We start from the raw sequence: 113,410 nt of genomic DNA on the forward strand, positions 1-113,410 counted from the left end.
ATGATTTGCCATTTCCTTCTCCAGCTCGTTTTACAGATGAGGAAACTGAGGCACGCAGGATGAATGACTCGCCCAGGGTCACACAGCTAATGCGTGTCTGAAGTCAGAATCAGGAGGAGGGGTCGTCCAGACTCCAGGCTCGGCACTCTTTCCGCCGGGCCACCTGGCTGCCCAATTATCTGGCATTTTTTGGGGGGGATATTCTCTGCGATCTGGCAGAGGCTCGGCGTAGCACTCGAACCCAGGTTCACCGCCCCCACTTCGGTCTTGGGCGCCTGCGCTCTTAGAGCTGGAGGGAACCTGAGGCTGGGGGAGGGGGAAGGGAGTGCCCCAGGGCACGCGCAGCTCTGTCGGGGCGGGAGGGGGCCTGGGGGAGCCGGGCTGCTGCGGCGGAAGGCGGGGCGGGGGAGCGAGAGCCGGGCCGCCCCACGTGACTCCGCCGGCCCCGCCCCCGTGCTCTCGGCGCGCATGTGCAGGCCGCGTCAGTGATGGAGGAGAGAAGATGGCGGAAGCGGAGTGAGTGACTGGCTGGGGACCGCGGCCGCGGCCCGCGGGGCGAGGGCGACCGTGGGGCCGGGGCGGGGGCGCGCGTGGGCCGGCCGACCGGCAGGGGCGCGCTCCGCCAGGGGGCCCCCAGGCCCGGGCCGTCCACGCGCGGCCTGGTGGGCGGGCTGCGGGCAGGGCCTCCTCTGGAGGCGTCTGGGCCGGGCCGGGCGGGCCGGGAAGGGGCGGGGCGGCGGGGGAGAAGAGGACCCGCCCTGCCCTCGGCGGGCCGCGGTCACGCGTGACCTGAGCGCCCGGCCCGCTCGGGGGTTGCGCTCGCCCAGCTGTGCCTCAGTCTCCCCCCGTGCAAAGGTGGGATGCCGATGCTTTCCCCTTTCCCGCCCCCCAGAGGGCCCGGAGGAAGCCGCCCACGTCGGTCCGGGGCCTGGTGCGTGCGAGGGGGGCACTTCCTGGTGTCCCGCCCCCGGGGCAGCCCGTGGCCCCCCCCGGGTTATCGAGTACGCCAGCGATAGTACAGAAGAAATAACCGGTCTAAGCTTTGTGGCCGTGAGCCTGCACTGATTGGGCACCTACTGCACGCCGCGCGGGGAGACGGTGTGCAAAAAAATAAAAAGGAAACTGTCGTTGGTACTGCGGAGCTGGGCACCGGCCGAAGGGCGCGATGGGCCGGCACCTATTAGGCGCCGATGGTGGTCCGAGGGAGGGGGCCCGTGGAAGCGCTTTGCCCCTCGAGCCCGCCCTTATGCAGTGCTTACTGCGTGCGCTGGGATGGAAGGCAGCCCCCCCTCCGCGAGGACCATGGTGGGGAGGGGGCCTCCCGGAGCGCAGACTTGTACTTTGTGCCTGGGCCACAGTGGGGGCTTAATAAGTGCTCTTGGATGATGATGAAGCCAGAATAAACCCGAGAGAGCCTCTGCCTAACTCATTAGCCCGGAGGAAGAAACTGAGGCCGGGGGCTGTGGGAGGCGCCCCAGGGGGCCTTGGCCGAGGCGGGAGCAGGACTTCGGGGTGTTCAACAGTTTATAGGAGTGTTAGAAGTCGTTTGGAGTGTCTGGAGTGCGGAGAATAGTTGTCCAGCAAGGGCACCCAGGGTGAGGATTTCACCCTTGCGTTTCACTTCCAGTAAAATGGAAATAATCATTTTTATCATGAGAGAATGATGCCCATTTCCTGTTGAAGGTGCCAGAAGAATATAAAATGAATTTTATAAAATCATGTTTTAAGATTATTAAAAAATTCTTAATCATCAACATGTAGGAAATTGTTATCAAATCAAATTTCTTTGCGCTTAGGGCTTTTAAATTGTAGCGTAATTACCGCACAAGCTCTGATATGTAATTATTTTATGGAGATCTTTTTTACCATCGATAACAAAACATGGTATGTACATAGAAGGAAAAAAATATGAGTAGTTTAGAAAGGGCATTCAAATCATTAGGCCACTTTCTTTTTAATGAAATGGTAGAAAGAGCCCTTGCTGCCTTCTTACCAAGTGCTATGGATATGTAGTGACTCAGATTTTTACAAAGAAGAGAGCTGCTGACTGAGAAAGAATCTCCTGTGGGTGATGGATCTCAGGTTTGCTTCTCTGGAAATCTAGGGCTGTGGTTGTACTAGTTTCTGGCACCGTGGAAGCCCTAAAAGTTGGCCAGAAATGAAATGTTTAGAGTTGTCTTTATTATTGGAACCAGAGTCTGTCAGTTATAAAGATCTTGACTTCAAGACAAATGGAGTTTGCCACATTAGGGAAAGTTAAGAACTCTTGGTCCATGAATGAGGAAGGTTCAGTAAATTATTTACTAATTAGTTACTAAATTTACTATTTACAAAATTAACTTGTGCTAATTCCTCAAGCAAAGCCTTGTAAAGGTCATTTTTTAAAGGGATGTAGGAACGTTACTCTCAGTAGTTTCCCTATTTTACAGTTTCTCCCAGTAATCTGTTACATGCCATTATTGTGAATTACAATATAGTTAAATTTCATTATATACTGTAAGGCTAACTGGAAATAGGTGAGAAGTAGGCAAATGTGAATGAATGCAGTGTATGAATGCTTTGTTACTTAGGAATGCTGTTTTATCTTAATCCTCCCCAGGCTGCCCTCCAGATTGTTGCAGCTGTGTTTGACACCTCTGGATTAGATTAGGTGATCTCTGGGTCCTTTTTATCTCCAAAATTCTATGATGGTTATTAGGGTTCTTACAGACATCACTTCATCCGTAATACGAAGAAGAATGTGACATTCTTTGAGTTACTACAGATTCTGAATTATTGAAGTATGACTTCAGGCGGAGTCGTATTGGTGGCTCTCTGTTCTGTTTGGTCTTGCTAAATTCACAACAGCATGCATGATTTTTTGGAGTAATTGGATTGTATTTATTTAAAGCACATAGATGGCATCAGACATTGACCTAACATCTGTTCTTTGTGTCCTTTGCTAGTTTTAAGGAGCATCATACAAATATGGATAATGAAGCAAACCCAGGAACATCATCTGTGTCTACAGCTCCCAGCAGTACAGCCACCACCACTATTAGCACTTCCTCTTCAAGAACACCACAACCACAGATCTCTGTTTATAGCGGCCCTGACCGACATGCTGTACAGGTATGCTGGAGATGGTGAGGAGGAGGAGACTGGGTCTCTTGTTTTATGCTGAGGAGAGTGGGAACAGGAAAGCCAACCCTCCTTTCCAAAGTTCTTCACTGCTCACAGTAGGCCTAGGTAAGGCGAGATTATCTTGCAGCAGTCAAGTGTAGATGATGCTTTCACATATCCTGAAACTAGTAATACTTAAAAATATGTAGCTTTTAGTGTCTGAGAAAGCTAGAAAAGTTAGGACTTAAGAAGGCCAACTGAGCTGTCAGGTCATGGGGCATGCTCAGTCATTTCTGGGTCATTTTAAGGGTGTAAGTTTAGTTCTAAAGGGTGAGAAATTCACACATATTCATAGCTGCTTTGGAATATTCTCTTTGGACTGAATCCTCTCTCTAAATTCATACTCTGAAGAAAGCCCTTGCTTTTAGGAATGATCTTTTCACAGTCCCTAATCAGATATTCCAGGATTTTTTATTGAGATTTCATAATTCCCTAGGAAATTCCTAGAGTTTTGACTGAATTAAGATTCTTTCTGCCCCATCTCAACACCAACTTCTCCTTCGTGGAATCTCCTTATTTTCATTGCAGTATGGAACCAAGTCATTTCCTTGGAGGAAGAGTTATTAGTCTCTGCTTAAGACAGGATTTCTGATGTGGTGGTTTGAGGCTACTTATCCCTGCTCTGATTAAGCACTGCTCTGAAGCCACATTATTGTACCGTCAGTGACTTTGGGAAATAGACATTTAAAGACCTGATGCTTCATCAAAGCAAGTTTCTTCAGGGGAAAAAGTACCCATGTGTTGGAGCAGAGTCTGGCATGTGACGTTTTGATTTAATAGTTTGTTCTAAGAAGCACAGCTTCCTTAAAGTTTTCATTTGACTCCAGGAGAGGACCATGTTAGATGAGCTGCTGTCAGAGGGCCTATGGGTGAGGTAGGAGCCACATGATTATAAAGTGGGTTTTCTTGACTGCTGGCTTCAGCCACCATAACTAAGTAAAGACATCTTTTGGCTTTATATGGAGAAATGGGAGTAGGTATCCATCTTTCCTCCCTCAGAATTTGAGAAGGTTTTCTGGCTCCACAGTTCAGGAAATTCTGTCCAGGCCTTGACCTTCTTAGTTCAGTTTCTTTTGCCACCACAGGATTTTGGGGTTTTTTTTTGTTTGTTTGTTTTTTGAGTTTGCCAGCATTTTGTGCAGTGATCGTGGATTCTGAGTTGCCTTACTGTGGCTTAAGGATTCGGTTGGGCACATAGTGACTTTAGTATGTGGCAACAGTGGATGTCAGAAGCCGTTAAGATGCTGGCTATCCCTTGCTTTGAGCAGAAAAGTGGGATTTTCTTTATTCCTCTCTCATGTATTGTCTGTCATTGATCCATTCATTATATAAAGTTTTCAGATTTTTTTTCTTTACCAATGCACATATATGAAGGAATGAATTAAATGTTCGTAGTCACAAATAAAGTCATTTCTAAATGTTTCCTTTCAGTATGCCATCTTCATTAAATATATATATATATGAGATCAGTCTTGGTGAAGACTTTTTTTTTTGTAAATAGTATTTTTTTTTCCAACTACATGTAAATTACATATTTCCACATTAGTCATGTTGTGAAAGAAGAATCAGAACAAAAGGGAAAAACCACAAAAAAACCCAAACAAAAAAATGAAAATAGTATGCTTTGGATCTGCATTTAGGCTCCATAGTTGTTTCTCTGGATGTGGATTTTCCATCATGAGACTTTACCATCATGGATCATCGTATTGCTGAGAAGAGCTCATTCTTCAGAGTTAGTCATCAGTTGTGTACAGTGTTCTGATTCTGCTCACTGCACTCAGCATCAGTTCATGTAAGACTCTCCAGGCTTTTCTAACATCTACCTGCCCATCATTTCCTGTAGTATTCCATTACCTTTATAGACCACTGCTTGTTCAGTCATTCCACAGTTGATGAGCATCCTCTCAGTTTCCAATTCTTTGCCACCACAAAAAGAGTTGTTACAAATATTTTTGTCTATGTGGGTCCTTTTCCCTTTTTTATATGATCTCTTTGGGATACACATCTAGTAGTGGTATTAGGGTATGCACAGTTTTATAGCCCTTTCGGCATAGTTTGAAATTGCTCTCCAGTAGGATTGGATCTGTTCATAACTGCACCAGCAATGCATTAGTGTCCCAACGTTCCCACATCTCCAACAGTTATCATTTTCCTTTTCTGTCACATTAGCCCATCTAATAGGTTCAGGTGGTATCTCAGAGTTGTTTTCATTTGTATTTCTCTAGTCAGTAATAATTTAGAGCATATTTTCATATGACTTGCTTTAATTTCTTCACCTGGAAACTGCCTTTTCACAATCTTTAACCATATATCTATTAGAGAATGACTTGTATTCTTATAAACTTGATTCAGTTCTCTGTATATTTGAGAAATGAGGCCTGTATCAGAAACACTTGCTGAAAAAATTGTTTCTCATCTTTCTGCTTTCTTTCTAATCTTGGTACATTGGTTTTGTTTATGCAAAAGCTTTTTAATTGAATGCAATCAAAATTATCCATTTTGCATTTTATAATGTTCTCCGTCTCATGTGGTCATAAGTTCTTCCCTTCTCCATAGATCTGACAGGTAAACCATTCCTTGCTCTCCTCATTTGCTTATCTTGGTGAAATATTTTGCTCTAAATTGGAGTAGCTACAGCAGAGGGAACGTTTGAGAACCTGTTTTTACAATAAGAAATGCATCCTCTGAGTAACTTTAAATTGCAGAAATTACAGAGCCCTGTTGCTGTGTATGCGCAAGAAGACTTTAGGAACAAATCTTTGGCAGTGAGTGTTACCTGAGTACTGGGAAATTGTCGGAGGACTGCACGTTTAAACAGCCAAAATGAATTTCTTCACAATTTACATACTACTTTTAAGACTTCTGTGATTTGATGTGTCTATTCCTCCCCAATTCCCAGGTCATTCAGCAGGCCTTGCACCGCCCCCCAAGCTCCGCAGCTCAGTACCTCCAACAGATGTATGCAGCCCAGCAGCAGCACCTTATGCTTCACACAGCGGCTTTACAGCAGCAGCACTTGAGCAGCTCTCAGCTCCAGAGCCTGGCGGCCGTGCAGGTGAGGTGGACAATAGCGAAGAGCTCGCAGGGCTCCATAGAAATACTTGGATAGTAGGATTTCGGAGTTTTCAAGTATCGTGGGACTCTCTTCTAACAAAATTAATTGATAGGTAGCAAATCATGTGCAATTTTACAAATAGGATGGACATGTATGTCATTGTATGTGTGTGACTTTTGCCTTACTTTGTATTTCCATTTGAGTGGCATGACTATATCGGTGCCATAGCGTCATGTAGCAGGGCTTGGGCTTCAGCAGGGAATAGTTGAGGGTTACCTAAGCTGTGTTTGCAGTCACAAGAATATAATTTGTCATCTGTTTTAATAAAAATAATTATGCATAGAACCCTAAACCATCTCACTAGGTGCATGTGAAAGGTCTCAGTTGCTGAAATATCTAAAAATGTATATGCTTAGCATATTCACAGATCCCCAGTTGCTACTGCTTCTTGGTAGGGTTCCTTTAAATCACACAATGTCTTAGGTATAAGTGAGGAAACTGAAGCCTGCAGTGGCTCTCACAGCTCTCGTTTCTGTGCCAGGTCAGTGACGGAGCGGAGCAGTAGAGTCAGTTTCTCTGAGAGCGGAACTGACTGCCTGGATTGACAGTGTTGTTGCCCGGTCCATTGTAGCCAAGAAAGACAAACTGTTCCTTCTGTCTTCCATTTTTTGTTCTGTTAGTCAGAAGCTTGAACCATGCTAGCCTTAAAGGGAATTCATGTAGCTTAGATTTTCGTACCTTTTTTTGCTTTGCATCATAAACTCAGTGCCAATGAGAGTTTAACTTCAGTTTATAAGAAACATTTTACTTGCTCTTTTAGGCAAGTCTGTCCAGTGGGAGACCATCTACATCCCCTACAGGGAGTGTCACACAACAGTCAAGCATGTCCCAGACATCTGTAAGTGTCCTTAATTATTTCCTGGCATTAAATATTTTAATTATTAAATTTTCCAAAAATAAAACATTGTTTAACCCTTAAAGAACTTAATGAAAGCTCTTTGAAGAATAGATATATAATAATAAATTTTTGAAGGAATAGCACCTGCCAGAAGTTGATATCTAATATTTTCTGAGACCTCAGTCTCAAAACTGTTTTTTTAGGGGGGATTTTTTTTTTTTGGATTTTTCTGTAGGTGATTTTCTCAGATGACACAAAAATCTGCATTTTTGAACTGTTACCCTTTTTTGCTGATTACTTCTTGATTCCATGTATCAAACTAATTAGTCAGCATTTATGGAGAGCCCATTGTATACAGAGGCTTTAGTAGGCAGTAATATCCTGCTATTGTTTATTAACTGTGTCATTTTGTTCTGCTAAGTAGATACATAAATCTAACTTTGTGTAATTGATATTTTTAAAGTATGCTTTTCATTTTTAACCTAGTTAAGTCATTTGACCCAGACTTGCAAATATCCTCATATGTTAGGTCTGAGAAAGCTATAATTCATTCTGCAAATGAATTATAACTGTGCCATTGTAAGAGAATTAATGGAATAACGATAAACAAAAGAATTGTAGTAAAGAAAGCTGTTTTACTTTACTATTTAAAAATACACCTTTGGGAGATGGAGGACACAGTCATTTAGAACGATGGAGCTAGCAGCAGGTTTTTTTTTTTTTTTTGTGAGATTGACTTAAATAGGTTACAATAGTAAGCCATAAGAGAATTTAGGATGTGTTAGAGGTATAATTGTATAAGGATATGCTCTATGCTGACTAAACGTTTTCCAAATGCTAAACCAATACTGGCCATTAGTGTGACATTTTCTAGGAGAAAATTCCATGAGTAAATGCTACCTTATGGTTTCTTTAGAGTAGCAGATTTGCAGTTGCCATGAAATTATTACCTTGTAGTATGAAAAAATTATTTATGAATTAAAGATATATAGCCTTTCTAAGAAAATAAGAATTTTAAATAAAATGGAAAATTCAACCCTAAGCACCACTACTGCAGTTCTGATTATTGATCTATTTATAACATGCGTTACTGAAGACTATGGAAAGGGCTGGTTGACATTTCTTTGAACTAATAAAAGGAAATTGCTAGTTTATTATCCTGTGAAACTGTGAATAGAATGAATTTATATATGTGGAAGGATTTCTTCTTTGAGAACTTCTTTGTTTATATCCTTTGACCATTTTTATCTATTGGGGGTAAACTCTTCCAGATCTGAATCTGTTCCTTATGTATCTTGAAAATGAGACTTTTGTCAGTGAAACTTGCTTCAAAGGTTTTTTCCCAGGTACCTGTTTCACTTCTAATTTTAACTGAGTTAGATTTCTTTGTGCAAAACCTTTTAAATTTTATAATCAAAATTGTCCCTTTTATCTTGTGTGATCCTCTCTTTCACTTCTTTAGCCACGAACTCTTCCCCATCCAAAGCTCCAAAAGGTAACCTCTTCTTTGCTTCTGTGGTTTGTTTGTGGTGTGACCTTTTATATCCAGGTCATATATCCATTTGGAGCTTCTCTTAATAAAAAGTGTGATGTGTACAGTACGGTAGGATAAGCCTTATTTTTGCCTATTGCTGTCCAGTTTCTCAGCAATTTTTGTCAAATAATCCTTTTCCAATAACTTTGGTCTTTAGGTTTATTTAACACTATGCTGCTTTACTATGTTTGTTTGCTTCGGTGTGTATGTATATTGAACCTACTCCACCGATTGACCTCTACTTTTTAGCCAGCACCAATTCGTTTTAATGGTCACTACTTTGTAGTACAGTTTAGGGTCTGGTGTTGGTAGACTCCCTCCTTCCCCCCCACTTTTTTTATGATTACCCTTTATCTTGTGTTCTTCTGTATGAATTTTGTTACTGTTTTTCCTTTTCTATTTTTCTTTATCATTTTCCATAAAATATTCCTTTTGATTTGTTTGGTTGTTATGGCACTGAACAAATAAATTAATTTAGGTAAGATTGTAATTTTTCTCATATTGGCTTGACATGTGCACTTGTAATGAATGTCTTCGATTATTTAGCTCTGTCTTTATTTTTGCAAAGAGCATTTCACAGTTGGAATCACATAGTTCCCAGGTCTCTCTTGGCAGACATACTCCCAAAGATTTTATTTCTTATGTAGTTATTTCAAGTGGAATTTCTCTTTTTTAGCTCTTATTGCTGGGTTTTGTTGGTGTTTTATAGGAATGCTGATGATTTGTGTGGATTTATTTCCTATCCTGCTGAAGTTATTGTCTCACTTTCTAGTTGACTCTTAAGTTTTTCTAAATAAATTGTATCATTTGCAAAAAGTGATAGTTTTGTTTCCTCTTTACCTATGTGTATGTATCCCCTCAATTTCTTTTTCTTGTCTTATTGCTTAACTATTGTTTTTTAGCAGTTTATTAAACAGTGTTGATAATGGGTATCCTTACTTTACCTCAGTCTTATTAGAAAGACCTCTGACTTTCTCCATTACTCATATTGTTTGCTTTTGCAATAGGTATTGTTTATGATATATATAAAGAAAAGTCTTATGTTTTCTAGTGTTTTCAATAGAAATGGCTCTTGTATTTTGTCAGAAGCTTTCCCAGCACCTTTTGATATAATCATTTAGTTGTTCGTTGTTTCTATTATTAATATGATTTGTTATGTTTATAATCTTCCTGAAGTTAAACCATTCTTGGTATAAATTCATCCTGGTCATAGTGTATAATCTAATAGGTTGTTTGTTGTAGGTACTTGCTAATATTTTATTTCCATTGTTTGTATCAGTGTTCCTTAGGGACATGGTTTATAGTTTTCTTTTTCTATCTATTCTTGGTTTAGATATCAAGACCACACTTGTATCACAGGATGAAATTGAAAGGTTGCCTTATTTTTTGTTTTTTTTGTACAGTGATTTTGAGCATCTTCTTGCCTCTCCCTGAAATGAAAGTGCATCTTTTTGCTGTAAGGCTTTCTTTGAAGAATTATAGTTGAAGGTTACCCAGAGGACAATAAATAGGCATGTAGTGGGCTTGATTTATCTCAAATAAACATTACTGACCAAGAATTGCCCAGTAAAACTGGTGTAAAGGTTGCCACCATAGACAGATGACTAGGAAGAAAGGTAGGCCAGTCATGTGGCAAGAGCAGACAGATTATAAGCACTACTCTAATGTCAAGAGAATTAGAGAAGGCCCATACCTTGTAAGTGCTTTATGGGAACACGTTAGATGAGAGTTGTACAGAAGGAAAGGTTATGCACGCTTGGGACCTGCACCCTGGGTGCGAGTACGTACCTGGCTGAGAATATGGCTGCATTAAAGTCGGCCATCTGAGTGCTGCCTTATGTTGGTATGGAGATAGAATCCTGGCTTCAGGAGGCCTAAGTCAGCGGAGTTCAATTGCTAGCTGCTCCCAAAATAGAAAGACTGAGTTTGGGCCTGAGAACAGTTCCCATCGTAAATTAATCAGACTTAGCATATGAAGCAAAGATCAGTAACATCACTGGAAAAGCATGGCATACTTTTATTATTTTAAAAGACCTAGGATTTCATCAACTTTCTTTACCAATACATCTTGTATGTCTTTCATAAATTAATGAGGCCCTCCACAGCGGATTCCCTAGCAGCCATTCTTCTTGTGGATAGACTTCTCTGAGTTTAACTAGGGGGATGGTCTAGCTAGTTTAGTGCAGTTAGAAATGGTTGAAGGCCTTTTTTCATGATTGATGAAGGAAATCAGGATTCCTTCAGGTCATTATGTGATTTGTGAGGCCTGGTACACTTAATTTCCTGAAACTTGTTTTTTGAGACCCTGTAGTGACTTAATTAGAAGCTAGTTAATAGCTGGATGTCTGACCTTGGACAACTCATTGAGCATCTTTGGCTTTTGATGACCTCATTTGTAAAATGAAAAGGTTGAACTAAATTACCTCTAACATCCATTCCATCTAAAAAATTTTGTGATTATTTCAGTGTCCGTTGAATAGTACGTATGGAACAAACCATATAATGATGAGTTATATAGCTCATCAACTAGAAAATTCACTAGCATAATTTCTTTATAATTCTTTGTCCATAATCTTTGATTCATAAGATCAGAGAATCATAGATTTAGAGCTTCTTACCTATGCGTAATTTGAGAGGTGTTTTCTTATTGCCCAGAATGGAGTCACAGCTTTGGGGTCTGCTTGTAGTGATGGACCTTCTGAGATGCCTAGTGACCTTGCTGCCCCTAGAAATCATACAGGACCCTTTGTTGGCTGCCTTTTATTGCCCAGCACTCTGTGAAATGCTTTGTGGGACATGCATATGGTAAGTACTAGGTCCTGCCCTCCAAAAGCTGATGGTCTATTGGAGGAGACAAGACTAAAACCCACGAAACAATCAGAAGTGTCAGAAATGGCAGCACCTTGGAGGCCCCCCAGTGGTTACCCCCTTCCCCCATTGTGTTCGTTACTTTGTGGGGCAGCTAGGTGGCGGAGTGGATAGAGCACCAGTGCAGGAGTCAGGAGGACCTGAGTTCAAATCTCACCTCAGACACTTGACACTCACTCGCTGTGTGACCTTGGGCAAGTCACTTAACCCCAATTGCCTCATTCTGGGTCATCTCCAGTCATCCTGATGAGTATCTGGTCACTGGATTCAGATGGCTCTGGAGAAGTGAGGCTGGTGACCTGCACAGCCCTCCTTCACTCAAAACAAAGTCAAGTACAAGTCATGTCATCATTTCTCTGATGGCGTGGTCTTCTTCGGCAGTGGACGAACACACATTACTTTGTGTATGTTTTGTATTAGCTGATTTGTCAATACTCAGTAAACAAGCAGGACTCACTATGTGCCAGGCACAAAGAAAGGTAAGAACCAGTCCATTCTTTCAAGGCACTTGCAGTGTAGTGGGGAGAGACAGCATGCCATCAGCTAGGTTCAAATGAGATACATACAGGATAAATTGAAAACAAGCAGTAGAGGGAAGTCACTAAAATTAAGAGGAGTGGGAAAGGCTTCCTCTAGAAGGTAAGATTTAGCTGAGACTTTAAGCAAGCCAGGAAAGCCAGAAGTTGGAGATGAGGAGGGAGAGTATTTCAGGCATGAGAGACAGCTAGTTAAATATACTGACTGGTGGGACGTGTAATGTCTTATCCAAGGACAGCCAGCAGGACCACAGAGTATGTGGGGTGCTGTAAAGTATGAGAAGACTGGAAAGGAGGTCAAAGTTATGAAGGGCTTTGGACACTGCACAGAACTTTTTGTTTGACTCTGGAGGTGAAAGGGGACCACTAGATCTCAGTGGAGTAGGGATTGATATGATGTGTTAGGAAATCACTGACAGCTGAGTGGAGAATGCACTGGAGTCCAGGCATGAGGAGGGAGAACCTACCCTAGGCTGCTGACAGTGTCAGAAGGAGGGAGGTGGGGGGGGGTGGTTTGTGCAAGAATTCTTAGGAAGGTAAAATCTTCAGACTTTGGCAACCAGGAGGATGGCGGTACCCTCAGTCAGGAAGAGGGAGGGTTTTTGGGAAAAGATAATGAGTTCAGTTTTGGACATGGTGAGTTTAAGATGTTTATAGGCTGTGTAGTTCAGGTTGTCCAGTAGACAGTTGGAGATGAGACTAAAGGTTGGCAGTGGGATTAGGGCTAGATCCATAGATTTGGGAATCAGCAGCATAGAGAGGATTATTCCTTGGAGAGGGGGAAGAGAAGAGGGTCTGCAACAGACCCCTAAGGGACACCTAGGGTCAGAGGTGATCTGGAGCAGGATCCAGCAAAGGAGACAGGAGGAGTGGACAGATAAGGCGGTGGGGAGGAACCCGGAGAGAAGTGTCCCAAAAACCTAGAGAAGCAGTCAGGGAGAAGGAGGGCTAACAAAAAGCCCCTGGATTTGGCCACTTAGCAGAGAGCAGTGTGAGCTGAAGGAAGGTGGAGGTCAGCCGGAGAGTTAAGAAGAATGGCTTGGATTTGGATGGAGACCATACTGCCATGGGAATCAAGGTTGTCATCGTGATAGACCCAGCTGAGGAGATGGTGTTAGGTGTGGTTTTCTTAAAAAACTGATGCTGTCCTCACAGCCAGATATGCAGGAGAACCTCATCAGTATGGCTCAGCTTGTTTTAGTGATTTGGATCTCCACATCTTCTAGTACTTAATTCTTTTTTCTGGCTCACAGGTCTGAGACTTCATTCCCCCCACCTCCCCCTTTTTTAAAAATTTAATTGAGGAACATGTTTTTAAAATCATTATTATGCTTGTTGGTAGAATTTCTTACATTGCCCAGAGATGTCAGAATTTTTTTGAGGGGGTGGACCCCCCAGATTTCTTTTTAGTTAAGCAGCTGACTTGATAATAAACTGACTAAATGGAGAGTCCTTTTTAATGCTAGTTGAAAGACATTAAAGACAATTAAGGTCTGTTAAGTCAATAGTGGATAGAGCTGCTGAGTCTGGGGTCAGAAAGATCTGAGTTTACATCCAGCCTTGGTGCCTGAGTGACTGTGGACATGTCCCTTAACTTCTCTGTCTCAGTTTCCTCATTTGTAAAATGGAGGTAATAATAACATCTGCCACGCAGGATTGTTGGGAGGGTCAAATGAGAGAACGTGGAAAGCTCTGTATAAGCCTGAAGGTGCTATGTAAATGCTAGCTATTGTTATTATTACGTGGCACGGTACTTAGGTTATTTTTTGTATTTTCTCTGTTAAACTCGTGCATTCCTTAACTTATTGATGACATTTTAGATGTGTTCCAATCCATTTTCTTTTCCCCAGCCCCTCATCCTGTTTTTTCCCTTAACTTTCTTTTTCAGTATTTTTTCTAAAATACTGTTCTTTAAGAGTATTTGTCTAGAAAGAGGGCAGCTATGCTGTTCAGTGGATAAAGTACTGGACCTATAGTCAGGCAGACTCATTTTCCTGAGTTCAAATCCGGCCTCAGACGCCTGGTAGCTGTGTGACCCTGGGCAAGTCACTTCACTGTGTTTTCCTCAGTTTTCTCTTCTGTATAATGAGCTGGAGAAGGAAATGGCAAACCAATCCAGTATTTCCGCCAAGAAAGCCCCCAAAGGAGTTCATGAAGAGTTGGACATGACTGCAGTGACTGAACAACAACATCTAGAAGGAACTTATTATAGTTTTGTTTACTCAGATCCTTAAAATGTCATAATATCGATGAGGATATTCCAGAAAGCAGTTCCTTATTGAAGGGATCTAATTAGAAAATGAGCTTAGGAAACTAAAGCATCTTTTCCCAGGTTTTACTAATACTTAATATTTGGAAGTTTTAGTTCTCCTGGCTACATCAACATCTTGACATCTGGATAATGTTTTGTTATTTTTCCCAATACCTAAACTTCTGTATGGAGTATAATGTGTAGTGAAAAGCTTATTTTTTCTTTTGCCATTGTTTTTGATATGATACAAAAGTCATTTAGTACCTAGTTGATAAACCACAGCAGCATTTTTTTTACTCTTGACATTCTGAGGAGGATTATATCAGCATTTTCATTATATTTAGAGTATACTTGAAATTTTCAATTCCTAATTCTTTTCTTGCGTCTGTGATACCGGGTTGTGAATTTGTTCATCAGATTTACATATTTGACAACATAAAGTACTTGGAACTATTTTTCTTAAGTGGCACTAGGCTATTTTTTAAAAAATCATAATTAAAAACTGCCTTTGGACAGTAATCTTCTGGGGCTTAATTAAATTTCTTGATTGTATTCAGTTTTTGTTTTCTCTTTGAAAAGTGGCAATTTTGTTTTCTGCTGAGCTTTGGATCTGATTTTTTTTCACTAATCATATCCATGTATATATTTTTGTACGAGTGGCATTGAAAGTTATAGAATCTTATCTTAGTGTTGGGAAAGACCTTAGAAATCATAGATTTAAATTTTGAGCTAGATGGGATCTTGGAAATATCTAGGTCAGACTCTTAATTTTACAAATGAGGAAATTGAGGCCAGAGAGATGAAGGGATTTGTGTCCAAATAGGGAATGAATTGCAGAGTCAGGATTTGAACTTGGGCCCTCTCACTCCAAATCCCTGGGTTCTTTCTCCTGTATTGTGCTGATTTGCCATCCCTCCTTTTGATGCAAGCGGTCACCAGCCTTTGCTTGATAACTCCTCGTGATGTGGACGCTCACCACTTCCAAAGGTGATACAGACTATTTCGCCTAGACAAGGGTCTTTATTACCTTCTCAGCAAAGGGGTATGCTCTGGATTTTGGAGGTCCACAGAGTGAGTTTTATCTCCATCACCCCCCAGGCTCTTTCATTTGGGCTTATGTGACATTCTTTGGACTCTTGTCACCTTCCTGCTGACTTTGTGCATCCAGTTGAGTTTGTGGCTTGTAATCTACAACAAGGCTTGAGATCTGGGAAGACGAAGGTCCTCATCTCCTGAAAAGTGGCCCGCCTGCAGGTTAAGGATGGTCAGATACTGTGTTCTCAGTGAGTGGACTCCTGAGTGCGTGACAAGACAAGTGCTGCTATTCACTGCTAGTCTGTTTGCCTTTTGTCTGCATTTTATCTTCTTTATTTCCTTCGTCTGGCCAGTCTGGGATTCTCCCCCAGCCCCAGCCCCAGCCCCAGCCCTCTGGGGTTTTTGTGTGAATCTCTGCCTAGATGCTCTCTGCTCTGCTTCCAGCTTCAGATTGGTGTGATTTCATTCAGATATATGCCCTTTTGAAAAATAGACTCTTTTTGTTTCTGCATCACATTTATTTTTGAATATTTCTCCTTCCCACTGCCCCCTTATAATTAGGTTGACAGGCATCTCTCCAGCTCTTGTGAGGTGTGCAGCTTTTCTGGTCAAGGTACCAAAATTCTGATATCTTAAGCTGTCAGCCCAAACCAGACACTTCATCTGGACTAAAATGCTTTTCTCTGTGTCCTCCCCTTTTGAGAGCTGTTCCTTCCCCCTGGCTGTCCCTTTCTCACACTCTTTCACTGCATGTTTTGTGGAGATGCTTTTCAGAATTAGCTTCCTTCCCCACTCAAATAGCCAGAATTGATTGGTCTCTAGCAGGCTCTCCATCCCCCTGGACCAGTGCACTTTCTGGTCTCTTGGGTCTCCTACAGTGTGTAACTGCCTGGGTCAGTGAGAGTGGACTCCTCCCTCTCAGTCCTCCTCATGCACATGTGCCAACAGGCACTTCAGAGATTCCTCAGTTCTTTTCTGTGCCAGTTGCCTCTTAACCATATTTTTAATCACAAATCACTTGGTAATTTTTTGTTCTGAAATGGATTTCTTTTTTTGTGTGAATCTCTTAGTGAGGAGAGGGCAGTTAGGTAGTGCAGTGGATAGAGTATTGGCCCTGTAATCAGGAAGACCTGAGTTAAAATCCAGCCTGAGGCACTTATTAGCTGTATGACCCTGGGCAAGTCATTTTGCCTTATTTGCCTCAGTTTCCTCATCTGTAAAATGAGCTGAAGAAGGAAACAGCAAACCGCTCCAGTATCTTTGCCAGGAAAATCCCAAATGGGGTTACGAAAAGTCAGACATGACTGAACAACCTAATGAGGATGCTCCTCCTCTCAGTGAAGCTCATCAGTCATTTTGCACCTTTGATTCTTCAGCATGTGCTGGGGACGCTGAAGAGGTGAAGTATGTTTAGACATGGTACTTGAGCCCCCTCCTTCTCCCTCTGAGACCAGCTCTCTCTACTGGTTTCTTCTCAGTTCTCTCTCCTCGGGGTTTCTTATTCCCCAGTTTCTGCTGTGAATTAGTTCTCTGATCCTGTAGAGGATGTCCTCTTCCTCTGGAATGAGCTAGACTGTACAGAAGCTTTCTTCAGGATTGTGAGAGATCATGTAGACACCTTGAGTCGTTGACAGCTGCTTTGCGTAGACGTCGCCAAAGGCTTTCCCTGTCTGTATGGGATGAAAAAGGCTGGGGTTCTCAAGTGGTTCTAGAGTACTTTTCTGTTTTTTTCCTTCTCTAGTTCAGAATCCCCTCATTTGGATAGAACATGCAAAAGCACTATTAACTGAATGACTAGGATGTTCTAGTTACTAAGTGGCATATTGAAGTCATGCTTTGTAAAAGCAGGAGAAACGAGATTTTAATGTTGAAAGTTAGACATTTCATTTAAACATACTATTATTTTTCTTAAAAACTGGCTTAGTCACTACCCAATGCACACAATTACTTGCTAGTTTGGGGGACTGTAAAAAGCATGGTGCCCTCTCGCACTGTATCTAACAGGGTTAAGGGGGCCCTCTCTGCGATCTTGCTTTGAGAGCCCACAATTCAGACTTCGGTCATTGATCACCCGGCTGTAGCGTGGTCTGGTTTTATCACTTTAAAGCAAGAGGTTTGGCCTGTGACCAAATATTTTTTCTTCCTTAGATCAACCTCTCTACTTCTCCTACACCTGCACAGTTAATAAGCCGCTCCCAGGCTTCCAGTACTACCAGCAGCAGTATTACCCAACAGACTATGTTACTAGGGAGTACATCCCCTACCTTAACGGCAAGCCAAGCTCAAATGTATCTACGAGCTCAAATGGTAAGATATGAGCTGCCAGAATCTTCATTATCCATTTTCTTAGGTTGAAGAAATTTTGAAGATGATTGGTGGGGGCAGTTGTCCTCTTCTGTTTCAGATGATGACAGACGTCAGGGAGCTTTAAGAGTTTAAAAGCATTTGAATCAACTGTTTAGACTTTTCAGATCTGTTTTTGGTTTGTTAAATATCAAGCTCATAAAGTTATTTGAAAGTATAAAAGCTCCCCTTTAGATAGAAATACGAATCTTTTTCAGGGAATAGTATTAGCGCAAATTTGGTTGGAAGTTTGGTGCTGAAAACAAGGGGTCCAGTTTGGGGTTTCCCTGATCCCTTACTTTAAATCTCCAGTCTGGGGTGGGGTTTCCTTTGATAATTCTGGTCCTTGATTATTCCGTATTTCATATTCTGCCAGTTTGTTTGGATAGCTAAAGATTTTATTCAATAAACATTGATTTAGCAGCAATTGTTGCTTAAAACACATGCCAGGCACTGAGACCATGTTGACCCGTTATTAGTAAAGAGAAATTACTCTTGAAATACTGTCTTCCTTTGCCAAATTGTATAGTTTGATTGAGGAACTGACCTGTTTGCAAATGTTGTAGAAAGTGGGCTGAAAACCCCACATCTTGGCTCTCACGTCTCAGCCCCAGCCGCCACAAGAAACTTCCAGTCAAATTTTTAACAAGAAGCAATGTTATCTGTCTTGTTATTCATAGATTATCACCATGGATTTATCAGCTGTCTAGTTTCAGGATTTTGACAACATTTTTTTTGTATATATAATCTTTCTAGAAATATTAAGTTTACAGCTTTTAGTCATATGTGGTTTTCATATATATCATGGAATTTTAGTTTTGAGGGTTATACTTCAATGTTAAAATTTCATTTAATTCAACATACTAAAGACATTTTATTGACAATTTAATATAAACAGTGCTTTTGAGGTATTTTATGTTTATCTAAAAATAAATTCTAAAGTAAGATATTAACATAAACCTTGAACTAATATGTTATTTCAATGCATTGCATCTAATAATTATAAATAGGTTATATTGTGTTGTGAATATTACTGGGGACTAACATAACATTGAATAAAGTTCCCTAGTGAAGAGGAATGGTGATAGAAAATTTGCATTTGTCATTATCTTGTTACTTTTTTTTTTTTTTTAAGGAAGCCTTCTCAGGCTATCTTGTTGTATTATTTTAATGTTTCATTGTGGTACGTAGTTCAATAGTGACTTTTTCTGCATGTCTAGTCTTTAAAGTGAATTCATCCTAGACTGGTTCCGTCGTTCAAATCCTGGCCTAGCCTGGCCACTTTATACGTTATGTGGCCTTGAACCTATTACTTTCCCTCTCTGGCCCTCAGTTTCCTCATCTGCAAAATGGAAGATTTGAACGATAAGAGTTCTAAATCTATGATCATAAGGAGAGCCCTAACTCTCCCTGCCCCAGAGATGTAGGCACAGGTAGTGAGGAGCGATGACTACCAAAGGGATTTTTTTTCTGGATTTCTTGCTCAGATTTAGTTTGTTCTTGGGATCAATACGTTGGCTCCTAGACATTTATTTTTAAATGTATAATAGCTAGCTTTTGGGAGCACTTGTTCTGAAGAATTCCTGTCAACAAAGAACTTTTTTGAGCTAGTCTGTTTTATATGAAATATATTTCTTATATGATAAAAGATGTTAAGGTTCTCCCTATTTATAATTAGAATCTTTTTTGCACGTAAAAGCCATTTAAATGTTAGATTCAAACATAGTAAATTTTTGATTAGGGAATGCTTCTAAACTATATTATCTTTCTATCACAAACTTCAGTCTCTCTTACTTGCTTTACATGTGTGTGAGACATGTTCTTTTGTCTTCAGGCTTGTTTTTTTGTTTTTTGTTTTTACTTTCTGTCTGTACAGCTGATTTTCACACCTGCTACTACTGTGGCTGCTGTACAGTCTGAAATTCCTGTTGTCTCGTCGTCATCGTCATCTTCCTGTCAGTCGGCAGCTACTCAGGTGAGCTTGGTGAAATTCATTGGCTCTCCAGTTGGAGTAACTATGCGTAGGAAGGTCAATAGTGATGCTTTTATTGCTGGCCACTTGGGATACATTTGGGATGATTGGTATTTATAAAATTAGTGAATACTTGAAGGAAGAGGCAAAATCTGGCGTTGAATGTTCTGCAGTGATAATTAAATAATTTAAATCTATGAGATCATTGAGCACAGATCACATCAACTTCTGTCTTCTATGACCTAGGATGTGTCTTCAGTAAATATTCATAATAGTAGTTTAGCTTATTTAAGAGATTGAATACAAAGGCAAGTATCTTTAGTGATGATTTTCTAAGCGTACACCACAGTTTCATTTTTGTGCAGTACACTCATTATTTAATTAGTGTGACATTTGTTCTTTTGGATAGATTCCTTTATTCATGGTCTGTAATTCCAAGTAAAGAATGTTAAAAAAAAAAAAGACATGCTTGAATGAAAAGTTCCGTTTTAAGGTGTTAACTGTGTATTCTGCCTTAGCTAGTTATTTGAAAATAACTATGGTACAAACAGATATTGGGGTCATTGTAACTGCTGCGTATGTGGACTAGATGGATAGTGAGGACTTCTTAGGGCTTATTCCATAGTCTCCTACTGTGATAAGAAAGAGAGGACATAGGAAATCTAGCTATCAACCATGAAAGGTATTGGCAGTGTGTATAGAGCTCACTTTACAGAAAAGTTGCCTGTAAAATGGGTCCTATTTTTCCAGCAACTCTTTTTACAAATCTGAGCTGTTTTCCCAGGGGAAAAAATCTGCCAGTATGCATAATTGGAAACTGTTGGCAAAAAAAAGGAATTTTAAGGATGGTGGTCAAATTAAATTTAAGTTATACCCACCTTGCCATGTTACTTTGTGCAATTTACTTGCCCTCTTTGGTTCTCATTTTCCTTACTTATAAAACCAGACCAATCAATGAGATGATGAGACTCCAGGTCTCCTTCTAGGAAAGCTAAGTGATGCAGTGGATAGAGCCACTAGCTTCGGGACACTGAGCAAGTCATTTAACTTCTGTTTGCCTCCATCTCCTTATCTGTAAAATGGGGGTAGTAAATAGCACCTACCTCCCAGGGTGGTTGTGAGGATCAAATGAGAAAATCTGCAAAGCGCTTAACCTAGTGTCTGACATGTTGTAGAGACTACGTAAATGCTTTCTATTCGTATTACAATTACTACAGAATTCTGTTATAGCCATGTAGTTTGTTTGGATCTCTTCTGGTCTGTGTATTGATGACCTGTCAGAGTACTTGACAGCCAGACGGTAACTGCGTCCGTAGTTATTCCTGTCTGATGCCTGACGGACTCCAGCTCAGAAATTTTTCAAGTTCTTCAGTGTGTCTTAAGGCCTCACTTTATGAACACTTATAGAGTTGATAAGGGGTAACTTTATAATTTACATAATAGAATATAATACATAATATGTGCCATACGTGTAATATATGTATCTAACTTTACAGAAGTCATCAGAGTAGCAAGAACAAACTTTTAGTACTTAAGAAATTACACTCTAGTAGAACAGGTCCATATATAAATGGCGTAACTACTTCGAGACACTGTACTCACCCAGAAGTCATAGGGCATTTGGGATAATCCAAGTAACGTTCAGTGTTAAGCTGTTTAAATGAAGATTGTGTAGCCTGAGGTTTCATTAATAAAGTGAAAGGTGTTTTTCGTCCTGATTCTCTTTTTTAAATCTGGCACACTGGGGTAAAAGGATGAGAAGTTTGGATTTGTCTAGCCTTGATTGCTATTTTGGCAAAAAAAAGTTATGAGATAACTTTAGTAAAAAGGAACATGTTTGTAGGAGTCAGGGGCCTAGGGGCTGCAATAAGGTCATGGTTTAGGGGTGAGCAGTGTAATTAAAATTAGAGGTATTTCATTAGAAATCCAGAGACTTACAATCTATTTCTGGTTGCCTTTGCACAATTTTTAAGATATTGGCAAGACAATGACAATTCGTTAGGAGGAAAGAGTATTTCATTAATAATCAGGAGACCTGAGATCTAGTCTAGTCTACCACTAATTATGTCAAGATGGCCACTTTCACAGTATCTTTTTTCTTTTTTTTAATCTGTAGGGGGCTGGGGAAAGAATGCCATTACTTATATCCTGTCTACTTTCACTAGTTTGTTAGAATCAAGCAAAGTAATGGATGTACAAGTGATTTTAAAAGTATTAAGTGTTATCATGTAAGGTGGTATTATTAACTAATACAGCTCTTCCCCAATTATTTTTTGCAGAAATGAAGAGAATCTTATAATAATGTTGATAGTCCGTTTGTGGGGGGAAAGAAGGGAAGATTTTGTCTTTATCTGAGAAAAGCAGAATTTTTTTTTCCAGAAATGAAGTTATACCACAAAAATTTGATTGTCATATTAGCATGATGAAATCCGTTTGCCATGTTTAAAATACATTTTATTTTTATATGCCTGTATTTCCAAGCCAGAAGTAACACAAATGTTGTGTAAGCACATGTAAATATAAATTCTGAAGACATTTAAAAATTAAAAATATAAATGAAACTAGAAAGATAAATAGGGAAAAAAGGAAAATGAGAAAATCTGCCCTGTGGAAGTGGGCATATGTAAATCATCCACAATTAACACAATTAATTAGCATTCAAATTTAGTAATCTAGTTTGCCTGTAGTTTGGTGGGAGTCATTTTCTTTCATTAATTTCTTTCGGATATAGTCATCTTTTGATTATCTGTTGATAGCGTATCTAGTTTATAGAAAACTTAATTTCAGATTTATTTCTCTTCCTTAGCTATTCCCCCGAAGTATATTTATGAGTGCTTCATCAGACACACACACACACACACACACACACACATATTTTTTATGAAAAGGGGGATGTGAACTAATTTTGATGTTAAATCAAAGAAACTATATTTAGACATGTAAGTCTGCTAGGGGAAATTAAAAGGTCACTAAGTATGTTCCAAAGTCAAGACTATTAATACAGATACAGTTAACTATAGGTTCATTTATGGTCAAATGCTAAGATAATTTTTAAAAAATTTATAAATTAGAGAAGAACCTTTGTAAGGGGCTGACTTAGAGAGAAAATCAGTACTCTGTACCTTTTGTGTTGTGGGCACTGTGACAGAACAGATACTTTGGATGTATGCAAGGAGATTAAAAGATGAATTCGTTGCCCTTGAGTGTATGATGTAAGTTAAAGAGAAGGATCATATATAAGAATCAAGAAGAGAACGTGTCTGTAAAGCAGCTCAGTATCATTCACTGCCTCAGCTCCCCTGAGGGCCAGTGCTACCAAAAATGCCACGTGGTACAGTTGGTGCAGCTTGGTGCTGTGCACAGAGTGCTGAGCTGGAAGTCACAAAGACCTGGGTTCAGGTCTGGCCTCAGACACTTACTTGCTAGGTGACCCTGGGCAAGACACTTAACCTTGTTTGCCTCAGTTTCTCATCTATAAATAAGCTGCAGAGGGAAACCGTTCCAGTATCTTTGCCAGGAAAATATCCACAGGGGTCATGAAGAGTCAGATATGACTGAAAATTACTGGACAGCAACAACAGCCACATGAGGCAGGCCTGCCCAGGGAGGGAAGGGAGTCCTGGGGGTGGAGGGAGGGCATTGTTTCTGACTGTCTATCTTTGTTTTTGCCTCAAGACTTGTCATCCAGCCGTTCAGGTTATTCAGCCTGCCCTGTCTTAGTGGAGTGAGGATGGATGTTAGAATTGGTAATGTCATTGATCAGCTTATGAAAGTTACTTCCCCAAATCAAAGCATAACAGTAGAATTGTTAAATTAATTCTTTTACTTAAAAAACATCTTAAAAGGTAGTTGAAAGCCCTTTTGATAAATTTAATTATATTTTTACTTATTAAGGCATTTATTAGAAGAGGCAGCTGGGTGGTACAGTGGATAGAGCTCTGGGCCTGAAGTCAGGAAGGTCTAAGTTCACGTCTGGCCTCAGATACTCAGTGACTGCATGATCCTGAGCAAGTTACTTCTGTTTATCTCCATTTCCTCTTCTATAAACTGGGAATAATAATAGGAACTACTTCCTAGGGTTGTTGCGAGATTCAAATGAGAGTTACTATAAAGTGCTCAGCAATTAGCCGAGTGCCCGGCCCATAGTAAGCTCTATATAAGCATTAACTGTGGTTATTGTTATCATTAGAAAATATAGAATAAAAGGCAGTCTTATCCTATAAGCATACAGGTGTTTGTGATTGGTTATATTAAAGTATGACATATTGGGATGTTAAACACATTCCTTGCTAATTTAGAAATTATGCTATTTTCACCAAATTCATCTTGATACATTTTTTTTCCTTCTCCTGTTTCTTAAAAACCATCCTTTTTATTTAAGCAGTGGCTATTTTGTTATGCTTCTTCCTTTATGGTTCATCTAGTTTTTTTGTAAAACAGAACTGTCTGGGCAAAGTAGAGTATTACTATTTAGTCATTACTGTTTTACTAGTAATTATTACTACATCTGTGTTGCTGATATTCTTTTGTCTGAACTTGCTGTTATGTGACTCTTAGGTTCAGAATTTAACGTTATGCAGCCAGAAGTTGGGTGTGTTATCTAGTTCGCAGAATGGCCCACCAAAAAGCAGTAGTCAAGCTCAGTCACTGACCATTTGCCATAATAAAACGACGGTCACCAGTTCCAAAACCAGTCAACGAGATGCTTCTCCAGAAAGCAGTAAGAAAGGAGAGAGCCCCAGTATGGAATCTCGAAGTACAGCTGTTACACGGACATCAAGTATCCATCAGTTGATAGCCCCAGGTAGGATGAGCTTTTGGCTAAAGTGGATATTAATGTAAAATGAAGGTGTTAGTGGACTGTCAGAAGTGATTTGAATGTTTTAAGTCTGGTGAAGAGTTGTTCCATTTAACCTTTTCATTTGTAGCCAGTACCAACACTCATGTTTTGCACAGAATTTCACTGAGTGTCAGCAAAGATAGGGTTTCTAAATCAGTTCTTTTTTTAAATGGACATTGATCATAAATGAAGCTTATATTTTGCAAATTGTATTTGGTAGTGATAGAGAAAAATCCCTCCATTTCCTAGCTTTAGTTTAAATGCTTTCAGTTGACATATTTCTTGGCAGTTAGCAAAATACAGTACATTCATTCTTTGAATAATCATGGTACTTTTAAATCATCATCTACTTTTGATATCAGTTTCATATACTGAAAACATCTTAATACTGCATTTTGAAAAAAGAAAACTTAGAAGTCCAACAATTAAAATCACAATACTAGAACAATAAAGTTGATATTTTGAATTATCAATATTTTTCTAACAGATGTAATATTTGATTGTCCCGTATTAGTAGGTCATCACTTCTCTGATGTTCACAACTTGTGGGAGGGTATGGGAGTGGAGGGAATACCCACAGCGATGAGATCAGAGGTCCATTTGACTTTTTAAGTAAATTGACCTCTAGTGTAACTAGACTGAACATCTTCTATTCAGAAATAGGTTTCCTTCTCGCTTTCCTGTATAGACTACTGTTCCCTTCCTTGCTGCCTCCTCCTTTCCAGCTTCCCCCCGAAAAGTGGTTTCAAGGACAGATGAGTTTCCCCTGGTGAAGTCAGTAAAAAAACTGATGGGGAAAGTGGCTGTCACCAAGACAAATGTTAAATACCAGCAGCAGGGAGACAGTGTTCTCTCAGTGACTGCTTTGTAAACATTTCAGATAGAATCTTGAGTAGGGGGAATATAACTTAGATTCATTGTGTGTCACTCCTCCCCCATGTCATCATCATTGAAAGCAGCAAAGGTGGGGGGTGGTGCATGGAGAAGAGTTATTTTCAAGAAAAGAAAACCATCTGATTTATAATGTGAAATAAATGGTCCCCCTTTGTCTCCCCTTCTCCTTTCATAAATGGGTAATGCTATTGGTTATAGGCCACATGTCCTTCTGGGGTGATACTATGGACCTGGAGGGCAGGGCAAGAATATCAGATGGGAGAATCAGGGCCTCCAGCCGGTGGTAGTTGACAGCTGAGTTTCTAATCTCCTTGTTTATAGGAACCTCTCATTTCCTACCTCAGTACATTGATAAAGGAGCTAAAGCTACAACCATATATTCATTCAGAATGGTAAAATTCTCTTTGCAGGGTTTACACAACTGTCGTTCACAGCAAACTGAGTCACTGATGGGGTTTCACTTGTACTTGGGCAGCAGCTGTGTCCTTCTGATTTGGCTACCACCCCATCACTGGTGGGAAACTGATTTGAGAGTGAGAATTTCTCTAGGAACCCAAAATAAATGTTCCTCCTTTTACTTTGCATATGGCTTATGCTTAGAGACTATTTTTACATTAAAAGTTTAAGATACACTCCAATATGGGATAGTCGTAACTAGTGGTCCTGTGGGAAAAGCTTTAATAAAGAGAAAAAAATTATTATTGATCTGGAAATAGTTTCTATGTAAATATTTGCTTGAAAACATTTGTTTTCCTAAGGCTTAAGTATTTTCCATCTTGTTTATATTAACTTTTAATTAAAAGTAAACCCTAATGCATCAAAAAAATACACTTTTTAAAGTCTTAGTTTAAATGGAGGCATTGTAGCCTAGTGAGCAGAGAGTAGGTCCTGAGTCAGGAAGAACCGTGGTCCAAGTCCTCATCTTTGGCATAGACCACCTTTCTGAGACTCGTAAAGATGTAGAGAAGGTAGAGGGAGTTTCCTGATTTGGGGGCTTCCTCTTATTAATGAAATCACAGGTCTAGACCCTCTTGCTCATTTAGCTTTAAATTCTAGTTTGGTGACTCTGTGGAAGTTTTCATTCAGTGGTAGGTATCAGATATTTTTTTAAGGTAATTAGATTTTTGTTGGACCTTCTAAATGCTTCTTTTTCAAGATGTTAGTTATTTCTTCAGAAACTGTAAAAAGATTTAAATTATACCAAATACAAAAAGAAATAAATTATACGTATGAAAATGTTTGGAACTTTCACCTATTATCGTAAACATAATTGAATATGAAAATAATATTCGTAGAGTTATATCAATTCTACATTAAAATTTTAGATAAGGTCTTACTTTGGAATATTTATCTATAATTAAGATAGTGTTTAAATTTCTTTTCCATTGAGAGCTATGTATCACTTCTTCTATGTTTAGATGGGGGAGAATTGCACTAAAATCCATTTTGTGTGACAGGTACTTTGTCTGCCAAAGAGGCAGAATGGGAGAGACCCCTAAGCTGAGGTCAGTCTGCAGTCATCAGTTAGATTTGGGGTAGTTTATTTTTTGGGGGAAAAAAGAGCCACATAAAAACAGATTCTAATTTTTCCCAGTGGTAGGAATCTACGCTAAAATTCGCATCAAGCCAACCAATATTTATTAAATGTCTACCATGTCCCAGGCCCTGTGCTGTGTTGGGTTAAAAAACCAAACAAAACGAAACCAGACATGGGCTTCTACTTCATTATCTCTTCTGCCTTCCTGGACCTGAAAAAGATTATGAAGCTCTTTAAAAACATTTATTTCAGTTGTATTGCTGATCTTTCCCCTACTAGTCATACTAGGTTCATAATTGTTTTTGAAAAATATATATTTTTTTAAATTGGATTCCCTTTCTGGCTCAAAGAATAGGGAGACTGGCCCAAAACTGAAAAATTTGCCCACATTTAGTATAACAATCCCAGTGGCCTGGTGTACGATCTGACAAGTGTAAGCCCAGTCCATCTGTTGGTTTGAACCATTGGTTTTTTTAAATTTGCTTCGAAATTTGCCAAAATGGAGCTCTCTGCATTGGAGTCTTCATTGTTATTAGTTTTTTTTTTTTAAGTGATATTTCCATGTCACTCTTATCTGGGAGGCTGACTTTGTGGTGTGAGAACTAGGAGGATTTCTTTAGATTTTTTGTAGCATTCTGAGATGGTTTGGAGATCAGTACTAATTGTCATTTCTTTCTCTCACAGCTTCATATTCTCCAATTCAGCCTCATTCTCTAATAAAACATCAGCAGATTCCTCTTCATTCACCACCTTCCAAGGTGTCCCATCACCAGCTGATTTTGCAACAGCAGCAGCAGCAGCAGCAGCAAGTTCAGCCACTCCCCCTTCAGAGTCCGAGTCAGGACCCCCCTGCCTCCCAGCACTGTGTCCCTGTGCCGAGCCATGGCCTCTCTGCAGTGCCAAGCGGTGCCCAGGCCCAGCACTGTTCACCCCTTCAGAGTCACCCACCTCCTCTCCCAGTGTCTCCCCCCCAGCCACAGGCAGCACAGCAGTCGGTCGTGGTGTCCCCCCCACCGCCCCATTCTCCCAGCCCGTCTCCTGCGATCATTATTCATCCACAAGCACTTATTCAGCCCCATCCTCTTGTGTCCTCAGCTCTCCAGCCAGGGCCAAGCTTGCAGCAGCCCCCCACTAATCAGGTGCAGCCAGCCGCCCAGCCGCTGAATCTTCCATCTCATCTCCCACTTCCAGCTTCCCCTGTGGTGCACTTGGGGGCCGTCCAGCAGTCCTCTTTGGTGTCCCCGGGGCCGCAAATTGTCTCTCCCACAGCACATCAGCCATACTCCTCACTGCAGTCTCCTCCGATCCCACTCGCGACACCCCCCCAGCTGTCGACATCTCCTCCAGCCCAGGTCCCAGCACTGCCCTTGCAGTCTGTGCAGCCTGAAATTCTATCCCAGGGCCAGGTCTTGGTGCAGAACGCTCTGGTGTCTGAAGAGGAGCTTCCCGCAGCAGAAGCTTTGGTCCAGCTGCCCTTTCAGACTCTTCCCCCACCACAGACCGTTGCTGTCAACCTGCAAGTGCAGCCACCTGCCCCTGTTGAGCCACCAGTGGTAAGCCCTTGGGAGCTCTTTCACTTTGTCACAGAACTTAAAAGTAGAAATGACTCCTGCTTCCTTCTCTTGTGTCACAAGAGCTAAAACGCCCAAGTTCAAAACAAAACCAGAACAGTTTGCAGTCTCTAGATGTCACTGACTGTCCACAGACATACTGGAAGGAGATGACGTTTTGTTTGTTGTAGAACAGCTGCATGCTTAATAATTTGTGGTGGTTATTAAAGTCCATCATTCATTTTATTACTATTTAAACAAATCCATCTGCTATCTTTACAGAGTTGATTTTTTTTCCCCAAGGGAATGCATTTGAACCAGTGTCATCTGCACAAAGTTTTTTCTCTTAAGGTGATTATCCTTCATAGATCCCTTCTGTTGGCTTGTGTGTTCTTAAACATATGATTCATAGAGCTAACTCTTAGTTGTACAAATTCTGCAGTCTCACATTTTAGGAGCACTTGTTTTGGGGGTAGAGTCAGTATGTTTGTGTCTATTGACATAATTTTGCAAAGTGGATATTGTAAGGCAGGGGTTCTGAAGGTCTGGAAAAGACCCTAACTTTGTCATGACCCACATAACTTTTTTTTTCTACTTCTCATTAAAAGGAAAAACAGTATTAAAAATCTCATAAATTTTAGTAAAACAGTAAAGATTGGGAAGAGAGTCATTTATTGTGAGGCACAAACTTTTGAGGGATTATCAGTAGATGGAAATAATTCAAACAAAACTAAAATTTCAAAATATGTTAAAATTTGATGTTTTACAAGAAGGAAGTTGACTTTAGATATTGATTTCTTTAGATAATTTTCTATAAGAGGTTTGTTTTTTTGTTTGTCTTTTCATAACAATTTGCACATTATAAGGCCTCTGGATTCATATACAAAGTCATCAAAAAACAGAATTAAATTCCAGCACCAGAAAAAAAGCAAGCTTCTTATTAGATTAGACAAATTTTAAAAATAGATAATTTTTTTCTGGAAACTTAATGTTCATCAGAAAGCAAAGGAGTTCAGACTTGGAGTTTTTTAGAGGAAAACATCCTACTTTTGGTTTCTGGACTGAAATTGAGAGACACTTCCTAAGCTCACTTGCACTGATCTTAGGTGGCTTGAGCAGGTAACATAATTTTTCTCTTCTTCCTTGATATACAGCTCTTCACTTTAAAAAAATTTAAGTTGAAGTACAATTTAATATGAGAAAAATCTTGAAATGAACCAAAATACATGTTATCACAAAAATGTGAATACGTTTTAATATAATCTTATTTTCCCTTGTCATATCCGATCAGTCTTTTCAATTTAAAAATAAAATTTCCTTGCATTTTTTCATCATTTTTTTGTCATAGTAAATCCCAGGGGAGTAAATTCAGGATAGAAGTATCAAGTCTGAGTAGTTCAAGAGTAATGATAAGGCAAAGAATTTGTCCTTATTGGTTCTAAAAAATGAACCTCCATCAAAAAAAAAATTCAGGTCCTTTAAAAAAAAACTTTCCTTTTAGCATTATGTTTCATAATAGTTTTTTACTTTAAAAAAATTCCTCACCTGACCATTTTGTCTCATACTTCCCATCACCTCATTTTCTGATGATCTGGTTGTTTTTTTCCATGAAAATAATAGGCCTTTCGGTTATCTTTGGTAGATTCGTCATGTTGCTCTAGATTCTCATGGAGTCTCTTTTTAATTGTCAGTCTCCCTTGAGTCCCGTAATTTGTTTATTTTATTCCTATACTTATTTCTTTCTTATCTTCTATCACCTCTACCACCTCCTCCCCCTAAAATACACGTCTACCTGGAGTACATTTTTCTGATTGTTTCAAAATATTTAACTGGAGAGGTACATTTACATCACACAGGGTGTGAAAAATTTAAAAGGTAAGAAGTATTTAATAAAAATAAATGCAATATGCTTGTTGAAAGGGTTTATGCTTAGAAAATAAGTAAAGGTTTTCTTTTTATTGAGTAGGATGAGAGGTGGGAACGGACACAGTTTAGACGTAATAAACAGATATTTGTAGCATATCTAGAAGGACAGATGGGAAGAGTCCATTTTATTGGAGAATGTTAACAGTCCTCAAAATCTTCCTAGGAGAAACATTGAAATTACTGGCCTACCAGAAATCTAGCTTTTCCTTAATTTAGGAAGAAAAACACCATTTATTTTCTTTTGCATAGCTTTATAAGCTTTGCACAAATACTCCTTTGTTTTGTTTCTTGCTTTGTTTTTTGAAATCATGCCCAGTGTTTGTGACATTGCTAGCACTCCGTCATTCTGATAGGCCAGTAACTGATCTTACCTTAGTTATAATGAGTGCGAAATAGCGTAAATGTTCTTTTTGTTGGATTAGTTCAGAATTTATTACTTGGGCTGTGGGGTTTCTTCCACTCGGCTCCTTCCATTCCTTCCCTTTCAACATGTGTTAAAGTGAGATGTGCATGACCCAGCTTTTACATTTGTAACTCTTAAATAAAAGCCAACTCAGCAGCTGCTCTGAATAGCATGCCGAGGGATTGTAAAAAAGATCATGGTCATGGGAAGAAAAAACTTCTAAATAAATTACTAATGTGTAAAATTAGTGAGTTGAGATTAGATTAAATTTAGTACATGCTTTACTACAAATATTGACCTAATTACTATTGATTTAGCAGTTTTTTGTTTTTTTTGGTGTAGGTGTGCAGATTAAGTTTGTGACTCACTGGTGGATTAGCTGCCATCCAAAGACTTGTGCTGCCTTATTCCACTTCTTTTTCATGTTAAATTGTTATGTTAATTCTAAGCTCCCTCGTGTTCCCCACCTGGCCACGTAGGTGGCCATTCCCTCCAGGGCATAGTTTGGAATCTGAAATTGGATGTCTATGCAAACCTTGATTCAGATCCCAAAACTGGATTCTAATCAGATTCATGAAAGTTTTTCACATAGAAAGGACATTAAATTTATGGAACCAATATCTAATTTGGAAACTGTATTAGATGATGTTTGGTTCTACTTTGATTTCAGATGTATTTGAAAAAACTGAGCTTTAAATCTTGATTTCGTACGGTAGTATACAAATTGATCTTATAAATTTGATTAATTTGTCTAGAAAAAAGCAAAATGTGAGACATCGTCAATCTTCAGCTTGACTATTTGAAGATTTTTTAATCCATCACAGTTATAGTTAAATATATCATTATAAATTAAATTCAATAACCTCTGTCACACTAAGTACATCTTAGTTATACTTAAACTTTGGAACATTATGGCACATTTTTACACTTAATTTGATATTTTACATAATAGCATTTTAGCAAGATGATTTGAAGGTGTGTGTAATTTGTAAGTCTTTTGTGGTTTTCATGTGAGTGGATTTGAAAATTTTATATATGATTTAATAAAAAAGTTTTTTGGAGAAAGCTCTGAAAGTTTTAAGGGAGTGAGTGCTATTCAGAAAACCTCACTATATTCTTTTCTAAGCCAAATTAAGGAAAGTTCTGTGGTTAAAAGAAGGGAGGTAACTGCTTTAGGATCACTGGATTTAGAACTTGAAGGAACCCTAGGGGTCATGTTGTTCAGCTACCTCATTTTAGACACAAGGAAACAGGCCCAAAGGGGAAAGTGACTTGTCCAAGTTCACCCGTATAATAAATGGCAGAGCTGAAATTGGAACCCATGCCCTTGATTCCACGTTCAGTGCTCTTTTTGTTTCATTGATACCATCAGATGTCTTGTAACTTAAAAAAAAATCAGTACTCCATTGTTAGAGTGAAATAAAATTTTATTTCAAATGAAGAAACTAAGTTTTCTCAACCTATGGAAATTCTGAAAAAGATTATCTAAAATTGTGCTTTTATTTGTTCTCAGTGATTCTGATTCATTCTCATCTCTCAGCAGTAAGCTTTTTATAGTAGTTTAATTCTTTAAAGCTTTTTTCCCTGTCTGTAATAAAGTATTTAAAAATGTAATTGTGATCAATGATATAGATTAGACATTTCTCTGTGACTTCAAGAACAGTTGTTTCTTCTTAACAGACGCAATCAGTTTTGTAGATTGGACCTTGAGGACATGAAAGAATAAAAGGCATCTTTTCAGATATGAAGGACTTTCTGTCAACACTGACATACTTTCAGAACTTCTGAAATGTCTTCTTTGGTTTATGCTTTAGCTCACGCAATCATCAGGAAGAAGAGATGCTGGAATGGTTCTTAGCTTAAGCCACATCCCCCAGTCGTCCTCCACTTGGGAGTAGGGGAAGTTCTGTTCACCCACATGTTGACCAGTCTGCGTTGACATTAAAGAAAAGAATCTAAAAACTATTTTAAGACATAATAAGTATCCATTAGTCCATAGATATTTATGAAGCACTTTCTATGTTCCAAGCACAAACATATTCTAAGTTAAAGAAGTTAAGAGTAGAAAAATTGCTGCAGTAGTCTAGATTTCAAATGTGGATTGCAGAACCAATGTGTCTTTACCAAGTAACCATGTTTAGATGTCTTGAGTAGTAGGGTGGGTTTTTTTTCCCATTTTTTAAAAAGGTTTCTAAAGTATCTTACTTCTTATTAGGAAAAAAATGATTTTCAAAATGAAAACTAATTTGCTGCCTTGACCATCATCTTTTCTGAAACCACAATGCATTTTAGCATGGCTATCCATCAACCACCTGCTTTTAGTGAATTATTGTGCAGTATCTCAAGTAATTCCATTCAGTTACTTTCACATTTTTTTTGACCAGCCTTTGAAAATAGCAAATCAGATTTTATATTTTCATAACTTTATTTGAGTAGTTAGTCTTTAAAATTGTATGATAGAAATATAAGCTAGAAATCAGACTAAAATAATGTTTTGCCTTCCATAGGTTTATCAAGTAGAGGATGTATGTGAGGAAGAAATGCCTGAAGAATCCGACGAATGTGTGCGCATGGACAGAACCCCGCCGCCACCTACACTGTCTCCAGCAGCTATAACTGTGGGTCGAGGAGAGGACTTGTCTTCTGAACATCCGTTGTTAGGTAAGAAGAAGAATAAAGTTTTCTGAAGTTTATCAGCTTGCTATCGATGTGCATTAGTTCTGGTGGGAAAAACAATTTTATTTTTCCCCTTAAGAAAGTCAACTGATTATTATTAAATTATTAGTTTGCAAATTGCAGCAAAAACAAAAACTCAGAGAATTAGAAGCACAAATCATAACCTCTTTGGAGAACAGATGGTCAATAATTTTTACCAAAAAAAAACCAACAAAAACGCTTTCTTGCAACATAACATTGATTCAGTAAGGTGTCAACCAATCTCATCACAGTTATTAAAAGCAGTTTTAAGTTGGCCATGATAAAATTTTCTTGGTTTTGAAACAATTCTTTTACGTAGACTTGTAGATCATTAAAGTTAAAAGAGATTGTAGAAATCTGGTCCAGCATGGATCCCTGAACCTTAGATAAGTGAAGTCACACAGCTAAAGAGTGACATGGGACCCATAACCCAAGTCTTCTGGCTCGTAAGCCAGTGTATTTTCTATTCTACCATGCTCTTTTAAATCACTGCAGTGATAGAATGTACATTCAGTTTCTTTGTAAAAATCTTGTGTGCTCATTAGGTCAAGATTAATCTCAGCTTTTCGGATTCTCTTCATGTAATTCTTAAGGCCTACCTGAGAGGTATCAAACATGTGGCCCACAACACTTCCAAGTGGGGCCCAAAACAGATTAAAATGTAATCGGAAAATATTTAACAAAGTAAATAAAAATACAAAGAAATATAGATAACATTACATTTTAAAACTAAGTTAGTCTGTAACCCACAGAGAGCCTTTTTTATAAATTAGTAGCCCTCATTTCTGTTTGAGTTTGATATGACTGTTCTCCATGACCATTTTTAATGGGTCATAGCCATCCTAGCACTCTTGGAAATAAGTCATAAAGACTTATTGACATAATTTCCCACCAAAAAAGTTATTCTTTATCAGAGCCATAACCAGCAGTTTAAATGCCTGGTACAAGTATGATGAGAGTTGGAGGACTCTTGAGGAAAGACTCTGGAATACTGACCCATGAAATGAAGGGGAAAAGTTCTCACAACAGTCTGAACATAGTGGGGGAGGTTTTACTGTTGGGGAAGAAAACAAGGCTGGGCTTGGCCAAGCAGCTTGGTTGGCACATACTTTCATTGCCCTGTGGGTATTTTCTTGTGAGTTCCTCCAGTTTGGGTACCATTCTGCTAGAGAAGGAGACTATGCTATACAGAGTCTGGGCCTGACTCTCAGACCTCCCAGCCTTCTGAGGGAGTGGTGATGGGGCACTTCAGTGGGGAAGGCTCTGTGTTTGAGTCTGGCATTAACATACCTGTGTGAAGGGGGCATTGGTGACAGGACCATTGAGGGCTGGAGAATGTTTGTCTGTAGCCAGGTTAGCAAATGGAGGCAGGGTAAGGCAAGAGCTGTTGCTGAGGGGCTCCCTTGTGAGGCCCTTGGCTCAGATTGCACTGTGAAAAGGGGTCCATTCACAGAAGCTCTGTCTTTTCCCCATTTCCTTGTCTCCTGTCACTCAGACATACTTACCCACTGTCTCTTCCTTCACTCTTGATAAATGAGCTTCTTCTTGCCATGGCCTTTGATCCTATTCCCTCCCCCTTCCTTCTCTCCCCTCCCTTTCCCACTCAGTATTCCCTAGTAGCCTTCCCTCACCATAACCCCTACTCCCTAATTTTCACTATCTGCCTCTTGGCTCCTTCCCTGCTGCTTACAAGGAGGACCATGGCTCCTCACTTGGTCCATCTCACCCTACTAGCCATCTCCTCTACCTTTCCTTCCCTTCTTGGCTAAATTTCTCAGAGGGGCAGCTTGGTGGTGCAGTGGATAGAATACCAATGCAGGAGTCAGGAGGACCTGAGTTCAAATCTCACCTCAGACACTTGACACTCACTAGCTGTATGACCTTAGGCTAGTCGCTTAACCCCAACTGCCTCATCCTGGGTCATCTCCAGTCATCCTGATGAATATCTGGTCACTGGATTCAGATGGCTCTGGAGGAGAAGTGAGGCTGGTGACCTGCACAGCCCTCCCTCACTCAAAACAAAGTCAAGTGCAAGTCATGTCATCATTTCTTTGATGGCATGATCTTGTTTGGCAATGAAGGATGAACACACACAAGCTTCTCAGAAAGCTCTCTGCACTGGAAAGGTAGATCTGCAGTCCCTCCTCTCTCCCTGTCTTCTACATCTTCTGTTCACCTGCGTATCAGCTTCAGTTTCTCCCACTTTGTTACCAGTCTGACCAAAGCTCTTAAGCTTCTCATGTGCCCATTCTCATTACTTCTTATGTAGAATATCCAATAGTTGCCTGGTTGTTCTTGCTTCAAGTCTCTGCTAGCTCCAACCCATTCTCCCCTCTGCCAAAGGGATCTTCCTCCAGTATGGGTCTGTTTCTTTTTACCTCCAGACAAATTCCAGAGTCTTTGGAGTTTAAAACTTTGGTCTCTTCCTGTGTTTTCAGACTTGTAACATTTTACTCCCTCCCATATACTCCGTGGTCAGACTAACTACACTAGCCTACTTGTTACTCCTTGAAGAATGCTCTTAAGAATATTTTATGTTGTGATTCATCTTTCGGGTTTTTACTTTGCTTGCCCATCCCTCTAAATGATAAGCTGCTTTTTAAAACTATTGAGTAACAAGATTTTTATGTAAAACTATGTACAGGATCAAATTTAATACTGAAGAATAGATACTTCAGCAAATCTCTTGGCTCCAAGCTTCTAAAACAAGAATTTAATTTGGTTGTTTAGCCAATTAGCAGCTTGGTAGTGTAGTGGATAGAATGCCAGGGCTGGAGTCAGAAAGAACTGAGTTCAAATCCAGCTTCAAACACTTCCTAGCCATGTGACCCAGCCAAGTCACTTCACCCTGTTTGATTCAGTTCCCTCATCTGGAGAAGGAAGTGGTGAACCCCTCCAGTGTCTGCCAGGAAAACCCCAAATGGGGTCACAAAGAAGGGGACATGGTTGAAAGCGGCTAAGCAATAGCACCAAAGCACTTCTGTATTGCTCAGAACCAGTAGCAGGCTGGGATTTCACATGAGAAGGCTCACAGAACCATGGAGTCAGAGTCAGCAGGGACCTTGGAGACCACAGATTCTGGCCTTTTCATTTGATAGCTAAGGAAGACGATCTTCTTGTCCAGTTGGGGGCCCAGGAGACTGAACCCCCTAAAATGTGGTGAAAGGAGAAGAGAGCCCATGGCAGCCTGGTAGTATAATAGGTTAATTAGAATTTATTAAATTTTTTAAGGGAGTTTATTCGCAAGACCCAGTCCTTGGGGGCAGGAGGACAGTGACACAGTAGATCCACACCAGTCCCAGGACAGGTTAGATGTTACATAGAAACAGAGCACCGAAGGCCAAGGGCTACATGCAAGTGTTCCCAAGGGATAGTGGGCATCACTTATTGCTATTTACATTGATTCAGGGTAGTATATGTCACATTCTTCCTGCCTCCCCAGTACCCCAGAGGTGGTTGGAGGAACAGAGAGCAGAAGAAAGGGACTTCTGCCCTCTGTAGGTACCTCCACTGTCCCTTCTGTCATTCTATCCAAAGTTACCAGTGATCTCTGAGTTGCCAAATCCAGTAGCCTTTTCTCAGTCCTCCTCCTCTGTAGCCTTTGACACTGTTGATCACTCTCCCCTCTCTCTTAGTTTCTGTAATATCACTTTCTCCAGCTTCTCCTCCTCCCTAGATGACTATTCCTTAGGCTTGGTCTCTTTTGCTGGAGCCTCTTCCAGATCTTGCCCTCTAAACTTAGTGTCTCCCAGGATTCTGTCCTGGGCTCACCCTTCCTACCCCAAACTCTGCCACGCTCTTGCCTGTCAGACATCTCCCACTGTTGTCCAGCAGATGCCTTAGACTCACCATGACCAAAACAAGATCTTCCTGGCCCTTGGGCTCTCAACCTGGGGTCATCCTGCACTCTCCACATCCAAGCAGTTGCAGATACCTGTTGGTTTAACGCCTGCAACATCTCTCTCCTCTCACCCTGCCCCCATCCTGGGTTGTTGCAGTAGCTGCTGGGTGTCTGCCTGCTTCAAGTCTCTTCAGCCACTGAAGTGTAGGTCTGATCATGTTTGGCCCCCCTCGCCCCTGCTCCTTCCTCAGTAAACTTCAGGAACAAAGACAAAATCCTCTCCTTGGCATTCAGAGTCCTTCTCAACCTAGCCCTCTCGGGACTTCTCACACCTGACTTCCCAACATGTACTCTGTGATCCACTGACACTGGCCTCCTTGATGTTCCACAAAACAAGATACTCCATTTCTTGACTCTGGGCATTTTCCCTGCTTCTCTTCCATACTTGGACCCTCTATGACAAGGCCCCCTGATCTTTGCTCGAAGACCTTGAGTAAGGGAGAACCTACTGCATTTGAAGTATTCGGTCCCACTTTGGAATAGCTTTTATTGTTAAAAGAATTTTCCATACATGGAATTAAAATCATGCCTGATTCCCCAGGAGACATTTAATAAATGTTTTTGTTGACTTATTGACTGGAATGTTAGAACTAGAAGAACTTTATGAATTATCTAGTTCGACTTATCCATTTAACATGTGAAGAAACAGGCCTAAAGAAGGTGTGACTTTTGTGAATTCCCTCAACACAAAGCACAAGTTTTTGTTTCTCATGCCTCAGTACCCTGCTGCCTACTCAGGGACAAAAACTGTTGTTAGTGATTTGGGGGGACTTTTTACTCTCCTTTATTTCTTCATTGGTTTCGTTTCTTGAACGTTCTGTATGTACTTAATAATGGGAAGGACACCGTGAGAGAATAGATAACTAGAGTTTAGTTGTTCTAACAATTTTGTTGTCAGTTTCTTCTGTTCTTAAAATTTGCCTTCTAGGTCTCTGGAAGGCCAGCAGTCATTTGTAGCCTAAATGAAGCATTTTTTTTCAGCTAAATCATATTAGTACATTAGTAATTATTATCTGAAGAAACTATTTCTTAATATACCAAATACAACAATTTCATGAGCAAGCTAAGTTATAAATAATACAAAATGATTTTAGGACTTTATAAGACATTTTTAAAAAAAGGAATATATTCATTTTCTAAAAAATGCATATCTATTGTTTTTTCACAGAGTACATGTTGAGAAGTCAGGAGAGGGCTAGGTTGAGAAGGACTCTGAATGCCAAGGAGAGGATTTTGTCTTTGTTCCTGGAGGTTACTGAGGAGGGAGCAGGGGTGAGGGGGGACACACATGATCAGACCTACACTTTAGTGGCTGAAGAGACTTGAAGCAGAGAAACACATTGTTTCTCTTTAGGAGAAAAAGGAGAAAACTTCTGTTTTCTCTATAGCTTCAGTAGTTAAAGACATTTTACATTTGTCTCTTCCTTAAAAAAAGGATCAGGATGGGAAAGAAAATATTTATTTCATCCCCTACTATAGTCTATGAATTGGGTAAGTAGAGTAAGATTTTGTAGCATTCCAAGACTCACAATTTTCAGAAAATACTAGAATGAATCATTGCTCTCAGAAATGTAGGAATCAAGCATGTTCTTTCTATTGGTGTTTTCTAGTGTACTTTGTTTACTCCTTAGCTAGTTGGTTTGAGAGCCTCCAGAGATAATTTCTGGACATTTTCATTTCAGCAGACAGTCATTAATCACCTGTCATGTACATGTCATTTTGCCAGGGAGAGGTCCAAAGAGTAAATACAAAAGTGCCTGTTCCCTTCCTGACCTGCTGTGTTTGGACCCCCTCTCTCTACTGCCCTCTTGTTCGGTGCCTCTGGTGGGTCCCCTCCCCTTTCAGTTTCCTTTTGAGTACCATCTCCTCCCATACAAGTTCAAGCTCTTTGAGGGCAGGGACTGGCTTTAGTTCTTCTGACTTGTGTCCCTAGCTCTTAGCACAGTTCCTAGCACATAATGGCTTAGCATAGTTCTTGACATGTCGTTGGTGCTTAATAACTATTTCTAGGAGGATGTAACATATATATAGATAATTATAATACAAAATCATAAAAGATCATGGGATCATAGGCAGGGTACCTTAAAGGCCAACTAGTCCAGCCCTCTCCTTTTATAACTGAAAAAACAGACAGATAAAAAAGGTGAAGTAATTTTGCCCAGCATCACATAGCTGGTAAGTCTCTGAAGCAGAATTTGGATATGTTTTAAAATGGCATTTGATAAATACACCCAACAATGGATAAAAATCAAATAGGCCGAAAAGATGAGAGGAAGGGCACGTATTCTGTACTAGGCATAGGAAACAGTGTGAGCAAAGGCCCTAGAGCAGCCAAGCACAGGGCACGTTGGAAGGACAGGACTGTAGGAATTGTAGGAGATAAGGCTGGAAGGGGTCATTTCTGCTGCATTGTAGGTGGCTGTGAGTGTCAGGAAGGGGAGTTTGCAGTTTATTTGACAGGTGTAGTAGTGGGCCAGTAGAGATCTGTCAGAAGGCGGTTGATGTGACTGGATCTAAGTATAAGGACATTTATTCTAGCAACAAGATAAAGGGTAGATTGAGGAGTAGGGAGTTGAGACCTGGAAGGAAGGTCTGTTAGGAGATTATTGTCATAGGTGTGCAGAGATAGTGGAGAGGCGGAATGTCTAGGGCTAGGTAATCAGTTGAATTTGACTATTGAAGGAGATGATACAAGCAACTATCATGCCAGGGTTTTGATCTCGAGAGACTGTGTGAGTCGTGTGTGTTTGTCCTTCATAGCTGAAGAAGACCATGCCATCAGAGAAATGGTGACATGACTTGTACTTGACTTTGTTTTGAGTGGGGGAGGGCCGTGCAGGTCACCAGCCTCACTTCTCCTCCAGAACCATCTGAATCCAGTGACCAGATATTCATGAGGATGACTGGAGATGACTCAGGATGAGGCAATTGGGGTTAAGTGACTTGCCCAAGGTCACACAGCTAGTGAGTGTCAAATGTCTGAGGTGAGATTTGAACTCAGGTCCTCCTGACTCCTGCCCTGGTGCTCTGTCCACTGCACCAACTAGCTGCCCCTTGGGTGAGTCGTAGGGACAGTCAGAAGAAAGAACCATATTTAGAAGGATTGAGGGGATTTTTGAACAGTTGATTTGGAGTTGCCAGTATCATCTAGGTGGAGATGGTCGTTAAGGTAGCTGGAATTGTAAGTCTCATTTCAGAGTTCTGGATTTTGTAGTCACCTGCCCAGAGCTTCATTGTGGAAGCTATGGGAATGAAGGTGGCCTCAGACAGTCTTGGTGAACAATGGTGGTCTCGGGCTGAGGAGAACAGAAGAGAGCTGGTCAAGGAGGGAGAGAAGGGACAGTTATCAGAATAACGGAAGAAGCAAAGAGGGGGATTTCTTTAAGCCTGTGGGAGGAGAGAAAGGCTGAAAGAGAACTGCAGCCCGGGCATCAAGGGGTCCTGGTTAGGAGGACACTGCACGACCCTTGGCCTGTTGGAGGCTTCTCTTCACTCTGTACCTCTCTTGTCTGATTGCTTGCCTTCTGCCCAGATCTTCTATGCTACATCTCTGTAGACATCATCTTGTGCTCTGTGTCCATGTCAGCACAGGCGCTGCTCTCTTTTTGATTGTCTAATGCCCCGGCTTCTGTATGTCCATGAGACCAGAATGAAAGAGTGACTTTCCTGGGGAGGAGATCGATGCTCCTGGTTCTGAGAGGGTCTGCACTCAGATCAGTAACATCAAACCCAAAACTCAAACAGATGTAGCTGCCTATGGGCCATCAAGGACCCCTGAGCTGTCCTGTCTTGTGCTTTACATGATGTTTACAGTTTACAGAATATTTCCCAGTTGCCTTCACAGGCTCCTGACTCCTTGTTGTACATGTGCCGTATGAGCAGGCTTCATGTCTCCTGTCGCTTAACAGAGCAGGCAGTTTCAGGAGGACTCGGGACTGGGGGTAGAGCCACAGAGCTGAATGTTGTAATGATGCTTGGTTCCTTTTATTGTCTTTAAAAATGGTCTGACCATAAGACACAGAAACATCTGACCTTGCTTTTTCCAGACCAAGTGGATCTCCCTGCAGTGGCGTCAGTGAGCGCATCGGTGATTAAGTCTCCAACAGATCCTCCCCACGCCTCTGTCCCCCCACCTCCACTTCTGCTTCCGGCTCCTGCCACCCGGAGCCACAGCACATCTCTGCCCAGCAGTGTTCCTAACGTGGAAAACAGACCTCCACAGGCTATCGTGAAGCCACAGATCTTGACTCATGTTATTGAGGGCTTTGTGATTCAAGAGGGCTTGGAGCCATTCCCTGTAAGTGCCGGAGAAGTTTATACTTTTGGCCATGTGTATTTGAAAAGGTCAAATCTAGTGATGATTTCATAGATTTAAAAAACCTATTTGTTACTGCTCTGTAAGAAGAATTCTGAAATTAAATTTTTTTCAAGCGTGTAAAATGTAGGATTATTTTTTATGCCAAGAAAGGTATGTTCATTAAATGCACAGTTGTTTTGTTGAATTGAACCAATTCAGAAACAAATTCAGAAATGTTCTCTGTCTTGAAAATGAAACTTCCTTTACTTTTCCAAATTTTTAGGGATTAATAACCAGAAATTTGCCCAAACTAACAACTCTTTTTTTCTTATTGTACCTTAAAGTACCAAAGTGATGGTTAAGCAGTGTTCATGCTATAAACAATATAGTTTCCTAAACACTCTGCATTCATTTGTGTAAAATTTTGAGATTTTTCTCCATCCCTCTCTCTCCTCTTTCTTCCCTTCCCCCAGAAACAAGCAGTCCAATATAGGTTATATATGTACAATCATGTTAAATATGTTTCCACACCTAAACACTCTGGAACTTTGAGAAGGGCCTTTGTGTGAATATTCCTTCTCTATGTTTAACATACTAATGACTGAAAATATGATTGCTTTCAATTTCTAGTTCCTATCAAATAAGTAGTTTTCTCAGAATTCCTGCCCTTTTAAAATCCCAACTTTAAGTGAGAGAAGCTCTTAAAGAAAACTAATTTAAAAGTATTGTCCCATATGCTTTTCATGTGGTTTCTGCAATGCCTTGGGCTTCAGACTGGCTGAAGTCTGACTGTGCCAAGATTGAGTTCTCTTACGTAGCCTTGAGGGTCTTCCCTTGCAATCTGGGGAAAGCAGGACTAGAGCCCTTTCTGGAGTCATTTTTTTAAAAATTCGTTACTGAAGGAAATGCTCACTTTTAGAGGTTAGTGAAAATAAAGGTCTAATGTTTCCCCATCCAGGCTCACAGACCACCTCCTCCCCTCCCAGATTTATCCAAGACACCCTTGGTAGACTATGCCCTGCTCCCTGACTTAGAGGATAAAATACAAACTTCCAGAAATGCAAGGTCAGACAGGACTTAACAGGGTTGTCTAGTCCAGACCCTCATTGTGCAAATGAGGAAACTGAGGTCCAGATAAAGGAAGGGACAGGTGAGATTTGAACCTGTGCTCATTCTGGCTTCCAGGATTCTCACTAGTGGCAATCTTCAGCCATGATAGTTGTCTGTTTAGTTTGCTTCATATTTAGTTAACTGTTTTCTAAAAATAGATTTTATTACTCTTGGATCTGATGGAAGCTGCCTCTAGTCCTAACATTCTAGCTTCCTTATAGGTCTCACTGAACAGGCCCACAACACCTACCTAGTGACTCACCCCACCCCCACCCCCACCTTGATTCAATATCCTGACTTCTCCATAGATGCCTCACTGCTCATTAGAACAACAGGTGTGTCCATGAACTCAGTTCTCCCAGAAGCAGCAGACGTGTCCATGTGATGGGATCCCAGCCACTGCCCCTAACTAGCCACTGTCCCCAGACCCATTCCTCACATTTCCCACAGAAACAGCAGGTGTGTCCATGCCCTCAACCACAACCACATCCATCTAATCTCAGACAGGACCACAATACTCAGCCAATCAGAAAGCAGCAGCACCAGTATGTGGACCCCAAAACAATAGAAGGGACTTTCCCTAAGTAGGCATCTATGCAGTAATAGTAAAGCACTGACCTAGAGTGAGCTTATGATGCAGAGAGACTTTTTTTAATATCATTAAAATACATAGCCCCCAAAATGGGTTTTTCTATATATGTTGTGGGTAATCACGTGCAATTTTACTGAGGCTGGGAACCCTCTCCTATTAGCTAATCCCTTAACAATCCCCTCCTGCCTTTTTAATATTCATCATTTCTGTTATGTAATTGCGTCTTTACCCTATAAAAATCCATCTTGCTTTCTCTGAAGTTGCTGGTTCCTCTTGGAACTTCGTCTGCTTCATGAGAGGCCTATGGCTTAGGCATCCATAAATGCCTATACTTGGGGTAGCGGGTGGTCTGACTCTGAATTCTTTCACCACAACACATCATGAAACCTCAACAGATCTACCTGTCAGAATTCTTAAAGGACAGAATAGACACATTTATTTTTGGTTTGCATCTCTTTACATTGGAAGAAATGAATGTCAGGGCTCAGATGACCATAACGGCCTTCCTGCCCCCTCCCTCTGTGCCACTTCCAGTGACAACTCCTTCTGAGGGTCCAACTTTTTGTGCTGGCCTTCTTTGTATCGACTCTGATGTTTTGGTCTTAGCTGCACCAGTTCATTCAGTGTATTACTATGTTTGTTTTTCCACAGCATGTTTTTGGGCTCTGTTTGCCAATTTGGTTAGTGTGATATAAAAGGGTTAATAGACACTTAATGCCAGCTCTGTGAGCCTGGGCAAGTGACTCAACCTTTATCTGCCTCGGTTTTTTCATCTGCCAGATGGGGATAACAGTAGCACCTACCTCCAGAGGTGACTGTGAGGATAAAATGAGATGATATTTGTAAAGTGCTTTGCAGATATCACAGCCATATGTGAAGGCTAGCAGTCGTTGTTGTAATTATATAGAGCCTCTCGCTGTTGTTGTAATTGATATCTGAGCCCCAGTGATGTGTAATCAGGTGGTTATTGACAAGTCACAGTTCTTTTGAAAATTATCTATTTTATATCTTTTGACATTGCTTCTTTGTGGACTGGTAGTTACTTTTGTAAATTTTGAGTAGTTTCCTTGTGTATCTTAAATGTCATATTTTGTTTTTCCTCTTAGTACTTTCAGAAGTCACTTCTAATTTGAGTGTCACTTCAGAAACTTTTTAAGGAACATTATGTATTTAAGTAGACTGCCAAACATAAATCCTTCCTAGGATTAAGTCTGCAAATTTCACATCCTTCAAGTGGATGTTCTCTGTAGACCTGTCACATTTTCATATTTGTTGTTCTTGTTGGATTTTTCAGAAATTTAAAACAACTAATTGACTTATTTGAAAATGAGATGTTTTAATTAGCTTCGTTTTCTAAGCATGTCATTAAGTGGAAAAACCTTTTTATGTGAACTTTTGTTGAAAATACAAGATATTACTTTAGTTTTCTGACTTTTTTAATGTAGTAGACACATTTTAAACTTTTGGCGATTGAAGATTTTGTAGTGTGTGTCATCATTCTATATTTCATTATTTTTTTCCTTCTTTTTCTTTCTTTCCTCCTAAACCAAATTTATTTTTTCTTCCTTATGTTTTGTTCATTTTGAAATGTTGGCAGTTTGATAGTATACATTGCTAAGTACGGTCCTGTTACCTTTAAAGTTAATGCACAGTTCTTTTAAGAATTTTTTACCTATTTCTCTTAGCTAGTTTAATGATCTGTAAGTAAATTTAACATAGGGTAGTATAATTTTTCTCACAAGTTTATAATTTTTTGTTGTAATTTTTATTATAATTATAATAATTATAATTGTTATTATAATTTTTTTCACTAGTTTAATTAGGAGAGATTAAGAGGAAAAGTTTCAGTGAAACATTTACATGTGAATGAATAGAATCTTTAATGTAGATTGGATAAAGGATCCTCTTTTAAATAATCAGTGTATTGACGCATTGAACTTACTCTTCCAACCTACATGAGTAGAAACAAGTTGGATTCCTAGAGCAAGGCTACATCTCCCTCTTAAGGTTCTAGGGGTTCCTCTAAAGAATGCTGGGAATGTCTTTTCAGTCTTCAGCTTGACTCTTTTCCCTAATATCAATCACCAGTTATGGTGCCCCAGTTTGATTTAACTAGCTCAAATCAGTTAGCTTTTTTAGAGAAATCTTTACTGTGAAGATGTAGCAGGAACAGTAGTAGAAATATTCCCAAACCCCGAGAGCACATAACCTGCATATCTCTTCAGTCCTTGGAGAGTGTGATCTCCAAACCCTAGTAGTTTGTACCTAGCACTTTCTAAATTCACTTCCAAATACAGCATAGTCAGTGGGTGGATGGGGTTCATCTCTGCTGCTGCTGGTGTATCTCAAGCAGATTGTTCTTGAGGGACTCATCTGCTACCTTACCTGGGCTGAATCTCCTGCAGAGTTTGAACTTAGAATGATTCTCCTGACCTTTCAGAGGTCACAAGTCCCTAGCCATCTTGAACACTCACAACGTTAGACAGAAATATCAGCAGGACCCTATACTCTTGGCTTCATGTCAGCCCTGGGTGGGGTGAGTGGGGGCCCTCAGGAGTTTGCCTTCCTTTTGGACTACTAACCAAGCAAGGTAGAGGCATTTTCTGCTTCATTATACTATAGGGTAGATGTTGAAACTGCAGGATATGGTGATGACTATTGCTTATTAAACCTTGCTAAAGTACTTTTTATAAATGTTAGATGAGATTTAAAAATAAATACTGGCCCCAGGATAGTTTCTGGAAATTTTGGCTCTCTTCTATTCTAAATACCTTTTAACTTGTTTTCTAGTCTTTTCTCTCTTCTGAAAGTTTATGATAGGAAAAAGAATTAATTGAAGACACTGATTAATCAGTTTTGTTGTAAATAGTTTTAAGTCTATTATGTTCACAAAATAGTAAATTGTTAAGTTTTAGAAGGAGAATTATTTTATTATTGAAAGATAAGGTAAAATCATTAAAATTGAAGAAAGACTTTACTAACGGAATCATTTTAAAGTTCTGAAATAAACGCTAAGCATTAAAATATTTGCTATCCTTTTATTCCCATGTTGTCCTTCAAGATTAAGATGCTCTCTTTGCATGTACTGCTTGGTGAAGAGTGTGAAGTTGGAATCTTAGGAAGTGCAGAATTGTAAATCCAAGTCTTGACATTTTGATGAAATTATCAGAAAATCCTCAAATTCTTTTCAAATCAAGCCAGAGAGGTGATGTTACCTTGATACATTGGAGCAGTCCTTTAATATACTAGTGACCCTGATAGAGCTTCCAAATGACCCATCTTCCCAAGAAATAAATTATTTAATGAATATTTTTGGCCAGTCATAACAAATTATGAGACAACAAATCAGTTTCTGGACATGAAAAGAGGAAATTAGTTTTTAAAAAGCTGATGCATTTTTGTTTTGCTTGAGTGTTTGTTTGCCAGTACACAACTGCCTTTCCCCCTTTCCTCTCTGAGCAGGGCATGAAGTCTGAGCTCTTACAGTTTTCTCATCCTTAAGGAAGGAGTGGGGCTCAATCCTGTCATGTAGAGCCCACACTCACTTGACCACAGCATTTGAACTGACTTCCATTGTTGTAGTGCTTTCATCCTTGTTTATAGTCTTATAGTAGTATTCTGTATACTGTCCTTTGAGTTCTGCTTTCTTTACTGTTTTTCAGTTCATATAAATCTAACCATGTTTTTCATAATTCATACTTGCCCTTCATTGGGACAGTAATCTTCCAGTCTGTCCCTACACCACCGTTACCCACTGTGCGAGCATGTACTACTATTTCTATTTGCTGTTACATATAATTGTGCTATAAATACTTTCATACCTATTGGATCTTCTGGTTCTATCCTTACCCTTCTCAGGGTGTAAAGGGAGTAGTGGGATCTCTGGATCCAAGGGTGGGAACAGCTAAATAGCTTTTCTCACATAATTCAAAATTTGGGGAAATTACTTATTTGAACGAAAGATATTTCACTTCTTTTTTCTCCCTTATGTTAGGTGAGTCGTTCTTCTTTGCTAGTAGAGCAGCCTGTGAAGAAAAGGCCCCTTTTGGATAACACTGTCATGAGTGGCATGTGTGTCCAGGCAGAGCTCCAGAACAACACAAAGCATGCTGATAATTCATCGGACACCGAGATGGAAGACATGGCTGCTGAAGGTTTGTAGCTTGTTTTTCGAATAAGTGTTGTGTGGGTTTTTTCCTTTTGGTGTTTGGGATTTGACACTTGTCCATTCCAGCTCAGATTTTTACTTTGCTGTCTATGTGGTTGCTTAGAAGAATCTGTGTTTTCTTTGGTGGGGGCACTCCATCCATCATTGTACATGAACATGCTCCTTCTGTCTTCATTCTGTCATGTGCTCCCATAGATCCTCAACAGAGCGCTTTTCTTCGTTTTTTAGAATCTCTGGACTGTTTGTGTCTCTTTCTTTTTTCTTTTTAAAATTTATTTATTTTTCATTTTTAACATTCATTTTTTGAGTTTTAAATTTTCTCTCCTTCCTTCTCCTTCCCTCTCCTCAATACATCATGCAGTCTGATTTAGGCTGTACTTATTCATTCATATTAAACATATGTGAAAAGAATGTAAAGATGTAAAGAAAAATTAGAACTAATGGGAGGAATCATAAGAAAGAAGAAGTAAAACAAAACAACAAAAGAAAAGGAGAGCAAATAGTCTGCTTCCATCTGCATTCAGACTCCAAAGTTCTTTCTCTGGATGTGGATAGCACTTTCCATTGTGAGTTTTTTGGAGTTGTCTTAGATCCTCACGATGCCAAAGTCATCCACCAATGTAGCTGTTACTGTGGAGTATTTTCCTGGTTCTGCCCTTTTCACTCAGCATCCGTTCATAATAAGTCTTTCCAGGTTTTTCTGATACTTGTGTCTCTTTCTAACACTTTGTAATTTTGGGGAAAGTTACAGTATAAACAGCATTAGAAACAATCTTAGAACATGTAGCTACAATGTTAGCAATGGAAATTGTCTGACTGAGCATCTAGTGAGTACCTGAAAAGGGCAGCCTAAAAAGGCCAAGATCTCCCATTGCATCCTGGGCCGTATCCAGTCATCCTGATGAATATCAGGCCACTGGATCCAGATGTTCAGGAGGAGAAAGTGAGGCTGGTGACCTGCACAGCCCATCCTCACTCAAAACAAAGTCAAGTGCAAGTCATGTCATCATTTCTCTGATGGCGTGGTCCTCTTCAAAAATGAAGAATGAACAGAGTCCAGTCCTAAATAAATGCTGTGTACACCTGGGGACCACGAACATATTACACCATATTATGAAGATGACTTGCATGCCACAAGGGATAAACGACATTTTGTCTTAATGGTTGAAATTGTTTACTTTTTTCAGTTTCATTATCAGTTTGTTATTATACATCTGTATGTGAACGGTTGGCATCTGAAAATGCTCATTTCATTCAAGAATTAATGTTTTCTTCCTTCACAAATCTTAGAAAAATGAAATTGCACCCTCCAAAAAAAATATTCCTTTGTTTCTTAATAATATTGTCACTAGTTTGGTTTCCTATGTGAGCTAGAAGATTAACATAGTATTAGTAGAAACCTTGATTTACAAATTTTTTTCTTTTCTTTTTTTTTTTACATATTTTATGCCTTTTATTTTTTTAAATTGTTTTTTAATGTTTTACAATCACTGCCATAAAATTAAGATTTTATCCCCCCCACACCTACCCTTCATTACCCCCCTCCCTCCCCACGACAGCATACAATTCTATATAGGTTCTACATATATTTTCCTATTGAGTACATTTTCACTATAGTCATGCTATGTAGTCGAACTAAACTAAGTGGAAGAAATCATATAACAAATCAAAACATGGTATGCAAAAACACACACACACACAAACATGATCTGCTACATTCTGCGAATGACTTCCATATTTCTTTCTCTGAGTGTGGAAGGCATTTTGCCTTAGAAAACCACCATTGGGATTTTTTTTAAATAAGTTCTTGTGTTATTATGAAATTCCAAGTCTATCAGAAAAAACTCTCACACACTGTGGTTGTTGCTGTGCTGTGCTGGTTCTGCTCCTTTCACTTAGCATCAGATCATGTAAGTCCTTCCAGGCCTCTCTGAAGTTATAAATTTTTCTTAAGGGCTTAGTTTAAGTTATTTTTACTTCAGTCACTGGAATACCTTTTTTGGGTCAAGCACAACTCTTTAGTTAAGGAAGCTTTTATTTTGAATTAAAAATAGGAAAAATAAATGTGCTGAAACAGTTTGAGATCCCACATTCTTTCTGTGTCTGCAGTAACTGCTGTATGTAGACACACATTTTCCTGCTACATTGTGTTTCCGATATGCTCTCTTGTGTACACAAGTAGGAAAATCGTGGACATTATTGGTTTATTATTATTATTGTTTTTGCTCAGCTTATTTATGAAGTAATTCATGGCAAATAGAGGATTATGGTGGAGTGTCCCTGAAAAGGAAAAGCCTCTTAGTTAGGATGCGTAAGGTATGGGTAAAAATGTTCAAACAGGAGCAGACTTACAATGGAGAAATACTGACTTAGAAACATACATGACTTGTAAGTCAATTCCAAGTCAGTTTTATAAACAGTGATTGGTTTCTTTATTTCTATGACCCTACTCCTTGTATATCACATAACTTTGTCACTTGAGAGAAGTGGAAAATAGGTACTTATCACAAAATGATTGGGAACCCCCTATCTACAGTGGGGCAGATCTTAGGCCTGTGAGGTCATTTAGTTCTTAGCAAGTAGCACATCAGATTGGTTACTAGCATGCAGGTGTCAGAAAAGGGATTTTTAGAACTTAGCTCTTCTCATTTCTTTCAGAAGAGAAATTAAACTGTGAATCCTTTTTTGTGTTTGGATGCTCCCCCCACAGACCTGCCTTTTCCCATCTGTGTGGTCTCTGAGGTCCTCTCTGGCTTTAGGTCTGTGATGCTGTGTTCATGGCCTTGAACCTCTGCTCCAGTACAAAAAAGCAGCGTTGCCTCAGTTCTTTGGTTTTGTTTGGTGGGTTCTTCTTCCTGGATTAGTGCAAATTTTCTTCAGCCAGAACCTCCCAACAAGGTTCTAGGTGAGACATCTTCCATGTCATTGGTGAGCACCTTAGGTGATCTATCTAGCACACTTGGCTCAATGCCAGTGCTCAGACTGCTGTACAGATTGGTCTCTAAAGCTGCATCTTGATGTGGTCTCGATGATTTTGATGTACAGTATGTGCATGTGACAACCTGTCCGAGTGAGTCTTCAGATTTTCATTTTACTTTTCTTTCTCAGAAAGAAAAAAATATATAAACACCAGTATGTGGCTACCAGTATATTGGCTAATGTGATGAGAGATGTGCTGTCTGTTTTCCACTTCTCTCAAGTGACAAAGTTACATGATACACAAGGAGTAGGGTCATAGAAATAAAGAAATAACACATCCACTGTGTTATTAATAATGTTCTCCCAGTGCTTTTATTAAAAGATGGTAATAGAAGTCCATTGAGGCTCACAGAGTGCTTTCATCACCACAGCTTGAGAGAGAGGCAGGACAAGTGGTCTTTGGTTACAAGGCCTGGATCTGAAGTTCTGCTCAGCCACACCCTGCTGACTTACTGTATTAATTACATTCAGCCTCTGATGTAGGACAGAGCCTTGATGATATCCACTGTAATTCCAAAGAATCTGGTTAAACTCTACATCCTGGAACGGAGCAGATAAAACCATGAGTGGCCTGGATGCCCCTGAGAAAGGGCAGCCTGTTGAGTTTGCCCTTCATAAGTATATTTTGGAGGGGCCCTGCTGGTGTGCTATGCACTGTGTCCATAGGGAAGTGGGGGGAGGATCAGGAGGAGAGGGCACAGTGTTGTCAGAAGCCCATCTCTTAGGGGTGATCTCCAAAAACTCAAAAGCTCAGCCTCTGTAGCATGTCACTAGGCAGTTCCATGGCCTGAAGTATAGAAGGTAGAGTAGAGCAGTTTAGCCTTAGACCTGGAAGTGGTGGTGAGGAGATGGAGGGTCACACAGGTGGAAAGTGGCAGAGCCAGGACTCCTGTCAAGTACACAGTCTCCAGTTTCAAACCCAGTTTTGCCATATTGCCTCAGCATTCAGGATCTGCGTGTCTGGTAGTAGGATAGTGCCACAGTGGAGATGGGTAGCTTGAGAGGTTGCTGTGGGGGCAAGGAAGGGCTTCGGCATGTCAAGTAGAACATTTTTGGAGGATTTATTAGGAAACATGGGCAAAAATAATGTTGGATAAGATATAGAGGGCTTATGATCCATATCAGGCAAAGGAATCCTCAGCTGTCAGAACAGTTCTTCGTAGGCATATAGGCACACTTGTTAAAATTCCCATATCTCCTGGTCCTGTCTTAGGTTTTAATCTTGGCTTTAACTAGCCAAGTGGGGGCGTGGGGTGGTGGAGGAGGATGCATGTCTCCAGTTCAGACTCTCATCCTTCTTTCCTTGACTTTGTTACAAAATGCGTCTTGTAACCTTTCTCTCTCAACACCTTCTTCCTGTGGTCAGCAGGCTCCTTCAGTGGTCAGGCTTGTTGATGTTATGGTGTGTTATATCTTGTTTTTTTGAAGTTTAATTTTTTTCTTTATTTTAATCCAGTTTTGCTAGTTAACCATTATGATCTGTAAAATGACATTATCTTTTTACTGTTTTCTTCGACTCTTGAGGTAATTTGAAGGATGTTATTTTTAAAATGTCAAAACTATCAGCTGATTTTCCCCTCCTCATCCCCCATTCTTTTTTAAATTAGAGTTTGGCAATCACAAATTCTGTTCTAAACTGTTGTCTGCGTAGTGATGCTGTGGTGAACCAATATTCTGGGAACAAAGGGCCTTTAATAGCGTCCACTTGGTCACAGGGAAGGTTAGAGAAAGTTCATTTGCCCTTGACATTACCCTAGGTCAGTGGTAGTTGTGGTTGAGAGGTATACAGTGGGGGTTGCCTTTCAGGTACAAGTCTCAGGGCTACCTTTCATCATCCTAACTGAGGGGGAAGTCCTGAGGCCTACCCAGTTTGGTCACCTGGGAGCAGGACCAAGTACAAAGACCTGGTCAGGATTGCTGGCCCTCTGTAGCTCAGGCAAAGCTTTATCAGATTCACTAATTGAAGAAAGATCGTTTTCTCATTACTGTCAGAGCAACGAGTTTTACATGCACTTTAAAATACTTTTTAGTCTAATTTTCTTTTGGTTTGTTCATCCATAATAAAGTGTTTCTTGGAACTGCATGTTGTTGCACAATAATCTTAGCCATTCTTGCTATCTTTCACTTGCATTAATATTTTACCATCTGTCTCACCAGTGACACAGTGATGTAAGTGCCTGGCAAGCTTCGCAATGAGTACATATCATCCCCAGCTCTACATTTCAGGCTTCCTAATATCATCTTAAAATAGCTAACTGAGACTTTGTCTTTATACAAAACTTTGTTAAAATGGACATCGCAGAAAGAGGGCGTTTGCAACAAAATGCCTGTTCGCCAGAGGAATCATTTTACTGCAGATTTTTGTGGTTTATAAATATGAACTTGCAAGAAAAGATGAAAACATTTTTTAAACTGGACTATTTGTTGATTGACCAGTTTGCTAGACAATGCCTGTGTTACTGCCATAGTATTAGAAACATTGTAGAACAAACCAAAAAGTGTCTTTCGTTGGATTAAGGCAAATAGGACAGAAAGAACTATGGATTTCATTTCAATTCCTCAGGCACTTATTAAGTACCTATTGTACATGCAGTGCAGCTTGTTGTTAACTGATCACACAAAGACAAAAATGGAAAATAGCATGTTCCCGCATGAGGTGGTGAACACATCGCAGGACCTGGCGGCAGGAAGCCCTGGGTTCAGGTACTACCTTTAGTACTTAGTGGGGCTGTTTTAAAGCTCAAATGAGGTAATGCAAGTAAAACACTTTATAAACCTTAAAATGCTATGTAAAGGGGAGACAATGTTATTCTCACTTGAAGAGTGTTTGAATGAATGTCAGCAGCGTGAATAACTAACAGCCGGAACAAAATACTCTTGATTGAGTTGGGCTTCTTGGAGAAGATAAGTCTTGCGTGAGGCCTTGAAGGAAGAGGTCATTGGATTTGGTTTGGGGAGAAGAGAGTCTGGGTGAAAAGGAAAGTTACGGTGATTTTATGATCTTTGTTAATATCTATTACTTAAGATATCTAAGTAAATATAGCCATTTGTATGCCTGATGAGTGCTTCTTTAAGAGTGTTCCATAGTGATGATCCTTAGGGATCTTCCAGATAGGATGGTCATCTATGGGTTAAGTCCAAAATCCAGGTTATACAAAAACGTGTGTTAAAAAAATCTTACATTGATTTCATGCAAATGAACATTACATTAAAATGTAATGGCTACTTACCTAGACAGACTCCTGTGCATTGGCAAGAGGAAGAGAATGGTGTGGTTGGTTTAAAGAGCTTTTTGTCCTACTGAGGAGGCTGTTGACTGAGAAGTTCGAGGGCTGCTTATCTACAGTCGAGGCAGCCTATTCTTGAAGTCTCACAAAACACAGTTGCATATTTGGAATTTTTCTTTTTTTTTTTTTTTTAGAGGGATTAGAGGAAATGGACAGTGAGTTGCTCAAGTGTGAATTTTGTGGGAAGATGGGATATGCTAATGAGTTCCTACGTTCAAAACGATTCTGCACTATGTCATGTGCCAAAAGGTATTTTTTTGGTCTTAATATTTACTGAAATAAAATTAAAATCTACAAAAAATATTGCTTTCATAACTAAACTTATTTATAATGATGCAAGTGTTAGAGTAGGAGAATATAGAGGGATAATCATAATTTAGACATTTTCCGGAGCTCCTTTAAACATTCAGACATCAGATTTGCTACTTAGAAATGCCACATTCATAGTATTTGTTGTAACTTCTTTTGCAGTAACAGCAGATGAAATGCTCTATTGTCATAGCTTGGTGATGAGATTAGTGCCTAAAAGGGCCATCTTCTGCCATGATGCTGAAGGGTGATTGACAGTCTCTCCTTCCCCAGCCCCCCCAATTTCTGTACTCTAGACAATGTTTATAAAGTCTACTGAGGCACTGAAATGAAACCTGGCTGGCTCACTTTATTTTTCCAACATTTACAGGAGGCCTGCTTTACTCCCCCATTTTAAAATGACATTCTGAAATTAATCTTACTAAGATTATTTTTGTGGTATCTTCAAATTAGGAACATCATAACTTAAAACATCTAACAACCAGAAATATGAAAAAAAATAGATTTAGATAATTTGAAAACTGATCATATTCACTGGGCATTTTAAAATTTAAGTCCTTTTATCACTTCTTTCTGAAGATGGAACATGATCAATGTTAACTTAACTTGATTTTTATCATTTCAGATTTAAATTTGGTGAAACACACTTTAGTTGTCTAATACAAAGTAAAATATTCAAATAGGAAATACCCTAGATAAATTTTATAGTAAATGCTTTACATTTCTTGGCATTTAGTAAAATTGGCATTCCAGAAAAATTATTCTGGAACCCTCCCCCCAGTAATGAATATATATATCTATTTACATGTTCATTATTAAATGCCAGTGCCATTCAAGGCTTATACGTAGGTGAAACCAAAGTTTTTCAACAAGGACTGCCTAAAATTACCTTTAACCTAATAATACTGGAGGGATTGAAAATTGATGTATTTATTATTAAGAATAATGGCAAGTAAAACAGATCCTGTGACTCTTTCATGATACAGTGAAGTACAATGAGTGGCTGTGGCCGCCTCACCTCATGGACTTGTCATTTACGGAAAACTATGAAAACAGACGCAGAGGTTAAAACAAATGTTGGAAAGTTTTTACATGTGATATTTGAGGTACAGGATATTTATTCACCCTTCCTATTTTCTCTGTACCTTCCCCAACTGCTGAGCCATCGGGGTTATCCAGATCATCATTTCATCCCCCTTATTTCTTATCCCTCTAAAGGGGCTCAGCACTGAGGGGAAATGTGTGAATTACAGGCGAGGGGAGTTTCTGTTACTTAGATCTCAGTGTTGGTTCTAGTGACTTCAGAGACTTTTTTCCATGGGCTAAAATCACAGGTTGCTAATAAAGTCAGGAGATTGGATTTTTTCCCCTTTTTTCTCTCTATCCCTTATAGATATTCCCTTATAGGGAAGGTAAACGTCTTTGGATACATATGATAGCAGTTAGGACATTTCATAGTGGTCTTTCCAGAGATAAGTACAGTTAACAAGTGATCTATAAACATTTGAGGATGGACAGATTTACAATCTAAGTACCAGGCCTGAGGCGTATTTTTCCTTTGGGGAAAAATTCTCTGTTTATTTCTATAATTTACTGTATTTTATTTCTGGTATTATTCTCACTCAAAAACATCAATGAGGAAAATTATTTTTGTCTGTTTACATGCTAATCTGATGAAATCCTTAGGGACTTCTAATGATTATGAGACTTCTTACCTTTGTATATTAAAGAACACTATAAGAATGCATTAATCACTGACAGTTTTAATTGGAATTGAGATCTAACATTTCTCTTTTCCTTTCTTCACATCACATTCCTTCTTTAAGCTCCTTCCCCCTTTAAAAAAAAAAGGAGATTGTTTATATGTGCATACACTTGGAAGAACTTAATGGGAGGGCTCGTGAGTAGCCCTTCCCAGGCTGATTTTGCTAACACTGGCCCCTCCTAGAGATGCTGCTTTTGTCTCCTTGTACTAGAAAACAAACAAGCAAACAAAACAAGAATATCTAGGGACCTTTTAAATTTTCATAATTCTGATATCCACTGTTGGTAAAATGTAATTGAAACTATTTTAATTCTGTTGATGGCTGAAAAATATACTTGTCATTTTAAAAAATTATTTCTTTGCTTTTTTCAGAAGCCCTGAATACATGCCCTGGAATAGGGAGTGATGAAGCACTCACAGTTTTGAGGGCTTTAGTTTACATTTTCATTTCCTAATTTCAGTCATATTTTGAAAAGTTTCTTAAGATTTATTTTGTATCTTTCTGCTCCAATTATTTAACATTTTAAAGGAAATTATTGTATCTCATAATAATTATCTTAATCTCCCTAAACCTTTTTGCAATTTCTAGCTGAGGAAAACAAAATTTAATGTCAGTTGAACCATTACATACACAGTAGGAATTTTGTTTTAATGGTATTAGGGAAAACTGTTGTTAAAAGCTTTATGTATTAGAGTGAGATGTGTCATGATTTTACCAAGAGCACAGGCAAGTTTAATGGCGAGGTCATTTGTAGTGAGGTCTCACAATTTATTAAAAGTATATTTAGTAATAACATTTACTTAATTTCCAAACAGTATTTGGCAACAAAAATCTGCTCTTATTTTGAATCATTGAATGTGCTTTGCTTGCTTGGGTTTCTTAGGTACAATGTTAGCTGTTCCAAGAAGTTTGCTCTTAGTCGTTGGAATCGGAAGCCTGATAATCAAAGCCTTGCGCATAGCGGCCGTCGTCCAAGTGGCCCTGATGGAGCAGCACGAGAACATTTTCCTAGGCAGGTCTGTAGAAAATTTGATTCTTTCTGCAATACTCTTTTCAGACATACAAGGAAAGTACAATGCTGTATTTTACTTGTACTGCATTTTCCAGCTTCCAATTACTTATCCATCTGCAGAAGAAGGCTTGGCTCCTCACGAAGAGCCTGTGCCAACCGCTATGATCACTCGTCTGCGAAGGCAGAGCGAGAGGGAGCGAGAGCGTGAGCTCCGGGAGGGCCGGCTTCGGAAGATGCCCGACAGCAGTGACTTGCTCCCGGTGGCGCAAACAGAGCCATCCATATGGACGGTTGATGAAGTGTGGGCCTTCATCCATTCTCTGCCGGGTATGTGGTTCAGTCTCTTGAGGGGCATTTATGTTTTGTTCTTATGCGGATCCCCAGGGTGTTTTGTGTCTGTGTTCACTGGCAGTGGCTGCTTTAATGTGGTTTGTTTCCTCCTGCTTCTTCCCTCAGCACAGCTGGGCATTTTCTTGTACCTGCCCCCCAGCTCTTGCTCCTGCTGTGCCCCTCTCCCAGCCGATGAAGACAGGAAGGGGCTTCCCTCTCTTCAGTCTGACTTCTCTTGAGACCTCAGACGTCCCTTCCCTTCTCCTCTTCTTTTCTTCCCTTATCTCCATCCCTTTTTGGGGGGAAAATCATTACAAAGACAAATTCCTTTCTTTTATGTCTTTGAAACTCAATCAAGATCTTTATACTATAAAATTATTTTTCTTTCTTTGAAAGAAAAACCAAACTTTTTTTTTTCAGAGAAGCCAACTTCCAATTTTTTTTCAAATAAAATATGCTTCTGAAATTTAAAAAAGAAGATGCAAAGGTGAAATTCCATTTCACTTGTTAGAGTGAATATGTGCTATTCCTTCTTGTTGACATTTTTCTTGCTCACTGTCTGGGGCAGCACTCTTCATCAGCTTGCTGATTTTGCTTCCTCCTTTTCATCACAACAGCACGCTTCCCATAGCCACTGTCTCAGGGCGGGGCTGATAGGTTATTTTGCAGCGGAAACCTGTGCCTTCGCTGATGATGAGACCAAGAATTTTTCATCATTCGTGGCCTAGTGCATATGGCTCACAAAAAGAGCTCATTTTTTCCTGATTGTATATTCTCTTTTGGGATTTATAATAACATCATCTAAGCATTTTAGAAAACAGGCCTCTTGGGCAGACGTGCTTGCCAGAACCATTGAAATGTGTCCAACAATTAATTATTCTTTATGAAGGGCAACCAAGGTATCTTGAAGATCACATTTAAAATATATAAAAAGTGGTTAAAAAATAGTAAATACTTTTTGAAAAATACTTGTTTTATATCTACCAGCTTGAGGACATTTCCCTAGAAAGAACACTTTCCTCATCCAATTGCATTGACCAGCTTGTTCTAGAAAGTAATTTTTTTCATATTGTACCCCTCTCAAGTAGGCCACTCTAAAAGGAGAATGATTTAAAAAAAAATAAATCCTTTACTAGGAAGTTGGCATGTTTTTGAACACAATCCCAAAAGTGTCTCAGTGCCAATAAGTAATGCCAAGCATTCAGCTTGTAGATATTTAGAATCAGATTTATAGAGGAGTGTTGTCTCTTTGTTGACTGATGTTTTTATATTCAGTGGAATGTATCTCCAGTTTTAGACCAGAGTAGATGTTTTGTTGTTGTTTTTGGTGCCAATAGTGGAATCTGCTGCCCATGATCCCATTTGAAATCGTCCAGGATTGAGGTTTGGCTATTGTCCTCTTGGGGAGTGACATCACCCTGCTGAATTGAGTCTAGAAACTGCTCATTTGAGGGATATTTTTTCTTCCAAATGCTAAGAGAGTTGTTTTTTTTTTTTTAATGTCAAAACTGATAGTTGCTCCAATAACACCTAAGATATGCCTTGTGGATTCTTCTCTTAAGTCTTTCATGCTTGTGATCAGAAACTGGTTTTTGGAATGCTTCAGTTTGACCTGTGTCTTCCAGGATGGAGTAACAGGTCACTTTCACACCCCATGGGTGTTGCCCTGATTTCCAGGGGTGGGGGGGCAGCTGTCCATCCTACACCAGGAGCCCCATGCCTGAGGATTGGCAGGTGGCATCTTCAGGACAGCTAAAAATTATCCAACTGGCTTCACTTGGAGAGAAATAAAATTCTTATTGCTAGTAATTCTCCATAATGATCTAATTATTTTGTTGTCAGGTGTTGGGAATTAGTATTAGACCTTTGGTAACTCAGAATTATTTCTCCACATTGATCAAATAGCTCACTTTGACTTTTTCCTGCCTTTTGTAAGAGGGGATTGCTTATAAAGGACTGTGACTTGTTCAGGTAAGTAACCTTCCATTTACACTGTCTCAGAGCCTTTTACTCCAAAGTTTGCACTCAAAAAGCAGCTTACAAAGTAAGGGATCTTTCCAGAACAATACATTTTCTTCATGTGTTTTGTGGCCCCACCAGAGCTCACCTTGGGACTTCTTTCTGAATGGCATAGCTTTCTTTCTAAGGAAGGGGTATTTCCCCATGAGTTTGTCCTAAAGGAAGATATTTTTGTGACCAGTAGTAATTTATTTGTTCTCAGAGTTGAGAGTATTCTGCCTTCTTTCTTTAGGCCCCCCTTTGTACTTGTTCCAACAGTTTTATCTTGTCTTATTCTCCATATAAACATGAGTGTATTACAGCTTATGTAAGCCCAACCTCTAACAGCAGAGGTCTTAAGTGACACATTCTATGCCTTTCTGTACATTGATTTAGGTTATCTACTCAAAGACTTGATGTAATGGGCTTCTTGGGATTTGCCAAATGATCTTAAGTTTTCTTCACTGACCCATCAGGTGAAAAACACATTGCTCCTCATGTCAGCTCTTTCTTTGAAGGCTCAGAAAGCTATTCTTGGTCCTGGCCAGTTTTGTTGTGGTTCTGTCCCCCTCCCCAAACGAAGTTGGCAAGATAGTTTCAGCGCACATAAAAGTTCAGTTTCACTAGTAGCAATCCATGTCAAGAAATGTCGTTGTTTTATTATTGACCTGCAGAACCTTTTACTAGCTTCTAGGGAGACAGAAGGCTGTGTATATACTCTTGTGGCCTGTATTTTGTATACACCGCAGGAATCATGTAGGTATCAACAATGTTTTTTCAATAGAGAGCATAGTGGATGCAGTGCCCAAGAGAAAAACTTGTGAAATTCATCTTTTCTCTAATTATTTTCTGGATACAAATTATCTTAATTCTAGGAAAAATAACTTTCTCTTCTCTCTGGCTTGTCCCACGTAAATATATAGCTACAATCCTATTAATCCTGTTCTGTGGTTAGAATGAGAAAGTTGTAGCCTAGATACTGAAGATTCCATGGCCCCTTGGCATCACAGTTTCCCAGAAGTTTGCTTTCCTTGACTTTTACTCTTTTATTATTTGGGGACTATATTTACCATCCACTTGGGAAAGCTTGTTTTTCATTAGGTTCATGTTTTACACAGAGCAACAAGAATATGTAATGAGATGTTTCTCCTCATGGAGAATTCCTTCATTCTCTCCCAAACGTAGCTCTTAGGATTCGGATTCCCTCTCACTACGCCTGCTGTCTAAGAAAAGGCGGAGCTGTTCTTATCCTCTTCTTTTCTTTCCTGTGCTCTTGTAATTAAGACTGAAGAGAGAAGAATCTTACATTTTCCCCCATAAAATGAAGGGTAAGTTACAAGTAGATGCAAGATGAGTCACTTTCTCTCTGCCTACTTTTGTGGGAGTTCTATATGGGAACAGAAGAGGGACTTCTCCAGGGTGAGTGATCCCATTTTAACGCCATAATTTCTGTACGTGAGGAGTTGAGGAAATCAATAAAATGTTTGTGAAGGGGACTAACAAGTCAGTTGAGAAAAGATTGAGAAATTATTGAAACAAAGATTTTTAAGGAAAGGGCAAAAATCCAATTAGAAAATGAAATTGAAAACCAGAAACAGAAAAGAATGGTAACTTGGTGAACACAAAGGAAAATGTTACAACTGGCCAGGATTTATGGTCTCATTAGGAGTTGAAGCATTCATAGTAAGGCAGTTTTGTGGGAGGAAAAGAAGCTAATGTTAGGGAAAAAAATTGATTCTATTGACTGTTTGGGTGCAGAGATTCAGTGAAATAGTTTCTTACCTTTTTTTTTCCATGTAGTTTCCCTTGTAAAGGTGGCAGGAATTTAAAAGCAGTGAAATACACTGTTACTTTGTATGTTTAATCATGATAGCACAATTAATAATGGGGTTAGAGTTTTATAACTGCATTGCCATGCAGAGCATTCTCCTGCCAAGCTCTTCTGGCTTCTCAGCTCATCACTTTTGGATTCTGTCTTCATGGAGAATGACAGGAAGGACAAGGCATTTGTCAGAATTGTTAGGTTTTTGCTGTTGCTGCTGCCTATGACTGTGATCACACTTGAATTTGATCATTAAGATGATTAATTAAGCTGTGGGACAGTTGAGCCAAGCTGACTTAAAGTGCTGTATATATTTCATATGGTACCAACAGCTAGGATAGGTTCTTATTGGTCTAAGGGAAAGAAGAAATCTTTAGATATAATTGGCCAATGATTACTGTGCATATGATAAGGTAAGGGATAATAACCACAGAATTCTTTAGAAAGAAGTGACTCTCTGAGTCAGTATTTGAAACTGAGAGATGTTTTGATATTTTAGTCCTCTTTTGAATGAAACAGTTATTATCCAAAAATAAGTTCATTATTACTAAAGTCTTCTGGTGTGCTATATTACGGAGATGCATAATCATATAAACAATGTTATATCCCTCTCACTTTCTGCCTTGTGTGTGAACTCCACCAGTGGAGTTAATTGCATCAGCAGAATTTTGCTGTCTTTTAGTGCATAGCTGCTGTGCACAATGTTTAGAGTAATTTTAAGCCTAGCCACTTACGGAAAAAAATTAAAAGTTGCCTCATTTTATAAGTCTGTGGAACTAGTTATTCTCTTTACAATGGCATCATCACATGATCCCTTTTCTCCTTCCGGAGCCCAAGAGTATTGTACATGTATTTCATTTGTTTTCCAGCAGATCCTACTGAATGGTACCTGGCAATATCTTACTCCCTGTTAAGAGTGAAATGTTGTGTCTGATCTGCATGTTGTTTCTAACATGCTGCTTCTCCTCTTAATTATAGGTTGTCAAGATATTGCAGATGAATTTAGAGCACAGGAGATTGATGGACAAGCCCTTCTCTTATTAAAAGAGGACCACCTTATGAGTGCAATGAATATCAAGCTAGGCCCTGCCTTGAAAATCTGTGCACGGATCAATTCACTGAAAGAATCCTAATGAGAATGTGAGGGTTTTGAGATGACATTTTTGCTTTTCTCAGATTTGTAAAGTTTAAGCTAATGTCCACTCAACAGGTTACTTTTACTGCATTCTTGGGCAGAACACATCAGAATCCCTCACAGAATTTAGATCCCTCTTCTCCAGATCCAGGCACCTACCAAGGCTTCCAAGAAGCCAACATTCCTGAAAGAAATCTTATAGATTGACAAAGTGCATGCAGATACCCCTGAAGGCAGCACAGTAAGCTATAGGGTGGCCCAAGGAAAAGGAGTATGCACAGACACTCTCTGCGTGGTATAGAATGTATTGGGGAAGATGCTTGTTACATGGTGATGAAAGTAGATCCTCTTTAAATTCCCCTTCGGCCTGATCTAGGTTTACCTAGAAGGCAAGTTTCAGGAGTGCCAGCAGAGATGCTGGAAGTATCAAAAATGATGTCACAGACATTCATTCTGAGTTTTCCACACTTGCTGAACACATCCTTGAAAGGGCTGTTGTCTTCATGAAGACTGGAAGCCAGGAGACTTGATTTCTGTTCTTGACTCCACCATTGACATACTGTGTGACTGAGGAAGAAAAATCACTTTTCCCTGCTGTTTCTCTCAGCAAAATGGGGTTTTCATACTTGCCCCCAACTATGAGATGTTTTCAAAAACATAGGAAAGGTAAGGTGTAGAATGTATTTTAAATTGTTCAGAAAAAAAAGCTGCCAACTAAATTCAAGATGGTAATATTGGTTATGTAATATAAAAGCTCTGTATAGTATTTTTGCAAATTTTATGGATAGTAGAAAATGGAAATTTCCCATTCTGTTGTTGAAAATGTAGCAGTACTGACACAGCAGTGTTACCAACTGCCAGGCAGCACTGGACCCCATGCATCTCTTTGATATCCATAGGCTTCTGTGCCCTGATAAAGGCGGAAGGCGTAATGTCCTTGAGCCTTAGTGGACTGGTGCCCAAGCACTGCCAGGCAGGCAGGAGAGGAGCAGGGGAGGCTTCTCTTACTGTTTTTGGAGTGGTTTTAGTGGAACAACATGTTGGTCCTAGGAAGAAGGGAACTTCTTTTCCTTTAGTTGTTGACACCACATTTGCCAGGCAGTAGCTCCTGAGTGTTCTTGCCTTTTGGTCAGAGCTGTGAACTGTTCTTTTGTGCCATGAGGAGAAAATGTATTTTAAAAATTCAGATGTCCAGATTCAGAAAGTTAGGGTTCTGAATAATAATGATGACTCGCTAGCATTTGTATAGGTGAATAAGGGACACACACACCCTGAGCATCGCAAAAGTTTTGAAAATGGAATTGTTCTTTTGAAATGATACTCACATGACACTTGGGGGAAAGGTGCCATTTATTGATTTTCTTCTCTCCCTCATTGTGAGGAAATAACCCTGTCCTCGTCACCTGTAGCTTTTTTGAGGGAGCACATGCAGGTATCTGGCATATGTTCAGTTTAGTAGAGAAAATGAATCCAAGGATTTCAGATGGTTCCACTGCTCTTTTCAGAAAGATGACTTTAAGCTAGTGTAAGACTAAAGAGATCACAAATATTTATCTTTGGGCTTTGTGTACCTTAGAGGTTATTTTTATACAAAAATACAGAGGGTAAGTTTTTTAATCTTTTAGATGTTCTTGTTCAGATGGATGATTTGTTGGGATTCTTTTGTGTTGTAATGTTTAAAAAAATGCTTATTAATAGTTATCTTTGTCTAGCAAGGCTCATCTTCCAGGCCTGTAGTAGTTTAGGAAGACTTTTTTGTCTTATCAAATCTTTAATTACTAGGTGAAAGCTGGAAGGAAACACCTGTGTAATCTCATTATGCTTAGAGGTAAGGAATAGCAGCCCAGAAAACTACAGAAAACTTGCGTATTTGGCTTTGAAATGCCTCCTTCCCCCATTCCTTTCTTCCCATCTCTCCCCTAGATTTACCTCTAAATCATCCTCTGAGTGCACAGAAGAAAAGGGTGGGTAGAGTGTCCTGGGTGTCAGAAGTTTACCGCTGGTAACCCAGACACCAATAAGACAAGACTGACTACTTTCTACCCTAGTTGTCCTCTGTTCCTACGTGAGGTGATTTAGGCATCAGCTAATTGGTAACTCAGTGTTAGTTAACCAAGATTTAATCTTGAAACAATGGCAAATGCCTCTTGGGACATGTTGCTAGTCGATGTTGAAATAACAAGTTAGTGGAGCTGTATAGTGGTGCTGATCATCAACAAATATTACCCACTGGCCATATCTAGCACTTTGCTCCAAACAAGTTGAGCTACTTAACTCCTTTAACAAATCTTCCCTTTTCTCATGAAACAAACAAATAAACAAATAACTTGACATAAACCATACATTTGCTTCTTTAAACAGATTTTAGTGGGAATTGGCTCATTTGCTTTCAACAAATACTGTTTCTTCCTGAGTGATTTAGCCATTTTAACTTTCGTAGCTTCAGACCATTAAAGAACATATTTTTTCAATTTGCACCCACCTCTCCCCCAAAAAGTAATGTGAGCTCTTGTTTGATTTAAGCTGTGAATTATTCTTGAGGAAAAAATGATAAACTGGGAGAGAAAATTCATTTAAATATCTGTTTCCTCTATGAAACAAATTAAATTTACATTTAAGATATGCAGTGTGTGGTGCAGCATGAGGCAGAGCACCATCTTGAAATGTTTTTATGGCTGCCAGTCTGCCATCATCAGATGGTGCTTTTAAATTGGCTGAGCCCCAGTGGGCCCACCTCAAAGTGCTGATCAATGCCAGGGTCAGAGGAGTTAGAGAGTGAGGAGGGCAGAGAGGGGAGACTGACAACATCACGTGGAACACATGGACCCAGAACAGACTTCTTCCCTGTAAGATGGAGTAGTTGTGTGGCACCTGTTTCTTAAATGCAAAGGGTGTTTTTTTTAAGTATCCCAGTGTTTATTTTCAGTTTCTCTCGTAGATGGAAACAGTAGAACAGATTGAAAAGTGTTGTTGGAAGTGCACGCTTGAACAGTTTTTGACACATCAATTCCCTGAAATTGTTATAGCCTCTTATTCCAAAACATGTCTTAGGATGAAATCTGACACTGCACTCTCATTTAGTGAAATACAGTAAAATCTTTAAGTAACATAGGGATGATTGTGGTGGAGGACAGAGATGCTAACACAGTTATGAACCAGTTCAGAGCTAAACCAGTGGAGATAGGTGGCAGCACCTTCCTAGAATCACATCTAGCTCATGAAAGGACAAGATGAATGAGCTTGCTGCTTATTGCTGCTTAAAAGGGAGATGGGGTTCAGATACAGTCCTTGGCATAAAACCCCCGAAGAGAGGATTTTGTGAAAGAAACTTCAGACTGTAGCGATGGTAACCTCCATAAAATATTTGGGCAAAATGGAGACAAGCCCACTTATGCAAACTGTTTGCTCATTGTATTTCTCTGCTGTTTGTGTCTATGTGTGTGGTTAGGCACTGGGGCAAGTTAGGGGCAAAAAAACCCTTCTGATTCAAAAACTAGAGTACAATGCACAGGATTATAGATCGGAAAGGACACACCCACATCTATTCTTCAGGAATTAGCTGTAACCAGCAAGGATACTTTATTTGAAGTACTTTTCCTCACAGTGGATGCTCCATTGGGCCCCATATACACTCACCTGTCCGTTCAAGCTTTTGGACTTGGTAGGAGCTGCCAAATATGGTCGCAGTCACCTCCGTGCCTCATTGAGGCTTTAGAGTCGTAGGAACTAAATGACAGCAAAGGAAAGATTCCTAATGTAATTTTACCTGGAATTATTGACTTGAACGTTAATTGGAAGAAGATGACAGCAGAAAAGTTCTGACACAGAGATTGATTTCTCTGCCAGACTTTCAAAAATTAAGTTTAAACCATCTCATACAAAGAGAAAGGCATTGTTTCAGGTTCTGGAATGGCATTTTTTGAAGCTGAGTTGTGGCTATATCTATGAAGTAGTGGGCTAAAAAGACTTCAGTTCTCTTTGTATTTTGCTAAACAACTCGATTTTCAAAGTAAAACCTATTAAATTCAAGAAGTGTATAGTCTGACTTGTAGCATTCAGTGGTAAAAGTATTTGGCAAGTATTTGCTTTTGATTTCCTCTTCATAAATATGATTTTTAAAAAGTCAGTAAAAATACAGTATTTTAGGCTTATTAAAATTTAACCAGACTGCTAAAAGATGCCCAATTTATAAGAAACATTATGAGTTCCATGTGGTCCTTCCCTTCCCCTGAATGAATATGTCGATAAAATTAGCTCCTTGGTTTCTTCTTACTGCTTTGAGGCACTTGGCAGTAAAATTGGTCTTAATTGCACTATCTTGGGTTATAGTTTTTCATTATGGTTTTTGTGTGACTTTCAAAGTGTCATCCCACCCTAGAGAAAATAGGTTTGTGAATTCTTGTGTGGTCCTTCCTAGGCTTTGAGAGCTACAAATCCTCCCCTCCCTCCTTCTCCTTAATGCACAAGATTCTTTTTTCAGCATTTGAAGTCCCATTTCCTTTCTGAAAATGCCCTTGTGTTTGGATACTGAGCAAAATCTACTTTCACATGAAGGCAGAGATTTGTGTTTAACTGCCTCCTCTTATCATCTAAAATTTTTCTAAAAGATGATGATGACATGGGAGGTGGCTGGCTAGGGGGTAGGGAGATAGGGTGTAGTGGGTAATGTAGGATAAAAAAAGGCAAAAAATGCCCAGGGGCTTTTACTGCAGAATAATACTTTCCCTTACAGGCATCCTGTTCTTTTGGAATACCTTTCAAAGGTATAGCTATTATTTTTCCAGGGAATGGTACACCATTTCTGTAAACAGAGCCATAAGTATTTCTGCAGGGGAGTTTAGAATGTTAAAAAGTAGCAGGCTAGAAATAAATTACAGATTTTAAAACAGATTAAAGGTGTAAAATGCATTTAAATGTATAGCATTATATGGGTACAATAGAGTTTTAAACTATGATGTCTCTAAATATATATATATGTGTATGTATATATATATATGTATACACATACAATATATTCAGGTTCATAACAGCCTCATGTTAAAGATGGTTTAAGCAATCATCATAGAGGTTAGTGTGTATGATGTATAGTTAAAATAGTTTATTGGCTTAAAAACTACTTTATAATCATTATTGAATCCATAGGTTTTTATCGTAGATTTTTAAATTGAATAAACTGAAAACATCAAGGCTTTTACTAAAGATGTGTGGAATTAACTCCAGTTTTCATGTTTACATCAGGAGGAAGAATGTTTCAGCTTAAGTCTTATAGTTAAAGAAGCTAGTGTCCACTTTCAAAACTTTTTTAAAATTAACATTTCCCTTTTTCTTTGTTCATATTTTTAGCCATTCTAAACTGTAGCCAAGTAATTTCTTTAAATCTCTTCATGCTGATAACAGACTTTGTGAGTCAAGAAGAAAAAAATCAGAATTTAGGTAAATGGTTTTTTATCATGAACTGATCTTGTTCTGAGAGTTTTTCTTTTTCTGTTTGTTTTCCGTGCTTGTTTTTTCCCGTTTCCACTGCATTTTTGTTCCATCAGTTGGTATTTTCAGGCTTTAATTAAGAGTTTTGGTTTTAGTGCCATTCTCTCTGCCTGGGGTCATTTCTTTGGGGCATCATGCAGTTCAGTTCTCCTCCAGAGTATTGGGAGTAAACCTCTTTTTAACATAATAATTTTCTAATTCTAATTTTCTTGCCAATTTTAACTCCTCCATTAATTATTTGAATGAACGTAGAATGATCCATTGGAACGTGTACGAATATTTTTTAGGTTGTTGCTTCTGTACGTATGTGTTCTTTTTCTTCTATTTCATTATCTCTGGCGAGCTTCAGTTTTATTTTGAGACTTTCTAAAGGTTTTATTCTTTTTTCAATTTGTATTAATTTTGAGGGGTGTTGTGAGAAGCCTGACCCCCTGCAACATTGTGCTCTGTCATTTTCTAACAATGTCTTAAAAAGCATTAGGCAGCAATGCAGTTGCATTTTCTCTAGTGTACCATCTTGGTACGGTCTTGTCGGGGGAGGCTATGTCAGCTGCTCGACCTGAGTGTGCCATGAAATGGGTGAGAATCTTTGCCAAGTGTCCAACAAGGTGAAGGGGCCTGCTACTGGATACTGAGCAGGTTATAAGAGATGGTGGCAGGAGTGAAATGCAGGGCATTCTTCAGAGGCCGAGGTGGGGCTGGCAGACAAGTCTGAATGTTCTCATGGTAAAGGCTTACATGAAATGACAAAAGCAAGTTACAGAATCTAGGGGCTTGAATTTGAGAAAAAAAAATGGAATGAAAAGTATTCATTACTCAGGCAGAATTATTTTTAGCACTTAATCCTGGGCTACAAGTCCTGTATGTTCACACTGCCATTTTTGCATAAAAGCTTCATGCTGGCCAAGTGTACTTTTAACAATAATTCATTGCACTTCATTCCTGTCTGGCAACTTTTACAAACCTTAAAAAGAAAGTCAAGAAAAGGTATGAAATGAATGAAGCTATATTGGATCATGTCAGCCAATGTCAGGGTTTCAGAGCCTTAACTTCTTATTCTCTCTCCTTCCCCTCTCCCTCTCTGGAGAGGGCTGAGTCTATCAGAATTTGCATTAGACAGGAATTTAAACTAAATTTAATTGTTATAAGATACAGACTCCAGTTTTATGGGATAAACCTTTTGCTTTTTTGCCCTTACTTGGTGCAAATATGAAATTCTTTTTAAAAGCTTCAGTTTATCCATGTGTGGATCTTCATCAGAATCTAATCTTTTTACACCACCTGGTGTATCAGAGTATACTGGGCAAGACCATGTTGAGCTTTTTAGAAGTCTGCTCAGTGGCACAGTGTTGAAAATGTCTGATTTTCAGTATATATGAATCGAGGTGAGATTCAGTCTTCAAGCTCCTTTTACAAATATCTGATTCACTTTCTCACAAGCAAAAAAAAAAATCCTTTTCTGTGAAGTGAGGTTCATTATTATAGTATCAGTGTAAAGGGATGGACACAGATGGTGTGCCAAACATTTCAAGCTTCAGTGTATTGCCTCATTCTGCTGAACCAGCACATCTGACAGCTCCAAATATTTAAAGCTATTTTCAAGGGACCTTCAAGCACATTCTGAGCTTGTTCCTCCCCTTGTTCTAAAACAGGATACTTATGTTAGAAAAGCCTCGTAGTGGGATGTGTGATCCACCAAGGATGAACCGAGCATCACGAGATGTAAAGTTATCTATAAAAACAAGACATTTTAATATATTTGCAAAAAGCAAATGTTAAAATTATATATGTGTATTCTTTACCATGTATTGTATTGGAATATTCTTTACCAGGAAATGAAACAATAGTTTTAGCATTGAATAGGATAATTAGATTAGTGTCTATAGCTCAACTTTTAAAATGTATAGCCTGAAAATGAAGTTAAAATAATTTTACAGTATAAGAGCACACCATGATCTATGTGAAGCAGATTATGTCCATTTGATGTATTTTTTTAAAGAAAAGGAAAAAAAAAGCACTTTCATATTAATAAGTAGCATGTGAATGAACTTTAGAGTTTCATATTTGTTGTGGATTGTAGCAAAAGTGAAGTAAAAATTTAGCGTTCATACGTCTGTCGGTGGCACCACAACTGTTGAATTGAAGCACCTTATACTCTGCTGCTTAAACTTGCTTGTAATTGCACCTTTGGTACCTGCACACTTTCATATAGAACATTATTGTAACATTTCCTCACATGGGCTTGGGTAGAGATTGAGTGGGCCTGCACAATCACTTATTTATATTGTCTATATTGCAATAATATATTGTAGACCAGTTGTAAGTTCATCGCTTCAGAAATAAACGCTTCTTTCCATTCGGCTGGTGTGTTAAGTGTCATCCTTGTATGGTAACTATGTATCACGTTGTCCAACTCTTCATGATCCCATTGGGGTTTTCTTGGTAAAGATAACTGTAATGGTTTGCCATTTCCTTCTCCAGTTCATTTTACAGATGAGGAAACCGAGGCAGGCAGGGTTAAGTGACTTGCCCAGGGTCACACAGCTAAGAAGTATCTGAGGCCAGATTTGAACCTCAAGAAGACAATGCTTCCTGATTCCAGGGCTGACAGTCAGCCTGGCACCCAGCTGTCCATCATGGGGGAATCCTTTTCTCTTTAAAGGGCCACACAGAAGTAAGAAGCAACTTTTTTAAGAGACAGGTATATTAAGATTAACCTCATCTGTTTTAAACTGGGGTGTGGGGAGAGGCATGTCCTTAAAGTTTCATTATATAACAGAACCTCCCTGTGTTCCCAGTTGTAACTGGTCAAGGTTCAAGAAGGAAAGAGAGACAAAGAAGCCCACGGAGGAGTGAGGTCAGGGAGGAAGGTGGGTGGTATCCCACTCTCACCTGGGTCTCGAACTTCATTTCTAAACCTAACCCAGCAGTCGTCTGTCAGATGCTCTCTGTAAATGGATCCACCCTGCCGCCCACAACACGGTAAAGTCACTGTTTTCCCACATCCAGAGCATCCTCTCATTCGGGCTTACACTCTTTGCCCCATGGCCAGCAACTAGAGTCTGTGCTTCTCTTCAGATAGGACTTTTAAATGCACAAAACTCATGGGGTTACAAAGGAAACCGATTATGTTAAAATAGGAAGCAGGATCTAAGAACCTCTCGTCCAGAGCTGGTCTGTTTACAGGGAGTCAGAGGAGCCTTTGACGTAGAGGTGAGAGTCAGGAAGGTCTGGGCTCAAATCCTTTTTCAGACAGCAAGTAACTGTATCAGTTGGGCCTCAGTTTCCTCATCCTTAAAAATCAGAGCCCTCTGGAGCTCCTTCTGACTACATTAAGGATGCTAACATGGTCCTCTGAGTAGACTTTGGGGGACATTTTCTCTAGGTAATATGACACTCCTAATGTGCACTCAGACAAAATACCTACTATGTTTAATGTGATACACAAACACAGGCTAATAAATTCTTGATCATTTGAGGACATTTCAGATGCCTATTACCAGATTAGAGAATCACTGCAATTTTTAATTTTAAAACAAGTTCTTGTGTAGATTACAGGTGCTCTGTGGACTTGGGATTGCTCTCCAATATGGATCCAATGTACTTGTCCAGTCTCAGCCATGTCGGACTGCTGCTCTGTCCAGCCTAAAGCCTTTGCTTTCTCACCACTCCCTCTGATTCCCTCAAAGACTACCTCCTGACAGCCCCTGACCACTCAAGCCCCAGCCCAGGTGGACATGCTGTCTCCTTCTATCCTTCCCTCCCAGCACCTAGCCCAGATCTTTCCTAGGCAGCACCGTGTACTTCCCCTTTTATCAGAATTGATTGTCTTCCACCTTAGATTAGATCATACACTCCTTGAGAGCAGGGCCTGTACCCCACTTTTTTGTGTTCCTGAAGCTTGGCCTAGCACTCTGATATATGGAAGCGAATGTCACATCATTTATTGAGCAGGATTATGACATGCTCTTGTCCCAAGGAAAGTTCCTGCATTCCTTACAGAGGAGAGATGAGACCCCAGCTTTTTCTCTAACTGCTCCACTTTGTTTCAAGAGGAGTCGATAGGATCAGCTGCTACAGAAAGCTGTACCATACCACGAGAATGACCACATCTTGTTCTTCCCTGACACCCCTGTCCTCTAATGGTTGTGGAGCCAAGTCGTTGAATGTGGCAGACAGGGGGGCCTATAGTTGCCCTCACAGAACAGTCCCCAGGTCAGGCAGTTTCAGTATTTTTATCTGGAACATAATCACTTTATTTCTTTTTTTTTAAGGGGTCTTTATTATTTTATTTTATCACAATATAAAAACTTTCATATGGAGATATATCTATGTAAAATGTAAGGAAATAAGAAAATAGATTAGCCATGATAAAATTCACTCTGAAGACATATCGTAAGGAATTCTATAATCTAGCAAGAGACACCCTTTTAAAACGATCATTGCATGAACAATTTGGAGACTTTTTATAAAAAAGTTAAGATTATTAAATCAATTAAAATGTTTTTTTAAAAATATAAAATATTGCTGTTTTCATTCAGATCTATAATGTAATTGACATTAAGGAATCCAAGAAAGGATACCTCTCTACCACTGCAGGCAAACAGCTGTCCTGTAATTTATAGCCTTAGTTTCCTGGGAACACAGATGGGTGAAGTGAACTAGACTTTATGTGTCAGAGGAAGCACTCGAACCCAGGTCTTCCTGAGTTTGTGGTTGGCTATGCTACTGCTCAAAATAAAGCTTGTGTCTTCTTATCATAATACTCTCCATCTCCCCACAACCATATAAGAGGACATGATTTTTAAAATCCTTTTAAAAATGTTTTAATAAAGACCATATACCTGCAAAGTTGTCTGTAAGCCTCTGATTTACATAAGGATTTGGTACCTGGGTAATAAAACATTAATACATTCGATCTCTCCAATCCAATTACTTCCACCTTTGTGCTCTGAAACAAATTTCCATCTGAAGTACAAAACTTCCTGGAATAAAATGAAGATAATTGTGGACTTAAAAAAAAAAGTGTGAAGAATATTCCTTGTTGAGCAAATTCTAAAAAGGTTACTGACTTACTGGAATATTGAGGGGGGAAATCTCTTTATGTTTTCAGGATCCAAATCCTATCTACACATTCCAGCTTGTGACCTCAAACATCCATGTGACCGGTCACCATAAGTGGTTTCTGTTAACAGACTGTGAGGGTTGGATGGCCACCCTCACATTTCCTCATCTGCTCTATCTACAAAGATGATCATGAAGTGAGGTCTGGGCTTTCATTACCCAACACAGCAATAAATTAACAGACTATTACTGCCGCAGCTTTTTCCGTTTGCTCCATATGATGAATTGTGAAAGGAGTAAAACAGAATTTCCAGCTGACGAATGGGTCCATGTATAAAATTGTTTCTGTTACCTTAAGCTCATGACTCCTAAACCAGTAAACTGCAGCAATGAGAAAGCTGTTAACAAAATACAACCAGGGGACGTTCATCTCCACGTAGGCCGGAATCTGTATGTCCAGAAACAGAACAATTATCTGAAGGAAAACAAATGGGAGCCAAGTTCCAAGAAAACAGATCAGAAGCTTGGTCAGGAGCTGCTTTTTACAGATGACTGTGTGATCCCATTCTGGTGCAAGGGGGAAGTACAGGGCGGTCTCCTTCATATAGGAAGTGATGTGAAGGGACTGAATTAGCATCAAGACTTCAGACCAACAAGTTCCAAAAACCACCAGGAGGACTCCCACCATGAACACTGACAGCCAGTAGCTCTGAATGCTAACGTAGAAAGGGCATTGGTAGGAAGAAAGACTGTGCTTTGAACTCAGGCTTATGTAGATAATGGGGTCTCCCAAAACATATACAAGAGCTGCAATCCAAATAAAAATGACGGAAAAGAAATAAAAGATGTTTTGACACAAGTGTGAGACCTTCGACGTCTGAGAGATGTTCAGGTAGTGATCCAGCCCGGCTAGAAGAAAGACTGGGTAGTGCAGGAAGCCATAGGCAAAGGACATAATTTGAGGTAACAGACAGATGTGGTACTTTGTAAACCTAATGCCCCAAAGGGCAAAGTCTTGGAAATAGGCTATAAAAGAGAGGCCCACCAAAAGTAAAAAGTCAATGAGCACTACGGACATGCAAAAACATTCCAGAAAACTTTGGTGGGTGTCCTTTCTTCCAACGACTATCATCAGGATGTTGAGGAATGTTTTCACAAGTATAACTAAGAGTACCATGCAGCTGGGATCTAGAGATGGGTACCCAGGATGTGAGTGGAGCTGATAGGTGTGATTATCCAGAGAAATAAACATTTTTTTTTCTTCAGTCAAGTTTCAGAAGGCCTGGTGGAACATGTAACATGAAAAAAGAGTGCTTGTCTCCTATACCTAGAGGGAAAATGATTCCAGGCTTTAATATTCTGTTATATAAAAAAAATTAGTTTTCTAAATTGTATTTTACAAAAAATCTCACTTAGTATGCCCTCATTTAATCCCTTCATTAACCAAAACCCAATTTTGGAAATAAGAATCTAAGGACATAATTTCAGTTCATTAAGCACCTACTATGTGCCAGACCCAATACTAGGTGCTAGGATACAAAGAAAAAAACCCCATAAGTTCCTATCTTTGAGGAACTTACAGTTTCATAGGGGGAAGCAAAACATACATACTGGTCTCTAACAGCTGAAAGAATAAGGAAAAAAGCCAGTTGAGGGAGGTATAACAGTTGAACTACGCCTTTAAGGGAGCTATACTTGTATATATCAATATTAATATACACAATACTTGTATAGTGGCGTTAGGAGATTACAAAAGTCAGAGGACAAGTTTTTGTTTTAAGGCAGCAAGGTATGGTAGGAAGCACTGAACTGCTGGATGGAAAGTGCTTGGGATGTTTTGGTTGTGACTTTGGACAAGGTACCCTCTGTTGGCCTCAATTTCCTCACTATAAAATGAGGGTAGGAGCTCAGCTGATCTACAATTTAAAGTCTTTACTAGTTTCTCACATCCAAGATGTCCTAAGAACATGGTTGGGCTTGACTTAGCATTTCTCTAAAATAGATTTTTCACTGAATCTTTCTTTTTTCCCCTCACTCTCTAAACTTTGTATTTATTCTGGACCTGTTTACATATTCCCAACAGGATGAAAGCTCCTTAAGGGTAACAACAACTTCATTTTTGAATATGTGCATGTCATACAGTGGGTACTTAATACGTGTTCACTGGCTTGATTGACATTTTTCAGCACTTTAAAGTTTACAGCATCCTTTACAAACATTCCATTTCAGCTTCATGACAACCCTGCAAGATAGGGCACCTATGTAATAGATACGAAAGCAGAGATTGTGACTTAGCCCATGGTCGCAAAGTTAGTGATAGGTGGAATCTGAACTCAGAACTTTCAATCAACTGTACCATGATGATATTTTTCCAAAAGGACAAGCTGTCACTTATAACTTAGGGAAATCACAAGATTATGACTATAGAAATCTGAGCACATGCCTGAAAAAGACCTTCTGGCCAAAATAAAATGGCTACCTGAATGGACACAGGCAAATCAGCTCCCCACATCTAATAGAGCAAAAACCTAGAAATTGCAACAGACCAAATAATGATCAAAATATACACTGAGAAACCACTAAAAGACTTCTTCCATGCCAGAACTACACAAAAAACCACTCAGAAGTCAGTGGGCAAAGTGATGTGAAGCCATTGGAATTGGCTGATGAAAGGAGTCACGTGGTCAGTCTATGATACAGGACATTTTTTATCATTGTTGGACCTGAGCAGTAAGAAGTGTGGGGCAGGGAAACTGCCACTGTGATCATCTAGGTGACAAGGGAACCAGGTTAGCAGCTGTTGGAGGAGAGAAGAGGAGAGGTCAGATCCAAGGGATGTTGTAAAAGTAGAAATCACAAGATTGGACAACTGGCTGGATCTGTGAGGTGAGGGAGAGTAGCGAGTGGAAGATGGCACCAAGACTATGAACTAGAAGGATGGTGATGACTTTAATAGGACAAGAGAAGTTTAGGGGGCAAGATGAGTTTAATATAGTAACAATTTTATTAAAGAGAATACAATAATGAAATAACATACCCAAACCTATAAGATACAGCAAAAGTAGTAATCAGAGAAAAATGGATATCTCTACCTGCTTATACCCATACAGTAGAGAAAGAGCAGACCAGTAAATTGGGTATGCAACTAAAAAAGATAAGAACTGAAAATCCCCAATTAAACATCAAATTAGAAATCCTAAAAATTAAAGCTAAGACATAAAATGGAATGTAAGAAAACCATTGAATCATTGAAACTAGGAGTTGGTTTTATGAAAAAAAAAACAGTAAAATGAACTCTTGATTAATGTGATTTTAAAAAGAAGAAAATCAAATCATTAGCATGAAAAGTGAAAAGGGTGAATATGCTACTAATGAAGGTGAGATCAAAGCAATTATTAGGAGTTATTTTGCAAAAAAACAAACTGCTGTAACTCAGTATCTTATACTATTTAAGGTCAAGATGGATACATGACCTAGACATAAAGAGAAATAGGAGAACATCAGAAGAATGTAGAACGTTACTTATTAGATGTATGAATAGGAGAAGAATTTATGAATAAATGAGAGGATCGTCAGATGTAAAATGAAAAATTTTGATTATATTAAAAAGGTTTGGTATAAATAAAACCAGTGTAGCCAAGATTAGAAGGAAAGGAGAAAATGGGGAAAATCTTTATAGACAGTATCTCAGATGAAGGCCTCCTATCTCAAATAAATAGAGAACTTCATTACTGATTAGAGAAACGTGAATTAAAACAACTTTGCAACATCTCACACCTCTCAGACTGACTAAAATGATAGAAGAGGAAAATGACATATTTTGGAGGGTATGTGGAAAATTGAAAAAACTGGGACACTAATACACTGTTGGTGGAATTGTGAACTGATCAGCTGTTTTGGAGAGCCATCTAAAATTTTGCCCAAAGAGTTATTAAACTGTGTTTTACACTTTGACCCGGGAATAACACTAGTAGGTCTTTTCTAAACTATTTTGAGTAGCTCTCTTTGTGCTGACAAAGAACTGGAAATTGAGGGAATGCCCATCAAGTGGGGAATGGCTAAAGAAGGTGGTATGTGATTGTGATGGACTGCTACTCTGCTGTAAGAAATGATGAGCTGGTTGGTTTTAGAAAAACATGGAAAGACTTACATGAAATAATGAGGAGTGAAATGAGAACCATGAGAACGTTGTATACCGTAACAGCAATTGTTCAAAGAACTTGAGTGACCAAACTCTTCTGAGTATTATACACACTCAAATCAACTAAAAAGGACCCATGAAGGAAGATATTACTCACATCCAGAGAAAGAACAATGTGTGATTTTATGTGTGTGTGTTTGTAAAATGTGGCCTTCTCTAATGTGGGATGGAAAGGGAGGGGAGGAAACTATTTGAATCTTAAAATGTAACAGAAATAAAATTAAATTTTAAAAAATGAAAAAATAGCAGCTCTCTTGCTGAGAGATGGAATTTTTTCTTCAGCCACTTAATCAATGAAAGTGAATAGCTAGTTACAATATAAGTATTTACTCAGGCCCTGGCTAAATGTGCTTTAAAAAAAGAAAGGAAACTGAGAGCCAGGGAGAGAATCAATTGTCCTGAGATTACAGTCACTGTGTGTTACAGCTGGGATCTAAAGGAAACTCCTTAGGCTGCCATTTTAACTCTCTGCATATCACTTTGGTCAAGCTTCTCCGTATTAGGAACTCTGTGTTACAGCTAAAGTAGCCAATGTTCTGGTCTCTAAATTTAGTATGCCAGACTGGTTCTTCTACACAGACCAGGAGTGCCTTCTCTTTGCCATAGGTGGGGAAGAAAGAGGGTGAAAGGGGGAGAAAGGAGGAGAGAGGAGAGAAAAAAGGAAGGAAGGGAAAAGGAGGGAGGGAGGGAGGAAAGAAGTGGGGAGACTGTTGGGGGAAAGGTGGGGAACAGAGGGGAAAGATCACATAGCTACACAACCAACTATAATCTATGAGAAAAACTAGGATTACCCAGTACAGGGCAAGCAGAAAGAATTGATCAAGGGAAGTACAACTCAGCAAAGAGATTTAGAAAAAGAAATGAGAGATGAGAGGGGGTCATGGGGCCCTTGTATGTGGTTTCCCAGGGTGATGGGAGTGGACCAACTTGTAGGGAGCTGGTAAGAGGCCAGAAAAGGAGCCTGGACAGGCAGAGCTCACTCCCCAGGCTACCAAGGGTGTCTGGACAGCTGCCACCTAAACCCACATGTGCCCATGAAGAGGCCGTATCCTCCCCTCATAGACGAGTAAAGCAGTGATTCTTGAGAGTGCACTTTTCCATGACCTAGGGGAAGAAAGAACTGGTTCAACAAGTTTGTTCCACCTCCCAGGGGTGGACCTGTGGGGGGGGGGGGGGGGGGGGCCACAGATACCCATGGGTCATGTCAAGGCTTCACACACACACACACAGACACAGACACCCCCTAATGTTGTACCAAACACTGATGGCCCTTCTACCTTAGGGGCCTCCACTCCTACTTGTCCAGTCCACTACAAACCCTTCTAAAGTGCATGGTACCAAGCCTATCACTGCGATGCCTGCCATCCTCACCCACACCCCAGCAAAGAAATACAAAGCGTTGATATAAAACACTAGCCATCCCTAAGTTTCACGGGGCAAAGGTTTCGGTTGGAACTAGGGGTATCTCTCTGGGAAAAATGCTGATAAAAATCTGTTGTTCACCCTCCCACCCTTGAAATGACTATTCCTTTACTTTGTATTTACATGTAGATGTATGATGAAGCCCCTTGAGGATAAGGCCTGTTTCATTTTTGTCTTTGTATCCCCAGCACGACATCTGGCACACAGTAGGTGCTTAATAAATGTTTATCCCTCTTCCTCCTGCTTTACCACACACCTTCTAGGGACCACTGGGCAACAGAGAAATGTATCAGACTCCATCCAACCCTTGCAGCCTACAGAAAATCTCAAATCAAGCTATCTTTAGAGTCGATCAATCCACAAAGATTTTAGCTGTTAATGTAATAAATTCTTAGGCCAAGAGAAAGAGGGGCAGGAAGTCGAGGTCAGGATTCCAATGGCCTGATGATGATACCACCAAGACTCTGGGGAGTATACTGGAAACCCCAGGGGTTAGCAGGGTGGGGGCAGGAGATGATGGCTTCTTTCCACTGGCTCAGCCCACACTTTTCTATTTATAAACCTGATTACTCTTCATAACCTAATACCTTTTCCCCCATCAAACATCCATGTGAAGACTGGCCCCCGCAGGGTTACAGAGGATTGGAATCAGTAATCCACTTACCCTGCCTCCTCCAGGGGCTACTTCTCGGTCCAGATGGTCTTTGTAAGTGAATTAGGTCCGTCCCTGGTTCCTTTCCATCCTGAGCCTGTTGCCACCGCCTCCAACTCTGCCTCTCACTGCTCTGGGATACTGGGAGGTCAATGAGATCTGTAGGGTCAGAAAAGAGCCAGCATCAGCTCCATGGGCTCCACTCCTTCCCTTAGTCTTCTGGATCCAGTGCCTTTTTCAATCAAAGAGAACAATGGTGTCCATTGGGAGGTCTACGCCCATTCAAGGAGTCTGTGAGCAGAGCCCCTGGTTTGTGTGGGTGGGGTGGCCCTTCTGGGTAAGGCTAGATGGCCTCAGAGAGTCTATGCAGGATTTACATTTCAGATTTCCACATGCCCCCCCAAAGTCAAAATGACCCATCTTTCCTCTCCCCCAAGTTTACTTTGTCATTCATTATGAGAGACAGCAGGGTACAGGGGACAGAGGGACAGTGGTGGGGTCAGATCTGGGTTCAAGTCCTGTTTCTGACATATGCTGGCTCAAATGATCCTGCAGAAATGGCTTAGTCTCTCTGCTCCTACAGGCATGGATGGTTCCCTTGTGGAGTCCAAAATCAGAGTTAAAAACAAAAGAAACATTTCCTACCCTCTGAGAATTCACTTTCATTCTTCCTAAAGTCAGTTCCAAATACACTGAGACCCAGCCACCCACAGCCAGGAGATCCAGACCTGCAGGTAGCTCATGGTGACTGGAAGCAATGGAGAAGGGCCCCAAGGCTTCACTCCTGGGCTCTCTGGGGCTGGCTAGGCAGTCTTGACACATATGCAGAACCCCCCCCATTATGCCATCACCCCACAATGGCTTCTGCCATACGATCACAGATTTACCTGGGGGTCCAGCCCTCTTAGGCTCATAGATGAGGAAGGCTGAGAAATCTGCCTGAGGTCACACAAGCAGTAAAATAACCAGCTCCTCTGCATTGGACCACACAGGCATTTTCCTTTCATTCTACACTTAAGTCAATAAGCCTTTATGAAGCCCCAGGCACTAGGTGAAGGGCCAGGTAAAGGTAAAATCCAGACCTGCTCTAAAGGGGCTAATGGGGACGAGAACATGCAAACGGCTGTGGACAAGTAAGCTACAGGTGGGATAAATGGGAAAGAATCAACCAAGGGAGGAGAGCAGGGGAAGGGGGATCAGGGAAGGCTTTCTGTACAAGGCAGGGTTTTAGTTGGGACTTGAAGGAAGTCAAGAGAGGCCAGGAGGAGGAGGTGATGGGAGAGGATTCCCGGCCTGGGGGACATCCAGAGACAATGCAAGGAGTCTGGAGATGGATGCCTTGTGGCAGGAAAGGGCAGAAAGAGTATGGGGCGGGGGAGGGAAGAAGGCAAGGAGAGGCTAAAATGGGGGGGGGGGGGGCGGGTTATGAAGGACTTTGAAAGCTAAACAGAATTCTATGTCTGATTCTGGAGGAGACAGGGAGCCAGTGCAGTTTGCTGAGTGAGGGCGTGACATGGTAGGACCTGTGCTTTTAGGAAGATCCCTTGGACAGATGAGCAGAGAAGAGATCCAAGTGAGGGGAGACTGGAGGCTGGCAGATCCACAGACTGGCTACTTGTCATGGTCCAGTTCGAGGTGATGAGGGCCTGCCCTGGAGTGGTGGCAGGGTCAGGAGAGAGAAGGGGGCATCTGGAGAAATGTTATGAAAGGAATATCAACAAATCTTAGCAACAGACTGGCTGGGGTGGGGGGTGAGAGAAAGTGAGGATGACCCGTAGTTGTGTGTCTAGGTGAGCAGTAGGATGCAGGTGCCCTCATCAGTAACAGGGAAGTTAGGAAGGGGGCGAAAGGGGAAGGGGAGGGAAATACAGTTCAGCTTTGGACACATAGACTCTAAGAGGATCTTCAACAGGATGTTCAACAGGAAGCTGGAAATAAGAGATTCTGGGTCAGTAAGGAGGTTAGGCCCAGGTAAGTAGGTCTGAGAATCACTGGCACAAACCTGATCATTGAATCCAGAAGGGGTTGATGAGATCAACAAATGAATAGTGTGGAGGGAGGACAGAAGGGGGCCCAGGTCAGAAGGAGGACTGAGAATCAGGCATTGGATCTGGCAATTAAGAGATCAAAGAAGTTTTGGCAGAATGAGCTCAGCACACATCTTAAGATTTAACGATAATTTTTGTTGTGGTGATGCTGTGGTGTTGGCAGTATAGGTAGCCCCACTTTACAGATGAGGAAACTGAGGCACAGGGGAGTTAAATGGCCACAACAGCTTCCAATCACACAGCTAGTAAGTAAGTCTTGATTTGTCTCTTGATTCAAAGGCCTGGGAGGTTCTTTTCACAAATATAATACCCCTGTAGATCTGGGGCCTTAGATTAGGGGGAGTCTCTTTTCCTTTTGAATGAATCCAAGGCAAAACCAAAAACCAAAGGATTAAGTAAAACTCTAAATAAAATTCATAAAAATCTAGAACAATGAAACCTAGAATGACGTATTTGCTGTTATTTATTTACCGACTTTTAAAAAAAACTACAGCAGCGTGTTATCTTAAACAAGGTAATGCCAAGGTGATAAGCCTGGTGGCTGTTAAAAGGAGCTTAAAGAAGGCTTGGGGAGAGACCTGACCAAGCAGTCTTCCCAAGGGCACTGATGGATAAAACTAGAAGGAGGAAAACAAAGAATATGATGATCACTTATTTTGACCATCCTCCCTGCTGCTGAGAAAGATGAAGTGGTCCTAAGGAAAACATGAGCCTGGGTGCCCCTGTTCTGCACCCTGGCAATGCAGGGCCCAGCACTTTCTGGTTCCAGGCCATCATCTCCCCCCTCTGTAAAATAAGGGCATTGGGCCAGGTGGACTTCTAGGCCTACTCCAAGGCTGGCTCCAATGACCAAAAAGGGCAGCTGGGGGTACCCCAATAACTCCTGTAATGGAATATAAGCAGGACAGACACACGAGTAGGGCTTTCTTTCCTCTGGGGTCTTGTCAAGGGACTGATGGAAAGATGAATGAATTCTAAACTTCTCTGTCCTTACTACTCAAGAAAGGCAATTTTTTGTGGAAAGCAAGACCACTCTTGAGGGTCTCGTCTGACAAGATGCCTCCCATACACACAAAGCAGATAGAATGGTACAGTCCAAAGACTCCAGTTCATATCTTGCCTTGGACAGATGACTCTCACTAAGGGTGTGAATTCTGGCAAGTCACTTCACCAGAGCCTCCACTTCCTCATCTGTAAAATGAGGATAATCATTCCTGCCTGACCAACTTCACAATGAAAGTGCTTTGAAAACTTAGCAATTTATAAAGTAAATGTGAACTATTGTCTACGTCCTGGGGATCTCTCCTTCCTAAGCTCTTAAAACCTTCTGTGCAGACTCTGGTCCTGGTATCAGCCCCTTAAATTTCCTTTAAGATACTGTCATACTGATTTACCCTCACACAAGAGTTGGTGTTAATTCTAACACTCTTACCTCCTTGCCACTTGTTTTCAGTTATTTCAGTCTTGTCCTACTCTTTGTGCCCTTATTTGGGTTTTTATTTTAGCAAAGATACCAGAGTGGTTTGCCATTTCCTTCTCCAGCTCATTTTGCAGATGAGGAAACTGAGGCAAACAGGGTAAAATGACTTGTCTAAGGTTATAGACTGGGAAGTATCTGAGGCCAGATCTGAACTCAGACCTTCCTGACTCCAGGTCTGGTGCTCTATCCACTGCATCACCTAGCTTGCTTTTATGTGACCACAAGATGATGCAGAATTCTACTCCAGAGGCTAACTTTGGAAGCTGCCCAGCCCGAGAACATTCTCCCACAGCCCCCACCAATGTTCATTCCTATCAGGAGTCAGATAAGCCAAGGAATCTCTCATCACTTTAAAACCACAACTTGCAGAGAAGAGTTTCCACCACATGTTCGCTCATAATATGGTTTGGCATTTAATAAAACCTGGACTCAGGAAATTCATTTATTTATTACTCATCTGTTCATTCAGAATTTAAGTGCCTATTTTGAGAGCGGCTAGTGGGTATACCAGACTGAGAGTCAGGAAGACCTGAGTTCAAATCTGGCCTCAGACACTTCCTAGCCTTATGACCTTAGGCAAGTCATTTAACCCTGTTTGCCTCAGTTTCCTCATCTGTAAAATGAGCTGGAGAAGGAAATGGCAAACTCCTCCATTGTCTTTGCCAAGAAAATCCCAAATGGGGTCACAAAGAGTCAGATAGGATTAAAATAATTGAACAATTCTGCATAAGGCATTGTACTCGCAGACTGATACAAATATAAGAATGAAAATTGGTCAGTGTCTTCAAAGACTTTGCTTTCTTTTTTTTTTAAAGCTAATTTATTTTTAGTTTTCAACACTCACTTCCATTTCCACTTAAATTTGGTCTCCCTCCCTAAGATAGCATGCAATCCGATAAAGGCTCTACATATACATTCCCATTAAACATTTTCACATTAGTCATGTTGTATAGAAGAATTAGAATGAATGGGAGAAACGAAGAGAAAGAAAAAACCAAAACAAAAAGAGAAAATAGAAAAGCTTTGCTTTCTGCCGGGGGAATGTTAGAGGTAAGTTAAGACAAGATCATGGGAGGAAGAAGGGAGGATTTCTCCTCTCCACTAAGTTGTGGTGCCTAAAGTGAAGCACATTTCTGCTAAGCAGAATGGCATCCTCCCCCCTGCACCTCAGGCTTCAGAGCTTTCCCTACCTGTTGAGTGCCTGTCCCATCGAGACCGGGATCGCCAAATGGCTTAGCTACCTAAATAGCATATTTCTTCAAAAAGGCCTTTAAGGTGTGATTCAAGGGCTGTGTGCAAGTTTCAGAGACTAAAGGGAGCTATCCGAGGGTGAAGAGGGCCCTTCAACCATCCCCACATAGGGAGTCTGGTACCATGGCCTACCACTCACTACCTCTGCCAAACAGTTAAGAGAACTGGCTGGCCAGGGGTTTAATCCTGAAGGCTTTCCTCTTTAAGAACTTAAGTACAAATCCTATCTCAGCTGTGACAGTATCTTTTTTTAATCTGAAAATCTGACAATAAACTCCCCAAGTTTTTGGATGTGACAATAAGGTTTGTGGTTTCCTCTTGGGGAAGAGGATGCCCTGATGGTCTCAGTCACAATAAGGAAAAAGTCCCATCATAAAGTCTACATTGAGCCAACCTGGAGGAATGAGCTACCAGCTTAGTTAGCCACGCCAGGTCCCACCATGCTTGGCCCATCTTCCCTTCTGATCTCAGTCCCTTAGAATCCCTCTCCTCTTTCAAGACTTAGCTTAAGAGTTGCCTCCTCCAGGAAGCTGCCTCTGATCACCCCCCCCCCCCCCAAGTTAGTGCTGCCTCCCTTCTCTGGCAGAGGCTCCAAAAGTCATACAATGTAGGATTAGCACGAAGGGAGCCCCAAGTCACAGCTAAGCACAAACCCCCTTCCACCTTCCTTCCCAGCCTCTCTTCTTGCTAAGTCCAGTCCAATCCATCAGTGCCCCAAGGAGGGGGTGCTGAACCTCACAGGTCTGTTCATTCAGCAGTTACCAAGGGTCTGCTACACACCACGTTCTGTGGAACCGATACAGGAAGAAAAGAAAGCCCCAAACTCTAGGTTTTACTACCTAGAAAAGAGATTACAAAAAGTAGAGTATGATACATATATGAGAGGTTTGGAGGAGAGAAGAAATCCAGGCAGACTTCCCAAAGGAGGTGGTGTTTGATCTGGAGCTGGAAGAATGTATAACATCAGAGAGATGAATTCAAAGTCCCATTGATCTGTACTGAAAGAAGGGAAAGATCCAAATGGCATCGGCTGGGAAAACCTGTTCCCATCCCAGCAAACCTCAAACTGTTCAGATGAAACCCAAGATGGAAACATCTTTCCCTTCTTGGGTAAAAGGAAACACCCCATATTTCTCCGTGTTCTAATTTCCATCTTCACTGGTCTGAGGACCAGGCAATCTGCTTTTACCTCCAACTCTGAATCCAGAACATATTGGGGAAAGTAGGGAAACAAGATTTTTAAATCTTGCTGAAAATACACAGCTGGGAAAAGTAGAAGAGAATAAGGTGAAGGGAAAGACCCAACAAACAGCCTTAACTGGGGTGAATTCACCTGTGAAAAGCTCTTAAACTGTACATAATACCCTGGTTTTTCAGTCATTTTTCAGTCATGTCTGACTCTTCATGACTCCATTTGGGGTTTTCTTGGCAAAGATGCTGGAGTGGTTGGTCATTTTCTTCTCCAGCTCAATTTACAGATGAAGAAATTGAGGCAAACAGGGTTAAGTGACTTGTCCAGGGTCACACAGGTAGTAAGTATCTGAGGTCACATTTGAACTCATGGCCCAGAGCTCTGTGCACTATGGCGCTACCTAGCTGCCCTTATGGTATAGTAGCCTTTTGTTATATTCACAGACCACCATCTGTTCAGCCAGGATTTAACAGATGGGCCTCCTTTGTTTTCAGCTTTTTGTTACCACAGAAAGTAACACTCTTAAAGTTTCAAAGTGTTTTTACATCTATTATCTCAGTTAGTCTTTTCTTTAACTCAGCTTACCAGTACTAAAGCATGTAATACTTGCTTATAGACGGATTAACGTAACCCAATGCTTCTACATACAATCGGTGTCTAATAATAAATGGTAATTTGAATTGAATTTAACACAGCCTGATGACATGATTCTGTCTCCCTTTTTCATTCGTGCCACAAAGCAGGGATTCTGCACACAGTAGGTGCCTAATAATAAATGGTGTTTGAACTAACTCATTCTCTTACAGCATGAAGAGGGAATTAACACCTCATCCGCAGAATTGTAATTTTGCATTACAAATGGATGAATCTACAGATATGGCTGGACTTGTTACTTGACTTTTACTTTTCCATATCAGCATCAAAAGGAGATCTTTTATGTGAATGCCTGGCAACAGAAACAAGAAGTGATGAAATATTCAGTGTTGAATGACTTCTTGAATCTTGTGGTTTATCCCGGAACAAGTATGCTGACATTTGCACCGATAACACAAAAACAATTTTCAATTTACATGTGCAAAAATGAAAACCAAATGCCACTCTTCTCACATTTTGTTTTTCATAAAAATATGTTAATTATGCTAGCCTGTGATGGATTTATTACTGTTATTTTTAGAAGAGTAAAATATTTTTTAAAAAAATGATTAGTTTACCTCAATAGATAAGTGGCCAAAGAATATGAACAAACAGTTCTCAAAAGCAGAATTATAAAGTATGAGAGAATGCTCCAAATCATCAACAAGAGAAATAGAAATTAATTGACAAAGATCACAACAGTCAACATGGAGAGTTGGAGGATGATAGGCACACTAATACATTGTTAGTGGAGCTGTCAGATGGTGTAACCATTTTGGAAAGCAATTTAAAATTATGCAAATAAAGCGACTAAAATGTCCATGCCCTTTGATCCAGAGACTCCATTATGGGGCTCCTCGGAAGCCACCAATATGAAGAAAGCCCCCCATAAACTCCAAAATATTTACAGCAATACTTGCTTGCAGTAACTACAGCAATGGGAATGGAAAGAACTATAGACCAAAAAACTGCGAGTGAATGTAACAGAATTATAAGTACCAAGTAGGATTGGAACAGAGAGATATGAGAAGACACCCTCAAACCACTCCTTCGTGAAGGCGTGAGGTCCACAGATTGGACCTTCCAATGAACTCAGTGGTTGGGCTGATATTTCCCATTTTTTTCCCTCGTCTTTAAAAACTACTATTTTTTAATAAGATGGCTCTGTGAGAGGGGGGGAAACTATGAAGATGTAAAAAACCCAAAGATATCAATACAAACTTAGTTTTAAAAAATGATCAATTTTAATACAGTAAATAGTGATAACCTACCTAAACAAAAGCTCTTTGGGGTCCTTCATAATGTTGAAAAATGTCAAGGGGTCCTGAAGACTAAAAGGTGGAGGACTAAACAAGAAGAAATGAGTAGAGCTAAGCTTAATGCTAGAAAAAGAATTCCAGCTCTCCCAAAGTGGAATGGGCAGCCTCAGTGGGGAGGGAGGGAAGAAAGAAGGAAAGGAAGAAGCTCCCCTTCTCTGGAAACCTTGAGGCAAAGGCTGCGTGACAGACCACTTGTAGGGCAAGCTGAACAGGAGATGTTTATTCCTGGTTTCTTTTGGAACAGCAGGTCACTGAGGTCACTTCCAACTCAAACTATGACTACTCTCATCCATCCTGCCCTGCGTGAGTCCCCTGACTTACTCAGTTGATCGGTTCCTCTTTCCCAAGTTGGATCCATCCTAGTAAACGCAGTTGTGGTGCTGGTGGTGGGAGGGGGTGAGAGGGGAAACATGCACACTCAGAACATACTTTTGCATTATGAACATTTTTCTCCATTACTTTACTCAGTTTCCTCATCTGTAAAATGGGGATAAAAATAAGCCCTACTTCTCGGACTCACCGTAAGGACAAAAATGAAACAATATTTGTAAAGCTCTTTGTGAGCCTTAAAGTGTTATAAAAATGCCAGCTATCATTTATAATAATAGTTAGTCATTCTGAGACCTGACTTTGCAGTTCTTCAGCATTATCAGCTCTAGCTTATTCTACCTTGAGCCAACTTCAGCCCTAGCCCTAACTCCAGACTAGACCATTCCAGAGATGCTCGACTCTGAAATACCCCCTCCCTTTGTCTGCCCATACTTCCTTGACCCCCTCCCAATTCTCCCAGTCTCCCCCCTTCATTCTGGCTTCCCTGAAATCCTAAGTAAATCATTATGGTAGCAGACAATGGGACAGCTTGACCCTGCTGTCTGCCACTGTAAAGATTCACTTGGCCAAAGAATGGTAGCCAGAATCCCTTGCTCCCGTCTGTTGCTGGTCCTAGGTGGCCACTGGGATTTCTTCAGCTCCTTCTAAGCTGCTGAGCAAAGATGAAAGGTCATGAAGCTATGACCCACCCACTACAAACAGAAGTGGATCCTTCACCTGGCCTGCCTGGCTCCTCTCAGACATCTCTCCATCTGTTGCTTCTTACGTTCTTACTTGATGGCCTCTTCCAAATCTTTTCTCCTCTCAAGCTCCACGTCGTCCTTCACTGATTTGAGGTCTCAGTTTTCTCTACGCCATTTCTTAAATGTTTGCTAGTGTTTTCATCCCCTCCTTCATCCCCTCCCATGTCAGAATGGAGCATCCTCTACTTTTGCTTATCCTTCCCCCTCCCCTCTTGCCTCATTTCTGGCCTTGCCCCCTTAATGGGAGCATCCTCATCTTCTCTTGAATCTCCAATCTCTCCCATTCCACTGGCCCCTTCTAAGAAACAGGCTCCATCACAACATGACTGTTACAGAAGTGTTTTGCATGGCTACACATGTATGACCTATATCGAACTGCTTGCCTTCTCAATGAGGGTGGGTGGGGAGGGAAGAAGGGAGAGAATTTGGAACTCAAAGCTTTAAAATCAAAGATTAAAAATTGTTTTTACATGCAACTGGGAAATAAAATGTACAGGCAATGGAGTAATAGAAATGTGTTGCCCTGTAACAGAGTGAGGGGGAGAATGCAAGCCAATTTGGGGTGGGGGGGCAGGAGGAATGGGGAGAAAATTTGGAAAATCTTGTGGAAATGAATGTTGACTAAAATAAATAAATACAAGAAAGAAAAAAAAGAAATAGGCTCCATTGTTTAAAAAAAATAAATCATTGAAGCTCTGACCCGCCCAAGGCCTTATCAAGCTGTAGTCTCCCCTCCCACCACCCTTTCACCATAAAACTTCTTGAGTCTACACCTAATGCCTCCACTTCCCAAACCATCTACTTTGTCAAGTCTGGCTTTTCCCTCAGAGAACATCAGCTCTCAGAAGATAGGGCCTTTTTTTAATTCTTGTCCTAATACACCGCTTGACACATAGTAGGCTCTTTATAAATGTTTGTCGATGAAGAGATCATGAATAGTCACTCTATTAATCACCAAATCAAACGACCTTTTTTTGGCTTAAATCTTCCTTGACTTCTCAGAAACTTTCAATACTCTGAAGCCCGGTCCAGCACTAGAATTCCGGGTGGGGGTTCCCTACCTGGCTCTTTCTCCAGCCTCTCTAATCCCTCCCCCCTGCTTCTTTATCCCCAAGGCTCTGTCCTCGGCTCTCCTCTTTGATAAAACACCCTCTCCCTTGACAGTCTCGTTCAGTTCCATGGTTTCACCGGGCACTCTGCCGACAATTCTGCTTTCTCTCTCGATCTGCCCTTCAGCCACAAGCCCCAAAATGCCAGCTGGATCCACATCTCAAACTCACGAACCCAAAGCCAAACTCAGCATTCCTCTGTCACACCCAGCTCCTCCTTAACCAGTTCATTAAGTTCACTGGCACCACCCTGAGCTCCGTCCTCCCAGCTCAAAACCAAGGAACTCTGATTTTCCTTTTTCTTTCTCCCTCATAATATGAATACAAAGATACTTATAATTAGTATATATGTATATTATATATCACTTATATCAATATATGTTATAGATTAACCAAACATGCTGTATATAGTATATATAATTGTATCTATTATATTACATATATAACTATACATTCTATATTATATTATATACAACACTGTATAATAGATGCATTATATAATACACATAATATATTACAACATATATACATTCTATATATAACACACAGCATACATGTTGTATAATAAAGACATATAAGAAATACATACTATATTACAATACATATACACATTCTACGTATAATGCATATAACATATACATTGTATAATATATGCAATATATACATTATATATTACATTGCACATAAAATATAAACATTCTATATATTGTATCATACACATATATACATTGTATAATACATATTCTATTCAACATGTAATATGTGTGTCATATAGTGTATAATAGATATTTAATATATGCATCTAAGTATATACACCTAAACACATAAATAGATACATATTCATTCATTCTAGCCCAGCGTCTGGAACTGTCATTGAGGGGAGAAATCATTATGCCGAAGAGGACACCCTTCGTCAGTATCACCCTGCCACAGACAGAAAACCAGAGCCCTGGGGGTGGGAGAGCAGCCCCCTTCGGGCTATCAGTCCTTGGTCTAATCCAGTTCTTACAGCCATTATTTAGGAAAGCCATTCCTATGGAGAAGGGCCATCTCTACAAATGGCAACCAGCCCTCCTCCAGCAGGGCAGCCTCGCTGAGGGCTCCTGAGGAGAGGCAGCTTGTACCACAACCCCTACTCCTACCCCCCTCCTTTTTTTTTTACACTAATTATTGCAAAGTTTATTGTATTGTGTGAACTATTTACTAAGGGAGAAAAAACCTAAATAGTCGGAACTAAAACATAAATTCAATACCTAGTTTACAAGTTCAGAATTCAATACAATAAAACACGGCTTCACACAAAACATTGAATGGCTTTAAAAAGCAAATACCTAACTCACATTGTCCTTTTCCTTTTGCAAAATTAGGAAGACAGCAATGATAAAAATACACACACACATATAAATACAATACACATGTAATTAGTAATCCAGTCAGCTAGCAAGACCAAATAGAGAATTATTCACATTATACCTTTAATACTGTCTCTGGGTTAAGCTTAAAATTTTTAGAAATGGTCACTTAATATAAGAATATCTCTGGCTTTTTCATAACAATATTATCTTTTCCTAAAGAATTTTTTGTACAACCTAATAAATTTATATCAGCCATTTTCTTATAGGGAATTTATAGAAAATTCCAAATTTCAGCAGAATTTAGTATAATTTGTCAAAGTTTGAAACTTGTGAGGTTTTTTAGTTGTTTTATCTAGAAGAGAGAAAATGCCTTTATTTCTATTAAATTCAACAATCATTCAGTAAAATAAAATGATGAATTTTCCCCAAATCCTCTATGCCTTAGGTGACAGATTCTACCCTTGACTAATTTCAATTCTACTTTTGTTCTTTTTTTAACGCTACATACTTTACTGGCATTTGACAGGCATGATTGGTAACTGGATGCGTACCTTAGGCATGGAGCTGAAAGCACTGCCAAAAAGAAGCTCCTGGGATTTCTCTTTTAAGTTGACACTGCAACTACAAATAAATCTGCCTTTTTTCTATGGTTTATGAAGAAATGACACCCCTACCCTGTTAAGCACTGTTTCCCTTCAGACCCTGAACCCCAGACCTGTGGGGATTCGAGGCTTCCAGCCCAGTGCCCTGCCATCCTCCTGGAGAGCAGTCCCTGGGGAGATGCAGCCTGGGGACAGTCACCTTGACTGATGACACAAAAAAGAAAGTTCTTGTCCTCAGTCTGACTGAATGGTCCATCATCACAAGCAGACAGGATTTATCCTCATGAATGACATTACAGCAGAGGCATGACCCTGCGCTTGGCCACCGCCCCTGAGGACCACAGAACCCTGCCACTGGACTTCCACTGAGACCTTCCATGTTGCCTCAGGAAGAGCAAGGGACAGTCTGACTTTTCCATCTCTATCCCCACACTGTAAGTGATGAAAGCTCTTTACATATAACACTTCATTTGATTATCACAACAACCCTGGGAGGTAGGTGTTATGATTTTCCCTGCTCTACAGATGAAGAAACTGAGGCAACCTTGCCCAGGGTCATGTAGTAACTGAGGTAGGGACTGAACCCCAGTGTTGATGCCGAGTTCAAAGATCTATACAGAGGTGGCTGGGCAGCACCAGAGTGCACAGAGTTCTAGGCGTGGAGTCAGGGAGACCTGAGTTCAAATCTAGCCTGTGGATCCTGAGCAAGTCACAAACTCTGTATTCCTCAGTTTTCTCAACTGTAAAATAGATATGATAATAATAGCACCTACCCTGGCAGAGCTTTTGTGAGGATCAAATGAGATAATATTTGTAAAGAGTTTATCAGAGTCCCTGGCACATAGGAAATACTATATAAGTGATTATTATCATTGGTTATTATTCCATCTCATAGAATAATAATCACATATTATTAACATGTAATATATATCCCATTCATTCCTCCCATCTGATTGGCTACCAAACTCTGTGACTGCTCCCTATGCAACACCCCTTGTTCCCCTTCCCCCTCTGGTCTTGGCACAGGTCTGCGTTACAACCTGCCCAGACTAATTCGATACTTTCCTGACTAGGCTCCCTGCTTCCACTCACTTTCCACTGAAACTAGCTTTCATACTGACGCCAAGTTCAGATGGATCATGGAGTGCCAGGAGTGGCGCAACATATGACGGGGGCTGGAAAGCTAAGTCAGGGCCAAGTTACAAAGGATTTTAAAAAGTCAAGCCGAGTTGATGTTTTATTCAAGAGGTGATAGACTGCCAGTCTCTGACTTTATATTGAGAAGGGGCCCCCTGAAATGGTGACCACTGACACTAATGAGAAAGAATTCAAGACCTCGTTCTTCTTTCCATGTTAGCTCAGATATCATCTCTTGACAAAGTCTTACTTGATCAATCAATCAATATGTATTAGTTTAGTGCTTCCTTTGACCAGGCACCAACTTGAGTGCCGGGGACCCAAAGATAAAAGTGAAGCACTCCTGCCCTCAAAGAGCTTACATGATAGTGGAGGAAATAGCATACATGCGTATAAACATGTAGGTAACATAGACACAGCAAATACAAGGTGATTTGGGGAGGGTTTGTACCATCAGCTGGGGAGTTCAGAAAAGGCTTAATGAAAAAGGTGGAGCTTCACCAGAGCCTGGAAAGAGGCCAGAGTTTCCAAGAGGCAAAGGGGAGGAAGGACGGCATTCCAGGTATTGCATCCCCGCATTGCGAAGCCTGGGAAGTGGAGTGTTATGTAAGTGAAACAACAATGGGAGCCAAGTATAAAAAAACAAAACCAAACCTAAAAATCAAACAAAGGAGCTCATGTTTTATTAGTGCTAATAAAGACTGCCAGATTTTATTGAGCAGGGATTTGACATGATCAGACCTGTACTTCAGGAAAAGCAGGGGTTGCAAGAGTTAGGTAAGTGGTGACTAAGTTCTGGACTAACTAATAGTGGGTCTGTCAGGGGAAAGGAGGACATATGCAAGAAATAGGAGATAGAAAAGGCAAGATCTGGTTCCTGGGACCATGAGGGGAGACAGAGTGAAGTGTTACAGATGACAAAGAAGCCGCCAACTTGAATGACCAGTGACAGGCCAGCTTGGAAGAGGGCTAGGGAGGGGGGAAGGATGGTATGTTCTGCTTTGGACTTGTTGAGTTTTAGATGTCTATGGTTGGAAAAGTCTACTAGGTGGTTAGTAATGCAGGACTGGGGAGAATGGGAGAGAAACAAAAACTGGAAAGCCAGGTCTGGGAAGCATCTGCCTAGTCACTGAACCCATGGGGGGCTGATGAGGTCACCAAAGGAGAGGACACAGGAGTGTGCTGGAATCTGCTCATACCCACTCCTGAGAGTCAATGGTTATATTTTCAGTGCAAGCATTTATATCTAGAACACCTGCAAACACCTCGCAATCAGGACCCAATTTATTGTTTTGTCAGCCATCTAATCTTGAAAGTGAAAGAGAAAATGTTAATAATGCCATTTAAACTTGAAAGTGCGTACACAAGCCCTCCCCTCAGAGAGCCAGTTGTTAAACAATTTCCAGAGAAAGAAAGAGAGCCCAAAAGAGAGCTTTGGGGGATGGTAACATAAATGGAGAATCAATAGCAAATAGGACCAGGAAAACCCAGGCAAGAGAGAGCATCCAAGAGAAAAGTAAAGGCAACAGATTATTGATATCATCACCGCTAACGTTGCCAGGTGCTAGACACTGTACTGAGCATTTTATAATTATTATCTCGTTTGATCCTCACAATAGTCCTGGGAAGAAGGGGATGTTATACTCATTTTACAGATGAGGAAACTGAGGCAGACAGAAGCTAAGTGACTTGCTCAGGGTCACATAGCATTTTGAGGCTGTGCTTGGTGCTCTTGAGAGCCCGTGAGCTCTCAAGTAATAAGAATTAAGGAGAGGCCACTGGATCCTACAAGGAGGAGATCTAGGCAGCTGATAAATCTTCCCAGATCAGACTTCCTGCGGTACTAGATTTGCACTTCTCTGCCTAGAACTGTCCCATGTCATTCTGTATTTGTCGCTTGTGTTTCAGCCTTATTACTCATCAGCATTGCCCTCTATCTGTCCTCTGATCTGGCCAAATGAGCCTTCTGTTCCTCAGATACAACTGCCTGTCCATCTCCCATCTCTGGGCATTGGCACAGAATGTCCCCGGGCCTGAAATGTTCTCTCTTCACCTCCCAGTCTTAAAATCCCTGACATTCTTTGAGGCTCATATCAAATCTACTTCCCACCTGAAGCCTATCCTGACCACCCCCTCAGCCGGCAGTGCTTAGCTCTCCCCTGCCCCAAATTGCCCTGTATTTATTCTGTGTATTAGGTGCATGTTGTCTCTGCCATAGAATGCAGGCCCGTGAGGGCAGCCCTCACTTGCTTAGAGACAGCAGAAAGGGCTGGGTCGATCATCAGGAAGACCTGACTTCAAATTTAGCCTCAGACACTGACTGATTGTTTCTTGACAAGTCACTAACCTGCTTGTTCAATTCCCTCTACTATAAAACGAGGGGTGCAGGGAAAGAAGGAAATAAACATTTCTTAAGCACCTACTATATGCCTGTCACTGTGCTAAACACTTTTTTAATGTAATAATTATTTTGTTTGATCTTCAAAACAACCCAAGGAGCTAGGTTCTGTTACCATTCTCAGTTTTCAGTTAAAGAAACTCAGGCAAACAGAGAAAGCCAGTAATACCTTGCTTTTTTCACCCAGTAATATCAGCTGACTGTTCTGACTAGCTAATTAACAAGTCCACCAGGTTAGCTTCTTTAAACACTTTTAAACTGACTTGAATGGACAATTCACTGGACTCACCTAACAGTCAGCTGTATTTCCCATAGTCCTGCTAGTGACACTGGCTCAGTCTAGTTCACTGGGAGCTCAGTATTCTCAGCAGGTTCAGAATTTCTGGACCGAAGAAAGGCAATTAATGTGTTTCATCCACAGGTCACCTTCACTGGAACAGGTGAGATTATGTTACAGAGGCAGATTGATATGATAGGGTAAAAATGGAAAGAGCCACAGACTCAAAGGCAGTTCAGAGGTTATTATTTCAAATCTTGCTTCGGAAGGTAACTAGCTGTGTGAGCCATTTGAGATGCCTGAGCCTCAAGTTCCTGCTCTGTGAAATGACACCTATGATTCTCATTAGTGAGAGAGGTGCGATAATTTCAAGAATTTCAGCGAAGATTTATTAAGGGCCACAGAGGGCAGGCTCTGGGAACAGAAACAGGAACTGGATGTATTATTCCAGATTATAAGGAAACCTTCCTCTACAGACTCAGGTCAGCACCTTCTCTAATATAGTTACCAATTAAAGCCTCTCAGTAAGGAGAACAGGAGAAAATGGAAAATCCCTACTCTCTAAGTGGAGGCACATTTATTTTAATTGCGTAAAAAACGGCTATTAGCTTTCAATGCCCCAGAGAGCCTAATTCTACCATCCCTAGGCTGATGATGGTAAACACCAATTCATCTCTTCTTGAAACAACACCTTAGGATATGAATGAGGAAAAAGATATGGCACAAAACAAAAGCGACTCCATCCTGACCTATTCAAATGTCATATTCCGGATGAAAAATGGGATATGGACACAGACCACTGTGATTCTGATTGGAATCAATCCTCACAGCGAGGAATCCAGTAGAAACCAAGGAGTATTACCCCACCGAACAAAGAAAAGCCGGCAGAGGTGAGAAACAGTTTAAAGAAAGCCCGGCACTGTCACACTTTTTCAACACATTAATCGACTTTGAGGAACTGTTTCCCTTCCTCCCGGTTAAAAGCAATAGGTCTCTAGAAGAGGGAAGGAGATTGGTAAATGTAGCAGATGTAAGAAATACAAGTTATCAATAATTTTTTTTTTTAAAGCTTGATGAGAAACTCAACTAGTCAGGGTCATCTTCAGAACATTAAAAAAAGAAAAATGGAAGGATAATTCTTTTATGAGAATAATCTATACGTGCATTGAGAAGCCTTCAGCCAGACTGTTAAAACAGAATGAAGTGTTCCCACAGAAAGAGGAAAACAAAAATGAATGAAAAAGTGGAAGAGTTTTTTTTTTTGAGGAGGGACCACCAAGTAAAACAGTGACATCAAAACTACCATACAGCTGCATACTTTTGTCAATATAAAGAAAACTTAAGTCGTTTCTTTCAGCTACAGATATGACCTGAACACAGAGGCAGAGAGCCTGATGGAATTGCGCTCTGGGTTCAAACTCTGCCTCTGATGGCACTCACTGATCAGGGCTCCTCAATTGACTCGCTGTGATTAATCTGCTAGGAGACAGATACCTCTCTGTGCTGGTGAAAGGATCTCCACACTGAGAGACATCCTCAGAGCTGACCAATGAAAGAATGAAGGGTCATATAACATCCTCCAGCCGCTCCCCAGACTTCTCACCACTGGGGTTTCCTCCACATTCTTCTGCAGGCAAAGCGCCATTTAAGGAAATGATTGCAAATGGGACCATGTTTTGGAGTTTATCCATTAAACCTCTCTATGGCGTACAGAATTGTAAATAGATGCGTGGCCTCCCATGACAGAAGGCAGCTCCTGGAGATTCTGCGACCCTCATTTTTGTTTCTGCATGGCCGTCGGTCACTTACGGAGAAGGCACATAATACTTGGTGTCCGTCTGATTATAAAAACGGTGACATGACCCACAAGCTCTGGACACCATGACCTGTCCAAACCAAAGAGCCCAGAGCGGGAACTCAAAACTGCCCACGGCTATCACGGCGACTGTTTTCTCTTTATTTCAAGGGGCAATCGATCAATGAACATGTGTGAAGTGCAAATAACCAAGAGGCAAAAGGAAGTTCCTACCTTCAAGGAGCTTAAAACCTAAAGGGGTTGGAATGGGGAGAGACACAGACAGACAGATACAGACAGACAGACACAGACACAGAGAGACAGACAGACAGAGAGAACATGCAAACAAACATATCCAAAGCAAGCCACACTCGATAAATAGGAAATAATTAACCGCTGTGGGCCAGCTCCAAGAGCTCAGTCCCTCTCGGGGGTCTGCCACCCTGGAGACGACTCTCCTGCAGGCATCACTGATAAACCTTTCCTGCCCAGCTGGTCTATCCAGACTCTTAAGCAAGAACAGTTGGAATCACGAGGAAGCTGGACTTGCAAAAGGTCGTCCGCAACAATTTCGAAAAAAAAGGGAGGGGGAACCTTTAGCAGGAAAACTTCGCTAGGAGCCTCGGCTGTACTGTTAATATAGAACAACGGAACCCGAAAGTGCAGATAATGAAAAGAATGAAGTAGGCGGAGCTGCTAAATCGGCTTCCAGGCCCCTGAGCTTGTTACACACACTCCGATCCCAGAAGCACAGATAAGGTCCCTCTGCCTCGGGGCATAAATCTGCAATTCTCGCCAGGATTAAAATGTATGAGTATAGAACTTGGATGCTTCCCAAGGAAAAGAAGTTTTGGTTCAGTGACCCCGGTGAAGAGTGGGTGCGGCTGAACCCGGGGAAGCTTACCCGAACTCTAGAGGAGGGGATGCTACCAGGGGCCTTCGGGCTCGGGAGATGCGCATCAAGGAGGACGGCCGGGGGCCCTGAGCCGAGAGCCTCGGAGCTGTCCACCCCGGGAGGTCTTTCTCAACACCTATTACAGGGGCTTGGAGTTGGAAGGGGCCTTCAGGGGGACCTCACGACAGGGGCTACCTGATCTAGCCCAGTCGGTTCCCAAAAGAGTCTGCTCTACAACACCCCCGGACTAAGAATTTAGTATAAGCGCCAATGAAACAATCTAGTCAGGGTGACTCTACCCTCGGGGGCTAAGAGGAAGGGAAAGCAGGGAAAGGGTGAAGGCTTCGGTGCTTTGGACTCCCCTCCCCCACATAATTTGCAAACGTGAAGCCGGGGTCATATAGCCTCCACCCTGGCCAGCAGCCTCCCTAGGAGAGGGGTGGCCAGCCGTCCCCCGGCCCCAGCCCCCGCCCAGCCCCCGGAAAACAAAAAGAGGCGGGGGACTCCCCCGCGGGGAAGGGGCTGAGTGAGGGGCTTCCAGCGGGCGGGAGCTGCCCGGGATGCAGAGGACGGGCGCGGACAAGTTCTCAAGGGACCCCTCCAACAACGCAGAGGCCAAAGTCCTCGGGCCACAGGTGTAGGCGCCCGGGGGCACGCATGGGGCTCCCACAGCCCGCAGCTCTGCTCCGGAACCCGCAGGAACCACGGAGGGCGTGTAGGCGAGCCCGGGTGGCCAGGGCCGCGCCGAGCCTCCCCCCAGCCGCAATTCGGGGCTGGGGGGAGCCCAGGGCCTCTCGCGACTGACCCTCGGGGGTCCCAGCCATGGGTGGAACCACTAGAGCGACGTGGGGAAAACGTGGGGGGCTCGCGGTTCTGGGGGTGCCGCCGCCGAGACTCACCTCGGTAGAGTCGGGAGCGTGGGAGCGCTCCAGGAAAAGGGGGGGCGTCTGGGGGACCTCCCGGAGGAGGAGGACTGAGGAGGGCCACGGCCGCAGCAGGCGAGGTCTGTACCTGGCGGCGCCAGGTGACCCCAGGGAGCCACGCCCGTCCAACTGCAGCCGCCCGCCGCTCCCCACCTTCGCTCCGCCCCGCGAGGAGCCCGAGGAGGAAGTGAGCCCGGGAGCTGCCGGGGGCTCGGGGCGCCCTGAGATGGGAGGGGCTGGGCTGGGGCGACCCCCACCCCGCGTCTGAGACACCTCCACCCCAGTCCGGGCGGGCGTCGGGGACGGGGGTCAGCAGGTGCGCCTGCCCTGGGAGGAGGGAGCCCTCGCCATCAGCCGCGTGTTTCCAGGGATGGAAGCGCTAAGAGAGGCTTGGCTTTACCTGCGTTATCTCTTCGGTGCTTGGAGACGTCTGGTCCCCATTTTATAGAAGAGGAGGGGAGCCTTCGGGGCGGTCACCGAGCTCCGAGCTCCCCGAGCCGTCCGTCCTGGGGTAAGAGCCGGCCCCGAGGGCTCCGAGGCTAGCCTTCAACGCCTGCACCGCGCGCGGGCCCCTCCTCCTTCCCAGCCTCCCGGCCCCAGGACTGGGAGGAGTCAGCCCCCCCAGCATCCTCCTGGGGCTGCGGGAGCAGCCCGGGAATATGAATCCTCCCGCCCAGCCGCCTCTGAGGAAGCGGGGCGGGCCGGAAAATGCAAGGGGCCTCCCAGACTTGGGACGCAGAGGGAGACCCCAGTGCTGGGGCCAACCGACTGCTCGGACACTTCCAGCGCCAGCAGGCACACCTCCAATCAGCAGACTGAAAATCAGAGCTCCGTTTTTGTCTTGTTGATTGCCTGGACTTGAGAGTGCTGGAGAAAATGTTAATAACGCTGATTAGATTTAAGTCTGTTTTGCAGCCTTTTTTTGGGTGGGGGCTGGTTGTGAAACATTTACAAGCACACTGATACTAGCTTCCTCCTCCCCTTCAAGAAATCCACTGTGTGAGGTGGAGGCCTGTGAAAACCCTGTACAAAAGATTTTAAGAATAACGTGTGTGGAGTTTGAGAGTGGGTTTTTTTGAGTTACAAACAAAAAACCAGCCCCACTGAGACTTGTTCCATAGCAGACTGGTCCCCCGGGAAAGGGGATGAGCCCTACCTGCTGGAGAAAGAATATGGAAAAGGAGCAAGGGCCAGAGTCAGAACTGAGAGATAGAAAGGAGAGGGTGAGGTGCAGCCGCCTGGGCTCTTTGTGTTGGAATAGGAAAGAAGGCAAAGGTTTGGAAAGAGGACCCAGTGCCAAATCCTGACCCTGCCACTTACTGGGTAGCCTTGAGGCTACCTTTCCTCACCTGTGGATGGTTAGCGGGATGGTCTGAGCTAGCTTGTAGCCACGGAAGGAGGCTGAACTCACCATTCTGTGGACCAAGGTTGTTTGCAGGCAGGGAGGGTGCGCCTTCCACGCTCTGGTCCCCAGTCTGCAGCCACAGGGCCTTCTACAAAGTGTCCATGGATCCATGGGGTGCTGGCTGGCTCTGAATTGCTCGGTGGAGTACTGTACTCTCGAGGGCTTATATCCCTTAGCCAAGATCACAGTTCTCCTATTTGTGCTCCATCTAGAATCCACTGCCTGTGAGGATTCAGTTTTGGTACTGGTCCAACTCGGGAATCCTCTGTCCAAGGGGAGGTGACAATGGGTTTGCTGAATGCGCAAGTTTTTGTTCCTTTAGTAGCATGAATCAGCAAACAATAGTTCTGAACCAGTCAGCTTTTAGCCAAATTGTAAAGGGTGTTGGAATCCAGGAAAGCATCCTAAAACTCTCTAGTTCTGCTACATCCCATGCAAAGGAGGGAAGGCATTTCATCAGTCACTGTCTACTTTGGTGTAGAGGTCTTGTGTGACCTGACCTGGTGATGGCAGGGCATCAAAAAGGAGGAAGTCTAGAAAAGGTCAGGTAGGTGCTCAAGTTGGGGAAGAAGACAGGCTACTAAAAATGTGCTCTACAACCCCCTGGACTGTTACACAACAAATGCATTCTTAATATCACTTTTTTTCCCCTTTGGAAGCAATCCGGCTAAGTGACTTGCGCCAGGCTAGTCAGTTAGTGTAAGTGACACAGCCAGTAAGTGTCTGAGATCAGGTTTGAACACAAGTGCATCTGACTCCTGGGCGGGTGCTCTGTCCACTGAGTTTTAATAAACCCATTTTTAATACCAGAAAGTACAACCCCTCGGCATTCTGAATTTTGTTTTGTAGTGTGGGTGATGATGATGATGATGATGACAGCTATGCCCTTTACAGTTATTTATCTCATTTGATCCTCAGAACAACCCTGGGAAGTAGATGTTGCCCCATTTTACAAATGGGGGAACTGAGGCCAACAGAAGTTAAGTGACTAGCCTGGGGTCTTGAAGCTAGGAAGTATCTGAGGTTAGATTTGAAGTCAGGTCTCCCTGGGACCTGGGACACAAAACTCAGGTCTCAAAACTAACTCCAAGTTCAACAGTCTATCCACTGCTTCCTTCTGCCTTTCCTATGAATAGATTGTATGGTGTCATGGGGAGCAGCCAGAGTTGGAGCCTGGAAGCCCAGGTCTAAGGGCAGTAGGCTGGGTGAGCCCGGGGAGGACACTGAGCTTCATCCTTACTCAGTCGGTGCCTGTCTGTGTGCCTTTGGAAGAAGCTTCTTCTCCAAGGAGCTTCCTAGGCTCCTGCAGGAGTTCAAGCCCAGGAAGGTCTGCCTGCAGTACCAGGAGCACTGTTCAGCTAGTTTGGAATCCTGGGATAGGAGGAGGGGGTCATTTTGTAGGCTAAAGGCTTCTAGGACTGGACTTGAAAGTGAAACAGTGCCTATGCCTTTGCCTTTGCCCCAGTCAAACTGCTTTTTGTATCCTTTTTGCACTTTGTTTTTCAGATTGTTCAATTCCTTAGGTGAGATTGGGCAGAGGGGAGACTGATTTGGCCCTGGGTCTCTGGTGGTTCGTGCACCTGCCATGTCCGGTTTGGTCTTATTTCTGTCTCACCATTGACTTGATATCAGTTCCCACTTTTGGGTCATATTTTCTGTGATATCTTGGGGAACCAGGAGCCACAAGGGTTCTCCTTTTTTTTTTTTCTTCATCCTCAATACCCCAGGCTTTCTTTTACAGAAGAACACACCCAACCACATTTCAGTTAGTAATGCCTAACCTTGGTCAAGGAGCTCACCGCCTAGCAGTGGGGAAGAGGTGACTGAACAGAGACGGGAAGTTACAGAGAAATGTGAACATGTCAGAACGTACTGCTGATTAAGGCAAGGATGCGGAAAGGGAAAACGGCCCATAAGAATCTCTTTCTGAGACTGAGCAGTGGTCCATCCAGACTAGCACTGAGACAGGTTGTATAATGGAAAGGCTGGGCTTGGGAGTCGAAAGACTTCCAAATGCCCACCTTTTTAACACCACCTGTGTGACTACAGGTATGGGGGACTGAAGTCTTTCACTGGCTAAAATATGGCACCAGTGGCCACTTTATCACTCACAGATAGGCTTAATAAGGACAGGAATGTGGGCTAGGTGGGGGAATAGCAATGACTTGGTTTATCAGTGTTATGCATTATTATCAATGAGCTCCTTAACTTTTTGTTCTGGCTCAAATACATTTGCATGCTAAGCAGAAGAATATGGAAATATTGGGGTCAGAAAAAAACTAATCTTAATGAGGGTGGGGGATTCGCTATGACAGAAGAACTGTGAGCCTTCCCTTTTTAGTACCCAGTGCTAGCCCGCTGAAGGTGACATGACTTAGGTGGCCATGAAGAGATGTATTTATACCAGTGTGCCAAACTCAAAAAGAAATGGGGGCCACTGATCCATACATAAGGATCTCAGGGTGGAGGGGCACATATTGATTTAGTTTTTAATGTAATGTTATCTGTGTTTTATTGTATTTTGATTTATTTTGTTAAATATTTCCTAATTACATTTTAATATAGCTCCACATAGATGATGGAAAGGTGGTTGGCCAGTGGGTGCCATTTTTGACATCTCTGTAGGAGGGACCTGGAGGTGGGAGTTGCCTCTTCTCTTGTTTCCCTCACTAGGGAGCTCTTCCTGTGTCATCTCTACTTGTCCTCACTCTCCCCAATGACAACGTGTTTGTCTCCAGAGTATCCTCGTTTATGGGGAAACCACAATATTGCAAATCTCCCCATGCTATTTAATGCCCTTGCTTTGGACTAATTGTGTCCTCTGGCTCACAGGATCCCCACAAGCAGCCAACAAAGCTTCAGAGCACAGCCAGCTAGGAACTAGACTGAAAAGGTGATTGGGAGATGTTTAACAAAACAAATAAAAATACATTATTACATAGATAATGGTGGTGGTTTTCCATGTCAGTGAGCAGCCAGCAGAGCCTTGTTCCCATTTGAGTATGAGACCACAGCTCTGGCTGACTAGAAAAAAGTCAACACGTCAGTGTGGGACTGGTGGGACCCATCAAAGCTGGAGTAGCTATTCTGGAGGCCCTAAATTTGCATCCTAGACTACACAGACAAGTTCCCTAACTTCTGAGTCTGGCTCCTCAGCCTTAAGAGAAGAAGATACCTCTCAGGGATGGATATAGTGAGGCTGCACTACTCTATGTCCAGCATTTTGTTAACCTCAAAGTGACACAATTTTTCTTTTAGTAACTGTGGGTTTGAGATCATGACTGCTGGAAGGTACCAGAAGAGGAAGTGCTTTGTAGACTGTAAAGAGAACTTTTCTCTCTTGTATAATCTGATCCCCTCATCTCCCCTCACTGATTACAGAGGTTGACTTCCTCAGAGCCATGAAGCTGGGGATCTGTTGGGCCAGGACTAGAACCCAGGCCTCCAGACTTGTAGTCTAGGTGCTTTCTACCATGCCATGGTAGCCAGAGCATGGCACCCTAGAGATCCTTCAAGAAGAGTATTCAAATTCCTAAACAGGCGCCTGCTGGCTCATTAGACAGACTTCCAGAGTGAATCATATTAGCTTCAGGATGAAAACAGATGCTTTCATATTTAAGTACTTTTCTATTTAAGTACTCCCAGGATGCCTCACTGTGACAGGAAAATCCTCAAAAGTGCATGCTGGAGGGCACAAATTTTGGAACATTCAACTGGGCAGGAAAGATCTGGTGTAAGGGCTTGGTGAGTGTGTATCTGTCCTCACCAAGTCCAGCCCAGGGGGATGAATTTTTCAATTATTGCAACTGTCAAAAATCATTTACTGGTGTCCCATGATCCTCGTTTAAGGAGGACTGGGGTGGAACGGGAGAGACCGGACCTTAGGGATCATTTAATCCAACTTTCCTATTTTACAAATGAGGAAACTGAGACACAAAGAAAAGGGACTCGCCCAAGGTCAGAGAGGTAGTTAAGAGCTAACATGAACCGATGTCCTCTGACTGCAGATTGGATGCACTTTCTACTCCAGAAGAGGGGGGTGTGATCTGCCCCCTGGGAAAGAACACCCCCATGGACAAAACCATGGATGCCTGAAGTATTATGGCAGATGGGTTTTTTGGACCTGGGACTTAATCGAGGTAGAGATTCTCAGTGAGGGACTTTCTCTGCACCTCTGTGTTCTCTTCATGTTCTACCTCTATGGTTTTGATGGTAAAGAAAAGCCAGGCGTGGTCTGTATCTTCTTGGTTGTGTGCAGAGGCAGTTTGAAAAATGAAGAATTGTTTTTTAAATCCTTTGACCAATGAAACTAAGTCTCATCTGAACTCACTGTTAACTGCCTCTGCTATTTAAACATGATCCAAGAAAGGTCCAAAGATACTTCTAAGCAGGAAGAGGCAAAACCTATGGCTAATCTGTGAGGGGCCCTCTTCTTAAAGTTCTTTATGCTTCTAAGAATGGGGGAGAAAAGAAAAAAAAAAACCTAGCGCCCACTCCTTAACTATGCTGACACAGAAGCCCAGAATCAAGTTTGGGGAGTGAGAAGCCTGTGTCCAGGGTCAGAAATGGGATGGCCAGATCCCCATGGTGCTACCCAGGCAAAATACTGCATGAGATCATCAGAGGAGCATTGGAGGGGAAAAGAGGAGACCCATAGTCTATTCCTGGCTTAACCATTGGATTAACACTAGGAAGACTCTCCAACTTCTAAGGTCCTTTCCGTTTCTAACATTCTCTGGCTCACTGAGTCTTCTTCTGCCTTCCTCCACACCCTGTCTTTTCAGGAGACCCTAGACAGCAGCCAACACTTAAGCTATAAGAAACTATTTCCCTCCAAAAGGATGCTGGGGTGGGAGTGGGCGTGTAAGGAACCAAAGAGGATGGGGAAAGGAAGCCTAGCCCTTCTCATTAGAGTCCAGACTCCTCCGGGGCTGAATCATAGTTCGGTCCAAAGCAGAGGGATGCAGCTTTGGCAGTGAAAGAAGTGGCCACAGCACCCCAGCCCTTGGACCCCACAGTGTTTCTTTCTTTTGGACAACACGTGGACATTCATGCAGAAGGAAGAAATGACCAGTAGAGGGAGCCCCACCTCCCTACTGTTTAGATGGAATTTCCCAAAGGAATTTCCTCATTTCTTTGCTTGAAGAATTCACATCCCCTTCTTCTGTTAACCTGTTACATAGGGATAGCAAGCTGGCCGTTTGGACACCAAGTAGTAACCCACCTGCCGGCATCTCAGCGATGACAACTGACGTTGATGTCATACTCTGAAGCTTGTATGAGCCTTTATGGGTTTGTGAAATGTCTTGTCCAGGGTCACACAGCCAGTAAAAGGCAGAGGCTGGATTTGAACCCAATCCTCCCTGAATCCAGGTCCAGCATTCTATCCCTTGGAGCATCTTGACTCTGTTGCTCTGATGCACAAAGCTCCAAGACTTCTGATGAGAGGGAGACCCTCTGGGTCAGCTCCAGTCGCTTTTCCTTACCCATGGCAACTTCAAGTCAGTTCAGTCAAATAAGTCTTTGTCAAGTGCCTGTTGTGTTTGAGACACTGTGCTGGGGGGATGAAGGCAGATCTAAAACAGCCCTGTCTTCCGGGAGGTAATCTACACAGACAGAGAAATATAGAACATTTATAAAGTAAAGACAAAGTGTCATGGGCAGTAGAAGAGATGAGTGCAGGAAGGAGAAGGCAGGTGAGCTTTTCCCAAGAGGGGGTAGGGCAGTGAAGACATTCCAAGGTGGGTAGGGAGCACATTCCAGGCATGGGGAGGTCAGCTCACACACAGCCAGGGAGAGGGGATGGTGAATAGTAAGCCGGACAATTTGGCCAGAACCTAGCATGGTGGAGAACTTCAGTGCACAAGGAGACGCTGAATCCAGATCATGACTGCCTTCAACTGCTAAGCACTGGAGGTTGCATTTTATCCTGGAGGGAGAAGAGAGACCCTGAATCTTCTCGAGCACAGAAGGTTCGAGGCAGACCTGCGTTCAGGAAGATCCCCTTGGCAGCTCTGGAGGATGGTTTGGAAAGAGAAGCATCTAAAAGCAGGGAGCCCAGCCAGGAGGTGGATGGAAGTCACAAGTCTTGGGCCTCACAGGCTACTGAGGCCAGACTTTCATTTGACAAATGAGGAAGCCATGTCCAGCTTACCCAGGTGACCAGTTAGCAGCAGAACAAGGGCTTCCTTCCGGGGCAGGGCCTGGACTGTTGAGCGGGTTACACAAGTGTGCAAGGAGAATCAGAAGAGAATCGGCTTTCTCTTAGTACTACTATCCTCTGGGGCTGGGTAGAACAAAGTTGAGCCCTTCCTTCCTCCTTCCCCTTCTTGATGGGCAGACAGAGGACTCAGAGTCAATCCCCAGCTCAGTTACTTAGCACTCTCATGATCTGGAGCAACTAGGGACTCAGTTTCCTCAGCTGTAAAATGGACAAGATGACCTCCACTATCCTTTCTAGTTCTAAATCTATGATTCTACGATTGTAAACTCCACGAGATCAGGGACCCTGTCTCCCCTCGTGCTCAGGACAGTGCTCTGCACCCAGGAGGAGTTTCACCACTCTCAGTGTCTTCCTGTTCAACTCTGAACTACCCAGAATAAAACTGAAATTCAAAGGACCGGTTACCCATTGTTCCTAGAACCAGTGGGGTGGGTTCTTTTTTCCTTTTGACAGGTATGCAGTTGTAGGCATAGATATCTTTAAATAAACAAACCTCATTCATTCCGTTTCCTTAGGTACAAAATAAAAACTGTACATCAATAAAGCTCTCATGAGTAATGCTAAGGTTAAATTGCTTTTTTTCTTAACTAATTTTTAAGGCACTTAAACCATGGGAGACAGGGAAGCAAATATAATGACATGCATATATGAAAAGTGGTACCCGATTCCGCAATTAGAACAAAATTCATTGTGAACACCAAAAGAAGGAGAAGCCCAAATGCAAGTGATGGGTCGTGGTCTCAGAGCATGGCAGGACTCCTCCCTGCCATCTGCTACTTTCATCTGAAATATGAGTGAAAAAAAGGGAAATAGTCACTGAAGAACTGAACGGTTTCCCTCCCTCTCCCTCCTCCTCCCCATGCATAGCTGACTTTGCTGTCAGAAAGATCTGAGTTCATATTCTGCCTCTGAGATGCCCCTCCTTAGTCTATACCCCAAAAGGATCAAAGAGAGAGGAAAAACATCCATACATACAAAAATACTTGTAGCAGTTCATTTTGCAGTGGCAAAGAATTGGAAACTGAGGGAGCACCCTTTACCTGGGGAATGACTGAACAAGTTAAGGTGTATGAATGTGAGGGAATATTGTTGTGCTATGAGGAATGGCGAAGGGGATGGTGTCAGAGAAACCTAGGAAGGTTCATGTGAACTGATGGAGATTTAGGGAGAAGAGTCAGAACAACTTAGGTAACAATAATAATATTGAAAAGACAGTCAACTCTGAAAGGTCTAGGCATTTATCAATGCAGTAAACAGCCACAATGGAATTCACAGTGATGAACGTTACTCCGAGAGGTACAAATAAAGGTGTATTTTTGCAATGCAGGAATTTGTTTTGTTGGTGACACGTATGCTACAGGTATGTTTGTAATAGGGGTTTTGTTTGTTTTTCTCCTTCGGGGAATGGAGTGGGGGGGGGGGACAAGATAAACTTTTGTTGATTTGTTTCTAAAAAGCTAATTTTTAAAAAAAAGTCTATCCTTGACCCTTACTGTCTGTGTCACCCTGAGTAAGTCACTCTAACCATTCATCAACCAAGGCAGCTATGAGTGGCTGATCAGCACTTGTGGTGGGAGATTCTTCACCAGCAAATTATCTACAACTGTGAAATCCCAGGTCTGAACAGCAAACAGCTCTCAAGACTAGCTTTTCAGGCGTAAAACTCTTCATTTTCCATCCATGGCTGTTTGGTTTGGAGTCCTCCTGCCTCCCCCAGGAGAAGCTCCACCCCTGAAACCTCATCATCATGGACACTCACTCAGATCGGAACCTCCAGCCTTTCTCCAGTCCCTGAGCTGCCTCTGGTTGGAGGGCTGGAGTCTCCTCCCAAAGGCTTTCTTTAGAGGGGGCTCAGAATGTTCCACTAACTCTGCGTCATGGAAATGCTTGTTTTATGTCTTCAGTTCAGAATAAAAGAAATCAAATAAAAAACAAACCACTTTCCACTAACTTCTCACTTTCCATTAGATCGACTTGGCTCTGACTCCATGAATATCATACCTGCTTCCGCCCCCAACCCTGTATTCTCTGCCTTCCTGTTCAGTTTCATTTGTTTTGTCTCCCCCACTGCATTTTTTGTAAGCTCCTTGACAGTTGTTTTTTAAAAAATATATTATCTATATCCCAGGATTATGTGTATACTTAGTACAAATTTTGATTTTTTTCTCTGTTTTATCTTTCTAAATTGGTTTCACATTGCTTTACACACACGTGCACACACACACACATACACACACACACACACACACACACACACACACACACACACACACTGCCTTTTAGCCATACTTTTTAAGAATTTCAGTTTGAGCAAATATGAAGAGGATGAAGATGGCAGTGACCTGAACTGAGTATGCAACGTTTGTCTACATGCTGTGGCCAACTGACTGGGCTGGTCTCCCTCCTGGAAGAGGAGTCCAGAGGACTCTCTGTGTTTCTGGTTATTAGGGAAATACTCTACATTTGTACATCTGCATGGTAGGAGAGTAGAAAGATTTAAGAGAGAGGAGCAAGGGGAGAAGGTCCATTAACCTTGGACAGAAGGTCCATTTCTTGGAACAGAAAAACCAGTTTGAGAAGCTTTTTTTGAGAAGGGAGTTGGAGCATGTGAGGAAAAAGCCACTGCTTGTCTGCTGAGGAATGATGGTGGCCTTCCTAGCACCATAGCTTGGTAGGGTCCCCAGGGATACATTGCCTGCATATCCTCATGGAAATTTTATTCAAGCTATTCGGTTTAAAATAAAATAACACCCTCTTTCTCCAGGAAGACTTTCTTCATCCTCCCAATTGAGCTTTCCATGATATAATCACAGATTTGGAGGTAGAAAGGACCTCTAAGGCCATCTTGTCCAAACCTCTTCTTTTACAGATGAGGAAACTGAGGTCCATGGAGGTTGTGACTTGTAATTCTTCAATAAACTTGCATGTGTTTTTCATTATGATTTCTGTTAAGTTATGTGAGAGTAGGAATTACATCCTGTCCAAACTCTGTAGCTCCCCCAGCATGCAGCAAAGTTCTCTGCAGCACTGTGGTGTCAAAATCTCAGAGCTGAAAGGGACTCTTGCCATCCAGCCCAGCCTCTATGTCAACAAGCATTCCTTGTCATATCCAAACGATCACCCTATCTTTGTTTGAAGCCCTCCAGTAAGGGGGATCTTACTACCAACTGAGGCAAATCAGTTCTTCTCTTGGATGGGTCTGCAGGTAGGAACTTAATGTCAAGTTCCCCTACTGATGAATAGTTGAAAGATATGAATGGGCAGTTTTCAGAGGAGAAAACCCAAACCACTAATCATCATATTAAAAGAAAGTTCTAAATCAAATCAAATTAAATAAATTTAAATAACTTTGAAGTTCACCTACACACTCATCAGATGGGCAAAGTTGATGAAAAGGAAAATGGAAGACGCTGAAGGGGCTGTGGGTAAACAGGTACATGAATGCATTGGAGTTGTGTTGGTGGAGTTGTGAACTGGTCCAACCATTCTGGAAAGCAATTGGGACTATGTCCCCAAAGCTCTTAAATGATACTTAGCTTTGTTGTTTTTCAGTTGTTTTGCTCATGAGGAATGGAGACCAACAGGATTAGGTGACTTGTCCAGGGTCACACAGCTGGCTGGTGTCTGTGGCAAGATTTGGACTTAGGAAGATGAATCTTCCAGACTTCAGGTCCAGTGCTCTGTGCAGCATGGTGCCACGTAGCTACCCTGTCTGTACATATCCTATGACCCAGCAATGCCACCACTGGGCCTTTAGCCAAGAGAAGGAAAAGGGGAAGGGAACAGACATTTATTATGGCCACTAGGTGCCAGAAACTTTGCTAAATACCCCTTGTTTCCCCCCCTGGGAAATGGGAGGGGAAGAAAGTAGACCTGAAAATAAAATTAAATAAAAAACCCAAAACATTTTACATCAAGACTAAACTTGCATCTTTATAATTTCTACCTGCAAATAGAACAAGTCTAAATGTTTTTCTAGGTACTAGTCCTTGAGTTACTTGGCTCTTCAACCACTGCTCATTTGTCATGAATGGAAGGCCCTTTCCATTCCGGATGCCCTCTCTGGGCTCTCTCTCTTTATGAAATGTGGTGCCCTAATGGATTACCCATGCTCTATGTATGGGCTAAACAAGACAAAATACACTAAGACTCTCACCTCTTTCTAGTGGGATGCCATGTTTCTCTTAATGCAGCCAGAAATCACATTAGTGTTCTTGATCATGTATCCCATTGTCAGCTCATGTTGAAACTCCAATCTACTCAAACAACGATGTCTTTTTCAGACAAACTTTTGTCTAGACATGCCTTCCCCCATCTTGTACTTGTGAAGTCAGTTCTTCGAATCTGAACTCAGTATAAAATTTTACTTCGTGTTTATTCAAATGGACCCATGATCTCCTTTACTTAGATATTTCTATTAATGATGTAAATCATAAGCTGGTCTTCCCTTTAATCCTGTGTGACTCTTAGCTTTCCATAAGTTCACCCCAGGGGCCATCCCTTGTGCTAGAGGCTTTCCTTGCTTTCTTCTGATAGAATGAGAATGCCAGGAACACTCTGGTTGTCCATCTGTCATTTCTTGCCCATACCACATGACCAACCCATCTTTTCCTCTCATACATTTCCTTAGTAGCATCTTTTGTACCTATTTTCCTTCACAGTTCACTACTAATATGTTGTAGTATCTCATATCCATCATGGGCTTCTCAATAACCATTAGATAATTATTTTCAATTCTTGATGGAGTATTAGGTTTCATGTATCATAGTCATATGATGACACTGATAGAATGTTAATATAAAAATATAGGCCTTTGTTTCCAGGAGAAATTTGGGGTCATTAAAAGAATTTCTTGAAGATTATCCAAACTACTCTCTATCTTGTTTAATTCTGGGCTAAATTTGTCCATTTACATTGTCTGTCCTATATATATAATAATAATATATAATCCCAGATTTACACTGTCTGTCCCAGCACAAACTTTGTAGTGTATCCATCCATCTGCATGTTATTATACGGAAAACAGGCATTCTCCATCCACTTGGTCTTTCCTTTGCGGATGGTCAGGTCAAACTCTTTGGAGTAGTTATTGATTTCTTTCAAGAGGCCCTGCCATCTTCTAGGATTTGGTACAACCCATCCAGTGCCATTTGCAAACAGGAACATTTGTAGAACCTCATTATTCACAGGGAATCTCTGACCTGGACTTTGCGCTGGTTCTCCTCCATTAAAATGGTGAACATCTTTAACAAGTATACAGATTTATCTGTTCTATGCCTTGCCTGACATTTATGACCAATGGATCACAAAACATGACTATATTGTTATATCTTTCAAGCAGCTTTGAATGACTTTGGTATCTGGATATGGAGACTCTTTGTGGGAAAGGGAGTCTTTAAGGCACTGCTCTTCTCTATCTGATGAAATACTTGATGAAATACTTTTTAAATAATCAGCAAACAACATGCACAGTGGGAGTCGTATTCTCTGTCTTTCAGCCACCTGCATGATGGTAAAGATATGGCCCATTGTGGACGATCATATACAAAAGTCCTTTTCCGCCTCACAGTACCTTGACAGAGGATGATCTTGACACATATGAATGTGAGTCTTGTAAAGTTTTTGTATAGCTGGGAACAGTAGGTCTATGAGGCAGTTGTTGGTGTTCTCTTGGTCAGCTTTCTCAGTATTAAGAGGGTACGAGATATTTCCCCCCATGCTTTTGGTATCTTCCCTTTCTTGGGAGAGTTTGGGAATTGATTTCTCTCTATCTGAAGCCTGTTTTTTTTAGTACCATTTCTACCTCATCATAAACACACCTGAGACTGTAATGTGAGGGTATAAATAGGATGGCTCTGCTCTCCTTGTTGGTGAACAGTTTGCTACAAAAACATTTGCTGATCTTTTCCATTTTTCTTCTGTTTTCCTCCTTCCATTTCTGTACTCAAATGCCTTTGGGATGATTTTGCTTAATTGGGTCTCTTGCCAGGTAGTTTTTAAACAGGTTTTTCCTTCTACTACTTTTTTTCTACAATTTTTAAAGTGATCTTGCTCATAATTATCTATCATGTAGATTTTACAAATTTATATTCCTTTATGAATAAATTTTATTGATATTTTTATTTTTACATCACCAAAATTTCATTCCTTCCCTTCTTGCCTCACAGAAAACCATCCTATATAAAAAGAATTTTTAGTATGAAAATGAGAAAAAATTAAGCAGAACTAATTAATACATCAAAAAAAAAAAGTCTGAAAACACATGCAATGTTCCATATCTGTGGACTTCTCACCTCTGTAAAGGACTGGAGGAGAGATGGCTTCTCATATCTTATCCTTGGGGCCATGCTTGTTCTTTGTAATTTTGCAACATGCATGTTTTTAAAATCAGTTTTTATTGATGTCTCTTGTTTTCAGCATCACCCTAGTTTCCTAGTAACCTTTCTTTTCCCCCTTCCAAAGAGCCATTCTATATAATAGCATGTTTTTAAAGACAAAAAAAAGGAAAAAAATCAGCATACCTGGAAAAATTCTGAAAACATGTGCAACATCTGTGGAGCATCCATGTCCACAAAGGACTCGTTTAGGGCCATCCTCTCACCTCTCTTCTTCTGAGTCATGTTTGATCTTTATAATTTTTCTCCATTCAGTTCTGCTGTCTGTGTTTTTTCCATTTCCATTGTTGTAGGAATTGTGTATACTATTTTCTTGGCTCTACTTCATTCATTCTACATCAATGCATAGAAGTCTTTTTATGCTTCTCTGTATTCATCACATTTGCCATTTTTTTTATAGCAGATTAATATTCTATGACCTTCATATGCCACAGTTTGTTTAATCATTTCCCATTAGATGGATATCCACTTTGTTTCCAATTGTTTGTTACCAAAAAAAAGTGCATACATATGTGTATATATATGTACATACACACACATATATGTGTGTGTGTGAGTGTGTGTACTGGGATATATACCTGACAGTGGAATCCCTAAATCAAAGGACATGGGCATTTTTAGTCACTTTGCCTAATCCCAAAGTGCTTTCTCCAAAATGGCAGTTCCGATTCACAAATGAGTTTATATTTTAAACCACCATTTCCTTGGGCCACCATATCTCTACATTTGTCAAATCAGATCACTTGATCTTCCAGCTCTGTAACTGCCTTCTCACAAAGGGAACTGGAGTTGGTGTGACATGGCCTGTTTGGATAAACCACACTTTTTGATCCATGCATCCTGATCTTTACTAACCGTCTCTTGACTCAT

The 113,410-nt window shown here is 41.1% G+C and overlaps 2 protein-coding genes across 16 annotated transcripts; one reads left to right on the top strand and one right to left on the bottom strand.

Moving 5' to 3' along the window:
* The first annotated feature begins 452 nt into the window (after window positions 1–452).
* Window positions 453–63,908, top strand: PHC3 (polyhomeotic homolog 3). 12 transcript variants are annotated; one of them, XM_072618498.1, is made up of 17 exons: window positions 453–516; window positions 2,946–3,111; window positions 6,062–6,217; window positions 7,038–7,115; window positions 17,488–17,646; window positions 19,559–19,657; window positions 24,212–24,458; window positions 27,610–28,478; window positions 28,779–28,826; window positions 33,312–33,465; window positions 41,449–41,699; window positions 47,396–47,555; window positions 53,970–54,084; window positions 56,794–56,926; window positions 57,018–57,249; window positions 60,436–60,578; window positions 62,051–62,216. In XM_072618498.1, the coding sequence occupies exons 1-16, from the start codon at window positions 503–505 to the stop codon at window positions 60,531–60,533; spliced, it is 2,979 nt and encodes a 992-aa protein (XP_072474599.1). In that variant the 5' UTR covers window positions 453–502; the 3' UTR covers window positions 60,534–60,578; window positions 62,051–62,216. The 12 variants fall into 12 exon arrangements, with proteins under 12 accessions (XP_072474599.1, XP_072474596.1, XP_072474598.1 ...); XM_072618495.1 differs by lacking the exon at window positions 60,436–60,578 and having other exon boundaries at window positions 62,051–63,908; XM_072618497.1 differs by lacking the exons at window positions 28,779–28,826; window positions 60,436–60,578 and having other exon boundaries at window positions 62,051–63,908.
* An 8,593-nt stretch (window positions 63,909–72,501) lies between these two features.
* On the bottom strand, window positions 72,502–99,121 carry GPR160 (G protein-coupled receptor 160). 4 transcript variants are annotated; one of them, XM_072618505.1, is made up of 3 exons: window positions 98,918–99,121; window positions 79,043–79,189; window positions 72,502–74,082 (listed from the first exon to the last, which is right to left on the bottom strand). In XM_072618505.1, exon 3 carries the CDS (start codon window positions 74,005–74,007, stop codon window positions 72,991–72,993), a length of 1,017 nt encoding a protein of 338 aa, XP_072474606.1. In that variant the 5' UTR covers window positions 74,008–74,082; window positions 79,043–79,189; window positions 98,918–99,121; the 3' UTR covers window positions 72,502–72,990. The 4 variants fall into 4 exon arrangements, 3 of the variants coding, with proteins under 3 accessions (XP_072474606.1, XP_072474607.1, XP_072474608.1); XM_072618506.1 differs by lacking the exon at window positions 98,918–99,121 and adding an exon at window positions 98,494–98,627; XM_072618507.1 differs by lacking the exon at window positions 98,918–99,121 and adding an exon at window positions 79,676–79,789.
* Window positions 99,122–113,410: the final 14,289 nt, after the last annotated feature.

This window comes from Notamacropus eugenii, chromosome 6, assembly GCF_028372415.1.
Source record: "Notamacropus eugenii isolate mMacEug1 chromosome 6, mMacEug1.pri_v2, whole genome shotgun sequence".
In the NCBI taxonomy this organism is placed as follows: Eukaryota; Metazoa; Chordata; class Mammalia; order Diprotodontia; family Macropodidae; genus Notamacropus; species Notamacropus eugenii.

What these genes read in the sequence shown, in the direction of transcription:
- PHC3 (XM_072618492.1), top strand. An exon ending in AGGGCTTGGAGCCATTCCCT is followed by an intron (nt 41,700 to 47,395) that starts GTAAGTGCCGGA and finishes CCCTTATGTTAG; the next exon opens with GTGAGTCGTTCTTCTTTGCT. An exon ending in GAGAACATTTTCCTAGGCAG is followed by an intron (nt 56,927 to 57,017) that starts GTCTGTAGAAAA and finishes TGCATTTTCCAG; the next exon opens with CTTCCAATTACTTATCCATC.
- GPR160 (XM_072618505.1), bottom strand. Translation starts at nt 74,007, where the DNA reads ATGTTTATTTCTCTGGATAATCACACCTATCAGCTCCACTCACATCCT.